The sequence below is a fragment of the Ammospiza nelsoni genome, chromosome 6 (assembly GCF_027579445.1).
Source record: "Ammospiza nelsoni isolate bAmmNel1 chromosome 6, bAmmNel1.pri, whole genome shotgun sequence".
Lineage (NCBI taxonomy): Eukaryota > Metazoa > Chordata > Aves > Passeriformes > Passerellidae > Ammospiza > Ammospiza nelsoni.
The window spans coordinates 43,024,562-43,168,740 of record NC_080638.1 but is presented as its reverse complement, the minus strand read 5'-3'; the positions used below and the strand labels follow the sequence as shown (position 1 = coordinate 43,168,740).

Here is a 144,179-nt window from a genome sequence, read left to right as displayed (position 1 = left end):
CTGGGAAAAAATGTGTATTGCTGTTGATTGCTTCATTTCTTTCCAAAGTACATGGGAGATTTCAAGAAAAGACCCAAAAAAAAGGAGAAAAATGACAGAGACTTTCTATATTTAGTAGCTTCTAAATTTGGCACATTTGCTTGCTAAAAATACCTAGATGGTATTACCCATTGCTGTGGTGGGGGAATCAGTATTCTTCTTTTGACCATCCAATTATCCAAGCAACAAGAGAGGCAGACAATTGGAATTTGATATTCCCTGACAGTTGTCTGCTGAACACAGAGCATTTAAATGCCCGTTTGCAGAACATGTTGAGGAACAGAGTCCAGCTAGTGGGTAGCTGAGGTGCTTGGCAGTGCACCCTGCTCAGCCCAGAGAGCCAGCAGGCAGGATACCAGTGCCACTCCTCACCTGAGGCTGGGAGAAAGTGCCCTCATTCCCCTTAAACAAGGCACAGTGAATGTGACCACAAGCCACCAAAGACAGCAGCACGGTGTGCACAAGGAAAAGGGACATGCCGGGAGCAAGGTGCCTGCCCAAACTCTCATCCCAGGACACCTCTGAGCAACTGGGACACACAATCTATCCTCACTCCTGGATTAGGATACAAGTTATTTTTTTAGGGAATGTGGGACTACGCTTTGTCTGTTTCTTTTAAGCACTGCCCCAGCATGGTGCCTGTTAGGCAGCCCAGTGCCCAGCCCAGCTGAAGACCCAAGCTGGGATCATCCACAGCCTGAGGGGGCTTGGTTGTCATAGCCAGCCCTGCTTGGTGCCTGCATCTCTGAGGAAAGCTACTGATGCTGCTGCAGGATTTTGCTGCCCATTGTAACCTGGCTTACTTGAGTTATGTTTTTGGACCAGGATCTAGGAGCAAGTTTCCTTGGGTCAGTTCTTAGTTTCAACCTTCTTTATGTAACCAATCATCAGTTTCCTGGGACTCAGCCTTCACTTCAGTATAAATACCCCTAGTAGTAAGTAACTACCTCCAAGTATGAAGTGGATTTTATGAGTACACATGAAGCTGCTGAGAGCTATTAATTTAAAGTGCTGAACTGTATCCTTTAAACAGGAGCACCTTGAACCTAAAGTAGAAATTATTCCTAAAGACCAGCATAAGAAACAATGAGGATTTACAAGAGCATCTCTAGTCACAGAGATCTAGTCTCCCCTTCCAACAGAGTAACAGGGCTTGGGAGGCAGCAAGTGCAATGTCTCAACATTTTGACATGTGACTCAAGACATTCAAGAGAAGATTGTCTAGGAAAATGTACTGAGGGATAATAACATTCAGTTAGAAAAACATTTCTTTAAAATAGTTATCATTATTACATTGCCAAATGAAAGGTGTATTGAGTGGATCTTACAGGTATTCATTGGAGGGTCCAGCACTAGTCAGTGTTTCCATTAATGACCTGGATAATGGAAAAAAAGAGTATATACTTATACTTATTAAATCTTCTAATGACATCAAGCTGAGTAGGACTGAATACACCAGAGGACAGAAATAGAATACCAGATAATCACATCAAATTGGACAAATGATCTGAGAACACAAGATAAAATTCAACCAGGACATATACATGTAATTGGACTTAAGCAGAAATAATCTTCATTAATACAGAAAAAAGAACAGCTGTCCAGGTGGCAATTCTACAAAAAGGAGTCTGGAAGTTACTGCACATCACAGTCTGAAAAGCAATAAAAAACAAGTCTCACCACCACAGGACAAACAAGTATCATATTGGGATTCTAATGTTAGTCTGACAGACTTGTGATGTAGATTTTTCCCTGAAGGAATCAGTGTTATGTGTTCCACTCTGAGACAGAGGCCAGTTGGAGAGAGCCCAGGAGAGAAGAGGAATGGACAAATGTTTAGGATCCGTGGCCAACAAGAGTAGGCAGAACAGACAGAGAATATCCAGATAAAGAAATGATAACTGTGGAAGCACACCATAACAGTTTTCAAATATCTGAACAGCTGCTACAAGGAAAAAGGTAATCAGTTTTCCATGCCCATGGTGAATAAGAGGCAATAAATTCAACTCCAGCATGGAAGATTTGGGTTAATCTGTTAAGAATAGGGAAGCACTGGAATAAATTGCTCAGAGCTCAGTCAAAATATTGACAAAGGCAAAGGAGGTGCAGCTGGATACGCCGTGGGCAAGGAGACAGACGAGATGATCTCTCAAAGTCCCTTCCAATCCTATTTCCTATAGCTTTTTTGATCAGTAGTAGCAAGTTTAAACTGAAGCTGTTCACAGAACTCTGCATTCCCCAACTCTCACATCAGATATTTTCCACAATGAAAAGGGAGAGTTTTGAAGTTTTTACAGTACAGCAAAACACACCCACCATTCCGTACCCAGCTTCAGCAAATCTCTTTTCTAAATATGCCAGACACATATTTATGTGCTCTCAATGCTATGAGGGGCCGAGCCTGAAACATTAATCTTTCAGCAACAAAACTATAGTCTTCTTCCAACAAGCCTGTGTAAATGTTCCTAGGGGTGACTACAGAGCCTCAGACCTCCATGGTTGCCTCTCCCTTACTCCATAGCCCCAGTTAGGAAAACTGTTTACATCCCAGGCTCACTGGTCAGTGCATATTCCAAAAATTCAGAGTTTTTGGGGGTTGTTTTGTTTATGTCTTCCTGTGTGAACTTCTCACACCCTAAATCTAATGCACCCACCCAACAAATTACAGTCACATCTAGAAAGATTATAAAACCCTAAAACCACTGTCAGTCTCAGACTCCAAGAATAGGACCAACAACAACTAGTGTTTGCAACAGCTGTATTTGAAATCAGCCCCCATCTCTTTACAAAAAGAGGAGAAGTCCTTCTGCCAAGAGCTGGAGCTGTTGCAGGATCTGTGGTGCAGGCAGATGTGTCACAAGGTTCTGCTGTGGGGCAGAGTGCTCATGGAAATGGGCAGGGAGCCTGTGCTGGCAGCATCATGGCCTGCAGTGCTCCTGGAGGAACATGACACAGGTTATGGAAGTGTTTACTACCAAGAGGAGGAAAGTGACCACAGGACTGTAACTAGTGGAATGAGGGCAGACAAAGACATTCTGCTTCCTTCTTTAGTGATCATAAAACTTTCCTGGTGTTATGACCAGGAGTGCATGAAACACTCTCTCCCATGCCATATATATGTCTCCTCATGGTCCCACGGTGATTCTCTCCAAATTGAGAAGGTCATGCTTCCTATTCAGTCTGCCAGCAATGAAGATCTTTAAGGCCATTTCTTAGATCAACCATAAAGTCACAGACCAGCACCTAGCAAAGTCAGTGAGTAATATATTTTCATGCTGAAGAGCTTCTGAGACAAGCTGTCAGCTGGCCCCAGTTGTCCCAGCTCCTCCTGAAAGGGCTCAGATGTGGCTGAGGGGTTTTTCTTCCCTGCTGCTCAGTCTGTCTGGCAGGGTGCTACTACTCTGGCACACTGGGTGTCCCCACCTCCTGGAGACTTAGAGGAAACAAGGGCATATCCTTAAGTGGCTGCCCAAGCAGGACATTGAGTATTTTTGGAACAAGACAGAAGGAGCCCGTGTCCACCTCATCCAGTGAGATGTGGGTCCCTGCAGCCCAAGTGGACACGCCACAGGGACAGGGCACAACTACACTTTTATCAATGCACTCAGGGGGGAAGGGGGGCCTCTGGGGCAGACAATCTCTGCCCATTCTTCCTCTCCCATCTCTCACCCACGGCAACTCCCAGCGATGCTCCCAACACTGGCTGTGCCCCTGCTGCTTGAGTTAATTACAGTAATTATACCTGTGCTCCTCAGCTCCAGCTCACTTCTGTTGTCACTTCCCTGCCCGTTCATTTGCAAATCTAATCACTCCGTGGATTTTTTTCAAAAGAAAAAGTGGTAGGGAGAGCAAGGATACAAATGAAAAAAGAAAGTATGATTCCTGCAACAACAACACAACAGAAATTGAGGCACCATTGAGCAGAACATGGAGTTTTATTTAGCAACCCTGTGAGGACTGCACGCTGCTCCCAGTTCTGATAGATAGGCCTTTGCTGGGTTACAGCACTAGAACAGAGTGGGGAATAAACAAAGAATTGCATCAGCCTCCCCCAGTGCCTGCCAAATTGCCTCAAGATACTGCCCAGTGCTTGAGAGCTCACCTGCAAAAAGGCAGGAGAGCTTCCTGGGCATCCAGTGTTCCCTGCACAGCAGGATGCCCACATGGACACAGGCACCGTGAACCCCCAACAACCACTCTGCCTGATGTGGGTCTCACCCACTTCTTGGGCAGGTCTTTTTATGTGTACAAGGGGCACTGCAGGATCTGCAGCTGTGGAAACAGAAACCTCTTTTCATGCCTGGGAGGCTTTCCAGCAGTGACCCTGGAAAAGCTGTGGCTAGAAGCATGCACTTCAGGTCATCTGTCTGATGAGGATAGATTTGAGGTCAATCCTTTGAACACAGAGGGGGAAAAGTGTAACCAGGAAAAAAATGGGCAGAAATGGCTACCTAATTGTTTGCAGGTGCTCTGAAGAAGAAGAGAAAGCAAGAAAAGGAAGCTATGATGCGCCCTGCCAGCTGACACTGGGACCAGTGTTATATTGCTGCCAGGCAGCAAAGGAGAGCAGATGGGTTTTGTCACCCAGTACTGTGGATACAGTTTTGAGGAGAAAAATACAAAACTGCTGGGTTTGCCTTTTACTGCCAAAACAATGAGAGTGAGAGGCAAAGGGACAGCCTGGTTTCTTTGCACTAAGTGCAGCAATTTAATTACACTGCGCTGAAGCACTTTCACACCAGCCATTACACCAATTGTTCTGTGTAGCTACAACCTTCTGAGCTTGTTCACAGTATCATCCCAGATGCCAGAATTTCCCACTGTGATGACACTTCAGTACCAGGGCTTCTTTCTCTCATTGACCATGCTGGAAAAGCAGTCCAGGGACTGTAGAAGTCCAGGAGGTTGAGAAGGTTAGGATAAACCTTGATAATGTACTAGAAGTATTTAAGAAGACTGAAAATAACTGATATTTCTTATTATGAGAGTAAATGTTTCACTGTATGTTTTATACACAAAATATTTCTTGTTTTGCATGTCTGCATAGAGAGCACTTCTCTGGACAGAAGCAGGAGGTAGAAAGGCCTTCTGAACATCATGGACAGGAAAAGAGGTAGTCAGGGAAACATGTTGGAACTATATAGTATTTCTATTTGCAGTTAATATCCAACTGGAATATTTTTTGGTGAAGTGAAAGCAAAAGATTCATTTTAATGTAACAGACAGGAAAATACAAACCCCCAAAGTAATGCCTTGTTTACAGGCAAGAAATATGAAATTAATACTGCACCACAAAACATGTAACTGCAGCATGACAAACTAAAGGGTCTCCAAGTCCTTTAGGTGATGTGTTCAAAAGGGCTTTCTATCTCCCAGGAGGCTGATTGCTGGGGGAGGAGAGAGAGGACCTACAATTAGGTTGATTAAAATAGAGGTCCCAGCATGGTCTGTTCTTCACTGTTGCCAGGAGACTAGAAGGCTAGGATGAACAGTTCAAACTTTTTGTAACAAAAATAGGTGTTTACTTCCACACTATACGATCTTGGCCCTCTCTAAGGATTAGCATTCTCCATTAGTTCACAAGGAAAAAAAAACAATCCAACTTCACTTTCTTAGACTTGTGTTAAGATGGACTTGCCATGTTCAAAACTGTACCAATTCTTCCCTGCCTCCATCATCCCAGCCCAGTGCCAAGCTCCAGGCTCTATGCTAACTGTTCAGTGGCTGTTCTTTCACTTTTTGTAATAATTATCTGGTCTTTCTTTCCAGATCTGGGCCCTAGAACCCAATAAGCAGGTCAATTCTAGGTTGCTTGTCCCCTCCACAGAATCTACATCTGAAGTAAAGGGTGGGCAGGTGGCTCAGCTGATGGGCGAGGACACTGAGATGGGCAGCCACTCACAGGTTATTTGGTGGACATGCGCTACCCTCAGTCAGTGACTTATGCTGGAAGAGGTGACAGTAATACCTCAGGAAACAGAAGATCTTGATGGAGAAACCAAGAGCCAGGTTATCTTACCAACTTGATCCATTTCCCCCCCACACACTTATCCCACCTGATACAGATGTAAAAGAAACACCAAGTACATTGGTGGGAGAAGGTTATAGTCCAGAGTGAAGCCCTACTTTTTTGCTCAAGTCCCTTTTGGTTAGCATCCTAAAGCATACAGAAAAAAAGCCCCAAAACAACAACAACCTAAAAAACCCTGCAGTAGTAGCTGTTTCAAAGTTCTGCGCCTGAAGATCTTTATGCGTTTGAAGCATTTGATTTAGGCCCTTTGCTTCAATGTAGGTCTTGTCTTTCCTAAAGCCAAGGAATTAATAAATGCATTAATAAAACTTAGCCAATATGCCTTTTCTAAGGCTTGCACTTGTTGTATCTGTTACTACAAAAACTGTACATGCCAAGCAATGTACAGTTTGTTTGCTTTTTAACACCCCAATGGGTGTTAAAATCCTGAAGCAGGTGGCAAGGGGCTGTGATGGATGGATAGCAGACATGGCATTGTTTTAGAAAAGAAGGATCAAGATGACAGTGAAGATAGAAGATTGCAAAAGTAGCAGCAAAATTGGCTGAAAGCTGAAGTCCCTGCTACAAATGTACTGAACATGCAGAGTTTGAATGCCAAAAGAGAGAGGATCCTTGCTCCTGTTAACACAGCAGCAATCAGGCAATAGCTGGAAAGAGGCATTTAAACCTCCCTGTGTAGCTGTGTTGCAACACAGTACATAATTACTCATCATGCTCCTTTCCACAGGCTGCACAGGCTGCCTGCTGGAATTCATAGAATCACAGAATGGTTTGGGCTGCAAAGGACCCTAAAGATCACCTAGTTCCAACTCTCCTGCCATGGACAGGGGCCCCTTCCACTAGACCAGGTCACTCAGAGCCTCATCCAACCTGGCCTTGAACACTTCCAGTGATGGGGCATCCACTACTTCTCTTGGCAACCTATTCCAGCAGGCTCACCACCCTCATAGTAATGCATTTTTCCTAGTATCTAAATCTACTTCTCTTTCAGTTTGAAGCTGTTCTCCACTTGCCCTATCTGTTGGGGAAAATGAAACAAGAAAGCCTTATAAATATGATTGCCTGGCAAAAGATTTTGAGAATATGGAAACTATAAGCAAGATTGTAATTAAAGCAAGCTTTGAGACACCAAACCTTAGTTACTGAACAACTGGGAAACAATAGTGTGGCCGGCTGAAGGTAATCCCCTTTTGATGAAACAAGACCATTTGCTTGCAGACAGGTCCAAGGGTCAGAGCAGACTCTACAAGCTTGGCAGAAGGGGTTCAAAGAATAGTTTTTAGGGTTTAAAATGTAGCACAGTATGGTAATGTAATGATTCTTATAGGCTGTATGTAAATGCTATAGGATTTGTATCTTGTACTAGATTGGTTAGTGAAAATTAGAATATTCAACACAGAAGATTTATTGTATTGTAACAGGAACTTCATCCTCTTATTCCTCGCTCTCTCTTTCAGGCTCCTCTTTGGGACCTGCTCTGAGCTGTGGCTGGCAGCTCCAAACAGGGCCCCTGCACCCAGGTCCTTTGCAATAAACCACAAGTTCTACAACCTGGCTTCAGAGATCTCTTGTCTCTGTTCGTCCCGACCGTTCTACCCACTGTTACTCCTACATTATCACTACATGATCTTGTCAAAAGTCCCTCCCCATCTGTTTTGTAGGTTCACTTTAAGTACTGGAAGGCTGTAATTGGGTCACCCTGATGCCTTTTCTACTCCAGGCTGAACCAATTCAGTTCTCTCAGCCTTTCCTCATAGGGAAAGTGCTTCCTCCCTGTAAAGAACTTGGCCCTTCACTGGATGTACTCCAACAGGTCCGTGTTAGATCTTCTGTGCTGGGGACCCCAGAGCTGTACACAGCACAGCAGGTGGGCTCTCACCAGAGCAGAGCAGAGGGGCAGAACCTCACCCTGATGGCCACGCTGCTTTGGATACAGCCCAGGATACAAACTGTCTCTCTGGGCTCAAGGAGCTGGGTCATACCCAACCTCTCATCCACCAGCACCCCCAAGTCCTTCCCAGCAGGGCTGTTCCCATTCTGTTCAACCCCAGCATGTGTTGATACCAGAGGTTTCCCCAACCCAGGTACAGCACCTTGTACTTGACCCTGTTAAACCTCATGAAGTTCCCATGGCCCCACTTCTTGAGTGGCAACCCATCCTTCAGGTGTGTCAACCACACCACTCAGCTTGCTGTCACCTGCAGATTTGCTGAGGGTGCACTTGATTCCTTCATCTGCATAATAATGAAGATATTAAAGAACACTGCTCCCAATACAGACTCCCAAGTGACACCACTTGCCAATTGCTGTACTCTGTAGCCACTTCATCATGGTTTGGCTGTGACACTCCTTGGATACCATCTGGATCACGCAGAGAGAAATTCACACAAGAATCTAAAAGTCTCCTGACTAAATCCCATCATGCGCATGAGGCCTTCATAGTCCCCACACCAAGCTTGCTGCTTCCTTGTACTCTTGTGGAGATATGGCACCATTCACAGGATCTCTAGCCAGAGAAAGAGGACAAGCAGCAGCACTGTTACCACAAAGTCTGGTTTGGTCCTTAATCTTTAGGTACTTCACCACATTCAGACTGGACAGCAGTCCTGTGTGTGGCCCTTCCCTGCACTTGCTCCAACATGTACACCTAGGATCTCTGACAGACACATCCAGGAATCCTTGGAGAGGCTCAGATGGGAGCATGAAAGCACAGCCACATTAGAGGAGGATACAAACCCACTATTAATAGCACTAGAAAAAGAGCCTCAGATTTCTCAACAACATTTTAATAGGACTGTTTCTGCTTCAAAACCACCTTGACTGGATGTCAAGGACGCACTATAAAGGCAAGTCAATCCAGGTGTGAAGCAATGTAGCATAGAGATAGCAGCTGAGAGTGCCAGAAGGAAAAAAACTAAGAACACACCCCAGAACCTTAAGCCCAACAAGCTCACAGTGGAATTACTGAATGAATTGCTTCCTGCAACTTCAGACGCTAATTATTTGTGTGTTTTAATTTTTGTACTTTATGTTCTTCTATCCAAATTAAAGTAAATCTGATTTAATGACCCCACACAGACTCCAAGCATGTTTTTCCTTGAGAGCTTTTGCTGGTAGCCAGCACCTAGAGGAGGAATAGTGTCATTTAAAGTTCTATTGTGGCTTTTGTCTTCATGTTATGAAGACATTAAATTGTGTAACAGGGAAAGAATGGACCTTCAGTCACACCTGTCAACTAGACATAGCTATCCACCCTTCAACAAAAGCTATTGGGAGGGTAACAGAGCCCAAAGAGATGCACCACAACATGTTAACAGAATCCAACAGATGCTTCTCAGGTTCATTTCCTGACTCTGAAAGAAGGGAGAGCCAGACATAGAGCTCAAGGATGCATTTCTAGCTTACCCTCTTAAATTCCTAACTATTTACAAACTCTTCTTGGACAGCATCCTCAGAGCCTTGCTTATATTCCTTCCATCTTGAATATTGCTCCTCTGACATTGTTCATTCCTCAAGTTTCCAGAAAGTCCTTGTGGCTAAGACAAAAAGATTTAAAAGTCAATACTGCTTTGTAGGGTCTGCAAAGCCATACATTGTTATTTAGCACCTTGACATCAAAGTAGGTGGTGAATTTACAGAACTATATATCCAATACCTATCTTGCCACAGATTCCTATCACTTCACAGAAGCTCTTTGCTTCCACTTTGATGACCTTTGCCACTGATGGCAGGAGAGGAGGATATTTGTCTCAGCAGATAAATGGCTTCACAGACACAGAGGAATCTGTGAAGTAGGCTATTGAGTAGCTGTCACAAGGGGGATTAACAAGAGTATGGGTTACCTTCAAACCAAATATAGGTGCCACAGACCTTCATATTTAAGAGGAGCCTCTCAGGGTAGACTTGGTACCTTTGGTCAGTCAATAAGACCTAGTACTAGTCTCAGAAAAAGTCTCAGATACTGCTTAGTAAAACATGGTTTATGTTTTGAGTCTCCTAGAGATCTTTCTACTGCAAACTTCTCCTCACATGGCCAAATTCTGTAGAAGACAAGGGAGGAAAACAGAGGTGCTACTGAGCCAACAGGGAACAATGGTTTTTGTCTGTGTAAGCAATGCATTGATGCACTCAATCAAAATTCTCATCGGTGACATGGGGTGACAAGGAATATAGGCTGGCAGAGACCACCACAAAACACAGCTCTATCCAAAAGTCTCTGCACTGCTTTACTTTTCTCACACTTTCTCATTTGTCCTCAGCTGTGATCACACACCATCCCAGGCCAAAATGCACATACAAGACAGGATGAAAGTCCCCTGGTGTACTCATTGTCAGGCTCATAAAGAAATTCAAGAAGAGATACACTATCATATTCAAAAGCCACCACCATCCCCAGGAGCAGCACTTCCAGTAGCCACCCTTGCTTTGTTTTTTTTCCCAGACAAAGAAGCAGAAAAATATTCACCTTTCTCCAGGTCACCAGACAAAACAACCCTGCTCCTTGGGACCCTCCCTGCTCTGGGTTCTTTCCCCTGCCCCTTCTTCCCTCCCTTCCTCACACTGCCCACATGTAACACCAAATAAGTTACCAAAGCCTTCAGCAGATGCACTCATTAACTTCAGCAAGAGAAGACACAACCAAAATCCAGAGCTGCAACCTCTGGATAATGCAAACTCATTATCATTTGTAATGAGTTGATGGAAAAATATTTCTGCCTGATTAGAATCTTTAGTGACCTCCTGATTATTTTGAGTTGAATATGGCTGGCCTTCTCTTTTGGCCCAGCCAGAACTGCAGGACAGCTTGTAGTACACAGCATGTATCTCTTACAGCTCATACAGCTGCACATATCTCTTACCCTCAGCCCAGCAGGAAGAGGTATACTCACTCTTCTCCTTCTGTGCCACACCCTGACAACAGCAAAAGAAAAATACTGCTGGTATTGATATATCAGTCCTTGTTATAAATCAGGGTTAAACTTTCTGCTGCTTGGGAAAAACCTTTAGTCATCAATGATGCCACCAAAGACGTCAGCCAAAGACACTGAGTCATGTCACACCAGAGAATGTGCTGTGGCTGGGGGTTTTAAGACCCTTTAACAAGTGCTTGGCACCAAGATGCTCTTTTTCCCTTGTATTGTATCTATTAAAAACTTGCTCAGCTAAAGCAGTGAGTACTGTCGAGTAATTCCATTTGCAGAGAAAAACTGCAAAATAGGTATTTACAAAAAACATGCACTCAATCCAGCATGGTAACCACAGTGCTGGGGATTCCCAAGGCTGAAACACAGCTCAGGAGCTATCACACTTTCCTCAGGTATCCTCCTTGCTGGCAGCTTCAGGAGGAGCCAGAGAGGCCATGACAGCAAACACTCCATCATTCCAAGGGGGGTCCCTGCAAGGTGGGCTGTGGCACATCTGCAAGGCTGTTCCCTGAATCACATTGAGAGTTTTCTTGTCTTCTTTCAGCTTGGAACTACAGATGGCCCCACAAGACTCTGTTCTTCCACAGCCTCCACGTTTCCCCAGCACTGCAGGCCCACATGATGACCAATAGAGATCAGCCTCTCTCCACCCCATGTTGTCTTCTTATTGTAAAAGTTCCACACCTTCTTGGTGATTTCTCATGGGTAGCTCCTTACAGCACTGACTCCCTCTTCACAGCACAGCCAACAAACTCCAAACTCTCTCCTCACCCAGCTAACCCACCCTTTTGTGGCATTCCTCTTCTTACTGGACACAGCTGTGGCCTATTAAGGGCAGGCCTGTTCCTAATCTTTGGTGATTAGTACAGCTGCAACTCCTCAGGACTACCTTCTGCACTATCTTTAATTTCTTACATTCTATCCCTTCACAACCCCATATACAAAGTCTGGGATTTTGTATGTGAAGAGTCCTCCACCTTCATCTCCCGTCCATTGTCTCTAATTCAAGGCCCTCAACTCCTCCTCCTTCAGATAAAACCCTCGCAGCCTGCACTCTTGACTTTCTCTCCAAAAGCCATGACAGACAGCAGTTCTTGTCAACTGATTCCGTCTTCCACAGGGACGAGCAGCATCTTCTCTCTTGGCTCCCCAACATCCCAAACACCAGACCATTTAGTGGGAGGGGACAGGAGAGGTTATCCAAGCCCAAATTACTTTCTAAAACAACTGATGCACTTGGCATGGAAATCAGTTTAAGTTAGCCCCTTAGTATACACAGAGGTAGAGTTTGAAAAAGAGAGGAAGGAAGGAAGGAAGGAAGGAAGGAAGGAAGGAAGGAAGGAAGGAAGGAAGGAAGGAAGGAAGGAAGGAAGGAAGGAAGGAAGGAAGGAAGGAAGGAAGGAAGGAAGGAAGGAAGGAAGGAAGGAAGGAAGGAAGGAAGGAAGGAAGGAAGGAAGGAAGGAAGGAAGGAAGGAAGGAAGGAAGGAAGGAAGGAAGGAAGGAAGGAAGGAAGGAAGGAAGGAAGGAAGGAAGGAAGGAAGGAAGGAAGGAAGGAAGGAAGGAAGGAAGGAAGGAAGGAAGGAAGGAAGGAAGGAAGGAAGGAAGGAAGGAAGGAAGGAAGGAAGGAAGGAAGGAAGGAAGGAAGGAAGGAAGGAAGGAAGGAAGGAAGGAAGGAAGGAAGGAAGGAAGGAAGGAAGGAAGGAAGGAAGGAAGGAAGGAAGGAAGGAAGGAAGGAAGGAAGGAAGGAAGGAAGGAAGGAAGGAAGGAAGGAAGGAAGGAAGGAAGGAAGGAAGGAAGGAAGGAAGGAAGGAAGGAAGGAAGGAAGGAAGGAAGGCTTGGCTCTGGAATTATCATGCAGTGGACTGGAGCAACTGAACTGATCTTGGGAACTGAGATGCCTCATCTGGTCTTGGTGATTCAACTCCAGCCCACACAACTTAAGTGCCTAAGATTATCTGGTGATAGAGCCAAGTGATTCATATGACTAGGAAGGCTTGGACAGGACACCTTGGTGACCACTGTCACCAAGTGACTCAGTCTTTGCCACTGTTGTATCACAAGGAATGGCTGGGCCCAGAAAGACTCAGTTGGTTTGTCACTGTGCCCTGCATTGCTTATAACAGTTTCAAGGTACTCAGGCACAGCTGCAATATATGTAAATACATACATATATATTCATAAATGTATCTAAGAGATACAAACTTTCTTGTTATAAGTTAAGCCCTGTTATAAATAGAAGTATAACATAGGAAGAAATTGCTCTACTTGGCAAGTTTTAAGTGTTGCCCATTTGTGTGGCTTTTCCACCACCCTCTGCACCAGCCAGAAAGAACTACTTTTAGAGGCTGCAGACTGGACTAAATGGAGCATTGGTCTAATCTGGCCATTAAGATTCCAGTCTTATGTTACAAATTGTGGTTTTTAATTGTAAATACTGCTTATATTTTAAATTACTTTTTTCCATCCATTGTCCTTTAGTCTGTGTAATGCCAGATTTAGAGCATGTGGTTTGTCCTTCCAGCAAAAGAGAACTAGAAGGTTTGTGTCTGGGAATAGTGTACACATTTGCTTTATTCCTGTAGCCCTGGAGCAGAGGTGGTGAACAGCCTGTAAGTATTCTCAGGGACTTCAGTCCAGGACTGGTCTAGATTTCCGTTTGAACTGACATCGATAAAAACCCACAACAAAACAGTGGTGCTTACAAGGCTCTCACTTTAGGTCTCTTGACTGTGTCCCAAACCTTGCCAAATCGCTGTGCCATATCACATCCTTCTGTGGCCAAACAAAAGAAAAACAAATTGAAAGACTGTGTGTAGTGGGATCATCTATTGGCACATGCCATGACAATATAAATGTATCCTGTCTCTTGACATTGGTTATTCAATTTTTAACTAAGCATTAATACTCAGGACTTGCAATGCTTTCAACCCCTATATATCAAAGCCCTTCTGTGAAATGAGCGATGCCGTGTAGGCTGCTAGAAGCCTAGAGATAACCCATTAAGATTTGGAAATAGTGGCTAATATCCTCACTGACCCAGCTGTAGATCAGAAAAGCGAAAAACCCTCAGCACAGCATACAGCTGGTTTGGTGTGAGCCCCAGAATGGCTTCGCTGGAGTAATGTAGTATGGAGTTCAAAAACACCTCTATGTGAATGTTGCAGTAACATAGAGCTGCCTTTGTAATCTAAATTCCCCACTTCTTAATATAGTGTCAAGCAGAATCTGTTGTTTGAATCTATAAGGCATAATATACCTGCCTGAGCACTTCTTACTGATATCCCAATACAGGCAATGAGGTCAGAGATTAAACACCACTCTGCTCCCCAACCTCTCCCATTTGTAACTGTGCAGTTTGTGTATTTATGGGCAGAGGATGCAGTGTCCCACTGTGGAGAGATCAGTGGGCAGCTGTTTTCCACTGAACATGTGAGAAATCAATGACAAAATGAGGGTGCTGGTGGAGGCTGAGTCCCACCCTGCTGTAGTAAACCCAGTCATCTTCTGTCTCTTCTGACCAAGCAAGAGCCCTTGACTTTTTGCTGCATGCTTTTAATTTCCCTTTTGCTTCTTCTTCCCCTCCAAACCACACTGTTTTCTCTTAGAATTGCTCACCCCCTCCTTCTCCAACTGTTGTCCATGCTCAAAGTGATTAACTCTGCCCCTTTCTCTGTGCCTGTTCCTCTGAAGATTACTGTCTCATGCTTGGAGTGGATAATCCATCAAGCAAATGGCCTGCTACCACCCAGGGGTCTGTCGCAGTCCTTTGGCACTGGTGCTGGGAGGTCTCTGACCGCACAGGCGGCGGAGCGTGGAGAAGGCGGCGCACCGGGAGCAAACCAGCACAGGCTGGAGTTCAGTGTTCCAGCCAGCATGTGCACACACAGAAGTCAGCACACATATGCACACTCATACTACCAGCTCCACAGCCTCAAATCCCAGAAGATGGCTGGAAGAGGAGCACAGGAATGAATTAGCTGTCAGGAGACAACTTACGTGCTCTCACACTGCAGTGACCTCCATTACAAATTCTCCTTGCTAAGAGCCAGGTAGTTTTCAGATGACTTATGGAACCTGAATAGTGTTATTAGCTAAAGCAAATACAGAAGTGAGCTGGGGCTGAACATCATGCCCATGCTGAGCCCACATCCTATGAGCACACAGGGTTCCCTGAGCCCTGTTCTTGCAATGCTCTAAGACTTCCCTGCCAGAGCTGGTGCTTCTACAGGAATGGTTGACAAACTCCTGGCCTGGTGATGCCATTGCAGACTTGGCTCTCCTCACAGCCTTGCCAAAATGCCTCCAGCCTGACTGCTGTGCCTGTCCCAGCTGCCCAGGCTGAGCAGAGGTCTCAGTTACACCACTATTAAAGACTAAACTATTGGTCTTTGAAGTGATCTAAACCAAACCCAACATCCCTCCACAACAAGGACAGTTCATTAGCAACATCAGCATCTTTACAATACATCCAAATCCACAGCCAAGTCTCCTTCAGCCTGGAGAGGTAAACCAAGCATGAGAGAAACATCACCGCAGAGTGGGCTTAAGAAGGAAGGGTGCAGTAAGAAAAGTAATAGGGAAGTGACTCAGCACATGGGTCTGCCATGCAGACTGCTTTGGGCAGGGGGGCACAGCTCTACCAGCTTCATGCAGCCAAGATGGGGCAACATCTGCCTTATAGCTAAAGCAGGGAGCCAAAGGGAAGCTGTGCCCCGTGCTGTCAGTCCCTCCCTGTGCCTTGTTTTCTGTGCCCATAGCACCAGCCAGCAGTGTCATGAAGTGATGGCACACAGGTTTCCAGTGTAGCAGAAACTTTGGAGAAATCAGGCTCAGAAAACCAGTTGCAAGTAGAACAAATATGCAAGAAGAGAGGCAAAGTGCAAGACACAACTTCTTGATGGGAGTGGGGCTAAGCTGTCCAGGCTGCTGGCAGAGTGAATGGGCATCTAGCTGTTATAACAAGCCATTTAAGACATCCATTTTCCTCTACTTTTCACCATTTTTTCTCTCTTTTTTCCTTTGTGTTTCCCTTATTAGTAATTTTTTACGGGCAGACAGCTTATCCCATCAAGCTGCCCTGAGAGGAGGGACTGGGCTGCCTGAACCTTTACAAGTTTTCTACTGACAAGCATCTATTCAAACCTTTCTCCAGTTTCAACCAAGAGAGGCATACAGAGCCCAGATATAATTAAAGTCTTTTAAATGTAATGAAAATAGGTAGGTGGAGAGGGGAGAGAGGACTCTCTGAGCACCCCCACTGCGAGAGACTGCAGTGCAAGCTAAAATACCAAGTACCTTCATAGAAGAAATCCCACAACTACTGCATTCCATAGAAAAGAACACATTTAATTTGCCTCTGCACTCAGAAGGGCACTTGCAGCTGGACATGGAGCAGGGAGTCAGCAGGCAATGGAAGCAAGCACAGCCCATAATGGTTGGATCAGCAGGAGGTCTCTGTTTCTGTGGCCTCTCTGCAGACAGTAGGCACAGCATCTGGGAGCAGATGCATCCATTGCACCCAGTCTATCATGAGGGTTCTCTTCCTGGCATCATTGGCCAACCCTAAACTGTGCATTCGTGGCTGGGACTGCCAAAAGTGTTTGAAAGGCCTCTCCACCTCTCACAAAGGAAAGAGCATTCTCATCCCTCTTTACATCTGTCCCAAAGAGACTGTATCCTCTATGCTAACGATGCTGGGCCAGCTTCCTAATGAAGCCACACTGTGCCACTAATGCTCCCACATCCTCTGGGCAGGGTGAGGCCAATGAGTCTGCTCTCGGTGCAAGTCTTCCCACACCCTCTCTGCAAAGAAGCTCATGCCAGGTCACAGCCTGACTCCACCGCTGACTCTGCTGGCACAGAGTGCCCGACAGTGCCTTCAGAAGTTGCTGAACAATACGAAGCAGGCTTAATGATGGATGTGACTCTTGCATGCTCCCTGTGGATCTTCTCTACTCTGCTTGGGAGATCCCATTTCCCCTCTGAAGGAAGTAGGCAGCAAATGGAAGGGCATTATCCCTCCTATTTGCACCAAAACTTTGGCAGAGACAGCACATAAAAAATGGAAGGAGCCATGTACCTTCCTCTTTTAAAAACAGAAGGGCTAGGATGCTTTCCAAGCTTAGAGACAAACTTCAGGCCAAGGCTGACATTTCAGGGATCATTGCCAGTTAACTTAATGAATAAAATTCTCTTCTTCAGCCATGCTCTGTGCATGCTGGAGAGGAGCTAGATTGTTTTCCTGCCCCAGTTCTGGATAATAATTTTTGCTGCATTCACTCAGAGACATCTGTCTGTTTTCATGCCTGCAGCGTAAGCTGGTGTTGAAGTTGCATCTGCTAAGGAGCCTCTCAGCTCCCTATCCTGGGGGCTATTTCAGGGCAAAAGTATCCATTAACTGCTTACTCTGAAGCACACAGTTAACAAAAGCATGAGCAAAAAACATGAGGCTCAAGCTCCATATATAAGTCATTGGCTATGGCTGTGCCTGGAAAGACAGTGAGGGAGTGGTTGGTAGCAGAGTGGAGAGGATGCATGGGCTCCCAAGCCCCGAGCCTGTGCCGTGGCCTGGGCAGTAGGACTTGCTCCTGGGCATCCCAAGGCAACCAAAATTTCCAGCATGCACAGTGCCCCCAGACAGTCACCCTTCCAAAGGGCAGTCAGACTCTCATGGCAGCTCTGCCCACCTCTCACTAGCCCTGGGGGGGACACTGCTTCAAACACTCACAGTCCTGCAGACCTGAATCCACATCACATCCCCCTCCTTTCACTGCACCTGAGGCCCGAGCAGTGCTCCCCCACCTCACAAAGGGATGTGTCACCAACCACAACTTAAAAGATGCTGAATAAAATAGCAGTGAGTTGGAAAACCTATGATAAAAAGAGAAAGGGTGAAAGAGAGGGTTGGGTGTGGTCTGTTTAGGGGGAATGAATGACTGGAAACAAACCCCAGATCCCTAAAAGCGCAGAGAAAACAGGAACAAAAAGTGTAAGAAAACCACATAAGCAGGGGGGAGGCAGTGAGGAGAAGAGCTCTTGGTATTGATGTTTGAAACGGTCTCTTTAAAATGGAAGATAATGACACTGAAAATTATTCTGAGCTTTTCAAAGGCATAAATGACCAAACTGCCTCCTGACTCCTGAATTACATTATCCAGAAAGAACTTAATAGCATGTTATTATCGCTTCTCTTCGCTGACAGGATTTCGGCACTGAAAAGACAAACAAGAAGTGCATTCATAATCACAACCGCATTCACCTCTGCGACGCACTGGCCACGGCTAATTTCAGGTGTCTCGGCAGCCAGCCGGGGAGCTCAGCAGTGAGGTAATTGCCTTTGTCACTACCTGAGAGGGAGCAGCTGGGTGTCCCCAGTGGCAGCCAGCGCCAAAACCCTGCTTTATGGGGAAGAGGGGCATGCCCTGGACTGGCTGATGGCAGCTGATGGGGACCTACCTCCGTGAGGCTGGCTCCAGTGGGTCACGGTGTGTCCCATCCTGGCAGGTACCTGTGAGGGGCCCAAGGCTGTGTGGATGGCAATGGGTCCCTGTGTCTGCTGCAGCTGTGACACTGCTGGCCTGATGGGAGCTTGTAAGAAAAGCAGCAAGACGATAACAGGGGATATAGGGATATGTGAGGGGTGGGGAGTGTGAGTAAACAATATGGTCTGAGCTGTCCAGAGATAGCCCCAACCCTTGGCATTTGTTACACTGTTAGTTTTCATGAGCAGCAGCCCTGAAGGAGACAAAAGCGTTGCTGATTTCCAGAGCTGGGCAGTTTGGTCAGCCTCTCTCCCTATTCCCCTACCTTTGCTACCCCATCCCCATGCCTCAATTGAGAGGTCAGAAGGCAACTTGGTCATATTGTGCTCCCTGCCAACACTCATGCCCTGGCAATGTCCTGGAGGGGCCTGGGAATCATCCTGGTGTAAACTGGGAGTCACCCTGGTGTCACAAGACACCACTGTGCCACTGCCTGACAGCAGTTTGCTTTGGGCTATTCCCAAGGCTTTTTTTTTTACATCTTCCTTGTGCTCTGCCAAGGTGTGCCACTGCAATACAAAGCACCTCTCTCCCAGGGGGTGCTCCATCTTCTCCTGAAACCTCCCCCAATGGCCAGAGACTGGGCTGGCTGCAGCTAAGGCAAGGCAGCATGGGAGCTCAGCCCAGAGGGAAAGCAACAAGGAAGGGAAAAAGGCAGAGAGCCGTGTCTGGCTCTGCTGAGCCGCCACTGCCATAGATGCATTTGCATGGACACAGATCATGACCCAGCCCAGCAGGATCTCTGTGCAAAAGACCATCCCTGCTATGGTACTGATGCAACAAGGCCAAGCTAAATGCCAGGGGCAGCCTTCACACAGCACTGTGCCCATGATTTATGTCCCAGGTTTAAGAGCATTTCATTTCAGCAGCCATACTCTGACATCTGCAGGCCCCTGAGCCAGTGAAGAAGGCAACTGCCAGTGGTACCAGGCAGCTCTGTGCTCTGCTGCCTGCCTGCTACTCATGTAGTTGTGATTTTTTTCCCCCACAGCACAGTATGGCAAATAATCCTTTCCCACTCCCAGCAGAAGACAGGCTGTGGAGAGAGCTTATGCAGTGCACCCAGAGCCATCCATGTCATCAGGGTAGGACTCCCCAGCCCAGACTTTGCAGAAGGCTCCAGGGTAGGGGCCATAGGAGCACCTGCTCCCATAGCAAAATTTGGGTGCTGCCAATGCCCATGTCACAGGAGCACCCAAGCAGCTTTGCAACCCTGTACCCTCCCATGGAGGCCCCTACAGGATCTGTTTCTTGTGCAGCCACTGCCTGGCAGAGAGAGCAAACGCAGCAACCAAAGGAAACCATGGGAAGAAGACCTTGGACACAGCTCCCTTGAGTAAGACTATGGAGCAGTCTCAAAAATGAAGGAGTTCCATCAACCACATAACCTGGGCAGGATGAAGACTGAAAAGCAAACTGCAGGGAACAGCCCTCAGCCAGCAAGGGCTGCAAAGGCAACCTGACATAGCCTGAGCAGCTCTCCATCACATTCACTGGCTTCAGGAACTCTCATTCCCCGGGAACACAATTGAACAGTCAAGTATGGTTTCTCCAGGGTAAGACTCTTCTCCCCTAAAATTGACTGTTCAGCCTGTTGTGCAAAGTTATCAGTGGTACCACACTTAGCTGACCCCTGCACCACATCTGTCTGCGTTCCTCCCTTTGTCTTCCTCTGCTGCTCTCCCCAGTCCACACCAATATGCTTTAGGCTCATTGATACCCCAAAGTAAAGTCCTCAGTTTGCATCCCCTCATTGCTTAGGTCTCCAAACCAGCTGTTGCAGAACAGCTATTTGCCTACAGACCTTTTGCTCACAGATACTACAGTTACAGGCTTGCCCTGCTCCAGTTAATCTGATGACACAGAGAAGCTACTGCAGTCCCAGCACATACTGGGTGCGGTGCAGGCTGCCATGGGACTCACTGCCCTGTGATGTATGCATCTCATATTGCCAAGTTTTCCTTTCAGCCTTATCAGCATGATGGATAGTAGTTTAGCCTTGGTGAAGTACAAGACAGCAATAAAAATGCCCCCCATGACTTTTTTTTTGCCACATTTTCATTAAGAGCAATATGGTATTACCAGGCTTCATGCATGTCACTTTGTTTATTAGCTACCATTTAGTAACCTCTTCCATCTTTGCTTTATTGAAGCTAGATGTACTGCTAGGTTGAGGGTTGATATTGAAGCTAGATGTACTGCTAGGTTGAGGGTTGAAAGGAGAGAAAGGGCTCATGGTACAGCCACCCTGGGGAGATGCTTGCTTGTGTACATCAATGCTGAGCCTGAAGCTGCAAGCCTGCAAATCACCACCAGCTAAAGTGCATTTTACATGAAGACTTGTCCTGCTAGGTCAGGCCCAAGTCCTGTAACCTTCTTAGCAGAGCTTCAGTTGCAGGAAGAGACCTTATGAGTGTTTTTTATGCTCATATGTATCAGAGTATGGAAAAGTAGCCTCAGCAAATAAGACTCTGAATCAAATGGAAATAAAAAGAAAGTAAAACAAAACAGAAGAATAGCAAAATGCCATGCCTCCTCCCTACTCAACTGCTCATGCAGTCTAGGTGAACAGTCTTTACCAAACCACCAGAAGTCATGAGTACCTGGTTACAGTAAGCAGCTCAAAAGGGAAGCTGTGCACAGAGCATCCCGAGTTCTGACATTGTGGCTGATCTGGAGTGACATGGAGAATGGCACAGAATTATGCTCTCTGGGTCACACAAGTCAGCCCAAAAAGGTTGGTAGCATTTGACAAGGTCACCATGAGCTGCACAGGGTCAGCAGAAGGTGTGTGGGTAAGAGGATGGTCAATGTCCTGCCCAGGGCTCCCTCAGGCACTGCTGTGGATGGACACACAGCCATGTTCCCTGGAGGGAACAGAGGCACTGATCACTACCCCAACAGGTGTAGCTTCAAATACCTGTCAGGGAAACTTCAAACTGTCTTGATGGGACCTGATTACCATCACACAGAGATCACTGAGCATCCTTCCCACTCAGGAAGCCTTCTGCTGGATGTGCATATAATTTACTCCCTCCAGGTTTAAACTCTATTTAAAGCCTGCATTAGCCACAACAGGGTCCTGGGAAGGCACCCACTGCCTTCCAGAAGGCACTGGATATGCAGGTTTTGCCCAAGAAAGAAGGACACAAGAGGCAGCTGGCTGATAAAAACTGCAAGGCAAGTAATGCAGGCTGGCATTCGCTCACCCACAGCTCCACAACTGAACCAAACAAAAACAGTTGGTAAGCCTGGACTTCAAAGCAAAGACAAGACCCGGTCAGGGACATTATCTCATGTCTGAGCACAGACAGTGACACAAAAGGAGAGCTGAAAAAGCTGAAACTCAGATCCAACCTCATCCCACAGCACTGACTCAATGGCCATGTGAGCCAGCTCCATGCCATGGCTTCACCAACAGGCTGGCTGGGAGGGCCCACTGAGCATCTCATTCCTCTTCTGCCCTGAGGGAGACTGCAGCCAGCAGACCAGCTGAGCCACTCTGCTGGCCAGCCAGGATGGAGACCCTTTCTGGGTTAGGTGTCCTGGCTTTGCAACACCCTCCTGGTGAAGTTCATTGGTAACTTTGCAGACTCTGACTTGTGGCCATCAGCCCTTGTTTACTCATTGGTACTGCCAGAAGATTGACTCTTTCAGAGCCTCCAGCCATTATCAGTTCATCCCATTACTTCTTCCTTCCAGGATTGAACAAGTCCATCTCCCTTACAGGCTATAGGAATAGGTCCTGACCATGTCATGTGCCCTCCAGCAGAACAAATACAGTTCTCCAACATCTGTCTTCAACCGAGAGAAAAAAGAGGACATAGTTTCAGGTGTGGACTCAGTAGCACCAAGCAGAAGAGGAGAACAATTAGATCTGGACATGATTTCCACTGTCAGTTTGTGTTCACATGGGGTCCCCTGTAACCCCTTCCTGCAGGGCTGCTAGTCCACTAGTAGGTTTTTCTAGTTCTAGTGGTACCTCATAGAGTAACATGTGAGGTATGTCACCATCACCTGAATGATTTTTGAAAAAGGTAATTTTTCTCAGGCAGATAATTAATTAATTAAATTACAGTCTCTTACTATCCAGGTCTTTTACAGTCCTGGCCAGCACCTGAGCAGATGGTGTAGGAAGAAGATGACCCACATCCTGCAGGCACCTCAGTGGGGCTGACTGATGGCCAGCCCTTCCCTTTCCCTTCCCTCTCCTTTACTTTTTTCATCCCTCTCTCTGCTCCCATCTGAATGCTGGGCATTGTGGCCCAGCCCACTGTGTGTGACAGCTTCTTGCATGCTCCAGGACCCAGCAGGCTGCCCACACTCCTCTGGAAGCAGGGTACAAGGGCAGATGGAATAGTAGAGGGGGATGCAGGATGCACAGTGGAGGTGGGGGAAGAGCCCTGCCAAGTGATGCTCTGGAAGAGGGAGTCATTGGGAATGACTTTGACACTGGCCAAGCTGCACTCAAGTCACAGTTCATAAGACATATGCTGTGGGAAGCAGCATGTGAATCATTCTGAAGCTTCTACACTGCAACTGTATGAGGTTTGTACACCTCTGCAAGATGGCAGACAGCACCATGAAGCCTTGATCTGCAAATCTAAATGCCACCCACTTGTCATCATTAGCATTCACTAGATGGGCTAGGCAAAGGCTATGCTGCCCAGCCTGGACTAATGCTCTCTCTGACTTTCCTTCAGCTGGATGTGCAGAAGCATGTTCACTTCATACCCAAGATTCCTGGAAGTTTTGCACAGCAACTTCATTTTCCCTGACTGCCCCATTTTCCACCTCCAGCAGATGTAATGATGGCACATCTAAATGCCAGATTAAATGTCCACTGGTTTCCCAACACATCTGAGAGCACTGACAGCATTAGGATTGGTGATGCCATAAGGCTACAACAAAGTACTTCATATTGCAGGAGCTGAAAGATGCCCATAAGTTTTGCACCTCTGGCCACAGCTCTAACCCCCATGTTAGTCCTGAGGAAGAGTTGGTGGGGTGCAAGGCTAACATTTAGGGTCTGCACCAAGCTTCATTCACTCACAGCTGAAGCTGGGCAGACAGCAGCCCATGTGCTGCCTGTAAGCAAAGCAGCAGAAGCTGTGTTTGCTGGTGGTGAAAACACCATTAAATGCAGGTTGGAAGGAGAGGCCACGTGTATAGACCTGGTCCAGGTTACTCATGTTTGACAACTGCAAATTGGGATGAGAAAGTGTCTTTTCAAAATCCTGTTAACACATTCACCTCTGAGAGCTTTCAGCAAAAAGACAAGGCAGGAATGTTAGAGGGTCAAACACCATGTGTTTGCTTGTTCTTTCTTAAGACAAACCTTCATTGATTGACTGTGGGAAGGGTGAGAGCTGAGCACAACTGATGGAGGAGTCCCTCTGCTAACATTGCAACACAGAGCTTCCCAGCAGAGACTAATTACAACAGACAAAGCCCTGCCAAATATTCCCGGTTCTCTGCCTGCTGCACAATGCCAGAAACAGTCTGAGGGGCTGCTGGTTCCCTACCACTTTTAGAGTCAGGACTCTCCTCAGATAGCAGAACTAGCAGTCATGTGGTGGGATTTTGAAGAGTGAAAGAACATGCATGGCTGAGGGCAGCTGTGATCTTGACAGCCAATGTAAATGACAGCTACAGGGAGCCTCTCCACAACATGGGATCCTCTAGAAATGAGGGCCTAAATGTGGGATGAGCTTTACCCACAGATGCAAAACCCAAACAGTGCTCTGGTCAGTATATCCAGCCATGAACAGGCAAAGGCATTTGCAGAATCAGCTACAAGGTGAGGATGTGCAATTGGTGACCATTACTAGAGGGTTTCTGGGACTTCAACAAGGCACACCAGGCCAGCTTTCTGAAAGGAGCTCTACTTGTGATAAGAACAAGTCAGGTCCACCCATGCTGGCCAGCCTACCAGCTGTAACTGCCTGAGCAAGGCACAGATTCAGCCAGACTGCTCACATGAGCCAAGATTAGTCATGTACAGGCTGCAGCACCAGTATTCCAGGGCCCCAGTGACTCTCTGTCAACTCAGGAGTCTCATCCTGCAATTACCACCACTCCATTCCCTGATGCCATCATATGACCCAGAAGTCAAGGGAATCTCTGACCTGTCATTGCAGGGGTTGGAGACGAGCTTTGCAAGGACATTCAGTCACACTGGGTTTCTCTTTTGATCTTAGCAAAGATCAGAGAGCACATCACTCCTGCTGCTGCCCCCAAAGCAGGAAGGGCTCAGAGAGCTAATGCCAGGATCAGGTGACTGACTACCCAAAGAGACCTAAAACCCACATTCAGCAATACCTTGTCCAGAACCCTGCTAATCACACACCACTTCTTGGCAGCCCCGAGCCAGCCAGTTCTGCCGACATGCTTGTGCATGTACACAGCCACTGTCTGCACATCTGCAGCCCCTAACCCACATGCCCAAGCCCACCAGCAGCCAGGTACCTTTTCTGGATTACTTTCCTTCCCTTTCCTGCACAGCCACCAAGATGATTGATTTGCCAGGGACTCACACACACACACTTACCTGCACTCTGTCCCCTGCTCCCCTTCCCAAGCAAATAAACTCACTTCAAGGTGGGGTCTCACACCTGTGCAAGTTGGAAAATTGTATGGAAACTGGGAGAGTGAATGGCCTTCTTGTGGCTTGCTCTCAGACACAGTTTGGTGTAACCCTCAGCTTAGCAAGCTTTCTGACAGTACATGAACATTTCCATCCTGTCCTTCACACCCCCTTTCACCAAGATAGTTTGAGAAAAGCTGAGATGATGTAAGCAGCCACCTCCATCCACCTTTCCTGGCTAAAGGAATTCTTACAAGCAGCAGAGCTGTATCCCAGTATCTCAATTACATCTCACATAAAGCAGACCTCTAGGTGAGGCTTTCTGTAGAAAAAACTGCAGAATCAAAGCCATCAGACCTGTCACTTGCACCACCGAGCAAATGGCAGGTTTTTGTCTGGGCCAGAGCAGTAAAACGTCACAGGCAGTGACAAGGTGAAATGCTCACTGTGCCATGGGAATGGTGACATCTCACAGATGTGCTGCAGTGCACTTCCACAGGCAGGGAGCAAGCAGACTCAGCGTGGATCTGGAAGGGTTTGAGGTGTCCTCCCAGCAGAAAGATGCCTGCTCCTGCATTCCATCCCAACACACATGTGATGCAGTGCCAGAGGACTCAGATGCGGCACAAACCTCTTGGGCAGAGAAAAGACCAAGTGGACATTTTGCTTACAAGGAGTTGCCGGCAGTGCCTGGCATCACACCCTTGTGGAGAAATGGAAATAGGACTTAGGTTAGAGACCCAAACATAACTCTAGTGCACAGCCAAGCATCCCTCCCCCAAAGTCTTCGATACAACACATTTATTTTGTCATGTGGAAGTATTGTACAGTACATATACATTACCAGCAGTTTAGAGCACTGAGCTGTCATTCCTACTGCCTTCCTGGAATTTCAGAAGAGGGGCAAGATCATTGTCCCCATCTCCCATTTCACCTGCAAAGAAACAGGCCAGGAGAAGTCCAAAACCAGAGGCACTTGCTGACAGGACTGGAGATGAACCTTAGAAACTTGGACTCCCAGTCCACCACTCTCACCATTTGAGTCCTCTTTCCCTGGAGCTAGAAAAGAAAACCCTAGTGACAGCTTTCCACAAGGTCTCACTCCTCTGAGAAACCTTCTGCACACCTAAACAGAAATCAGACTAAGGAGATTGCACAAACTAATAGAAACCCTATTGCATTTTAAAGGGACTTACCACCTCTGAGGGTCTAAGAAATGTTTAGGGGCATTCTAGGTAGGGCTGGGATTCTCTTAAATTCTTTAAGATTGTTTAAGAAAGAGTCAAAGAGGCATTTGCTTCCAGCACAATCCCACTAGAATCTGAGTGGAACTTAACTTGCACAAATGATGAAAGAAGGTATCCTTACCTGTCTTTCCTGGCACAAGGTATCATGCACCTACTTTTCCTAAACTACAAAACAATAGGGTTCTGGTACCAACTCAACCTCTCTGTGCCACAGAGGAAGCTAATGCTGTAAAAGAAAAGGATAGTGCAGTGTGTAATGTGGAGTAAGACCCAAAAATAGACAGAAATAGTCAGAAAGATAAATGTGCCATGGAGAGCAGAAGGGAGGGAGGGAGCACCCAGGCCTCTCCCACCAGTTCATGTCAGTATGTGAAATGTTGCATCCGTCTCAGGAGAGCAATGACCCAGTTCCCCAGCTGGGACCCCTTCAGCCACAAAAAGAGTTCATATAAGTTGATCTGCCACAGGCTTAGGGCTTCTGTGAGTGAGATCTGGGCCCTCCTGTAAAGCGAGTGACTCTTGCTCCTCTGGTACCTAGAATGAGAGAAACAGCTGCATTAGATCCAGCAGGAAACAGCCCAGGAGGCAGGAGGCCTGTCCTACATCTTCTGCACAACTGACGCTCCCCAGGGGTGGCAATATCTCCCCATCTGGAGAATTCCCAGGGAGCAGGGATTTTCTCTAAGCAGTGCTTCTGAGGAGCTGGGGACCACCTTTCTTAGAATGAAACTGGCAGAAAAGACAGCCTGCTCCCTTGAGAACTCAGTTCTCTTCCCACTGTGTGTAGTGATCCTGGGACATGGCATTCCTCTGCTTCTATGCCAGCTTCACCTCAGCTCACAGAGACAGATGCACACTCCTATTGCTTTTCCTGGTAGCACACTTTTAAGAGTCCAGCAATCCTGACATACAGACTCCAGGAAAAGTATTTCTTTGCCTTTCTTTAGCAGGGGCTAATTGGTATTCATAGGTCCCTCATCAGCCCAAGAAATAACTGTTATTTCATCTACAAGGAGGAAGAATCTGAGGCAGAAGTGCATTGATTCATAACACTCACAGAGGGAAATCACTTGCACAACTCCTGTTCCTGGATTTTAAACATCACCCTGATCTTCAGTCAGCCCAAGCCCCTCAATCAGGTTGCAGTGAACTTTCAGATCTAGGCTACTCACAAATACTGCCTACTGGCAATGCCTATAATGGGCAAGAAGCCCCTTCTCTTCCTCTGGGGGGAAAAATCCTAAACCCTTAACCTAAGGCCTCTGACTCTAACCCCGTCTCCAGCCCCAGGGTGACAGGCTTGTCCTCTGGAGAGGATGATGGGTGTAAGAACAGCACAGACAGAGGCTGAGATGTGTAACTGAGCAGGGGTAGGACCACAATGAGAGGAAGAGATCCACAGCTAACAATAACAGGTCAAGAGGTTGAGTCAGAGCCTTGTCAGGCTCCCTGAGTGAGGCCCTAATAAGCCTTAATGGCCCTGACTAGCCTGGAACCACTCCCAACCCTCTGCCCATAGGCCCAGGAACTTCAGCTGGTCTCAGACCTGCACCTTCAGTTCCTGCCTGAGCTACACTGGAAGAGTAATGGTCCTCCGCTCATGCCCTGCTGTGAAGCCCCATGGCCTGGACCTCAACTCACATATTGACCTCTTCGCTTGACCTCAGCCCTGTCTGGTCACCATCGACCTGCTTGACAACCACCAGACACAATCTACAGACGGAGTTGCTAAGAGACTCACGTGGAAACAGCTCTGATGCAGCAGCGAGACATGTTGAGGAAGGAGCTGGCACTGGCCCGTGTGTGCAGGGCTGACTCAATCCCCCTTAACAAGTCGTTGGTCTTCAGCAGCAGCAGCATCTGGCGGGGAACGTTGTTGAGGAGCTGGGTGATCTGGGGCAAGTAAGCAGCAGCGTTGGACCGGATCTCCATGTCCTGTGGCCAGCCAGGTCATGTCAGGGAGAAAGGAGAGAGAAGGTGAGAGTATATGGCAAATTCAGGTCCAGATGCAGCTGAGATTGGCCAGGAAGAGAACAATGTTTTAACAGACCATGACAGTAGGCCAGAAGCTACAGAGCTCTGTCTGCTTTCCTGCAGACACTGGGAACAGCACTCATAGCACAGATCACTCTTGCCATATCCCATCTGCCCCTCAGTGAGGTAAGGACCCATCCTCTCACTGGCAGGATTAATAGCCTCTCAGGAGAACAGCCACTCACTGCTGTCTTGGTTCTTAGTCCTAGGCAGCCTGCAGCAACCAGATCTCAATACTGCCCTTGGAGACTTCTCACCTCACCAGCCCCAAAACTGGCAGAGTTGAGGTAGCAGAATTGCTCAAGAAGGTGGAGGCATGCTGCAAAGACAACCAAGCTGCTTGGTCTTCACTGCCCCATGCAACTCATGGCTCTATGTTATATTGATGAAGCCGTTTCCAAGGCCTAGTTTAGTCCTCTGTCCTCAACACAATTCAGCAGAAGTGAGAAAAAAATTATGCAGTTAAGCACCATGTTAACCCAAGAGATAAAAATCATCAAATTGTCATCTGTCAGATCTAGATTTATATCCTGTATGACAGCAGCCAGTAGCAGATGATTAAGGAAAGAGTGTAAGTTCAAGGCAATCCTTCATTTTCTCTCGTTCTCCAGATTCAAACAAACACATTGCCTACTGAAAGAACTCAATGATAACTTAGGGACTACAGCCTGAGCCATTTAAGATGAGCTCCTCTCCAAATACAAGCCACCACAGCATGCAAGACAGTCAGCCATGCCTCTTCTTCATGTTTTTAGATCTGAGAACTCCCTCACCATCCCAGCAAATGTAGTGTAGCTGGGAGCTGATCCTATATGCATACCTTGTCCCCACCTCTTCCTACAGAGGCCACGACATGAATCATGACATGAAATCCAAAAACAAATCTCTGGGACATCTGAAATCTACAAAATCCAGGAGGACAGTAAATAACTTCATACAGGAAGGAGGCTCCTTTGTGGGAAATGACAGCTCTAATGCCTTCTCTTCTCTGGAATGAGGGATGGCTTCTATTGCATGATGTGGGATCTCACGCTCTTTGTGAACTTCAAACTTATTATAAAGTAACAGACCTGCACAAAACTGGGTGTGCAGGTCATGGTGGTCAGTGATGTACACAGCTCACACACCACCATGGTTGCTGCTGACAAACCAATCTTTGTGTCCTCCTGCCTCCATCACTAACCAGATACACAAGGCTTCAACAAGAAGATGCTCAGCTCTCCTAAATGTTGTTTTGTTCCATTATTTGTTGGCAGAAAATTCCTCCCTGATTATCTCTTATGCCTTTCCCCAGCCAGCATCATTGCAGAGCTTACGTTATTTTCCAGACATAGGTTTTCTTTTCTATTTCTTTTCCTTTTATTTTTAGCTCCAGCTGCTTGTCCACATCACAAAACAACCACATGATCAGTCATCAGAACTGTCACTTTCTGTCAAGGGCAAAGCTTGTGTGCAGAGGAAGAAATAAGCTAAGCCACAGGACCTGAGAAAAGCCCCTTGGCTGCAGCTGCTGAGCCTGCTGCAGGATGCAGCAAAAGACATCATTAAATCAGATGAGATGAGGCTAGCAGCCACCCTGAGCAATCAGCTGTCTGGCCCTGGCTTAAGGCAGGAAAAACCATACCTATGGCAATTCTCTTACATTTGCCCAGCCTGCACCTAAATTCTCCAGTAACATGAATCAAAACCTCCCCAGACCATCTACACTGGCATTTCACTGCTTTGTCACTAGATCTGGCTTTTCTCATGTTTAGCTGAATTTTAACCCATGACTGCTTGTCCTGCTTGCAGCACTCTAAGTGCTGCAAGAAAATCACTTCTACAGTTCTTCCTGACCTGCCTTTTCCAGATTTTTTTCTGACCTAACTTGCTCAGACCTACCTCATGGGTTGCATCTGCTTGGCCACTAGTCCTTGTAGATTCCTACTGGAATCCCCAGTTTCATCAAACCTTTCTTGAGATGCAGTGTCCCAGACTGAGTACAGCACTACAGATAAGATTTTGTTTCAGGAAAGTTGTTTCCTTGTCTCACAGGCTATTGTCATGTTGATACATCCTCAGGCACACTCTCTGGAGCTCTGCACTGATGGTACCTGCCTACACAGCGCTCAGTTCTTGCTGCTGATAAAATCTTTCAAATTCACCTCTAAAGTAAGGGCAAGCAGCAGCTCATTTCCTAATGCCACAGCAAATCTGCTCAGCTCCCCATTATCTGCTGCAGGATTATCTAGTTTCAGCATTAATTGTGTCATGTAGGCAAAGACAACAGAGCTGGTTCCATACACGCAATTCAACTCAATGACAAAGTTCATTAGCACACACAGGGTACCATGTAGCTGCAGCTACACCTCTGGTGTAACCTTCACAAGGAAGTTGGGAATAAACATTGCTCACTAACTCAGATTCAACACTGGCCTTGTAGTATTGGAGTCAATGCTGTGCCAATTTGCTTGGGCACCTCTGAATTTTCTTCTGGAGCTACCAGCTCCAGAACTCACCAGATCGAGCACAGATCTGTTAGCTAGTCATTATATGATTTCTGACGAGCAGAAAATTAACTCAGGTAATTGGGAGGAAGGGGGTCCATTACCCAAGATATCTGACCAACTCATTGCTATGGATAATGGCAAGCCAGTACAGCAAATTCTGCCACATCCATCAAAATGAAGGAACTTTTGGAGGAGAATTTCATAGGACAGTATTATAACACTACTTAAATGAATTTCATCCACTCTACTACAGATGTGTGCAGATAAAAGCAAACTATAGGATACAACACACTTCTACTTACAGACACTTGTCCATTGGCTGAATCACATTACTTCATGGTCTTCTCTAGAAAGAGCACATAGGCAGGGCTGCTACTATTCTTAAGGTGGGGTACTGTGTGTATCAGGTGTGCAAGGAGGCATGAGAAGGATGCCAGCATGTGTGGATACGAAAGGGTGGAAAATGTAAGTGGCAACTTCCCAGATTTGTAGTGATTGAGTTGACAGGATCTGCAGTTAAGCAACCTTGACTCCAAGTTAATAGGGTTTTTGATTGGGAGGTAATTTCCAGGGTTTTTTAGAAGTTTATATCAGTGCTGATAGTCATTTACATGAATAGTGACAATGCATTATCCTTCTCATGTCTTCCCACTAAACCTTTATATCTCCTGTACCTTATCCTAGCCTCCTTGATGGTTTCCTGCACAGCTGCATTCAACATTTTTTTTAAGAAAAGGACAATCCACTAATATTTCCCCAGCCAGAAATAGTGAATATTTGGGTATTAAAATATTATACAAAATTTAAGCAGCCCATGACAACTGAATCTGGGAAATTAAATTCAGCCACTATAAAACATATTGCATATTTCAGACGGAGTTCTAGCTCTTTTCTAGATCAGCTATCACTGCAGAAATTGCTACAGAGCTGCCAGGGATTGCCCAGGACTGCTGTACTATCAATGGTGCAAGTGATTTCACCATAGAAAAGTACTGAGGAGAAGCAAGGGCACACGTTAGGGAAGGACACACAAGACCTACCTCACTGGCAGAGACTGGTGACTGGTCAATGCCCCTGTTGACAGATTCCCAAGATCTGGCAGTCAGCATGCAGGCAAAGAGAGGATACAAATCCCCTGCTCCAAGCCGCCGGCTGTACTTCTGCACCCTCTTCATATCGGCCTTGATGAGGGCCTGCCAAAGGCGGCAGTAGTCCATGCGGAATGACTCGCTCAGCACCTGGCAATAGAGACACGGTTCCCAGAAGCCCACAGAGGACAGGAAGCAGGGGGAAAAGTCTTCCATCCCTTACCTCTGCCCTATTCTCCAATTCAGAGTCATAAAATACCATTAGAGCATTATGGAAGTATTAGGAAAAACTTATTCATATGTGCTTAGAGGGGCAAGGCTGCAGCCTGATGCCCAAAGGCAGCTTCACAAGGCCCCGGAAGGCCTTCATACCTACATACCTGGTAGAGCCCATGATCCAGGAGGATAATGTGAGCTTTGCCAGAGGCTGGGCACTTCTTCACTAGCACATTGCCTGGGTGTGGGTCACAGTGCACAAAGCCATTCACAAAGATCATTTCACTGTAGAGCTTCCCCAAGTTGCGAGAGATCTGTGAGGAGACAAGAGATGGTCACACGCTGCCACCCACAGTAGGGTGCCTGCCAGGGAGGGGAGGCAGCCTGTGTGACAACCCAGGAAGCAAGGGTCTGTACATGCTCATATCCCTACACAAGCTCCTGCAACTCCTCACACTGATGGAGGCACAGGGTGGCTGCAGGCATCAAAAGGTAGCAGGGTGGTCCAGGGCATTCAGGGAAGGATCCATGCAGGAAGCACCATGACGGTGTTTGTGGGATCACAGGTTATTTAAAGCCACTTGTCGAGCACAAAAAAAAAGAGATAGTACCTGTGGGTAGGAATGGGGTTTCTGGTAATGAGGAGGAAAGTGGGACAGCAGAGAGTGGCAGACATGCATTTACAGGGAAGGCAGGGAAATTGCTGCTGGGTGAGTAAGACTGCTTGGAGGAAGACTCAGGTGCTTCCACTCATGGATGGCAGCAGGACACGGTGAAGAAGGGGTGAGGGAAGACTCAGTCAGTCTGCCCACCAGAATGAACATGGACTCCCTCTCCCCTCCCTCCATTCTCTCCATCACACTGTCCCCCATTTTGCCTCTTCCGTTCCTCAGACCCATGCTAATCTGATTTGCAATGTCTGTGAAGATGAAGAAGCAGAGAAAAGCTGTTTAAAACATCCTATCAGTGCTGTGTCCCTCCATATATTGTTCCTTATCACGAAGAGATGTTATTAAAGTTAAAAACCTCCTAGGAGAAAGCAAACATCCCCAGGGCATGAGATCAGTCCCTTGCCATGCACTAACACAGCAGCCTTGCCCTGCCATCCTTCCACCAGCTCTCCCTACCACCCCAAGAGGCACAGTGCTCCACAGCAGAGTGCTGAACAAGCAATTAAAAGACAGTTGTTATAAATTATTCCAAGCATATCTCCAGACACACTCTGTAAGCAGCAAACTGGCAGCTGTCCCCATAAGCAGAGGTGGTAGAAGAGGTAACAGGGATAGTAATGACAATTCATCCTGCAGAAAACCAGACAGACAACAAAGGGCTTGCTTTACTCTGAAACATGGCGACCTCTGAGAGGAGCATTCACAATGAATAGTGGCCAAGTAACTAGAAATAAGGAAAAAGAACAAGAACCCTTCCTGCAGCACACTAACAGGGACAGTGGTAGGACCAGGTGAAACCACCCTCTGTCCGTCAGGTGGGACCTGGAACCACTGCTGAACCACGTGAATGCTGGCCCGCCCCACGATGAATCACCCACACTGACGAACAGCACAGCCCTGTGATCTCCTGTACTGCAGCTTCCCCAATGCATGCAGGTGTTATTTTAAGTACTGACTGAGGGGAGTGATGTTTCCCTTCTGAATCACCAGCAGAGATCACCAGAGCCATGAAGTGACCCTTACAAGTCTCCTTGATCGGCAAGCTCTAAAATTAGATAGGACCAATGTACCAGGTGCTGTGATCTCATATAAGAGCTGAGTAGCCCTTGCTGACAGCCCAAGGACATGCCAAGTAGTCTGCTTTAAGCCCATCACATAACTCATTCACAAAGCCTCCCAGGGACCCATACACCAGAAGGAATGGACTCAGACATTATGACCGATGACAGCATCAACCCTGACACTGGTGCACACACTGGGCTAACCACACTCAGCCCTCACTGTCTCAGCTGTTTGTCTTCCAAGGGCATGGAAAAACACAGGATTTTAGAAGATGAGGACTTGGGGACAATCTGGGGCCCAACATGATGCCTCATACCCACTGAACACAAGTCCAGACAAGGACTGGCAATTCTGCAAACCTATTGATTGGTCGTAGCTGAAGAGGTTGTGAAATCTCTATCCTTAGAAGTTTTACAGACCTGACTAGTTAACACCCTGAGTAAGCTGGTCTGACCTTATAACTGACCCTGCCTTAGAAGATTTGATAGAAACCTTCCTGAGGTTCCCTTCCAAATCCAAATATCCTAGGATCCTACAAACACCTCTCACCAGGTTATCCATGCCACCCTCATTAACAGCATCTTATGATACGGCTGCAAGTTCCATATGCAGAGATGGTCCCCCCATCCTGAGTCACCATCAGCAGAAAAGTGACTAAATAGACCTTTGGTCACAGTCTCTTGCAGCCCATAGTGCAACACAAAAGCAGCTTGAGATCCATCTTCCCATCCTCCCATGAAACAGAAGGGTCATATCTCTGCTCAGACTCACAGGCTGGATCATGGGAAGAAGACAATGTTCACTGCAAGATCCCCATCCTCTCGCTCTTCCCTACTGTTCTTTAGTTACCTATTCCCGAACATACAACCTTTACTATCGCCAGTATCTTCAACTAAACTCTGACTTCTTTAAGACATATGAATGTATTCGGTACTATTTCATTAGCAGACAGAAGATATGTTACAGAGATTTATGATGCAATCATATTTCTGCAGTCTTCACTTTCAGAAAAAAATTACCATGGAGCTGTGGTGCACACTAAAGTATTTTCACATAATTTTGTCTGTTGCCATACCTCTAAAATAGGATACAAAATAAATTAAGACAGAAAGCAACAATACTGTCAAATTCTAAACAAAATAGGAAGGTTTACACTATAGGTCTTAAACTGTAGTATGTGAATAGCAACATACCATAATTCAGACAAAGGGAGTTCACATTTCTTGAGAAAAAGTTACGGAAAAAAACATGAAACTTTTATATACATTAATTCCTCGGTACTGTGTCTTGTCACTTCAGGCCCTTATTCCACCCTTATTGAGAAGGCCACTGGATAAATAATAGCTACAGAATTCACTTTGGAAGAATATGGCTAGGTGAAATGAGAAAACAGACTTATGAAAACTTCTGCTCAGGAGAAGGGAGGAATTCAGCACACATTTAGGCTATGTAAGACCTCAGGGTGAAGGTGCATAACAAATTAGAAAAAAGGTTGCAATGATTTACAGAAGCAAAGACCACAGTTAAAACACAGGCTTTTTGTTATGACACAGAGAGGTCATCAGTCCTTTCCCTGTGTATCATCCAACAAAAAAAGGTCTTTATCATTACCAGTGTCCCCACCAGTGTCCCCCAGCATTGTTCTGCTGCACACTGTAAAAAAATAATAATCAGTCTTGGAATTCTGCATTCACTTCCAGACACCTCATTAACTCAAGAGATGCAGACTACACAGAGGGAGTTCAGAAAAAGCAAATAAATGAGCAGGATGCAGGAGGCATTTACTTGGGATAAAGATTAAAAGAGCTGAAGATTCCAAAGCTGGCTAAGGGATGGCAGAGGAGGAACAGTCTACCAGTTAGGAGGTTTGAATAGCAAGGAAGCAGAAGCAACTGTAGCTCTGCATGTGCTACAAGAAATACAACCAGGTAAAAGCGGGTGTCATGAATGGCATAATTTAGGCATAACACATAAGAACAAAAACTATGCTGATCAGCAAGCAGAGCTTAGCTTGATATATCAGGATGACATCAGGTTCTGGGTCTGGCCAGAGGCATGTCTCTGCCTATTGCCAGAAGGAGTGTTATTGCCTAAAAGAAGCTAAATTTGCCTGTCTGTGCTGCAGCAGAACACGATGACTACAGTCACCAAGTGAGCCTGTGGCCTTTACCAGTCAATGTAAATACCAACCTGCCATTGCCAAATTATATGACATGACCATGACATTGTGTCAGGCAAACCACACATTTTCAGCCCAATGTTTTCATTTTGAAAAAAAACAGAGCTGAGGAATAAACAGATTGCTGACAACAATCAAGCAATGGAGTGACAGATACATGTATATGAGCTGGACTTCAGAGCAACCTAAACACATCACCCAAGTGCTTTTTACCTACTTAATCTGACTTTCCACTTGACATTGTTCCTTTTATTCCTTTCTACCACTTCAGTCCTCAGGGTCAACAAGTGCTATTGCTACTCTGGTCCTCCTCTACAATGTCAGACCTCCCAGCTTGGTGTCATCAACAATCTCCTTGATACAGTTTTGTTTGTGTTCAAGTCATTGCCAATCTGTTTAATGAGATTTGTTTGAAGAGCAAATCTCATTGCTTCTATGAGTTTCTTACCTGCTTTGCAATTTCCCTACTAATCCCCACTTTTTCTTGGTAATGGAGTCATATCCAGTGTACTAAATATTTTAACAAGTACACCTACTGCATTTCTGTCACCTAACCCAGAGGATCCCAAGCTGTAGTGCAGGTACCAGCAGTGATATATGCAGCCACAATATGTTGCTGCCATCAGTTTTGAAAGCCTAGACAACCTGTCAGCCTTGCCCCTCTATGCAACTCCCCCCTCAACAAATCAGCACACCCACTGACAGAGCAACGTGACAGTAACAAAACTCTAGAAAGTCCGTCACAAGTGAGTGTCTTTAAAAATACCAATATACAAAAATTACCAAGAAACCTCTCAGGAAAGAAAGAATGCATGCAAATTTGAGTTTATGAGCATTCCTACAGTAAAAACCACATATATCATGCTCATGGGTAGAATGCTATAATGCAATGTAACAAACCAGCTTGGGTTATCTGGGGAAAGTCACTGATGCTTTCTTTCCTGAACTTGTGAGCAAGCTGGAGTGGTTCTGGCTCTATGCCTCTAACTGACACGAAGAAGAAAGGCAAAGAAAAAAATACTGTGTCATGGTCCTATATTGATGATCTCCCTGCCTGCCCCTGATAAGTCCTAGATGAAACTGCCTGATAGGGCATCATCCCTTCCCATCCTACCTCCATCTGTGACTGTCTCTTTAGATCAGGAGCAGATACTAGTCTCTGGCTTTAATTTGGCTGTAATATTTGCCAATTATTTTAAGAGATGGTGACACTAACTTCTATTGATCTCATTAAAAGTAAAGGTCGTTGTGCAGCTCATTTCTCAGGGCTCAATATTACCTCCTCCGGCCAAAATAATAGCATTGATTTTGGAACCTTAATCGAAGGTTAATTGGATTGAAGACTGTATTGGGTTTTTGCTTGCTTTCATTGTTGTTATTACAGCCATTGTCTAAGGTTTTGCTTAATCCTGCTACGGCAATTCTGGCCAATTAAACTGGTGTCAAATTAGCAAAGGGTGTGGATGGAGAATAGCCACAATTTGAAGCCTTCTCTGCCTCTGCTCTGAAATGGCTCTGATCCATAGTAGATTAGGATGGTCACACAAGAGATCTGATTTCATACCCTGTGATCCACTTGTGAAGATCAAAAGTGCTCTGTTAGGCAGTTCTATTACTATGCAGTGATCTAGCATCACAGCAAGATGATGTCTGAACACACTTGATATCCTGAAGATACAGGAATAGTTTTTAGGACTCCTGGAGTGCACTCCCAGCATGCCCCGTATTCTCTGTTGAGGACTCAGGAAATTATTTTCATGCTCAATGCTCCGTCTTCCATGGCATGTAGGTGGGGAGAAATACTCTGATTCATTCACCCAGGGAACTGAGGGACTAACTTGCAAAGTTTGCACGGATTCTCAAAAGGGCACAGCTAGAGAAGACTAGTCATTGTTTTTTTTATTTTTTCTTGCATCTCTGCCAGACCCAAAATGACCATGGGGATCATTTCCCTTGGTTTTAAATGCAGTTGTATTTCCTTGGATTTAATGTAAAGCATCTTGTTGAGACTTAAGCAATTGATTGACATCGATGCTCAATACCAACTTTCAGTAAGAAACAGGTCTGTGTGTAATTTAACTCTTTTACCTGGTGTCTGTGCACAGTTCAAAAGCTGAAAATAGCAGAGGTCACTACTCCTGCTTATCAGTGCCTTGTGAATTTCACTAAGCTTCAGACAAGATGAAATGTAAGAGAATCTGCAAAGAAACCTCTCGTCAGACTAACTCAGTGAGTGCAAAGAGCAAGAATAGCCATTTTCCCTAGAAACAGTGTTCTTCTCTATGCTCTGCTTCATCTAACACTTGAGTGTTATAAGCACAAATACTTCAGACATGAGAGGTTTCCACTGCTGACAAAAGGATCCCACCCTGGGAAATCCCACTTAAACTTTAGCAGCTACACAGCTACAGCTCCTGACTCTTGGCAGAAGGGTAAATCCCGCACTGAAAGTCTATTTCAAGTTGCAAAGCCGTCAGCTACAGGAAGGTACCGGGCTCTTTATCGAGCTAAGAGATAGTGTTTCAGTGCAGAATCCATTTAGTAACAGAAAGAAGGAAAACAACACAGTAGGATGGAGTAACAGATGGCAATAATTGCACACAGTAGCTCATCTTAAGTACCTTAGCTGTTTGCTTTCAATTCTCAGCTGGACAAAACACTTTTCTGACTTCTGAATCAACCATGGCGCGTGACCAGGCTCTTAGCAAGCTGAAGTATATGGCATTGTTTCCTTTCCCTGACTCAAATCCAAATCAGGCTGATCATGGGGACTCTTCACTTGGCTACCTGAGCTGGCTGGTTGGTTTGAGGCTATACAGCACATGCCATGAGCACATCTAGAACTTCCGCAGGTCCTAGAGCCCACTGATACAGCAGCCTCTGCAGTGACAGGCAGAGAACTCACGAAGAAGGATGGAGAACACATGTGGCAGACCAAAGATAATGTTAAGATTCGTATGCAAATACAAATGAATCTGGTATAATCAGAATGGATACAAAAGGAATGTTTGTGCCATTTGGGATCTTCTTTAAAAATCCATGCTCTAAGTAGCCTTGCTGCCCTTCCTTTCCTCCTGTATATAGTATGCTACAAACCCCTTGAGAGCCCCCAGTCTAATTTTTCTCTCTTCCCTGCTCTACCCACTTCTTCCAAATATACCTTCCCAACCAAGACTGCAAATGTTGTGTTTTAAAATAGGAAGAGTCCAGTTTCCAGATGCCCCCTTCTTAGCCCTGCCATGTTCTAGTCTTCCATTAAAATTCCTGCCGTCTCATTCTTGGTAACTCCCTTCTCCAGATTTCCCTTTCACCGTCAATATCCCAGTTGCATGCTCCTCCTCAGTTACACTACAGTGTACAAGTACACTTGTACATGAATAAGTAACTGTTCCACAGGCAGATATTTCAATGTTTGCACTTGTCTTTAGAAATCAAAGCCTTCTCTGATTAAATGCCATTACAATCCAGCACTTGGACGGATCCAGAGAGATTAATGCGCTTTTGGCCAGCTTTAATGATAATCCTGCTACAGACGGTATTAAGTAAATGTCAGTAACCTGGTTTGAAGGGAGCTTTCACCTCAGGGATCCTTTCCATTTAGAGGAGAGAGGCTCAGCTTGCTTTTCAAGGCTGCATTGTCACAAAAAAGAAATCCTGCTTAGTGAAGACTCCTCTTCCTCCACACCATAAAACAAAATGGAGTAAAATGATAGAGGGACTGATAAAACAAATATATTTGGGTGATTTATAGGGAGCTAATGCATCTCTTGAAAGCCAAGATTGCTGCCATATTATAAGCCAGATCACAGTTTTGAAACCAGGGTTGCCACCCCCTCCTCATGCTCCTTTCAGGGTCTGCTGCCTTTTTGCCCATCTCCCCACTATGCCATACAGTCCTTTACCCAGGGCAACAACAGCAGCAGCCAATAATTAACCTAGGCAACCTTGTCCCCATCTGCTGCACCTTGCCACAGGATAAGTCTGGGATGTGCACTGCCCCTACCTCATCTTACTGTGGCCATAATAACAGATCTCTTTTCCCATCACATTATTCTGTCTGGCTCAGTATTCCCCCCTTTCTACCTTGCTTTGTTGGCAATGATTAATTTTAGGAGATGGGGAGAGAAAAGGAAGAAAGAAAATTCAGTCCTACCACCGAGCTGAGTAACATCCTCTACCTGACAGATGGCTGGAACTCTGAGGCTTATACTTTGCAGTAGTAGAAGTCTGTTGACACCTTTTTAAAAATTACTTCTTAGCTATTATTTAGAGACTAGTTCAGACTCAGGAAAGTATGTGATTTCACTGCTGCATAGATGTATTGTGCCAAGTCATCACAAAACAACCTTCCCAAAGGCATGAATAAATAAAAAATTAGCAAAAATTTTCACCCTACATTACTCCTATCACAAGCAAAAGCCTCTGCAAGTTAGAAAAACTGAAATTAGCTGTTTCTCTACAACTGTTCTATCTCCAGCAGTCTGAGAAAATTCAAAGAAAATCCTAGGGAGCTACACTATGCTAACTACCTCAGTCTCAAAATGGACCTGCTGTCTGAGATCTATGAGGAAGCCCACCTCAAAATCTAAATGTACATATTGCTCAAGAGCCCTTCTGTTAATACATCAAAATAAGCCCTTCTGACTCTCAAGACTTGAGGAATATTCACTCTTCTATCTGAGTGTGTGGGCTAGATTTCACCTCTGCCGATAGCAGAAGTATAGGATAAACTCACTCAAAGAAACAACTGTCTCACTTTGGACCAGTTGACTTGGCCAGATGAATGGAGCTGACCACGTTTTGCTACAGACAGAACTTTTCAAATCTTAATAACAAACTTCATGAGATAAAAATAATCAGAAACTGAAGTTGTTCCTTTAGGGTAACAGGAACTTCCATCTTGGAACAAACCATGAGTATCTTTAATGTAAGAGTATGGTCCTCTTTCACTACATCTCCTTGAAGATCTTCCTAGTTCTGCAGCCTACAGGAAAGTGTTCCTCAAAAGGGATTATGTACTTTTCCAAAGAGCACAAGAATAGAGATCTCTCAGACTGATTGCTCCCTTCACATCTTTGTGTACTTATTCTTCTCTCCCATCCCATCCTGTCAGCCTCCATTTTGCATCAAGGTCAAAATCAGTTCTGCACTGCTCAGCACGCCTAATTCAAAGATGGCTGAGAAGTTACCTCATTGACATTGATGCCATTCCTCTCCATATAAGCCCTGTCATTCACTTGTCCCCCTTCCATAAACTCCATGAGAAGGACACGGCTTGTGGAGAGCTCCCAGTAGATCCTAGGGACCTGAAACAGAAACAGATGGGTTAGGTCAAGCAACAGCTTGGGAAAGGAAGAAGAATATATCACACAAATCCCAGAAAAGGAGTAAAAATGGAAGCAGCTGAGGTGAGGACTGGCTTTTTTGATGAGCACAAGGGAGGTAAATTCATCCATCAGCCTCTTCCACAGGACAGCAGCAATGTGTAGAAGGATAATACAGCAATTCAACTACTGTAGGATCTGATCTCATGCAACATTTCTGACCACGCTCTACAGGATTCTGACCACCTCCCATTCCCAGTGATGTCTGAGATACCTTTCTTACCTGCTGTGCAGTTCCTCTAGCTGGGCTGCTTAACTAGTACCTATTGCAAGTTTCTGAATCATCCACTCAGCTCCTTTAGACAGGAACTGCATCTTGTTTGCTACGCACAGCGTCCACTTACGCAGCTTTAAAAATTATAAGCCTTCATCATTAATTGTACCTCCGCAGTGCCCCCTGGAACACGCATGCCTTTGAGCTGACAAACCCTGCATACTTAGGCCATCTGCAATTGAACTGGGAGAAAAATCGAGTGTCACAAATAAGGGACTTGTCACAGAAACCCTGTGAGACCCTTAATTATCTTATTGCAAACAACACAGTAATGAGTGTAAAATGTCAAAGCAGTTTTCATTCAAGCTGTGGGAGATCAAGCTGAGTGAGGTACCAGAGAAGAAGTCTGGTGTCATTCAGGGAGGCAGTGACAAAAGTGTCACTCAGGCTGGCTCCCCATTTTCCAGCCTCCCTCTCTAGACAAATTTCTCCCATGCTGAAGTCCCTATTGTCAAGAGCCATTTTGCTGAATTCCCTTTCGAAGTTCCTCATGTTACTGTGCTGACCAACCCTCAATCTGCCCAAATCTGCTTTTGCACATGGGTGAAGCCACATATGTGCATTTTAGCAAAGACATAAGGGAGCTCCAGCCACTCTCATTACTGTGCCCCCCATTACTATGACAGACATATTTTAGATCATACAAATAGTAAGCCAGCTGTGCAGTCCCTTCTCCTCATCCTCCTGATTCAGCCATGGACTCAGGACCAGCACCTTAGGGCAGGAGAGGAAGAGGTAAGAGTTGTTGTCCATCAACTGACCAAAACCAGGGGATGACCAGCCAGGCCACTGTAGCTCATCATAGCTCCTGAACAAGCAGCATTTGTTGCTTTTAACTATTGACAATATCCTAGTCCCTTACAAACTAGCTGCTTCCCTCCTGTTCCTGTCCTAGAGAAACCACTTCTACTTTACCACGTGTGTGCCACTTTAGATCAAAGGCTCCTTTGCTGAGTAATTTCACTCTGCATGTGAACCTTGCTTAGACTTTGATGCCACTATGAGCAAGGGAGATTCAGACACTCACAGCCTTCCCAGCTTATCTGCATGCCCATTCTTTGCAGTTAGATTGGTGAGAAAGCCTGCTAACTCCAAAACTAAGAGTTCCCCATCCCATATAGCTCTCTGATCCCTTAGCTCACTTCCAACGACACTCAGTCTTGCCTCAGGATTTACACAGGCAAGTCAGTGGGCTTGTAAAGCGCTATTCATGCTGGCGGAGATGCCTCTCTCAATCACAGCCAAATTCTTCAGTGATTTTTTTAATTACTCACAGATGTTTGGCTCTAATGCTTGTGTGTGGAAATAATTTATCTCTGGCTTTAAAAGCTCAAACAGGTTCACAGCACAAAATCTACTTCTCAGCTTTCTGGCATGTTTAGGAAAATTTATGATACAGAAACCCAATTCTTCTGCTGCTTTTAGGTGATGAACATGTCTCTGAATTGGCAGGTCAGATGAGAGGATCCATTATTTAGCCATCTCAAGTCATTTGTTATTGTTGCACATATTGATACCATGATAGCTCCTTACCCCAGCAAGGAGGTGATTGGCTGTCTCCAGGGGGATTTACCTCACAGTATGCTACTTACAGTGCAATGGACACGCTCTCCAAGGTGCATCACTTCTGGTAGGCACCCACTCAGCAAAACCACTCTGGCCTTCCCTGTGGTGGCTTTTACCTGTGTCTATGGGAAGGCCATTGCTGACACTGGGCTTCAAAAGGACTGCTCCAAAGCTGGCATTAGGGAACATGGAATTACATCTCTTACATGGAAGGAGCAAGGAAAACTTGATAGATCAGCCTGTAAAGCCTAACAAAAACTCACCTTATCTCACACCTCTGTCACTGCTGTCTTGGGACTTCTGCATGAACAGGAGGGAACAAGCTCCTTTAGAAGTGTGTATCCATGAAGGTCCACAGGATGTGTTTTTTGCTGCCTTTTTGTGTGTGCCATGGGCACATCAGTGACTGCAACCATGGCACTATATGTGTTTCCAGAAAGCACACACTGGAGGCTTGAGTCTCTTGTATGTCAGCAAAACATTTCAAAGTGCGACTTTGAAGATGTGGCCTTATGTCTTTCCAAGACTGAGATGTGTACATGTCGGGTTGTACTTGAGATATTTATCAGTGACCTAAGTATGAGGCGGGGGAGGTGGGCTAAAAGTATCAGTGGGGAAGACCACACACCAGTGTAATTTGGTTTCTGTATGAAGTGACATGAATGCACTAGCCATAGATGTGTATAAAGGATAAATGTCCAATTCTAGGGTGAGAATGTGCTTTTTTGCAGTAGGAAGGACTCATGTAAATATGCTTTTTCCTGAGATACTACTTGACATCATCAGTTTCAGTCTAGCTTTTCTGTTCTATGTCCATTTGAAATAGAGCCCAAGGAAAGGTACCACCAGATGGCTCAGTAAAGAATGGCAAATTCACAGTCTCTGAACAAGTTAAAAAAGAAAATTTAAAAGAAATTCAGAAAGAAAACTTGGGAAAATGAGCAGCAGGCTCCAGAGACTGCTGGTCCCAAGCCACCACTCCTGACCCAACAGAGTGCATTCAGTAGGAGACAAACAAGGAGAAAGCATGTCTCAGAGTATTTTCTGGTCCATATTAGCAGAGCAGTCTAGGATGAACAACACAGAGGGGCTGAACTTCATTTTCCCTCCTTACGTTTCCTCCACTTGGTGAATGAGGGGCATAAGACGTAGAGAGGAAGACTATTAATGCACATACATAGAAAGCAATATGTGTTTCCTCACCTTCAGGAAGTCAAAATTTTTGAGCATATGAGCAACCTTCTCAGCATTTCTGCCTTCATGGAGGAAATCCAGCTCCAAGGGCAGATTCTTCTTAGCTTCTTCCACCAGCCACATGAATTCAAAATCTGGAAAAATCTGCTTCACAACCAAGAGGAGAATCTGAGAACAAGGAAACAGACAATCAGTTGGATCCTGGCTCCAAAGCCACACAGCAACACACAGTGCTGTTTTGATAGGATCATTCCATGTAACTTACAAATAAAAAAAGCAAGTAATTTTAGGGTTCCTGCAGTATCACAACACAGTGTCATGCCTTGGTCATGTAACACAAATTCTGGCCTACTCTTCCACAGAGAAAGACACATCTAGGAGTTAAATGATAGCCCACACATCAAAGGGAGGGCAGCTGACTGCTGCCTAGAAGTAAGAGAACAAAGGTCTGGAGAAGAGCCCGCGTGGCCAGATCTCACCAAGGGTGTTGCCCTTGTTGAGATCTTCTGAGTCCTATAATTCTGCAAGTCATTCTTTGACTTCATTTGAACAGCTCTCAGATAACGTACACGAGGAGGACCAAAAGTAATACTTGTCACCTCTATGTTACTTATTCCACTGCTGAGCACAGAAAATCCTCTGGGCAGTTCAAAGAAAACAATGGAGTTTGGATACAGTCAGTAGGCTACAGATCCTTAAATAACACTTCTGGTGGAGCTCAGAGGCAAGCTGCTCTTCAGCATCAGGCAAAGCCATTCTCACAAGGCTGAGGAGGTATTTCCCAAGCATCATATATTCACCACATGGAATATATGGAATGCTCTACTTCTTAAAGAGATTAGATATTCAGAGACACAGCACCTTTAAAATCCCAACCAAAAAGTTCCTTGAAACATTTGACTGGAGCAACATTTAAGGGGTGAGTGAATCAACATTACACAATTGGATGGCATAATCAAAGCTGCACAGCAGCCAAGTATGCTTTCGGTTCATACAAAGGGACAGTTTCTCCACCAGAGCTGCAAATTTACACAAGCCGACAATATGGACCACATCTTAAGAAAAATTGTTTTTACTGTTTTTAACTGAGTCAAAAACAAATAAAAAACCCCATAACAATAGAATGCACTTTGCTGTCTTTATTTTATCTGTTCTGCACATTCATCTGGAAACAGAAACAGGCTTTTAAGTGTGTGTTATTGCATAGTTTCCCCTTCTCAATCTCCACCACTGGGGTGGGAACTCCTGCACTGCAGAAGGAACATTTAAAGTACACACAGGAAGCTGTTAACATTGAAATGTATGACAAAAATAAATTTATGAACCATCACTGCTCCTGTTCAGTTGTGTGACAACATTTGTTCTCTACCCCGTCTCAACTTCTCTTATCTAAATGTCAGTTGCAAACTCAATGTTCCTTTAAAAATGTAATCACCAGGTTCCAGACACTATTGAATTGTATTTTTTACTGTTATATCTAGAGGCATAAATCCTTTCAAATTTATGTCACCCAAATTAAATGTAACCAGTGATCTTCAAGAACATGAACATAAACTTCATAGGGTCTCCAAGATTATTCCATTGATATTTGATGTGAGAAAATTCATGCTTTTTTTTCACTTTCTTCAAATGCTCTTTTCAATCAATTTGCCAACTTGACCATCAGCAGGGACATCCTAACAAGTATTTTGCCCACCCCTTTTCTGACACCTGTCAACATATTGTCTTGAAATAATTATTGACATATAGAGAGCAGTGAGGTATCTCTCTCTGGGTTTATCAGATGCTGTACTGATTTTTAAAGAGTCAGCATCGATGCTATGAAACCTCAAGTGAATTTAGGAATTTTCCAGCTACCTTTTCTTGTTCAGATTCTTTCCCATCAGTCTCTAGATGAGACCATCTCCATCAATATTTAAATCAACCTCTTTACCTAGCTGCAATGTCTGTCTGATTCCTAAAGGACCAGAACATTAGCATGTGTGATCTGGCTTTCTAACAGTCTACACAAAAACAGTCCCACGCAAGGATACAATGATGCATGTAAGCCAAGACCCCACAAGAGAGACCTTTTAAAAACAAAACTCCATGTGTCACATTCTGAGCTACCTTTTCATACCTGTGTATATACAACATGTGAATGGTAAACCAGAATGTCTGTACAAGGACAGTACTAAACTACCAAAAGAAGATACATTGGTTTATTTCCGAGTTTCCCAGAAGGAATAGTTTAAAGCCAGAAAAGACAGGAATCATTCTAAAATAATTTGTTAAAATGTCTCTTACCAGTATAATCAGCAATCACAGCAACATGGTGTGAGGAGGTATATTCCTATGATATCCACTATTAGAAGGGCAAATGTCCCAAGGTAAACACAGGTTTTGGGTCATTCACACAGAATCCTCTTATTACCCTGATCCCATATTCTTTCATTACCTGCTCATCCTTAATCCTTGACTGCTTTTTGTCTGCCACCTTGTTTTGGGAGGGAGACAAGGATGTCATAAGCCCCCTGAGAAGTGCTGTGCACATGATGACTTACAGAAGCAAATTCATTAGGCAGACCACTGCAGCAAGTCCTGGAGAAGATCTGAATCAAATTCAAATCTTCAGCTGGACCCAAAGCCAGTTCAAACAGTTCTGTGTTCTTGAACCAGCACTGAAACAGACTGATCCTATCTTATTGGGAGATCTCTTTGGAACTCAAGTTTCTTTAACTGTGAGTTCAGATTAAATACTCAGTTGCAAACTTATGTGCCCCAGCTGGAACCAGCTGTGCTTCTATGCAGACTAGCCAGGATTGCTCAAAGCAGGGTATTTTAATTGCCTAAAGAAGCTTTAGTTACACACTGCTCTGAGAGGTTGCTGGCAGAATTTTTGATTTCTGATCTTCTGTGATGGAGAACTGTGTTACTGCATCAGCAATACCCTCCAAACACTCATCAGAACTCCTCAGCTTAAGCTTCCCCTCTTTAGTACCGTGGACCTACCTGTCTGCTAATTACTGTGCACTTACTGTATATACAGACATATATGTGTGTGTATATATATACACACATATGGTTTATTAGGAGAGCAAAAAGCTTTAGTGTTACCACTTACAGACCTAATCCTTCCCATTTTCTCCACCACAGCCCTGCCCATTTGGTGTTTTATACTGTATTGCTGGCATCTTTGTCTGTTGCAATGCAGTACAGGGCTGCAGTTTATTTCCATTTCCTCCTTTCTATAGCTAGACGTAGAAGTTTGGGAAAAGCTACAGCACTGCACTGGGAAATAAGAGTGGTACCTACCATTCAAGAGAGGAACAGGAGCTAGGCATTGAAAATTTTTCCTAGCTGAATCCCTCATTTGTATATTTGCCCCTGTTAGGTGACCCTCTCTGTATTTCAGTGTTTTTGTTTCTACCATTAATCAGTTCAGCATTACGAAGCTGATCAAGAAACAAAACTGAATCATAGCAACCTCATCTACTGTTGAATCCACACTAGAATTTAATTGAAAAACATGCTAATCATGAACAATGATTTTCCTTGACCACACAGGCCTGACCACAAGAGATCAGTTAATGGTCCCTGAGACCAGTTAATGAGCACACGGGCTGCAAAGAGACTTCAGGACTCACTCTCTACTTCTTAAGTCTTATATGGACTTACTAGAACGTCACTAATCTTTACCTGTCTTCTCCTCCTTCCCTCTTACCCTGTTGTTCAGTCTCTCCATCCATACAATCACCAGCACTGCAATCCTCACCAATTTTCTGCAAGACAGCACTGATCTCTGTGGAGGTTTCAAAGCCACAGGTTGGTGTTGTTATAGCTGCTTACACCATAGATGAACGTGGTCCCCATACACTTCAATGGCAATTATTCTGTAAGTTTGAAATTAACATGTAATTTTACCTCCATGAGCAAAATATCCTTGGAGCTCTGAGCTTGGACCTTGGGGTGCTGGATTTTCACTGCCACCGTTCTCCCATCCTGCAGCACTGCCTTGTGTACCTGGGCTAGCGATGCTGCTCCCAAGGGAGTGTCCTCAAAACTGACAAAGAGCTCTTTTATCTGCCGAGAGATGAGAAAGAAGCATCAGCTTGGAGCAACAGAAGCCATGCTCAGGAAAGCCCTGCCCACAGGCCAGACAGTTCATGTGCCAAAGCTGGGCAGACTCAGCCTTTTCATAGTTCTCCTGTCCCCCCTCTTAGCCTTGTCATTGCTTGGCCTCTGAGTGAAGCCTGCCAGACACGCAAATGCCCTGGAGATACTCTGCTTATGGAAACCTGTGACAGAGTTCCAGCAGCACATTTCATCTTGGACTTGCAGTGGCCAGGCAGTGTGTGAGACTTCTTCAGAAGGTCCTAAAAATGGCTTGAAGTGATTATGGTCAGCATCCTGGGTGCAGAAGCCAACAGCTGCTCCTTTGCATGCATTTCTTTGGCAGATATTTAATACCACCCACCATCAGCCCTGAAACCTGACAGTGTGTATTCCTGTGCATTACAGCAGCAGCAAGCTTACTTGGTGAAAGCCAGCACATGACTGGGGAGCAGTGGTTAAGGGCTGCATTCAGGGCAGGGGGACAAAAAATTGCTGTTTCAACTGTGACATGTTGGCCTGAAAACATGTTTAATGTGATGGACTTTGCCACACCTTCTATAAAAGTAACGAGGTCTCTCAGCTCAGAAAAAGCACCAATCAGGGACAGCAAAGCACTTGGCAAGCAGAAGAGGAAATTATTAGAAGCTCTGGCTGAGAAATCCAGGACTGGACTACAAGGAAAGTTGCAGATGAAGTAGATTTACCAGGAGCAGGTCCAGGAAGCAAAATCCAAGGTAGACAAGGGTGAGGGCAGAAGCCCACCTCCCCTGCATAACACAGCACCCTGCTAGAGACCCTCTTGGCAGCACCAGGCAGCACAGGCTCTGCAAACACTACAACCATGGTAGTGCAATTTCAGCCTAGCTGATGAGCCAGGCCCCTCCACACAGTCAGTCAGCTCACAGCAAGGGCCAACACAGATATGTGGCTTCAGGCATGGTTCATGTAATGCTAGTTGAGGATTGTTGTCCTGCTCTGTAGGGCAAGGCAAACAAACTCTGAGGTTTCCAGAAGTCAGCAAAGGGACCCTGTCCTACCCTTCTAGCAGGCTCAACTGATTTCAAGTGAGCAGTTGAGAAGCCTGTAATTTATGCAGTAACAAAAAAGAAAGAATGTCAGTGCATTTTTATAACCTGCTTTTTAAAAGGTAATTAAAGATGGGAGCTGCAGCAACCTAGCAATTAAATATGAATAAAGACCTTCTAAGCAAAGTCTTCATGCAAAGCCTTAAACGAATACTCTTTTTGCTGAAAAGGAAGAAAAATACTACAAGGAGCAGCCTGTTCCCTCCTGCAGCTGCCAAGGAATGAGCCCCGTCCCACACCACCCCACCCCTTCTCTCCCAGCCCCTTCCACAGAAAACTATTGCTAGCCACAAACTGGAGCATTTGCAGTAATTAGGTACCAACACAGACTCAGCGGCCTCCAGTAATTCACTAGAAAGGTTCATTTTATTTATTTAATTAATTCTCTTTGGTCCTGGCGGCAAAATCAATTAAGTAAAACAACTGCATTTAAAAACAACTAGTTATGTGTTTTTTAATTACAGCAGGTCCATAATTCAAACCTATTGACATTTGTGTCTCAAGAGAAAACGTGTTCAAGACACAGGGACTTTTACCTTTATGTGAAGTTAATGTATTCCCTGAAGAAAGGATCTATTAAGGGTAAAGATTTAAGGTGGCCAAGAGCCTGCTGGGCTGTAAGATCCCATAAGGAAGAAAAAAATGCGCGCAGAGAACCTGCCACATGAGGTCGAGCTGGGATTTTCTTCAACTCTCTCACTACCCTACATCCTTGTATCAGAGGGATGTATCCTTTACAAATTGGTTACTACTCTAACTATCATAAAGCTGGGTAACATCCCCCAAAGGTTAAAACACAGAATTGGGAGTTCACTGGCTTGAATCCAGTAAGGTACATTTTTAGCAAGATCATATATAAATTGGATAAAATTCCATCTGCTCTGGATTTTAAAACCTCTTAATTGCCTACACTGTCAATCTAGCCATTTTCACGAGAACTGAATGCATACAGGGGAAAAAAAAACTGCACATGTTCCCTCTGGCAGGAAAAATATACCTCATTATCGCGTGACTAAGTTTTCTAAAGAAACATAGTTGAAGAAAGCTGTGTCTAGGAGTTATTTTGTATTGAAGAGTAATTTATAAACTTGCTACTTAGGACATGGAAGTCAGGTTAGCAGTCATGTCTGACAGAGCCAGCTCAGCGGCCCTCCCACAATTCCAGGGCAATTTTGTGCACGTTCACAGGCTGCAGACAAAGACAGCAAGGCAAGGCACTGCAATAGGACCAGAGAATTGATGGATACCCCAGGAGCAGAAGGGCAGAGCGTGCACAGGGGGAGGGAGCAGATCACAGCCGAGCCATTACATGAGCAGGTGTGAGGCTGAGATAAAACAGAAGTACAATCATGGCTGGGCTCCAGGACCCCCACTTAGCAAATGACCCTCGTTCATTATGGAATTGTCTTTTCTCAGCTCGCTGGAGGCAGCTAATGCCTCTGCTGCAGGCTGTGTCCCAGACACACAAAAGCGCGCAAGAAGCGCTGTGACATGGAAGCGGAGAAGAGGCGAGCCTGGTTCCCACACTGCCTGCCAGGGAGTGGGGTCTTTCCAAAGGAAGGTGGCTGCACCCATTTCATGCAAGCAGAGAGTTCTTGGAACAGGCTGCAGGCTCTTACTGCTCACAAGCACCCTTAACAAAAATTGTCATTTCCAGAATGGATGATTAGCAAGCAAAGGTCTGGGACAGTCTTGGAGCACACCTGACCTCAGGAACTCTCAAGTTTTTTCCAGGCTACAGCTGGTCTCAAACGGCCTCATCAAACTCACTGTTACCATCTGTAATCCTGGCAGGAGATGAAACAGGCATAGTTTCCCAACAGGTTTAATAAACATTTAAGAGGAACTTTAGGGCTGCTCTTTCAAAGGAGCAGGACAGCCAGCTGCAGGTTTACAGCCGTGCAGGTGAGCAGTGTCCCTGCACACAGTGGTTTCCTTTGCTCCTTCTGCAAGCCAGGTCCCCATCAACAAGCACAGGCTCCACCAGCAAATGAATGTGTGCTGTACTTCACTTGCTGGAAACACAGCCCTGATTGTTTAGTTCTGAAGAATGAAGCTCATTTAATTTTAAATACACAAAATATGCATGATTGTTGGTATTAGTATTCACATCTCAAAGAAGTGATATAAAAGCTCTAACAGGATCTATTTACTTTGACACATACTAGTGTGTATTTGTGCTGAGGTTGCACCCAGACCACATTAAGCCCAGAGTGCCATGGTATGAGATGCACAGCCACCACAGGCCCTGCACAAATTCATGCTTTCCAGGAATTCCCAGATGTCAGCTACAAGCTTCCTCACATGCTGAAGTTCTTTCCCAAAGCACAGCTGCTCTTCCCAAGGTCTGCAGCACATACACTACCTGATGCCACAATGCTGGGCACCAGGATGCCTCAGTGTTTTTTGCAAATCCGGTCCTTAAACACTTAGAAAGATACTGGAAATCAATTGGATTTAAGCTCCCAAATCCTGAGTCCTTTCTGAAAGTATTACCTTACATGACCTGCCTAGCATGTTCTGAGAAGTCTTTGACAGAGCTGGGATTTAACCCAGATATCCCAAGTTCCAGTCTGATATCTTAATCTCTAAACCATAACAGTTAAATGTGCATGTCTTGCTAGCTAATTTCTTTTGAAATATATTGCCTCTTAATCCCAACCTTTTTATATCCATGTTTTTCAGCAAATGATGGAGTATTACTGCCTGGTTTCAACTTGCCCACTTCACAGAGAGGTATGTTCTCTTCCCTCTGGAAAGGCTGCCAGCATGGTGCTCTGGAGCAGGAGCCTAAGTCATGGAGCCCTTCCCCAGCCCTGCATTATATAACATCGTTCTACATGAGATGCATTGGCTCTGCTCTGCCACTGTGATTAATGCTGGCCATGTGTCAGCAGTTTGTTCAAGACAAATTTAGGAAGCAGTGAGATGCAGGATCACTAACAGCAGAAGGCATCAGGACTTTTGGAATTCACTTTATCAACACTAGCACGCTATTTGCTCTCAGATTCAATGCCCCTGCTGGTTTAAGGAACGTGAACCTCATCCTAGGCTGGTCATCTTTCCAACAAGATACACATAATGGCTCATGTTGCCAAGGATTCACTGATCCCTGCGAGTCTGCAAGACCAGAGCTCTAAGTGTGAGAAAAACATTACTTTGTTGTAGAGAATATACTTCCCAGACAGCGAGGGGTTTTTTCCATCGTCCCAGCCCTCCTATCCCCTCTACGAAAACAAAATGTCACAGGGCTGCTCTGAGAATTATTAAGACAGCAAAAACTGAAAGATTAGATTTATCATAGTAGACAGTGGATTATGAAGAATAATTCATCAAACATCAGAACAAAAAGCCCACAGTTTTTAGGCGGCTTTGTTGAGTCAGTGAAATCTGATTGGACTTCTCCCCACCTAATGAATGCCAAGCTTAATTGATGGTTCCTAAATTCATCTGTCAAGAACATGTATTTATTAATCTAGTATTTTTAATAATATTGTAGATGTAAACAGAACAGTGGTTTTGTTTTCAATGGATTTGCTGGTGTTCATATTACATTTACACATATATGTGCACATATATAGAGAGCCATATGCTGCATCCAAATGAATGCAGGTAAAGGTATGTGTGTGTTCTCATGCACTGAAACAATTACCTATGGCTTATTACAGAAAATCCCTGCATCTTTAAGTGCACAGGATGGCAAAGTAAGGTGGTTCTTTTCAGGGGGAGAGATGCAATAAGGTGCCTGCCCAGAATTTGGAAGAGCTGAGGTCTAACAATGTTTCTCCTTGATATCCCCTGTGACACTGGGCCACACCATGCAACAGCACTCATGCTTCAATGAGCAGAATCAGGGCTGTCAACACAGCTAGAAATCTGCCCTTGTCTAATTTATAAGGTCCAAATTTTTAGCTTTGCTTTTAAAAACCTATCTGTATAATACATTTACAACAATTATTACACACAGCCACAAACACGTCACTTCACATGCCAATGGTACACGTTTGTTCCTGACCTGCCAATCACTGCTAACTTTGTTAATCACTGCTAACATTTCACAACAACAGCACAAAATCAGGGCTGTCCATCAACCATCAGCATTTCTTCCAGAAAAATGGGACTCAGGTAGGGTGCGAAGTTCACTTTTTCCTGTTATTTCCACCTTGTACCACTTTGGACCTCTGCAGCCCACTACCTGCTAAAACCCTGAGAATCTTCTCTGGGTCCTACTGACAGCATTTCTCAGTTACAAAGGCATTAGTGTTACAGAAAATGAACTCAAGGAAGAGTCCTTGATCCCCCTCAGCCAGAGACCAATGTTCATTCACTCATTCACTGTCTGATACCTACGATCCTGGCTACTTCCCGATCTGCTCACCTATTATCCTTTTTCTGTAGTCTCTTCTGGCTAGACAAGCAGTGGAAAAGCCTACACAAAGCCACTCTTGTACTCCTCACATCCATCCATTGAGCTGTGCAGCAATAGTATCAGTCTACTTGACTTGTATAGTACCTTTAATTATTACAGAGCTATACCTTGAGGAAAAGCACCTTTTATTCCATCCCCAATGACTCCTGCATAATAGTCTGTGCTCAGACGCACTCATGGTAGTTTCATTTATTTTCCTGAGTCAGATCCTTAAGACAAGGCAGGATTGTCTAAGACTATCACTCATCCCAGATCGAAACCTGGATCTCAGTGGTGACAGCTACAACAGGCAGTAAGAGCAATGAGCAGACAGAGCAGATGTATGTCTTCTGAGACCCTGTGTGTGAGGTGGACCTCATCTCCCATCCCTCTGAAAGGTGAGCCACTTATCCATGGCTCCCACAAATAAACAACATTCAGCCTAATATAAGCAAGGATTGTGATGGCCAGACTGGAACATAACTGGCTCAGGAACATCATCCTGACCAGCACAAGGAGATAAATGTTTTTCACCAATTAAGCTACTGGATGTCCTACTAGCTTCCAGACACACAGGACGCTAAAATTAACAGTTAGCTCAGCACCCAGAGATGCTTTCAACAGCTGGGAGTTCTACAGGTTTTGCAATAGCATTTCACCACAGCCTCTCCCATGTTTAGTTTCATTCAGCTGTTCTTTGCCCAGGTGCTGGTTTCACAAAGCACTCTGAAAGCAGAGAAACTGCACAATATACTTCTGATGTAAGGCAGATATCAAGCTAAACTATAAGAAAGCAGAGTCCAGACATCATCTGCAGGTCTAGCACAACATCTGTGGTAGCACAAACATATAGATGAAACCAGAGAAAGGAAACAGCAAAGCTGGGATGTCTCCAAATAAGTTTCTAATCCATCCATCTGTGTGGGTGAACATTATTCCTGGTCAAAGTATACATCCATGTAGTTTTCCCTCATGTTTATAATCTCATACACAGAATTACATTCCAAGAAAATCTAGTTCTCAAAAACGTCCATTACCATGGGAAAGGTTTTGCTGTTGGAAGCTACATCACAATTTTAAGCTGCAAATCCAGTTCACTTCCCTGTGGAGAAGATGGAAGGTGGAAGAACCTTGCATGACTGAATCAACTACTTCCTCAGAATCCCCAAGTGATAACAAAGGGATTTACAGTCCCTCTAACACTGGCATGGACATTGAGAAAATACTTATTTTCTGTCCCCAGATGCAGTTAATTAGCATAATGACCTGTGACCTGTTCAGCATCCCACTTCTTTCCATCTCAAATATAACAAAACATCTTGTGCAGCTAGTCATCTTCCTGATACCCTAAACCATTTCTGCAGCCCAGCCTGTCCATGACTGGCCTCCAACAGCAGCCAGTGCTTCCTTATCCTAATGGCCAAGCAAGAGTCCACTAACAACTATGCTTGTGTGGAAAGCAAAGATGTAAAACTGCAGTCTCTCTATGTGACAGTAAACACTGTCACTGTGCACTCTATTTTGCATGACATAAGTATCTTATAGCCTATGCAAAATGCACAGACCAAAGCAAAATAAAGCCAAGGTGTGTATATACATATATAATCCTGTTTGTTTTCTATTCCATCATGCTGGAAAAAAAGTAGGGACTTGTGAGCTACCTATTCACTCCAACAATGCAGGCTATGGGGCAGATGTTTCCCTGCTTTCCCTTGCACATACAAATGCCCCATTTAATTTGCTTTTTTATCTTTCTCCCAGTGAGCAATGCTCATTAAATCTACTCTTTTCTCTCTTTTTGGGGAAATGCTACTTGCTTTTCATCTCTTCTGTCTGTGAGGAAGGAGCCACACTGGTCAGTTGTTCAGACTGGAATCAGAGTCCTTCAAGAGCACACAATGATGCCACTCCCAGCCATCTTTTGTATTTTAATTGAAAGCATTCTTTCTCTTTCCTCCCCCTGCTAACAAAGGAGGGTCTCATTTGTTACACCAGTGCACAGTGGAAACACAGCAGAAGACAACTCCGCTGCATCCCATCTGCCCAAAGGGATTCTTATTCCATGGCTGAGGTAGAGCAGTAGTGGCCCCTTTATATAAAGATTTTCAAGGCCTTCTGTGTTCTTTGCAGCTCTTCAGCTCCCAAGCAATAGAGCTGAAAGTGCTAACATAGCAGGAATACCCCAGTAGTTCCTAAGGAAGGGAAAAGTCTCCTCAGCCTTCTGCTCTTTTAATTGCTCTCCTAGTATATCTGAGCAGCTGGCTTATCCTTTTCCCAGCTTTCTGGAGATGTTATACAAAGCTCTGCTCACAACCTCTACCCACACCCTGCATCTGGATAATAGCTCACATAAAATTCCCACTTCCTTTCTGCTGACTTGTAGTTCTGGCTCTGTACTCTACACCAGCCTGCTTCTAGCCAAACTACAATTTCAGCCTGTTTCTCAGTCATCTTCTTTCAGTCATATCTCTGTTCACATTCAACAAAGCCAAAGCACAGTTCCTAATCTTCTCAGTCAAGCCATCCCTTCTATCTCCTTTCTCATCACAACGGAGAGTGTCACTAACTTTCTGTCAAGCATGCCTGCAGCCTCAACCTTATCATCAACACTGACCTCATTTTGAGGTCTGAACTAGACATCAAGTGCTAATGCTCACAAATGACAAGTGAAAACAAGCCAACTGTCCCCCATCCCCTCAAAGTTCCAATTTCTCTTGAGCTACACATGTAGTAAGATTTGTGGAGGTCCCCAACACAGAGAACCCCTTGGCTGAATTCCTGAAGACATATTCCCAAATGACATACCACCCCTAGAGCTGCCAGCAGCCTGGTGCAAAGACAGAACATTTCTAAAGAATCATCAAATCACTGAACAGCTCTGGTTGGAAGGGACCTCAAAAGACAGCCTGGTTTAACTTTTCATGGGAAAGGAAGCCTGAAAATCTCCAGTGATGAGGTCTCTCTTCCACCATATCCCTGGGGAAGTTGTTGCCATGACTGGAAGTTCTCAATGTAAAAAATTTCTTACCTGTAACAAGATAGAGCCTCACTCAAAATGCCACAGAGATGGGGCCAGTTGGCACAAAAGCAAGAAGGTTAGATTTAACAAAACACCCAGAAGCAAATTTTGTGCTAAGACCATTTTGACTCCAGATATAAACACATTCCTGCCACGCACTGGCTGAAACCTGTGTAGGAAAGGATCAAGGAGCCACAATAAACAAGCTCCATGTTAGTCACAGCCAGGTAGGGGGAGGCTCAGAGAGGACTGCAGAGATGGCCCAAGGGCCCTGTCAGCAGTGAGCCTGCACAACAGCAGCACTCCTGTGAGAAATAACCAGCTGCCAGAGCCTGAGGTTATATGGGACACACATCACCTGTGCCACCTTGAGAAACACATCACCTGTGCCTCATCTTAGCTCTCTGATTCAGCTTTGAGAGCCTGGGGGCTTCAAGAAGTATATAAGACAAAGCAGGGGGGCTGGGGGTTAAGGTGTATGGGCAGTTTTATGACTATATGGAGTGTGATAAGGAGATGCTCAGAAGAGGTCCGGTACAAGGATTTGGTCAGGAAGTGAAGCTGTGCCAGGGCTTGAGCACAGAGTTAAAAAGGAAGCATGGAGCAGGGCATTTGTATACACAGCTTGTATGGGGAATGGTAGGCAAAATCCACCCACAGAGAGGCAAATGAAGAAAAGGGTCAGGACGGTGTTTGTGTGTGTGCAGAGGCAGGGTGTGCAGGAGGAGTGGAGGGTTCCTGCAGTGTGTGTGCAGGACAGGACTACATTTGTTTCAAAGTATCATAGTTTGGGTTAGAACAGACCCTAAACATCTAGTTCCAACCTCCCTGCCATGGACAGGGGCACCTTCCACTAAACCAGGTTGCTCAAAGCCCCATCCAGCCTGGCTTTAAACACTTCTAGGAATGGGGCAAACATGATTTCTCTGTTCCAGTACCTCACCACTGCCACAGAACAGAATTTTTTCCTAATATCTAACCTAAACCTACTGTCTTTCAGTTGGAAGTCATTCCCCCTTGTCCTATAACTACCACACCCTTGTAAAAGTCCCTCTCTAGCTTTCTTGTAGGTCCCCTTTAGGTGCTGGAAGGTGCTATGATGTCTCTCCCAGTCTTCCTCCAGGCTGAACAACCTCAACTCTCTCATCCTGTGTTCACAGGACAGGTCTTCCAGCCCTCTGATGATCTTCATCACCTGGGACAAAGAGCAGGAATGACAGAAGCAGCATTGGACAATCCCGCAGCCTGTCACCAGGGTGGACAGGGGCACAGTACAATGATGACATGCAGAAGGCAAAGCCCAGTCCCAGACAGATTCTGCCCAGTTATATCCTTTCCCTGGCTTTGGTTATAATTACATTGATACAAGCAAGCCTGAAGTCTTATTGAAGCACAACACTGCCCCAGATTAATAGAACAGGGAAGTAGGAGTAGGGATCTGAGGTGGACCTGGCAGATGTGGGCAGGCAGCCACAACTGAACTGAACTGGTATGAAGAAACGGATATAATAAGGTCACTATTTTAAAAGAATTATACTTAAAAGGTAGTAAAGCTCTGCTGAAGATGTAAAGTTCATAAGCCAGTTACTGGTGTTAACTGTGCCTTGATGGGTATTGAAACACCAGCACACATGGCAGACAAGTCAATGTGAAAGACACAGCTATTCAGCAGTCCACACCAGAGACCGAGGTGCAGGAACTACACAGGAGCTGAGGTAGAATAACTTACAAAGAGGTCTGGATGAGGCCCTGGAGTTTGTATCCTTTGCAGCCAACTCTCAGGAAAAAAACACACAGAGATCAATAGAAGTCCCTCAAGAGAGACAACTGCACGACAAATTAAATCCACAACTGACTTAACCAATAGTGTCACTGGCACCATGCATTAGATCATCCCTAATGACCAGCCATACAAACCATGGAGCCCTAAACTCCCTGCACTGATACAAAGAGAAAAGTCCTATGCTAAACCAGCCACATCCTGTCCTGTTTCCTTCTTGTCAATCTCTCCTCAGAATATAAACTTTTCCTTTCTTCTCCTGACCATATCTTCCCTACTTTTCACATGTCTGCTCTGATCTGTCTGCCTCTTCTACAGCTCACTTATCTGTCTTTCTCCTCTTCCTCCCATGCTTTTTCCTTGCCCCCAGATCTTAGTGCAGGGCTGCCAAATCCCTGCTTCAAGGGTGTAACCAGCTGATTTTCTTTCCCTAAAGCAGTGTCTGCTCTCATGTAAATTACCCTCCAAACCCAGCCTGTGAAACGGGCATATTCACTAAACTCTATGAATAGGAAAGTAGGCACAGCTGGCCTATTCATAATCAACATAAAAAATAGATTAGCACTTTACAGATTAAACATTATTGTTTCAACAGTTAACATAAATCAACTACACTTACAGGCCTAGCATTGCTGCTGCCACTGCAGGGTGACAAGTACTGCAAAGAGAAGGGCTGACAGTCCATGGTGCAGTAGGAAACAGCCTGAAGGTAAGTTCTTCTCTGGCATCCCCAGCATGTACTGCTAGACATTGTTACCAGGACAAAAGTGGGCTATGGAAACAAAGTTAGGGGGGTCATTTTGATTAATTCACGTGCATTTCCAAGCAATCTAGCAACCCACTATTCTAAAGCCAGAATGCAACTGCCTTTTTTCCTTCCCTCAGGCTGATGCAGCTCAAAAATGGAGCAAAAAAGTCATCTTCTGGAATAGGAATGGGACATGAAGCCTCTAAATACTAACTGGTATGTAGCTCTGTTTCCTATAGTTCAAAATATTTGGGCTTCTGTGGATGAAGATAAACAGTTTGGTGGATTCCATCTATTGTAACCATCTCAAAAAGCAACTCATTAGAACTAAGGATTCACCTCACCAAAGAGGGGCCAAGTACTGAGATCCACTTTAGACATGTCCTGTGGAGAGCAAGGCCAGGAGAAAGTGTCCCAGAAGGGTCAGGCTGCATTTTTTCCCTCATGAGGTACAAGATACTAAGTCACTGGAGACACTCCGTCCAACACATAGTGATCAGTGTGCTATGGCTGTGTAGTCATTAGAGAGATAAGGCCTACAGAACCAGTCTGCTCCATTCCTTTCCATTCCTTCCTGCTCGCTCACTGAGAACCACCCACTGTCTCAAATGTTTATCTCGGAGCAGCCTTTCTGTAATACCTGAGCTGGTTTTAATGACTGCAAGGGACTGGCAAAGGCCTTGGCCAGGATATCCCATTAAGAACCAGCTTCACACTTCTTTCAAACAAAAAGGAAAAAAAATAGAAGAGGAACAGATTAGGTTATGGTCCAAAGGACAAAAGATGGACCGGGAGGGAGGCATTGGCTTATAGGTTTTCCTGGCAGCCAGGGCAAAGACATTTGCAGTTTACAAAGGGCAAGGCAGGAAAAGTTACGTGGAGAGACTTCTTTACTATAACCCCTCTTAACAAGCCCTGGTAATTTTAATTGCTCTAGCCTCCTTCTAGGCCTTCTTGATAAATGGGAATAGCAGTTAATAGACCTGAACCAATCAGCTACATCCAATAAGGTGCTTGAGAAAATTAGCTTTGTTCTCCATGTACAACTGATACCACCTCAGTTTCATTCATTATCCAAAATGAGCTAACGAATGTAAATTTTCTACTAATAATCTGAAATTTGGAAGGATTGGTGCTGAAGAGCCTTTTCCAAGAACTTGTCAATTAGAGATGCAGTGATTATGTGAGCTTTGTAAGGAAGAAACTTGTAGGTTTGCTTCAGCTGAGCTCTCCTGGCACAAGCAGTAGGCCACATGAATTTACTTCTTCAGTTGTCACAGACAGCTTCAGAGGTTTGGCTCTGAACTACACATCCTGTAAAACTAAATACTGTAAAGCTTACAGAAAATAAGTGCAAAGTGTGCCTAATGTTCACATACCTAACATGACAAAACTTCCTCAGGCTGGTCTGCCTATAAGGAACAAACACACTTTGCTGACTAATGGTGTAAAGGATGTTCAGACACCTTAGATCCCAATTTTTGCCTCAGTTCTCAAAACATAAAAGCATGTTGAGTGTGTGGCTTCTCATAAGGAGAATTTCCAATGCAGTTTTTCACAGGAAAGAAAACTTGCAAGCAGAGTTGAAGTGTTTTTATAGCTCAGCATCCTTCCATAGAAATCAAGAGCTTCCTGTCATACAGATCCCAGAAGTGCCATAAAACAAAACTTATTAGATCACTGTACATCTTATAAATTCATAAAAATTCTATGTGACTACTCTGTGTTTTAGAAAAATACAGATATGTCAAGGTCAGGCCCTAGAGCTCCTTATTTCATCTTATGTCATTTGTTTCACCTACAAATAACCTATTGCCAAAAGTTTCCTGACTCACTGCATCATGTTCTCATGTTTCTGATGGGTCAAGAGCCAAGCAACTGTGCAGATGTTAAATTGTGAAAGAAATTAGGAGATAATAACTAGGCAGCATCAAGTAGGATATTAAAAGATCAGTGGGCAGGCAGATGATGGGATTTTTCACTCCCTCAGAGAAAAATCAGGCACAGTAAACCCAGCCTGTGTCAAGATTAGAGTATCAAGAGTATTTCAGAGAGTATCAGCAGTGGGCTTTGAAACAGAAGCCAGTCCCTCAACATAGTACCTCAATGTTTCTGCCCCTACACAGATCCTGCTGTGCCAGAAATGCCTGGAGACTGCTGAGCAAAGGAAATACACATTTGAAAAAAGAAAGTCTCCATATGCAAGAATAAGGACTATTAATCTCAGTTACAGACTGCAATTTCCAGCAATTGTCTGAAATTGGAAGGGTTACCCACATGCTGAAAAGTGTTTTCTGTCAATGGCTTGAGCATTGTTGTGCAGCAGATGCACCACCTCTGCAGGACATGGACACTGAATACAGCCTGACACAGCTGCTGTGGGTACTGTCAGCCAAGATGTATTTGCTTCAGAGCAACACTTCAGGTATAATCAGAACTCTGAGAAAACTGTACTGAACACAGCTTACCGCCTGCACAGACACTGAGGCAACAAATTCCATGCAGGTACATCATACACTAACCCACAGGCACCTAAAGAATTTGTAAATTGAAGGCAAAAAATGTCACTAAGCATCCAGTTCAGAACTATTTTTACCAGGGCATTCCCCATTGCACTTCCTGTCTGAAGTTTTTCTCTTCCTTACAGAAAGCCCTCCAAACTCCTTCAGAAAATCTACTGTCCAACTTCTTATATTGTAAATCTTACTAATTTGAAAGAAGTCAAAAGAGGTTATCCTCTACTCTATACTCAAAACCTTCCCTCTCTCAGACTAAGGGGCCTAGAGTACCCAGGAAGAGGCTGCCATGAGCAGGACCCAGCCAAATTCTCCCAGGAGCTCTGAGTAGAGAGAAAATCCACATAGAGCAGTGCCCTCTTCAAAAGCTCCCCTGGCAGTAAGGACAGCAGGCTGTCCTTGGCACAACAGTAAGGGTCAGTAACACTGGAGCTTGCATACAGAATGAGCAGGGACACAAGAAACAAAGCAAGGTTCACTACCTGAGCCACATAAAGCTCTCTGTTTGCTTTCCCCATCTGCCCTTGGAGCAGCAGTTCTGGACAGATGCTGCCCACCCAAGGGCTCGGTGTAGAGGCAGCCACACTGGGATCTGCCAGGGACTGGGGCCTCTTACCAGAGACAAGGCAGGGCAAGCACAGGCTGCAGCAGCAGCAGGGACCTGCACAGGCAGCCACTTGTGCCTTTCAGTTGAGTAATGCAGGACCATTTGTTCTGGGTGACATTAATGCTATTCACCATCCATCTCAGACTCTTTAAATTACCTTTTTATGGCTAAAATCCTTTTCATAATAGATAAAAATCTCTTTTTTATATCCCAAGTTATTGAAAGAAATGTGAAGGGTTTTTATTTGTCATTACAGTTTTAATAAAAATGTGGTTTTTATTGACGTCTGCTTGGAAGCCCTGCTGGGTGTAGTGCAAGAGACTCAGAGTGGTGGGAGAAGGGCCATATCTTCCCATCCCACTTTGCAGCCCCTAACACTGTCAGAGTAATGGCCAACACAGCTCAGCTTCCACACTGGTGGGGTAATGGAGGGTAATGCAGAATGAGTGACTGACAACACCCATAGCAGGCAAAGAGGCTCAGGTGACCTAGATGTGGCTTCCCAGAGTCTGTTAGTGATGTAACACACAGTGATGCACTTCACAGACCATCACTGCAGACCATTCACAGCACAGCACTGCTGGCTGGAGATGGTGGATTAGGACAGAACCAGGCTCACAAGCCACAGGAGACCTGGGTGTTTGGCAAAGCCATTCTGCATCAGTCCACAGCCCCAAGCAACCACAAGAGGGACTGTGCACTGTGGTATACATCAGTGCTTGTGGGCAGAGCACTCAACCACAAGGCTCTGCAACACTGCAGGAAGCAGGCACCTGTCCTGGCATCCCGGAAGGGTTAGACAACACTGCCCACCCAGGAAAAGGCATTCTGGAGCCATAACAGAACCTGCAGCAACCTTCATTATGACATGAACTTTGTGATATAGCACAGTAAATGAAACTTCTCTAGAGCACCATATAGTTCCAGCTACAGAAAGTGGCTCATTTTACCCTGGGAATAACTTGGATGCTGTAGGACATGCAGCGTAATACCCAACAGCCTATTGAAGGCCTTGCTCTTCTCCCACAGGGCTGAGTATTACTTGAATCATTCTGCAAATCAGAAATAAGCATATGTCTTGCCAGAGCTTAAAATGCTCATTGACAATTCCAAAAGAATCAGGGAATCAAGTCCATCCTTCTCCTAGTCACTGGCACAGCAAAGGCTGCCATACTATACCATACCAAGAACTCATATAGAAATAGGAGTAAAAATAGTTTTTTCTATTTGTGCTATTTCTCTAATTCTCATAGTAGTATGAGGACTGGGAAATGTCTTGCACTGGGGATTAGCACCTTGCTATGGTCTCATTTTCTGTCTTTCTTGTGGCAGTATACATGGGCATACAAGTTCTGTCCCTCCCTGTCAAATGTCCATGCAGCATCACTGCAAATCACTGCAGTGACCATATTTCCAGGTGTATTTGAGTACATTTCAAAAACAGATGAATCATATTTCATGTACCCAACCCAAAAAACACTTTGGGAACTTTGGGAGTGCCCTAGTTCCAATCAGGACCAGGTTCATTTTTTGCAATAGCCAGGAGGGGTGTGGCCAGGACCCTAAAGTTACTGGATACCACCTCATGCCGTTGCCAGTGGCAGGAGAAAGGGACTCTCTCTTCCAAGGAGAAGGGGCTCCTTCCGATCGAGTTAAAGTGGTGGACAGAACAGTCAGGTATTGTTTATTGTCAGGAGCTTTTCACATAAATCACTTCTTTGTCTTATACTTTTCATTATTAATATTGTTGCTGTTATCATTTGTCTTCTTATCTCATTGCTGTTTCCAGTAAATTGTTCTTATCTTAACCCATGATCTTTTGATAACATCTGAGACTGCTCAGCTTCAACCGTTTCTACTCCTCTGCAACAGTTTCAGGACCTGTTAGATGTGAAGGTAAGTCAGGAGACAAGGAGAGACACTCATTCCCTTGGCTAGCCACATGCCTTACACCAGCCCATCACCCCCAAGCAATGGCAGCCTGGACACAGCACCTGGGAAGCTGCACTACACAAGCACCCCCTCAGCATGGGAAAGACCTTGCTTGGGACACACCACCCTCAGATGGGGGGTGCAAAGTTTATCCTTGCCCTAATCCCCAACCAAACAACCTTACACAAGAGACAGGAGCAATGACTAGAGAACCTGCCCAACAGGAACCTGCCAGAAAAGAGCAGGAACTGGGATATTTCTGAAAGGAAAGAGTGACAGATGGGGAGGAAGGGAGTTCTCCCACCAAGGAAAATTACCTTCAACGTGAGTAAAGGCTTGGGTAGAGTACAGAGTACACAAACATACCAAGAGGGAGAATAAGATGCCTTAGGGAAAAGGTCAATAATTTGATTTAAAAATGCCAATGTGTAAGGATGGACTGGAAGCTGATGAGCAATGGGCTGTGAAAATGACATCTTGTTGTACATAGGAGAAGTAATACAGTGGTGCTGAGTGGGTAGACCTAGGCTGTGGCCTACTGGGATGTGCAATACGAGGAGTTATTTTGGGACTAGAAAGAGGTAAAAGTGTGTGTTGGTGTAGAGAAGAGTACACAGTGAAGCATGGAGATGTCCCAGTATCTAACCTGTGACAGCACTGTGCAGCAGCAGAGAAGTGAGAACTATATTAGGGAATGCACTGGCTAGTAGTGGAGCCAGGCAACAAAGGCACAAAGGATATTTGCAAGACCGGGGTTGTAAAAGCTGACAAGTCCTTCTGCAACCACTCCATCCTATGAAAAGGGATGCTGTGATATGCCCTTAATCAGAACAGAGTGGCATCACTCCCCAATATCCCTGTATCCCACAGCCACATGACAGTAGTTTCCAAAAAAACTACTAGAGGGAGGAAGTGTCCCTAATCCCAGTGCTGTCAAAATTTCTTCTACCTTTTCTAGTTTCTAAACACAAAGATTTTGTGCTTTTAAGGTACACCCACTCTGAAAGTCTTATTTTCCAGAGCTCCTATCAGTCCTTCTTCCTAAATGTGTGGTGTCCACATCTTACCAGAAGTTGCCTGACTCTGCTCTGCGTGCACTTGGTTGAGTTAGAGCACTTAGCTGAACCAGCTGTCTGTCCCTCTGTCATTAATAGTTCTGCAGAGAAAGAACATATTCAGCTTGCTTTCATTTTCCACGCTTGACACCTTTTCACTTTCAGAATCTTGTTCAAGCAAGGAAGATAAAAATAGAGGTAGGAGAGACTCTTTCATTCATATCTTAACACCCATTCTTATCAACACAACTTTTCCCAACTGCTCCAAGAAATTCACCCCAACAAGCCTAACCTGCACTATCTCCACTGTCTCCCCAAAAGATTCTTGCTCTGTGATCTCACTGGTGACTGTTTCCAGGAGTTATTGTAGAAATTCCTCTGGACAGCCTCTCCCACTGCTACCACCCTGTGAATCCCACCCCACCTACCTCAACTTCTTGCACATTAACACTCCAGAGAATTATCACCTCCCACCATCACTCATCTAAACCACTGTGGCTGAGATTAAAAAGCCAGCGTTTGCTCACTGATTATTTTTATCCCAGTGATCCCTGATAGGTACACTGGCCCTGGACATAAAATAGGGTGGGACAGGACAACCCAATAGTCAGCATACATGATGCTTCTGCTTCTGTGTCAAACCAACACATGCCATTCACCTTTACATCAGAGCAGCTCCCAGTCCCCAGCCACAACGCTGGCCTAAAATGGGAGACCTCCCATCATCAGAGTATCAAGTAGGTTTGTGTGGAGACAACAAACTCATGGTGAACTGCCATAAATCCACCTCATAAATGCTCTGTCTTTGCTCAAATATCTGTCCCATTGGCATGGTCTCCATTTAAGCCAGTTTTCCCACAAAACATTTGTCAAACACCCAAGCCCGTGATAAGATTCACAGGAGTAGGTCACATCAGAAGGCAGACTATTTCTAATTGACTGAAAATATAATGCTTCTGCACATGAAATTGGCTTCTTTTTGACCTTCCTGCCCTTTTGCAAGCTCTTGCCTAATTTGTTAGCTTGTCACATTCCTCCCTAGGTATCTCTGTATTTCCAGTTGCTCTTTGTCCCATTTGTTTTGCACTGATCCAAGCTGTAACTACTTCTTGGCTACACCTAAGATTCATCTGAAGAGCCCTGCTCTTGGGCCTGATGGGAAACTAGAAGTCTTACACTGAATTTGAGAGCAGCAGGACTAGGCTCAGGCACTCTGAGAAGGTTCCGTCATTGCCATTTTTACTTCCATTTGAATTCATCTTCAAGTTCTCAGGTGTAATGCTGGCCCCAGAAGGGAAAGTTTCAGATCCCTCTCTGCACTCTTCTCTGCCCTGATACTCCACCTTCCTGCTCTGCTACCTGTATTTCAGATAAGTATATAACATTTAAAATATACTGAGGATCTAGCTCCATTGAAATTAAATTTTCTCCTGAAGCAACCCTATTAAACCCTCTAGGCTCCAGCAATGACAGCTTTGGTGCATTAGGTTCATAAATCCTTTCTTTTAAATATCTTGATTTGGTACCTTGTAACTATTGATACAGGCATTTACATCAGCTTTTAATACTGCCCAGTTTTACAAGGTCCTTTATTTTTATACATGTTATTCTCTTCATTTATCTCTTTTATCATTGCTCTCTTTCCCTTGTTACCATTTCTCCTCCATCACTTTCTTACCATTTCTACCTTTTTTACCCTCCCTCTCCTGTAACTTCAAAATTAAATATTGCCCAGCACTGCCCATGTGAAAGAAGTGAATGCTATGAGGTAAGACTGTATTTGAGCTGCTTCACTGGGAATCAATGAGGCACAGAGCATTCCTCTAGCTCCCAAGAAGCACAAAGAAATCAGGGATTATCAGTGGCAGCTGAACACACACTTGAGAGAAAAGGTCCCACCTCCAAGAGACACCACACAAACTGAGCCAGAGGTGGCTAGTGTGGTAATTTAATGTGGGTTAACTTTGGAGTGGCTTTCCACAGCTCCTGTGGAAGGGAGATTGCCACATGGAAGCCCATAGAGGCAGACGCCTGCAGGGAGCAGCCAGCTTGCTCTGCTCCATCTATCCACTGAGCTGGTACCAGCTCAGTGGATAGATGGAGCAGCTGGTACCAGCCTTGCTGCAAGGATGGAATGCTGATAGAGGCAGCATGTTTCAGACTGGGGGCTGACATTAACCCTGCTATTGAACTGTAGGGAAATATTAATGGTCATTCCTGGCTAGACAATATGTAGAACCTTAAACTACACAGAGGCAGACTTACCCTGTTCAAATCTGCCCATAATATACCCTCTAGGTGCGAATACTTCACTTACCGCATGTTTCCCCCACACCTCCTTACCACACAGTCAGACAGGCCAGAACAACCAAAACAGTCCTAAAAGCATCTATATATGAGAAACAACAGATGTACACACCACTTTCCTTCTTCAGCCTTCTGTCTTCCCCCCCATCCAACACACACTTTCCCTAGCATCACCTTTGCACACTGTTGCCTCCTGCCTGCCTCCTTACCATGTCTGTTGTGATTCTTGAAATGTCTCTCCTCACCTTACCATGTCTGTTGTGATTCTTGAAATGCCTCTCCTCACCCTGGGCTACAGGTGAGGGGACATCTTGTAAAGAGCAAGATGCAAAGTACATCTGTAATTTACCATGGTTACTTCCCTTATATCTGATGAACACAGTCACTTACCTACTGATCTCAGTGCTGTGGGCTGCTGAGGGTTAATGATGGCACTGACTCCTGAGCTACTGCATTACCTGACTGCAGCACCAAAAGTGATTTATGCCATTATTTTCTTTGGGGGTTAATTAGGGCCTCGAGAAAGTAAAGGGCTGTCAGTGCTAGCTGGAATTGGTCTAGTGCAGCCAGGGGAGAGCAGTCATCCCTCACAGAGCTCTGCCAATACATCTTTGTCCTGAACATCAATACCTCCAGCTCCCACTCCTCGGTGTGGCAGACAGCACTCCATCCTGACCTCCAGCAGCCCTGTTCATCTTGGCATACAGAGTACACTGCTCCGTTGAGTCCTGCCATTTCCATCTGGCACCTTTCACACCCTTACTCCTCTGTTATCTTCTCCTCCTCACCAAAGCCTGCCAATAATGCCCATTGATGGACAGGGAAAACTCACATGGCCTTCACCCAGAAGCAAGGAAGACGTATCTCCCCTCGGTATCTCTTATAGCTGAGAATCAGCAGTTTTCCTTCCTCTAGCTGTCCAGGGCTTGCTGAGGCCTGAGAAGCCACCACAAGCTATGGCTGCTCCTACCTCTTTGCCGAGATCCTCACGGATAACTTGCTCAATCTCCTGCCTGGTGCTCTGCGGCGCCTGGCTGTGCAGCACCTTGAGGGTGCGGGTGTACTCCTCGGGCAGGAGGTAGTCCAGCGCTCCCAGGTGCTGTCCCACCTTGATGAAGGTGCCTCGGTTGGAGCAGCACAGCTCCCGGAGGCGCTCAGCAGAGCGCAGGTGCACCTGTGAAGAGACCAGAACATCAGTCAAGCCCTTCTGCTGTTACATGCACATGTCCACATACACATCTTATTTTGTCCAGTATTTAAGCAGACCAAGGATTTCCTTTCTTGATTCTGGGCATCATCATCTAACACGTCAGTTCATTAGTAGGACTCTGGCTGGATTTAAAGGGTCTGAACCAGACCAGGACAAGATGCTCCAGAATATAAAGGGCTTCAACACTTGTTTGTATAGGCATCATGATCAGTAACAGCACATTAATTTTTGGCCCATCCTTGCACAAAATAAAATGTCTGGCCATAGGGCAGCATTGGTTTGTCACTGTGATTCTGCACTATGATGCAGAATCACAGTGCACTATGCACTATGCACTGTGATTCTGCATAGTTTGGAAACTCCTTGTCAAAAGACAAAAATCACGACCTCAACCATTATGTTAGACTCTTAGCATGAATGCAGTGAATTAAAATGAGAAGAAAACCACAGATACACAGAGACTTCCAGGAACTCAGAAGAAGAGTCCGTTAAAAATCAAAATTAAAGATCTCTCCTTGGCAGGGAGGAGGACAGTATACAGGCAGTCCTCCATCTTCCTCGCCTCCCTTTTACATGCACAAGGGGAATTACATCCCTCCAGTCCAGTCAGGTCTTGGGTCTTACTGCCTACATTGCCAACAAAGTCTGCAATGACAGCTGTTTGAGCAACTAAGTGTTAGAAGACTTAGCAGCTGTGCTCACAGTGGTCAAATGCAACTACCAAATGACAAAACCCATTGCCAACCTCTTGCCTGGTCTGTATTTCAGCTCTTTCAGTCCATTTTGCTCCTCAAGAATATACCAGCCACCACATTCTTCAGTGACAATGATTTATTCCCCCTTTATTACTGTCACTAGAAAAGTCTCCTGCCAAGGACACAGCTATATTGAATAATATTTAATGAACTTCATATAAGTTTACCCTGATACATTAATAAAACCTACGCAGATCAATAACAAAACATAACTGTGCACCCATCTCCTGTTAACGCCTGACACCAATCTGCATGAAGTCTCCTCATTCCTCTGGCTTCTGTGTCAGACATCATTGAAAGTCAATTCCTGTGTCTACAGCCCTCATCTGCACAAGATCCTGTGGTGATGGACTCCAGCAAATGCCTTGAAATACATGACAAAAAGTAACAATTCCACAAACATTAATGAACACCACATACACCCACACCATTCAGTAGCTGTCTGCTCTCTGTGCAAAGCAGGGCCGTGTCACATCATGGGACGGGCTGAGTGTCTCGCACTTGGGAATGTGTCAGGGGCAGACTGAGTGCTGAGCTGCAAGTGCATGAAACACAGGCCTAGGGCAGTGTGAGGAGAAAGCCTAATGTGCAAGTCTTGCCCTCAGTGTGAGACTTGACAGTTTGATGCCCACGTGCTCACATACACGTATACGCGCATTTTCCTAAGTGGGCACATACGGGCAAGTGTAACTCGTGTGTGCGTGAGCTTCCCCCAGCACACTGCCAGCTCAAAAACACTCCCACATGTATAGGCTGCAAATAACACCCATGAGTACACCTCAAGTCTCCCACACCATTCTCCTGCATTTTACACAACAGCTCTGAAGCTCCTGCTGTAAAAAGCCTCTGCTCTGGCTCTTTCCCTGTTTTCCTTCCCAGTGTGCAGCAAGGACAAAAGCAGGCCAAAAGGGAAGGAAGCCGTAACAGAAGATGAGAGAGCAAGAAAACCAGGGTGGGAGTAATGGGACAGAAGAGAAAGGGAGAGAGGGAGCCTGTGCAGCTGGGTTGTCACAGCACCGTGAGTACAGCCCATCACAGAGAAACAGCTTTTTTGCAGCTCCAATAGTCATCGTCTACCCACTGCCTCCAGCTGTGAAGAGAACCCCTGCCAGCAGTGAAGGAGAGTGGTGGCCAACCACACACCTCAAGGTGTTGGACAGCCATAGCCAAAGGCACTGGCAGGAAGCAGGGGTAAGAGATCTTCCAAGAAAGCCAGCACTGAGCTCCCAGCACTGAATTCAGGCCAGCACAGGGTCCTGTGATCTCCCACGCACAGCAGGATCCCATCAAATGACTCCAGGCTGCAGCATGACTCAGGGCAGAGCAGCAGCACCCAGGGCTTTAGTGCACTGCTGGGTGTCAGGACAAGCAGCCAGCTCAGGGTAGCTGAGGTGCTGGCTCCAGTGCATTACCCACACCACATGGATTCTCAAGGAAGATGGAAAAAACAGGCTGGAAAACTCAATCTAGCTAAAAATGCAACTGCTTGTAGACACACTTGCATACAGGGTGCATCTTCACATGGGGGTCACTGCTGGGAAGGAGGTGGCAATAGCACCTCTTTCCTCTAGCACAAGGTGAGAGGAAATTTTTGCCCTCACAAATTTATCCCCCCTGTTGAGAAGCTGGTTGGCCTCATGAATGCAGCAGTCCTGGACAAGACAGTCCTTACAGAGGACTCCAGGAACAAAACAGAACAAAGCATCCTCCTGCAAAGCATCCTCCACAATGCTCTCACAACTGGCTTGGCTTAAACTCCTAAGAGATAGATGCCTTGGCTGGCTGGCTGGACCAGGGAATTCCAGTTCCTGCACTTCTAGAGAGACAAGATGACCAAGCAGCTTGTCTCAGAGGAGGTAAATCTGTATCCCTACATCTTACAAAACTCCAGTCTGCATTAGAGGCAGAAATACTCTGAGTATGATGCAGGACTGTGAATGCAGCTTCCAAGGACTCTTTTCTTATCAACCAGATCAGGTTTTTTAGCAGAAAACTTTCTTAATGATCTCTATTATTTTCTTGGATCTCCCCAAGACAAGCCAGAGTTCAGATGCAACACCTGTTCCTCTGACAGACTACACTCCCCTCATCATAAACAAAGTAAGACCATCACATTCCTATACAGTGTCCAGTAATGGTGGCCCACGTTTCTGTTCCACCTTGAAGAAAATGCAAGGTAAATGGAAATCCTCAGAATGGCTCAGAACTTTTCTTCAAGATACCGCTCTTTGTTGCCCAAGAAATTCTTTGAAGACTGTTTTTATCAGAGGCAAGAGCTGGAAACACCTAGTTTTACACAGATGTAATTGTATGCATCACCCCTAGGAGCACACTACAAAGCAAGGAAGCATTTCATGTACTGAGGAATATCAAGAATAGGTTTCCATCAGAAAGGCCTTCGGATCACAAATGTTGCCTGTGCACATGGCTCTTTCCCCAGTCCACATGGGCATCTCTTTCTGTCTTAAATCCCTCCTGCAAATTTCAGCAGGACAAATTCTACATTGGCCCACATGGCTATCAGACTCCTCTGCTTTACCTACATCCAGGTTAGAATAGGATTAACACTGATTATTAAAACTGTGAAAGTAACAACTCTTAGGGTATAGAGAAGAGGCAACTCTGGGATGAAGCACACACTCAGCAAGCAGAGCTGCAATGGGATATATTTTAATTTATGCTTGATGTACAAGCAGACCTGGCTTCTCAAGTAATTTGGTTAATTTTGAAGGAGCCTTTACTCACACAGATTACTGGCAAAGAAGTGCTCATCAGAATATCAGATGTACAGATATCATGAACAGGCAGGTGTTAATCTAGTTTTAGAAATAAAGGAATTAATTTAGTAGAAAATAAATACTCAGACTAAAATCTCCAGTGAGAACTTCAGTATTTGATATCTGGTGACAGACCTGGTGGCAGAAGTGCTCAGAAAGGCCACTGAATACAGTAAAGTAAGTGGTGGAAGCAACTCCTCATATGAAATCCCTCAGAAAAGATATCCCACCTGTGCAGGGTATACTCTTAGCAGGCAAAATGTGAAATGAAGATTAGGAATGCAGAGAGAAAGCCTGCCCATCACTGCTTACAATGGAGATACACTCTCCATGACAGTATTTCAAGAAAGGTGTCTCCAGAAAACACATGGACAACTTCAATCACATAAAAATTAGAGATTAATTCAAAAATGAGCTGAGATGCTAATAACCATAATAAAAGGAAATCTCATATTAAAACTGTTAACTTGAAGAGGATTGAAAGGGAATAAATGTTGCCCTGTTTTTAAGAAAAGTCTAGACAAATCTGGGAAACTATAGTCCTTCAAGCTTTAATTCTGTATCAACTAAATTACTTGAGACAATAATTACAGAGAGTACTAAAAATCATCTAGCTAAATGTGATATGACTGACAAAAAGCCAACAGGGATTTTGAGGGGAAAAAATCATTCTTCACCAGTCCACCAAAATACTGTGAGCTTGTTAATACAACAACCAATAGAAAAGAGGTATTTACTGGGATAAATATCTTTCAATAAATATCCTCACAAAGAATGAAAGAAAAACTCAGTAATTATTGGAGATACAAGAACATCACTTGCTCATTTTATCCCATTTCCAGCTCAGAAACCCAACACTACAGACAGCAATGGAAGACACTCCAATTAGGACAAGGCTGCAACATTTAGTGCTGTTTTCACCACAGCTTCATTTCAACCTGCTCTGAGCATTTTTAAACCAGATAACCCTGCAGAAGCCTTATCTATCCATACATTGTTTCTTCCTGGGAGATTGAACTAGCACTGGAAACAGAAACATGATGAAATGGGGAAGAGATCCACGTAATGCACAGAAGGCAGGAGCTCTCTACCATAAAAGGATTGACCTGCATTACTGTCAAAAACAACCAGCAAAGTGTCCCATTATGCCTGTTCTTACAATAGAGTTTCATTTTCCTGCCAGTGATTTGGCAAAGGAGAGAATAGTGCAATGACAAAAATTCCATGAGATGTAAGAGATATTATTCACCACTATGGAAAAATCAGCCCTGCCAAGTCCCTACCAAAGACAGGTGAAAAATCAATACACTGAGGGATCTCACCCTCTGCATAGATGGCTGCAAGGTTACACATATTGGGAGGTGCAGCCTGTCCTCCCCACACACGCTGCTGGGCTTTCAACTCACTGGAACCATCCAGCACCTGGATCACATTCTTGTGGATGGCTCAGCCTGCTCAAGGCACAGAGTGAGTCAGGAAAATTAAAAAAAAAAAAAAAAACTGTTTGACTGTGATAAAAAGGATTAAAATGTTAAAAATACCAAAATACTACTGTAAAAATTGAATGCACAACCCCACTCTGGATTCTAGACATCCTATCACAAAAAAGAGATAGATAAATAAAAAAGGACAGAGGAAGACAAAGGAAATATGACCATGTCATATAAAAGTCATATTTAAAAAGAGATCTGAAATGTTAGGAGACTGTTTAGATTACAGAGAGTTGATGCATAAGAGAGAAAAGTTGTAGGCAACAATGAAAAAAAACCTCTCATTCCAACTCTCATAAACCTACAAACAGGGCATTCTACAAAACAACAACCATTTTTAAGTTGTTGGTTTTTTTACATCCCATTTTGCACAATACAGCATTAACCAGTGGCACTCACTGTCAGAGGATAGAGAAGCCAAGAGCTTAATGGAATTCAGAAAGGCTTTAGATATTTATGATAAAACAACCATACCTGATTTTATATGGAGCTTTCCATCTCTAAAAGTGCTTTTACAAAACTCTTTACAAAACTCAGGACCACTGTTCTCCATTTTACAGGCTCATAAGAACATTACAGCTAATAAAATGTCTAAAGGGCTTTAAACACTATTGCTCAGGGCACCAAGACAAAAATTACCCTTCTGTCTGGCCACCACCAGAGAATGCAAACAGGGTGCATTATTAAAACCTTTAGAGAACCTATTTGGTGTATCCAGCTCCCAAATTCTGGTTAAATCTTCGGCTGAGGTCAACCTGTTTCCAAGGGTCTTCCATATTCACTAAATTACCTGCCATTCAAAGGACTCGTGACATTGGTGATGAACTCTTGCTTTACTTCCACAGAACAACAGAACTGCTGCTTATGGTCTTTCATATTAAGCCTTTAGGATGCTGGGAAGAAACTTGTGGCACACAGTGGGTGGAAGCATTCCAAGCATATATGCTATCTGCCATCCTGGACAAGAACACTCTTCCAGAAATGCAGTAGACTAGAAGAGCCAGGCTGTCCTTTGGACTCCCTACAGAGGGAAGAGAGGATGTCATCACCTCTGTGGTGGGTATCTCCAAAACACAATTGGGTAGGGAGAAAAGACATGTCAGAGAATATAGGAAAGAAATCTGGTCATAGTCCTTTTCTCTTCCATCCCCCATAATGCCAGGGCCATATGCACAGGACTAGTAAAACTGTAGCAACAGCTTTAGATGACCCAGGACAGCACAAACCAGAGAAAAATGAAAAGATGTCCACCTCAATCTAACACAGTGAGAAACTGAAATCAGTGGCCACACCAAAAGATCTGTGAAGATGCCTAGGGAGGATACAGCTATTGGTGATGTGAATAGGGTACTTGGGTGCTTTCAAAACAGCAATACAAAACGTAGAACCCATTTCAGTGACAGTGTAGCTCTGTCTAAAGAACTGTTATCTCCTCTTTCAACTAATCTGAATAAACATACAGTAAATGTAAACTACTACAGCCTTCACTGACACTAGCAGCCTGGTAATCAAACTGACTGGCAGCAAGGATGCTGCAGGAAGACACACAACTCTAAATGGAATTGTTATTGCCTGCTTTTTGTAATATCTTTCCTACTTACTTTTTACAAAAGCTCATTCCCAAGCACACTAGGTATTTGCCATTCAAATGCTTCCCTATACCAACACTAACTGAGCATACTGCTGATGATGGACAGATTTATGCCTTTGGAATTGGAATAAGTCCTGGTGCAATGTACCTCACTACCTAATAATTCATTATTTGTGTGAGTTATGTTTAACTTAGTAAGATCTTTCAGAAATTCTGGCACAACAGTTGGTTGCCAGTGGGACAGAAAGGAAGTGAGAAAGAGAGCTTTATAGTTTGGAAACGATTAAGGAAGGAGATGATCCCCTGACTAAACTGACAACTTCTTAGGCTCTCAGCCTCATAAACACAGAAACAAGGAGTCACACAGGATGACTAGCAGAATGGCCAGTAAACTCAGTACTAATGGAATATAGACAGTAGGCTTACAGACAGCTGAAATCTAATGTTGGTGTTGTGACCTTGTATCAGTAGCGCTACAGGTAGCTGAAATTAAAGCAAACACATTTCATAATTTGTGCAAAACTTCCCTGGAGATCAAAATGGACTCTTCCAAACCTAGGCCAACACATTTTACACTGAACAGATATGCAAGCTCACACCTTCCAAGTCATCAGGACTTTGTATTTCTACATACAAGTACACACAAGTGCTGACATCCCACCTGTGTCACACATACTCCCAAGTCTTCTGGCTAAAACCCCTATTCAGAGCTTGGGTCATATAGGTGACTGAAGGCTGGCCTAGCAACAACCACTAGTATGAGATGCCACCTGGTTCAGAAAACATTTTTACACTAGACTGAGGTCCATCTCTTTGGCCAGTCACTCCCCAAGCTGCTCTGGAGAGTGGAAAGCAGAGTTTCTCAACTGCAGGGCAGAACACCACCAGTCACCGTGCTGAACCCTGCCCTTGCTGACTGGTGCATGCACAACCAGCACCGATCGCCTGCCTGTGTTCCATCTTCATTTTACTCCAAGCTCGGTCATTTGTGCTCTGATTATCTCTCATTACTGACGACCTTGCTGTAATGAGTTTTAATCTGCCTCGTATTAATTAGAAACATTTTCATTAGCCAGCTCAATTTTAGGTAAATAGCTAATAGAAGCAACTGAGCTGCAATTAGTTATCTGTGGGGCAGTTCAGGATAAAAATCTGAAGAGAGCAGCTGCTCCCCTCTAGACACCCCTGTGACATAATGCACTGTTCTGTGTAAGTCTCCTGAGCCAGGAAAACAAGGAGCACAGGGAAGGGCTGGTCAGAGACAAAGCGAAAATACCACACTAAAATAACTGTGCTGTAGAATTTCTGTGCCTATAGCAGGAGTCAAGTTCCCTACACCCACAGACCTCACTTCCTGTGAACAAGGTTCTGCTCTTGAGGCTGTTTTACCCTGTGACTACTCAAGAGGTCCTTCACACAGGCTCTCTTGTGGTGCACACATACATTATTGTCAATGGTTACTTAAACATGAGGATAAGGTCAGACCAGATCTGCCCAAGACAGAAGGTTCAGACCCATGTGTACACAAACATAAAGTACTTGCAAAGAAAGCAGGTTTATAAAAGTGCATTCAGTGCCTTATTGTCCTGATAGCTGATATACAAATACATCTGTCCTGTGCTTCATTGCAGAGGACCCAAGGAGGATAGAAAGTAATTCAACAGCATGTCTGCAGAAGGCACAGAGACATTCACAGAAGCCACAATGAAATGAGGCATGTCTTGATCCATTGATCACAGAGCCTGCAGGTGAAATCAATGGAGGCAGGTGAAATGAAAATAAATTTGACACAGCACCTCTCAAAATCTGGCTAACAAAATTAATTCACTTCAGCTTGGATCAAACCACGTGGGATTCCAGTGAAAACTGTAAAGACACCATGTTACTTAGTGTTGTATTTAGCTATGGGGGGCGCTCTCACACCCTCCCATCAGTCCTAGGCAGCCCCGTTTCATTTGCTGTTTTCAGTTGCTGTTAGCAACAGTATCAACTAAGATGTGTATTACACTCGGAAGTGTCCCCTAAACAGGAGCTGCTGTTTAGGGGACACTTTCTGCACCCTGCAGAAACCACACACTATTGACAGGATAGCAAGAGATGATGCTGTGCAGTAAAAATGACCTGAAGGGAGAACACTCCCCAGCCAGCTATTTCCATGTAAGACTGTGCAAAGGCAGTAGCATGGGAAGTGAGAGCTGGTCTTGGACCATGGGTGGGAGGAAGAGCTCAAACAAGGCCACAGTAGCAATTAGCTTTGAAAGTGTAGCAAAATCCGTAGGGGCTTGAGTGACAGCTAAGTGAAGAATCGTAGCAGCAGGATCCAAGATGGAGATCTGACAGCCTCTTCCCTGAGTTCCCACACCCCATCCTGCAATAAAATAGAGCTGGAAAAGCCATGAACTCCACAGGAAACCGCAACATGCAGAAGACAGACTGAGAGGCACACTGAACGGTAAGTTTTATAAGGAAGGATGGCCCAAGCACCATTGGGAAAGCTCAGCTAAATCTCATCTACTTCAGCTGAGGGTCCAGACAGGGTAGCTTCAGAGTCTGCTCTCCTACTGTGGGTGTGCAGAAAAGTAGGAAGCACAGAGGCAGCTGCTGCAGCTGGAGGGGAGAAATCATCACATCCGCTTTGTCAACGCTGAAGAATCTGGGCTGGCATTTTTCTCTTCCCAGCAGTCGAATCCCACCCTACCAGCTGCACGTCACAGCTGACCTCCAGTCAGGACCTATCTGAGTCAACGTCAGGCAATTAAATCGTGCAACAGCAGCTTCTCCCCCTTGTACATATGTAACTTCTCTCCTGGCAGGTCACTCCAACAGCCAGGGGAGCAGAGCAAGCCTGCTCTCTCTCTTACAGCCATGCAGACACACACCAGCATTCACCTTGGTGGCAGACCCCAGAAAGAAGGGTTTTTATTGCAGTGGCTCTAAAGAGAATACAGCCCCTTACCAAAATGACAGAGGCAGATTCCTTCCCCCTTCTTTAATCTGAGAAGCTCTGACCTTTAAAGCACAGACCTCTTCCCACAGGAACAGGATGCCTGAAGAGGAAAGAGACAGTAACACATGAAATACCTACAAGTGATTAAATTGGATTGACGAGGAAGTCAGGAAAGATAACAACCATGGGATTACACTGTCAATTCCAAAAAACTGCAGTGACTGTCATAGCGCCACATCCAACAGAGAAAGTGGCTGCAGTGCCAGTAAGTCATCACCAATGGCAAAGTGCGGTTCTACGTTCAAAAAAGTGCCTAAAAAAGAAAAAAACCCCAAGGAATGTCCCTTTGTTACTCAGCAGGTCTGTTCCCTTCTGGCTATCCGTCAGACTTGCTGACTTGAGTGAAAAAAAATATATATAAATATAACTCCAGCTTTTTCATCTAGTTGACACCACACAGCTCCGCACCAAGAAAGGCAGCTCGTGTCTATTAGCATCCCATCAATGTCACCAGTATGGGAGACTGAGCTGGTGCCTCTTCTGATTCACACACAATAGACTTGTTAAACTGCAATTAGAAGGTCCAATCCTTTCTTGCAGCCAGTTTTGTACTTTTTCACTGAAAACAATAGGTTTCTGCATGTGTCAGTAGAAGCAGAATTTGGATAAAAGTGGCTTATGAGGATGCCAGTGAAGGTAGCATTTGGTCTACTGAATTCTTTTGGCTGCTAGGAACACAAGGAAGAGAGACCTGTATTGACTATGAGAGTGCCACCGCAACATAGCATGAGATAGCAATTTAATGAAGTAAAACACAAGTATCTGACATGGCACCAAACTGAGATGAACAAAAAGGTGAAATGAAAGCCCAGGTGAGGCCACATGTTACCCAGAGTAGATTACTTTTTCTCCCACAAAAAGCAGAAGGAATTACCTCCAGCAGTACCACAGGCAATTGCCTTTACTACAGCTGGTATCACAACGAACAATATTGTCCATGCCTTCCCTGCACTTGGCTGTGGCTCACCAAGGTTGTGAAGAGAATAAAGCTGAGATCATCTTTATATAAAACTGGATATGCAACATTTCTCCATCAACAGGCTAGTCAAAGATAGCCACTGTCTAACCTTGGCTAGAAGGCAAATAGTAAACTCAAGAGAAAATATATTGGTGCAAAACCTGACAGAACAATACTGACAAAGATCCTCCAAAGAATCAGATCTTGCTGGCCAAGTACAATCATTGTGTATGTTCCCAAAGACAACATTTGCATAGCAAAAAAAAAAAAAGAGCATTAAAGAATTGCATAACACAAGATGGACATGAAGCAAAGAAACTAAAGCACTTGCTAATAATCCAAAACTAATACTACCTATGATTTCTAGCCTCAAATATTTAATATTAAAGCATTTACATACTCCACACAGAGGTCCCATGAAGAATGAAGTTACAGTGAAACTGAGAGTTGATGTCAGCTGGCAGGAAAAGATAGAAAATGACATAAACATGGTCTTGATTCAGTCTCTGGAAAAGAAGGGATCCTCCTGTCATTAAGGAGATCATGGCATGAATGGGGGCTGTGCATTGATTACCTCTGAAGATTTGCTCCTTTTCTGGACAGAGTGCTGCAGGGACAAACACTCGGCTGGAGATGGTAAAAGGGGACACAGTTCCAACTACAGCGATCCTTTGATCTATAGTTGCAACGACAACTTGAGGGAAACATCAAGGCAAAGCTGAGAACATGAACAGACCTGATCCAAGAGCTTCTTTAAATCTACATGATTTCTATTTTGAAGTCTATAACTGGCTCCCTCTTAATGGTCTGCTTGTCAGCACCTGGCAGCCACTAGCATCCCACAGTAGCCAGTCAGCCACGAGGCTGCCTGACTGCCTCTTTGAAAGCACAATTACCAAGTCTACATGGATTGCTGTCCAAACTATTCATACACTGTGGGAGCTTTTAAACACAGCAATGAGAAATACAGGTATTTCAAAGTCCTCCTCCTCTGAGCATTGACAGAATGGTTCAGTCACAGGGAGGCAAGGTGCCACAGTCCCCTCTACTAGAGGAAAGCAGACATGTTTGGGGCACACCACAACAGCTCCCAGAGAGTATACCATAAGAATAATTTGGAGCAGGTGATCTGGAACTTCCTGAGGGACACAAGCATACTGGCCACTTGGAATTCAACCAGCACATCATTTTGGCCTCCCTGACACAGAAAACCCTTAGTGGCAATAAAGCAGTGCAGATAATGACTTTGTGTCTTGTTCTAAAATCCGTAAAATTCGCAAGTCCAGCGTTTTTCACTTCAAGCCTTCATGATGCTGCTCAACCACAACCCAGATAGAAGGCGTTGGTCCAATACCAACCATGAAGACCTCCCCTCCATATGGCAATGCCCCCACTCTAGATCATTTTGGCACATAATGTTTGGAAACCAAAAGCCCAAGAATAGCAAGCTTGGAAACCCATTCTGCACTCTAGTCCTAGTACTTCAAATCTCCCATCTCTAAGAAAAAAATCTGTTGGCTTACAGAGAAGCATGTGTTTCAAGCAGTTATATGGGAGCTGTAAGATTTTACTACTCAGTTGCCTGAGAGAAAAAAAAGAGATCCCCTCTGTTGGCCTATTAATCTGTCATAACAAGATTCTTCATAATTAGCTTGTCCCTAACAGTTGCTTTGTAATGGTAGCAAGAGAATATTTCAGGAATGGCAATTACCTCTGGTGTCAAAATGATGAGGAAAACAAATGTTCAACCATCAACAAAATGCAGTGCCTTTTCCACTCCCACCTAATGGTGGGTGACAGCACTGCACATCAGAATTACAGTGTGGGTAATTACTAGGCATGCTGCTATTGAGAATTCATTTCCCCTCTTGAGAAGAAATTTGTTAAGCAATGCAGGTGGAAGGAGAGGCATCTGTCACAGGGATGGGGGTCCTGTGGGTAAATGGTCTTATCAATACATTGCTTAATTTACTACACATATGTCCAACAATTATAAGCAGTGAGCACTATTTAAAGGAATTTTCCTTTATTAGATACCCATACATCCCACCATTTCAAATATTTTGCAAAAGGACAGAGCTTGACCTCTTTATTGTTACTTTATTTAAATGTAGTATCCTTCAAATAAAATTCACATGTCTGCATTAGTTGCTTCACTCCATCCATACTAACAGGAAATACAGTGGGTTTTTAGACCTTTTGTAAATGGAAGAGTTCCTTGGATTTCAGCATATTGTGAAACCTGACATCCTACTATCTCTGGAGTGAGATTTACAAGAATGAAACTAAGGCACACTGTGGAGCTCATCTTCTCAGATGAGGACCAAGCTGTGCCAAAGCCAGGAATCCTACTCCAGAGAGGGACTGGGAAGGGGAAACCTGCTGGTTTGGCTGCCATTGACACAAGTGTGCAAAGCCACAGACTAGGAGAGCTGTCCTGCCTGGGTTCAGAAATGTATCCTCCCAGCACTTGGGTCTCAGTTCTCAGAAAATGAGAATTGTGGCAAATCTTCCCCACATGAGTTACCAAGGAATGCAAGGCCAGGTGGGGTAAGCCTATATCCAATCTGCCACCAGGGCAGAGGCCAGGGAGGTGGCAGCCAGGGCTGAGGCATCACTGGGAAGAGGTAAGGGCAGAGCTGGAGCAGGCAAGAAGCTGGTTCAGGCCTGGTACAGGATGGCAGCAGAAATGAACAGAGAGCTCAGCTTTGTAGGGCCAGTGTGGGAAGGTGCATGCATTCAGATGGGGAAACACCAGGAGGGATACATGCATGAAACTGCTTCTATGTGCATTTTGCTCAGTACTTAACCACATTACCAAACACTAACCCTAAAATCAGAACAGAGGTTTAAAAGAATCAAACATCACCTTCACTTCTGGTACAGATTCAGTCCACTTTGGGAAGACTGGAAGTAAAGGAAGTTGCAGAGGATACAGCCCTGCTAGTCAGGGTGGTTGGAGCTGGTATTGCTCTTGGGAGCCCATCAGATTGCACACAGTCCTGAACTAGCACCAGCTCAGAGTGAAGACAGTGCAGTTCCAGCTAACAGCCTTGCTGTTTCTCAATCCCCATCACTCAGGATTTCAATTTAACATTCCCCAGTCAAGGATCACCATTCTGTATATTGGCATGGAATAACTCCCAATTCAGACTGACACAGCAAAACCTCAGCTTACTACAAGAAATAGAAGCAGGGATGTTGTCCTGGAGAGGAAGAAGAGAGACTGAACAGGCAATACCAGGGCATTGCAGAGATGAAAAAGCTCCTGCTGAGCTCTGGAAATGCCTGGCTGTGCTGCCTGACTGTGAATGCAAAGGAAAGGGCCCGAGGGAGAAAAGCTTATCTTCCCTACTTCTCTTCACACAACAGTCCTACGATAAACAAAACCTGCTGCCCTTCAGCAGTTCTGTAAAAAACAACTTGTGTTCAGAAAAGCCCTACAATAACAAACGGGCTGCACAGTTACAGAGTTCACAGGCAACTCAAAATGAGTACATTTTCAAACAAAGACTGCACAGCCAGTAAAGACATTTTAAGAGATGGAGCTTTTTTTGAAAAGCAATTCTACTAATGACCTTTTCAGTGATTTTACCTCTAAATTCAGCAAAACTATCAACATAGTAAATGGATTCAGGCTTGGCAGAAGGCATTTCATAAAATACTGGCCAGTTTCATATATGTGCAAGCTCACATGCAAATTCTTGGTAAAGTGGAGCTCGGAACAGAGTGGAGGTTTATAAAGACAACCCTTGTTTATCTGCTGGCTGTGATCCTCTTCCATGTCACATCGGCTCAGTACACTGACAAAAACAAGTTGTTACTGGTGTCAGACCTGCCAAAATGATGCTACTGCAGAGGAAGGAGCAGCAAGCTGCTCGGAATGGTGCACCATCAGCAGAACTTGCAGCCACTGAGACAGAACTCTCAAGCCAAAAAAGATACAAGTAAACAAAAAATTCAACAAAAATTAAGAGACCCCAAGCCAGTTCTACAGGACCAAAAGTAGGCTTAACTAGTCCAGCAGGGAATATGATTACCATCTTGGATTAACTCTTCCAAAATCATCTGTGAACCTTTGACCCTGTTCAAAAAATGGTCCTACTTTACTATAAGGACTCCCACGTGAACACACTGGCACATGTCTACAGGTAAGCAGATGAGCCTGTCCAGATGTACAAAAATGCACATTTCTAGGCACAGCACAGGAACACTAGTAAGTAAAGCAAGGATAGCTTTAAAACCTGACATTGAACAATACTTTTTGGTTTACTCCTAGAACTAAATCATCAACTACTCTAGTTCAAGAGAAACATACCTTCCTTTTTTCCTAGTCCGCAGGCCTTCCTCAGGCCTGACAGAGTCCTGCCTGAAATATCCTCTGCATGCCACCTATTCTCTTCACCCCTAATTTTACATCTAATTTTTACTCCTAATTTGAAGTCTTTCAAGATAGTGTTTTACTACAAGCTAACTACAACAACCTCAGAAAAGGGAACAGAATCCACAAGATGGGTCTTGCTAAGGACTCAAAGGGCAAACAAAACAACACTTCAGAAGTCCACTTTGACATTGCAAGTACATGTCTCTGTCCCCAGATGAAACTTTTAGGTATCTATTTTTCCTAGTCTCAGATAAGATTATTTTTACTCTCAAGCCAGCTGTCTTCCTGTTCTTAGAATAGATGAAGTACTGGCTACTGATTTTACAGGTGGCCTCCAACAATCATATGGGCCATTCCCTTTAAAGTTGGACTCAATGATCCCTGTGGGTCCCTTCCAAATCAGAATATTCTGTTTCTGTGTTCTGTAACCATATAAACTGGTCAGTAGTTCAAGGCCACACATTTAGAAAACATCCCTAATCATAGCCAGATCCAACGTCAATGGGATCAGTGTTAAGTGACTTACAGTGGAACCCTAACTAATTTCTGCTTTTTGTATCCTTCCCTCTTTACACAGACATTCCACCTCAAGAAATTTCATGTTTGCATGTATTTGCACCACTCACATTTAGGGTGAAAATCTAGGCAAATCAACCATGACCATAAGCTCTTCAGAGAAAATACCATCTCCTGCCATACCTCTTGATTTTGCACTGCTGAGCGTTCATTTCACACTGAGACCCAAAGCGTAGCCAAACACTAAATAAAACCTGATCATTTCTTCACTTCTCATTTTTTCCTTTTATAATGTTTCTTACTATGCAAGCTCCTTGCAGCCTGCATCTTCCCAGGGCTTCCTAATGGTTTCCCCACTCTACCAGATGAGACGTTCTTCAGATACTGCTCTGGCTCCTATGTACCCCTCCAGTAGCTCTAAAGGAAGCAATGTGACGACGTCCTCAGGGATTCAAGTGAAAAGGGATAGCCCCACCTGGAGGAGAGAGAGCTAAATGCTCCCCAGGCATTTGTGTCACTCCTGAGCTGAGAGAAGATGGCTCAGGCAAGCCGAGTGCATGACAATTCACACTTATGCTCCTGGAGCAAAGCACTTCCGGGACAAGCATGCACAGCCAGGAAAAAGACATGAAATACATGAGGCACTGCCTCCTTACCCTCACTTCTCTCCTTCTTCCTCCTTCAAAAAATGCCACAGTAGATGGGCCATTTCTCTGAATAAATCACTGCAGATAACTGAAGAACATCTAGTTTCATAGATACAGATCCCACAAAAAATTGACCTTTTCAATGCTACAAAATTAAAACCTATAGATGCTATGGCCAGAGCATTCAGCTGACACCACTCCAGAAAGCACAAGGAGGAAAAGGAAGTGTATTAATTATAAGATTTATTTTACAGCTTGTTATGTTTTCAGTGCAAAGCTTTCATGCTTTATGTGTTGGCAGGAAGTTTGCTAGACAGCAGTGCTCAAATGTAGAGTCCTCAAGCCACCAGCTGGCCCTGATAATAGCTTTTTTAGACTGCATTAGTGTTGACCATGCCTTTTAGATGAAGAGATATCCTGGGGAGCACATAATAGGGCAACCAAACATGATCAACTCAGGGACTGTGGATTGGCTCTGAAGCTCTTCACCTCTCTCTTACTGGTTCCCATTTAGTTTGGTGACAGAAAGTCACTGCCACCTAATGGCTATTTTGTGTCCCATAAGAAAGTTCATTTGTTTCTCACCTTGGTTCACCAGAGCCTGAAGCACAAGTAGATCCACCACTGCACACACTGGCTGTGGTGGAGAACAGTCCACAGTCCCCATTCACAGCTGCCTTTTTGAAGGAATGCCATGGAGAGTTCCTGAGGACTTCTCTCTGCAAACGCAGTCCACTTCCATCAGGATGAAACTATTTTAAGACATCACTTAATACTTAAGGCACATGGTGTTATTGAATCACAACATAAGTCCAAAGGCACAGGCTATTTCATTGGTCTGAGCCATCCAGAAACTGTAGATTATTTTTGAAAACACACAACATGTACATTCATTCCTCATCTTTCCAAGATCCTTCCACTGTGCAACTTTATGGTGAGACAAAACTCATTTTGAAAATACCCACTCCACTGTGAGAAGTAAATGTAGCAAAGCCAGGAAGAGCCTCCAAGGAGCAAGAAATCGTATTCTCTCTAATGATGCCACAAGGTTATACCTTTCAAATATTTGCCCAGGTACTGACAGCCCAATAACCATAAGTTTGAATGACGAGAACATCCTCATTCTGCTCTCAAAAGGAGGACATTTAATTAACCTCCCCAAATGGGCTGTCCCTGACAAAGCAATTTTGTAGTCAATAAAGTTAATTCAAGAATGGATTCCCACTGTCTACTGAGATACCTTGACCACAGATCCTTTTTCTCCTTGCTGTCTTCTCTTCATTACAAAAAAACAAAACTCACAGCAGTAACCTTTTGTCTTACAGAGGAAAACAACAAAAAGATGTCCTGCTCCAGATTTTCAGCTGTGGCCACTTGTGCCAAAATCTGCCAAAATCAAGGACAACTGACCCATTGCAACCCTCTTACTACACCGACAACTCAGAATTCCATTGATACCAGGCCTTGAACAAACTGCATGTTGTGACACACCTGCTGACTGACAGCAGGATCAACCGAAATTGATGCCAGCAATGAAGAAGTGTCAGCCAAGACATCCAGATGCTACACTGAGAGGAACACCACTGGAAATGTCCCATGGTAGGCAGACTTGGTACTGAAGAGACAAGCACTGTGAAGGGCCAACATTCACTGAGGCAGAAGAATGTCAGAGAAATGCAGCCTTCTATAGAATAAAATGTTTTATTAAGAAAACAATAGGTAAGGAAATGACACTGAGCAGGCTGCTCTCCTTCCTCTGGCCCCAGTGAAAGCAGGAGTAGAAATGAAAAGAAATGCCCAAGCTTACACATGCAAAGATGTCCAGAATCATTTAATGAAACAGACATGAAAAGAAGAGAGGTCATACCTCCCCTAATGCTCCTGACACTAGACCTAAAGACATATGATGTCTTGGCCAATCATTGACAACTGCTCTTACACCAGTACACTGGCAGTACCATCATATGCAGGAAAAGGGCCCACACACCAGGAAAGGACCCCTAACTTAGGAGACAGATTGAATTTCCAGTGTGGTTGAGCCATTGGTGGTGAAATGAAGCAACCATTGGGAAGGACATAAAGCCCGAGCACATAAGGAGGTTCATCTCTGCCTCAGGCAGGGGCAGGAATGAAAAATGGCTGCTGCTGAGGGACAGCAATGTGTGCCATCTGGCAAGTGGGCTCTCATATCTCCTAGCTGACAGCAGATCCAGGGAGAGGCAAGCTAACATCAGGACACACAGTGAATTCCCATCTACTGCTTGCCACCTCATGGAAAGTAGTAAAACTTTGGCCATAGTATGGCCAATATGCTAGCCATAAAAAAATGCTGGGAACTGAGGAGCTTAGAGTATTAGCATCAAAACTGGCCCACAAGGGACAGAACTACATAGTAAAATTGAGGATAATTCCTTGGAGCTAAGCAGGAACCTGGCTAAAAGTCCCCAGAGAACCCATTTCCTTCTAAATCTGCTTTGCATTTAATTGTTTGCTAGTGACTATGTTCCTGTTTGGCCCCAGTAGGCTCAGGCACTGGTGCTGCCACTGAACCTTCCCATATCTCATGCAAGGCCATGGGTAATTTAGAGACCCCAGTTTAATGTCTCACGGGGAATCCATGGAGAACAAGTTAAGCATTATTTGCACTGGAGTAGCATCACCAGTACGCTGAGGACCAGGAGGAGATCCACAGAAAAAAGTGTTTTTCCACTCCCAGCTGCAAGCACATCACAGACATGTATGCACCTGCACCCCAACACTGGAGACAGAGGCACAAAAACCAGATTCAGACCTTTTGGCACTATCAGCAGTCCCATGGTCACCAAATCTCTCTCATACACAGAGATACACCCTGCCTCACAGAGTGTCTCTTCTAGGCACAGCACTAAAACTGCATCTGGAAATCAGCAGCTAATTCATACACTTGCTGACAAGAAAATTACAAACTCTCAGTACATGAAAAGCAGGTTAAGCTGGCCTCACTAGAAGGACAGAAACAAAGACAATACAATGAAGGGCTAAGAGTACTAGAGATCTATCCAGGACAGCAGCTAGCAGAAGCAACATCTTGATAAGTATTGTTAAAACACAACACTTATTTGGGTAGGGCATTCACATCCTCTAGGCCCTATCCAGTGACTAATCTTAAGTACCAACTCCAATGGGGTAACTTCTTACAAGTCATTCTGAGCTAGTACAAGACCAAAAAGTCAGCTATCATAAAGAGTTAAAAGAGCTGCAAGGTGGTAAAGACTTGGTTGCCATCTACTTAAAACTGCACTGAGATAAAGTCTGGTGGGCAATTGCCCAGGTCGAAAGTATCTCCCATGCCAAACTGATGCTTCACTGGCACAAGCTCTACAGGGATGTTGCTGAAGAACAGTAAGTGCTTTTCCTGCCAGGCTCAGTGGTGGCACTCCATAACACCTGTCAACAGTAGGACCAGACTCCACTGGTCAGTGAGTTTCACCAACTCATGCTATGCCTGTGCCAGCTTCCTCCTATCTCCCAGCTCATGCCCCTTTCAGCAGCTGAAGGCTAGTGCTGGCCATGCTGGCATGCTGTGCTTGCCACTGGCTCTGCCACATGCAGGGGCTGACTAGTCCTGGCAGCTGGTCCTGGCTGCCAAGCAGGGAGGCCACAGCTCTGTGCAGTGCTAGCAAACAGGGCCCTTTCTGGCTGCTGGGGGCAGGAATTGACAAGCCATCAAAATCCACATAGCAGAGGTTAATGAAACCATGGAGACACACAGCAAAAGGTGAGGAATTTGCAACAGCTGCTGCAAATTCTGCCAAATGATAAGCTGACAACAGTACTGACAACTCCACAACTTGGGTGTTGCTCAAGGAAACTACATGCAGTCCTTCTGCAAACCAGGTTTCAAAGGCTCAGGGCAGAGACATGGGCAGATGAACAGTGAAGTTCCAGACTCCAATGCAGCTATCTCCATTTTATGCCAGGGCATCAGTGTCACTCACTTGGGATGGGGAGCTACATTAGAACTGCTTACCATCTTTAGACAGCAGAGGATGAGAACAAGCCCAAGGAAGCCATTCTGCAAACCACTGCAGATACACTAAGACCATATTGATGATGTGGATTTTCTGCCAGAGGAATACCAAAGCATGCTGCAGTCCAATGTCACTGATTTCTACCTTAGTCAAGGCTGTTTCCAGCCTTATAGTCCCTCCAGTCTGAGAATCCCTGGAGAGCACCACTCCATGCATTATAACCAACCACATCAGTGGCCTAAATCCTACCTGCGCCAAGAAGAAAAATGAGGCTAAAAACCTCACTTCAAACACACTATGCAGACTGGCTAATTTGGCACAAGCTGTATTTCCCACTCCAAAGAAGCCTTGAACTAAAATAGCAGAGAAACCCTGGCTAACATACATCACAAGCACCCAACTAAAACCAAGTGTCATTCACAGCTCAATGAACCATATGGCTACAGGCTGGAATGAAAGGTGCAGCACAAGACTTGAGAGGAGCTTGTCTTCCTTCTCACTAGAAATGCTTTTGTTAATGCTTCTTGTATTGTTAATTACTGATATCAAAACACAACAGTGTGTTTCACAATGAGATGTACACTACTTTGCACAACTCTCATTTCCTCAGAGATCCGCAAGTTTGATTATCTCTATTATTTCCTTTTCAACATGCTCCTTTTACTTAAATCAGTCAGCCTTCATGTTATGGCCATTACCAAACAATATGCAGAATAAGAAAGCACTGCCAGGCCACTCTCAGCAGCTGACCACCACACAACCAGTCTGGCAGCAGAGATCGCAGCAGAGCCCAAATGCATACACCAAGGACTTGAGTCTGGTGAGCACGGAATGCATATGGCTACCTCTGACAAAGGACCTTCTCCATTGGGCAATGCAAATCCTAATATGGGGTTGTTATCTAATATTGCTGTTAACAATCTGGTAGAAAGCATATTGAGTTATTAAGATGACAGCATTGCAGCAAGACACCTGTGCCTTGCAGTTTCCAAGGAATGCAGTTCAGTGCTATTACCTACCTGTGATTTGAGGAACTCATACTCCTCTGATCCGTATGGGACACTCCGAAGAGAGGTGAGGTAGTCATAGGTGATAACTGCTGTCTGCAAATGAAACCAGAAATGCTGAGCAAGCTCTACAGTTATCAAAACAATAAGACTTCTGTTAAAGAGAATGCATGTACCTTAGGCTTCAAAGTTCAGGCTCCACAGTGAAGCCTATGGCAAAAGACTCATTAATAAATTAAACGAAAATAATTTCACTTCAATGAACACTTATAAAAGAAGTGCAGGGGCCTCACTGATAAGTAGCTATATGTAAGCAACACTTGACACTCCTATACTATCTTCTATTTGAGATGCTCAAAGCATTTTCCTAATCTCTGTACTGCACCTTGCACAGCAGACTCCCATCTTCAGTCAGCCATGTGGGCTTTCACAGTAAAGTCTGCTGCTAGTAACAGAGGTCATCCAGACTCTGTGCCCCATCAGTTATCCCCCAGCTTCAGAGCTCCAAACTGCCTAACCAGCTTGCTCTGTGTATAGGCTCAGCAGGGAACAGAGTGACTGAGGAAAAACTCAGACTAGCACAAGCAGCAGTACTTTTGGGGATATTCAACTGCACAAAGGAGTGTTGGGCCAAAGGGTTGAATACCCAATTACAAAAACAGGATCCAACTCAATGGGATCCAGCTCAAACCTGTTAGGTAGACATTGCCATGGACAATGGAATTATATTCTTAAATGACTTTATGATTTCTGAAAATAGATCTAGGGTATTTCACAATTCCTATCACTAAAGTTCTTCTCTTTCCACAGTCAGAACATCAGTGAATGGGAGAGAAAAATACAGGTCATGTTTGGAGGGAGAGAAGGGAATGTACACCTAGAGGAGCCTGTCCACTAATGTGCCATTTGAATTTCAAGATCCTTGCCATGAAGAACCGTTTCTGTAACTCCCATTGAAAGGCACTTTTCCTCAAATCTCCCTACTGAATGGCTAGCATTCCATTCTGGCACAGGATACTAGCCCCACCTTTCACCATAGATATGTCCAGGAAGGGCACAAAGTACAGTCAATGTATCATGAAAGCCAGGGAGGCAAGGGAAGCAAACCTGGTCTGAGAGAACTGACAATAGGGGAAAAAGTCAAAAGTTCAGAAATGCATCCAAGAATGGACCAAGCTGGGAATCAGTAACAAACAGACACACTCCCTCCTTGTGGAGGTTAGATTTCTCATGTTTCCTGATTTCCAAATTGCAAACTGAACACAGCAAAATGTTTTTCTGGCTTTTCAGGCTCTCTTGCCCCTGGTGAACTGAGGAGCTGCACAGCTACAGAGACCATACAGAAGAAAACTTTTTCAAAGCAACTTCACAACCTCAAAGAACAACTTTGAAGTGGAGGGAGGTTCGAATCAGTCTTGCATCAAGGCTTGAGTTGGCTCTTATTTTATCTCTGGTCCACAAGGGTAATTATCACCTCCAACTCAAAAAGAAGCAGCTAACAGATTGGCCTGTATTACAGAGGAAGAGGGAATTAATTAAGCGGTTGCTAATTACACTGTAATCTTAAACACTAAATTAATATTATGATGATCCTGATAGGCAACTCTGACATTGCCAAATCCCTCCCAGTGTCTAGCTACTGCACAGAATGTTCCTTCCACATAACCAAAACAACTGGTATACTCTCAAAAGAATACAGCAAATGCACAACGGCTCTGCCAGTTTCTAATTTTACCAGAATACAGAAACACTCTGCAGCGTGAGGCTGCCCACGCCACTGACTTCGTTCTCATCCAAGACTAGTGCTGTCATTCATGTTACAGTGTGAGACTGAAGCTCAGAGTTATAAAAAGATTTACAAAATCAACCAATCCCTCCCTTTACAAATGCCAGATTACTTTCACTGAGCTTGCATCCAGCCCAGTTTTAAATGTCCCACTTGTATCAATGAATTCTCAACACTGTACACTCCTCCACTGCTCCCAAACCTATCCTCAGATCTCACCAAGTCATAGCACAATGTTCCCCCTCAATAGCTGTCTACCCATACATAAGAGCTAGTTCCCTAAACAGAGGCTTCAAAAGAAATTTTCTGCTAGTGAGCTTCATCAAGTTTCCTATGGAGTCTGCAAAGAACTACTGAACCAACGTGCTTAAAATACAACCAGACTCAAATCTGTCTAAACAAACTCAGATGAAATCTGTCCAGAGTCTCATAGCTGTATGTCAGGTTCCTTGATACTCATGTGTTCTTTTCTCCAGGCTTTTCTTTTGTTTTGTTTTGTTTTGTTTGCCCCACTGTAACTTGTCTTACAGTTTTGTGTCTGCTGCTGCTGAACTTATTAGCTGTTAAGAATTGCAGTCTCTCTTCATTACAGTCTGCTTTTGCCTGGCTATGGTTCAGTGAGGAAATCAAGCATCCAGGTAAGAAGCCAGGGCAGGGCTAGATTGAAGGACAGATACTTTAGGGCTATGCAGATGTCACTAATATTCAATATCCAAAATCACTTGTTTGCTACAGAGATTTATCTTTCATTTGCAAAAAGAATAATCCCCAAGGTGAGCTTCTTAGAAGTAAACATGTCTGCTCTATTGGCTTCAGCTGGTCCATGGCTAAGGAATGACAGCAGTTCAAACTGCCTGTGCTCAGATGAGAGCTGACTTCTGACTGTCCAAAAATGAGCAGGGAAGGCAGAGGTCACTGGTGCAGCAAGACTAAAGAATCTCTCAGAAGCAACTCAAACACATGCAGTCATACATACCAGAGGAAACTAAGAATTCAGAAAGAGACAGAACATTCTTTTTTAAAAGTATACACACAGATTTAAACACATGCTGCCATCACCTACAGAAGACTGAGCACTGGTAACTTGGTTTTGGGGTCACTGCTTGCAGCTATGGGTGCAGAACCCTCTAAAGCATTTAAGAGCAGGACCAGTGAAGCGCTTTATAGCCAATGACTTGTGACCTCCCTGAAGGCAGAGAACATGAAAGTCAGGCATCTCTGTGATTTGCCATCTTCTAAAGCAAAGAATATTTCCTTTCCCCTACTTCCTATTCTTCAGAAAAGTAATCTCTTACCATCACTCAAAGCACAGACCAACTGCACAGTCTCATCACTGGAACTTGTCACTTATTTTTGTCTTAAACAGTAGATTACCTCAAAAACAGTGACTGAGAAACACTAGTCAAACAGGCAGAACTCAAGGACACATTGGAGAACCCAAACACCCTAAATAATAGATTCTCCCCCAGCAGCAAGAAACTGCATTCCCTCTCTACGCCTCAATTTCCTGTGCTTTAAAAAGGAAAGAGCTGCTCCCTACCACCAGGTAGCACTACCTTATGGCCAGGGACAGAGTATAAAGCTTAGCACTTGTTAAGTAAGAAGGAAAGATTACAGTTTGCATTTCTGCCTTCACCCTTTCAAAATAAACATTCATTTTTCACAACAGTTTATGATGCTGCACGCACATGGCACCTGAGCCAACTCACAGAGCTTGTTTCTTATTGCATCTGCCCTCAGGAGCCAACTCCTTGTAAAACTCATTAACAAAGTGCTTAAAAGTCACAGAAAATGCAGACAGACAGCTGCTTACCACTGGGGGTCTGTAAATGATGGAGATTGTGGCCTGAAGTGACAGATGTACAATGCAAGTGAGGTACGGGGAGACTGATACCCCCTCCAGAGTCTCTGCTCTCCATGTTCCTGGCTGCTCATGGATCCATCAGTGAACATTGGCAAGGAGAAGGCAGCAGCCTCCATTTCCAGTTTTATGAGAAATACCAGTGATGCTAGCATTCATTTTACACATCTGGAAACCACTCCAATCTCAGAAGTATGTAATCACCCATCCTCACTTTACTCTTGCTTTGAGAATGATCCTCAAAATAGCAGTCCTTCCCCCCCCAAATCTCATACCAAGGTCATAGTGCAATGGTTCCCTAGTTTATCAACACAGCCAGGATACTTATAACAAAATGTAAAAGCAGCATATGCAGAGAACAGGGTTTGACCTAAGTCACTCTTAAAAGGCAACAGGACACGGTACCTGGGCGACTGACCTTGAAGAAAACGTGGGCCCAAAGTGAACCCTTGCTCTGAAGGTCCCACCCTACCCAGGCAAGCAGACACAGCTCTCAGTATCTCCACTTGTCTCTTTCCAAAATGTGCTAAAACAGATGTATTCCTTACATGCTTCCACCTCCTTTCTCCCCACGGTGTCAAGAACTTGAAGAGCTCCCTACAGACATCCTGATTTCCTAAGCCAGCTGAAAATGCAGACAGCGAATGCAGAAAATCCCAAGTTCTTGTGAACTTCAATTCCCTTACCCATCTAGGAATCCTCCTGCACATTGCTATGGTAGAACTTACTGTGGCAATGGCTCGGCCCACACGAACAACTCCAAAATCATTAGGATCCAGGAACCTGTTTCCATACAGATAGATGCCAGAAGCAGCTGCTGTCAATGAGGCAAATTTCAAGGCCCTTAGTGCCATGACTGATGAACCCTGCCAAGATACAAAACAGCAACTGTAACATCTGATAAGGACTTAGTGATCGGATGCCCACAGCACCAGAGGACCTGGCAATCCAAGTTTTAATTGCTCCCTTCCTAATGACACATTGCCAGCACTGCCCCCAGCCAAGAGCTCAAGCAACCACCCAGCAACTGGGGGTAAGTTGCTCATTGCTATTCTTAACTCAACAGTGTCTACAGGCCACAAATCCAGAAGTAACTCACTCCTAGACCTTGCATAAATGCAACAAAACACTTGTTCAGGATCTCAATAGCTTTTCAAGGAGACACAACAGGTGGACAGACAGAAGGAAGCATGAGATCACCAGAAGTAAATTCTGATCCTATCAACAGGCACTTCTTCAACACAAATTTTTGAAGACATCACAGCATAGGCAGATTTTAAGGGGACAACAGATGATATAACAACCCAGGTTTAAAAAGAGCTCTTGCAACATCAGGAACACCCCAAGTTTGTTAGAAACTCTGCTAGGCTAGTTCTAAAAGCTCCACACTGATGATGAGTGGTCTAGGAAGAGGCAAGGCATCCCAGGAGGTTGTATGCCACTCCAGCAGTGCCAGACAAACACAGAGAATGCAGATGGGGCACCTGATCAGTGACCAAGTGAGATTTGTGTTCTCATTATCACCATCCCACTCAAGTGCCAGACAGGGAATGTACTGACAGAACAGCAATCTGCAGGAATCTACAGCCTGTTCCTAGCTCTTCACAGGCCAAACACAGGCCTGGGGTGAGACACTTCTCAACCACTTTTTTCCTGTGGGACAAGGATGGGGAATGAACACATTTCCCACACTAAGCACTTTGGTTCACTGCATTCATTGTTTGCAGCATATAAAGTAGCATAAACATGTAACTCTTTACATGGTAATTTATATATTTTCCATTTCTTTATTCAACATAGAGGACCCAGATATGAAAAAGGTAACAAGGAATTAGGTACATTTTTCTTTCCTTTCCCTATGGCTGGTACTGGGCAGAAAGTATGATTGAGCATTCCTTCTGCTTCTACCACAAATCAAAAGGTATTGTCACCTCTCTGCAAGCTCTCAAGAGCACCTTTGACACAGTGCAGGCTGTTACCCCATCAAGATGGAGTCTACTAATCCTCCCACTCCTAGGCTTGACTGAGAAACTTGCCTGTTTCTCATTGTGAAGCTTTAGCAGGGTCAATCTGGCTTGTGCCTTTCCTCTCGAAGCCTTGTAACCAAAAAACACATGCAGTGACACAGGTCAAGTCTTTCAATAGCAGTTCACAAGAACACAATCGGCAAAATAAGCTAATATAACACAAGAGACCTTTGTACATGAACCTTAGCTAAACTTTATTATTTCCTTTTATTTCCTTACAAACCCTAGGCAATTGTGAGGCAGAAAAGCTGAGGCATATTCTGTCAGTGCCTGTCACAGCTGCCTGCAGCAACCCAGCTCTTTCTCCTGTCAGAATGGGTAGCTGACTGACCAGGACTCCTTTGAATCTATGATCAAACTCAACAGAAAATAAACCTGGGCTCTTGACTGCAGACAAATGTACACACACTTCACCAAAAAAAAGTTGCTCTCCTTCCCCTGCCTCACTGGAATTCTAGAAATTTTGGGGTTTCTTCCAGCAGGACCGATCTTTTTTTGTACAGAGATCTCTTGTATTCTCTGTCACCTTCAAAAGTAGTTTTTTTGCAAAGTATTTTAATTAAACAATTTGTGCTCCTTGTATATTTCTGTAAAACTTCCTTTATTGAAAAGTGAAAGGTGCACTGACATTTTCTTAACAGGAAATATGCTTCTCCTTTTCATTATTTTTTTCCTTCGCTTTCTCAACTACCAAAAGAACATTTTATTGAAAGCAGGATTCAGGTCCATCTGTTCTTGCATGTTATTCCTACCTGAAGCTATAATCTGCAGTTTGTTACATCACATCTATTGCCATACCCGCCAGCTGTACGTCACAAAGAGAAGATGAGAACTTTAGGCAGCAAATAAACAGGCAGCAAAGCTGAATTTTCTGCAAGAAAGTTCCTACTTTCATGCTTAGCATGTTGAAGCAATAAAAAGGGAATAACTAAAACCCCTCCAATAAGAGGTACAGAAATAGAATTCTCTAAATTAAATTGTATTTCAAAGTTTTGCATAAGGTATGGAGGAGCCTTTTCCATGTAAATGAGCCATTATGACACCCCCAGGGATATCTTAAGGGCTCTGTCAGCTGTGAAACAAACCTTGGGATGTCACTGCCTCTCATTATTAAGCCCTGCGTTGACAGATCACCTCCAGCTCTTTTTTCACCTAAGTGAGGTGGCTCCTTTGACTTTCACACAACTTGGCGCACCTAGGCGTCCCTCACGTTACAGCCAGGCTTCTCCTGTTCCCAGCCGGGGCAGCCGGGCCGGTGCCGGTTCCCTGTCCGAGCCCCGAAGGTGACCCCACCGCCGCCTGCCGCGGCCGGGAGCGGCGGTGACCGCTGAGCGCCCCGAGGACGGCGGCACCCGGCGCCGCTCAAAGCCCCGGCAGGGCCGCTCCGGCCGCCAGGCCCGCGCCCGGGGTCTGCCCGCGAAGGACACGAGGGGCCGGCGCCGCCCGCTCTCCGCTCTTCTTCAGGTCGGGCCGGCTCTCCCGGAGCAGCTTCCGCGCCCCGCGCCTCTCCCGGCTCCACGAACAGCCCCGGCCTCGCCGAGCGCTGCGACAACCGAGTCCCCGCCGCCGGGGCCGCAGCTGCGGGCGGCATTCGCCGCCCGGGCCCGGAGTCCCCGGCACGGGCCGGGGCGGCCGCGGGGGCTGTGAGGGCGGGACGGCCCGGGCGCTCCGCCGGCGCTCGGAGCGGCACTTACCGACCGCCTCGCCGGCACTTCAACTCGCGCGCGCCCCACGCCGCTCCCCCCTGCACCTCGCACACGGTACGGCCCTGGCCCGCGCGGCACGCCGGGAAACGTAGTCTCGCTTGGCGGCAGCCCGGAGGGGCGGGGGCGCGGTGGGACTGCAAGGGGCGGCCCTTGGGCGAGCCCACGGGGGATCGGCGGGGGGGAGCGCTGCGCTTCGATGGGGTCCCCGCTGCGCTGACGCCTCCGCCCTTGCTGCGGGGAAGTGCGCAGCTCGCACCCCGGATTGCAGGATTGCAGGATTGCTACCTGCTCCTCTTCGGTAACTGCAAGTTAACGCAATCTCAGTTTGTCAGTGACGCTCCCAGAAAACCTATGCTCTGCACTCTTAAAAAAATTTCACACTTAAATTAAATTTCACACTTAAATTAAATTTCACATTCTATTTCGCAGAATCAACTAGGTTGGAAAAGACCTTTAAGATCATTGAGTCCTATCTATGACCGAACACTACTTTGTCAATTAGGCCATGGCACTAAGTGCCACATACAATTTTTTCTGAAACACCTCCAGGGACAGTGACTCCACTACCTCCCCGGGCAGCCCATTCCATTATTTAATCACTCTTTCAGTGGAAGAATTTCTTCTTAATGTCCAGCCTAAACCTCCCCTTCCACAGCCTGTGTCTTGTGCTATTGCTGGCTGCCTGGGAGAAGGTGCCGCCCCTCACCTGGCTGCACCCTCCTTTCAGGCAGCCATAGAGAGTGGCAAGGTCTGCCCTGAGCCTCCTCCTCTCCAAGCTAAACACCCGCAGCTCCCTCAGCCATTCCTCATGGGACCTGTGCTCCAGAGCCTTCACTAGTCCAGGCTGACAACATCCACAGCCTCTCCCTCAAATACCAGGCAGGTCCCCTGGTCCTAAAGGGAAATAAGGTTGGTCAGGCAAGGCCTGCCCCTTCAAAATCCGTGCTGGCTGGGTCTGATTGCTTGGGTATCCTGTAGGTGACGTGTGGTTTTACTAAAGATGATCTGTTCCATAAACTTGCCTGGCAGTGAGATCAGAGTGACAAGGCCTGTAGTTTCCCAGATCCTCTGTTTGGCCCTTCTTATGGATGGGTTAACTTTGGGTAATCTTGAGTCATCTGGGACCTCCCCAGGGAGCCAGGACTGATGGTAAATGATGGAGAGTGGCTTGGCAAGCTGATCTGCCAACTCCCTCATCACCCTAGGATGGATCCCATCTGATCCCATAGACTTGTGAGCATCTAAGTGGCTCAGCAGGTCACTAACTGCTTCCTCCTGGGTTACAGGGGGGCTATTCTGCTCCCTGTCCCCATCTACTAGCTCAGGAGACCATGGCATTGCCTTCAAGAAAACATCCTGATGACAAGTCTCTCTTCCTGGATTAACAGGTTTTCCACCCCTGTGGAAAAGTGCTGTAAAGGTGATTTAACTCCCTTCTCCCTGGCTGTGGGACAGTGGTGTGTTAAGTATTTTTCTAAAAGATAAAGATAATATTGGGAACATGTGATGGGTACCTGTATTGGATTGTGTGGCAAGGTTTTGTCGTGGGGGTGGAGGATGCTCCAGGGTGGCTTTTGTGAAAAGAAGCATCCCCCATGTCTGACAGGGCCAGCACCAGATGGCTCCAGGGCAGGCCCCACGCTGGCCAAGGCCCAGCCTGTCAGTGGCAGGGGTAGCACCTCTGCAATAGCATCGTTAAGAAGAGAAAAAAAGTTATTGTGTAGAAGTAATTGCAGTCAGAGAAGAAAGGAGTGGAAATATGTGAGAGAAACAGCTCTTGCAGACACTAAGGTCAGTGGAGAAGAGGCAGAAGGTGGCTATTTTCAGATCACAGAATATCCTAAGGCGCCCAAATGTAACATCAAATCTAACTTGGGTGAATGGCCCACCTTGGGATCAATGCCACAACCTCGGTGTTGTTAACACTATTCTCTAACTAGCTGAGCTAATCTCAGGATCATAATATTCCAGGGGCCAGAGCTGGGATTCCCCTGCAGCCTGTGGTGAAGTCTGTGATGAGGCAGCTGTGCCCCTACAGCCCATGGAGGGCCATGGTGTATCAGATGTCCACCTGCAGTGTGGGGAGGAACCCTCACTGAGGCAAGTGGATGCCCAAAGGAGACTGAGACCCTGTAAGCCCTTAGAGCAGGACTGACAGGACCTGTGGATCTCTGAAAAGAGGAGCCCACCCTGGAGCAGATTTGCTAGCTGGGTTTGTGACCCTGTGGAGGGGCAGTGCTGGAGAAGTTAGTGGGGAACAGGAGGTCATGGGAGGAACTCACATTGGAGAAGTTGGTGGAGAATTCTCCAAGAGAGGGACCCCACAACAAAGCAGGGGTATAGTGTGAGGTGTTTCACCCCTGTGATAGAAGGAGCAGCAACACACATTTGTGTGTGATGAACTGACTACACCCCCCATTCCCTGTCACCCTGCTCTTCTGGTGGAGAGGAAATAGAGAAATTTGGGAGTGAAGAAGGGAGAGTTGGGAATGGTGTTTTTTAAAATTTGGTGTTATTTCTCACTGTCCTACTCTGATCTGATTAGTAATAAATTACAAATCAATTCATTTCATTTTCCCCAGTCCCCATGTTTTGCCCCTGACAGTAATTAGTGAGTGATCTCTCCCTGTCTGTATCTCAACCCATGAGGCTTTTGTTGCTGTCTGTCCCTGTCCAGCTGAGGAGGGGAGTGGCAGAGCAGCATTGGTTGGCACATGCCATCCAGATAGAGTCAAGGTGCCACAGTACCCTTTTGTTTCTGTCCAGCTTCACTTCATTTCTCTTTTCCTTACTTGTACCCTGCTGCAGACCTTAATGTCAGTGCCTGCACAGTGAGGGCTTGCTGCTAAATATCATCTCTAAGAAACAAAGCAGCTATAAATGATGAAGGGCAGAGATAAGGGTGATTACCCTGCTAGCACACTGAGGATACAGGGCCCACATGGCCAGTTGCTGCATCAGCCATATGATGGCTAAACTGGCTGCAATCCCATAAGTTTCTTTCCCTTCTAGGACAGATGGGAGCTTTTGAACTGATGGGGGGCAGTGAAGCATCACAACTTAGTCTTGGATGATTACAAATCATGTAGGAAAGACTATTTTTTGGAAGGAGACTTCACAGTTTGGAGGGAAAAGAGGAAGAAATTAAAAAGTCAGGGAGATGTGTACCTGATGGACTGCTGAGAAAAGGAGAGAAATAAATACAGATTGAACATGAAAGTAACAACTCCGAATCACATAATTTAAAAAGCTTAAAAATACAGGGAAAAGCTCTACTGTTCTTTTGTCTGCTCAAGCATATGTAAGTTTTGCAATAGATTTTTGTGTTTGCAAATTCACATGGCTCAGGCTGATAGTGAGCATAATAGTGGGGTATCCATTTAAAGCTACTGTGCTATTGCATATAAAAATCCAAAATAGCAACTCTAACCTCAGCACAAGCACTGATTCCTGGCCACAGCCCACTGCTTCTACCCAGGATGCTTAAAAGACTGCTGCCCTGGCTATCAATCCTCTGCTTTGATGGCTAGATCCCACACGCTGGCAGTGCTCCCAGCACAGGGAGCAGGTCAGCATCTGGTTTTTGCTGGCCTCTCCTTGAAAGCTATGGGAGGTTTCTTCAGAATTATTTTGCTCCTTGCAGCTTTCTGTTAAACAGGCTGAGCTGGGTCTGCTGCAGAGAGGGGAATGAAAAAGAGGCTTTTGTAGCATAACAATGCCTTGTGCTGATGTGCATTGGGCAATTATGTAACCAACGCTAAATCTTTCTATAATTAGAACAAGCACCTAGTTAGAGTGATCAGAGCTCTTTTGTGTGCGCCTGCACGGGGCTATGCAAGAAAAACCTTGGCTTGAAAGAAAGATGCTGGCTTGATTTCCCTTCCCTTTTCAACTGGTGAATAAATTAAATCTCAGATTACCCCAAATTGCTGTGAAAGACAAACTATGAAAAGCATTTCCTTTTCTTTCCTGTTGAAGACATTTGCATCCCAGGTGTGAATCTCATGCAATGCAGATGCAAACCCAAAGGCTCAGCCTCTCTGTCCCAAGCACCGGAGCAGCAAGAGCAGCCCCACTGCCTCAAGAGAGGACAGAAGGTCAGAATCAGCCCTCTCAATTGAGAATCGATGTCTTTTTCAGCTTCACTCTGAAGCTGACAAGATATCTGCAAAGGCTCACTTATACTAGATATTCCTCCTGTATGGAGAGAAGGCATAGGAAAAGAGAACAAACAGTCCCCAAAAGCAGGTGATCTTATCATTATTTTTTTTCCCATTCTTGGTCCAACTTAAATGCATATCGACTGGTTTTGCCTTTATATCAGCAATAGAAACTTCAGTTCTGACTCTGGAAGCCATACAATTTTAAAATAGCATCTTCTTACCAATTATACTGTACAGAGCCAATATTTGGAAAAAACATGTCTCCACAAAAACATTGCCCAGGGTCATTCAGTCCCTGTGACTCAGTAGTCACCAAAGTCTGAATGTGACAATGGAAACTGATGTGCTCCTTGGAGAGCAGGGCTTTACACGAGCAGCAAAATCCACTTCTACCAGTATTTTGTTCCTCCAAGGCCTTTGCTCAGCCTTGTTGTGTGGTATCAGTTTAGGCAATTGCATGCCACTCCCATACCTCTCTCATAATTTCTGTTGGCAAAAAAATTCCCCTTACTCTATTTGCTGAAGTTGTTGGTGCCTAAAGGGCACTCCACTTCTTCTTTAGGTTGTTGGGAAATGTCAGTGGACCAACATGTCCTGTGTGAAATTGTCTTATCACCTGGAAGTGGAATGCTTCCAAGACCTTTGCAAAACACCCCCAGAGTGTGTGGTTTTTACAGAAGTACATGAGAACATTTTTGCCTGAGAAAGTTTATTTTTCTACAATATGCAACAAATAACAGAAATTAAACCAGCCTTCATTTCAGTTGTTCCAGAGAACAGAGACATGGCTTGAAGAATGTAAAGATTTTTTTACAAAATCAGTAATAAACCTTGTGATCTTCTTCCCCCAGCTATAATTATTCCTTCTGTGTGCTGCCTGTAACGCCTAGGGGAATGTGAAGTACAGGGATTGCTGATGTGGTTGAACCTTTCCATCAAGTTAAATCTCTTCTCTTTCACTGTTTAGTGCCTTACCTGTCCATAATTTATTCCTTGAGTTAAGAAGAGTTGTTTATTTTGATAATTTTTATCCAACTATGTGCAGCAACTGGTAGGCATATAGGTATCCGATATTAACAATTGCTTATTCCATTACTTTGTATCATCATCTTTATTTGTTACAAGATATTTCATGAACAATTTAATTCTGGATTTGCAAATGTGAAAAGTGCTGAAGTAGGTAAAAAAGATACAAAGGATTTAACAGCCTAAACCTACCCCAAAAAACTTCTTAGAATGTGTGAAGGTCCGCCCGAAATGAACGGGTGACGAATGATTTTTGGGTGCAAAAATAACCAACAAAAGGCACAGGGGTTTTGCAGTAACAAATCAACAAGGTGCAATTTTATTGATTATAACCACAGCTAAATATGCGTTTGGTTAAGGGATCCGGGGAAGAGAAGGGTAAGACAAGGAAAAAAGGGAGGAAAGAACGTCAGGGAATGGGGTATAGCTACCAAAACGTGATGTTTTGGGTCCCGCCGCCGAAACTCGCTGGTACACGTCTTGGGGAGTACTCAAAGGACAGTCGGGCTGAACCCCAATATATACGCTGTTCTTGGTTGGGGGAAGGGTGGCTGAAATTAGGTTTCCATGGAGGGGAGAAGAATAGGAACAGGAGGAGGGGGTGAGACAGTTCCATTGTTTTCATGGCCGAATGCTCACAGGTAGGTTTTTCCCCCTCCCTGAGTTGGGAAGGAGTACAGTCCCAGTCTCTGGAAGGAGGTTGCCAGGGGGGTGCCATGGGGGTGCCAATAGGGTGCCAGAGGGGTTCTTGGTTCCTTGATAAGGGGATTTGCATCTCAGTTGGTCTGTCACGGTGGTTGAAGACAGGCAAGAGGGGTCTTCTCATGGAGTGGGGGGGGAAGCCACCCCAGAGCTCAGTCCAGCCAGCTCAGGAGTTTGGAAGAAAGTCCAGTTCAATTGTCCAGAAAAGGGCAGCATGCCCCCTTCGAGTACAGCATGGCATGTTCTGCAAGCATCACTTGTGAACACACTAGATAAGCAGGAGACTTTTTTTCCCAACTGGCTCAGCAGTTTTAACCCTTCGGTAGTCTTTTCTCATGACAATTGTGAAGCAAAAAATGAAGGATTTTCGGATGGACTTCTACAGAATGCATCAGAAATACGTTCTTAAAACCAGCTGTGATATTCTCATCAAACTGAAAATGTCCCTGCTCCCAGCCATGCCAAAACCTTCACAGAGCCTGAACTCCTTACTCACCATACCAAGGATCATTTTGGCACAATCATTTTGTGAATAGAAGTGCATGTGGAAACCTGATATCATTATTGTCCAGAAAGATATTGTCCAAAATATACTGATAAAAACAGAAAGGAATTAATCCTTTTTGTCTTAGAGAGAGATTTATATTTGAGGAAAATACGTCTCCGATTCTCAGAACCATTCCTTGCCTACTGTTTCTTTTGTGAGAAGCACAGAATAAGCTAAGTTGGATGGGACACACTGGGATCCTTGAGTCAAACACCTGGACCTGCACAGGACACCCCAACAATCACACCATGTGTCTGAGAGCATTGTCCTGATGCTTCTTGAACTCGGTCAGGTTTGGTGCTGTGACCACTTCTGACTGTTCCTGTGTGGGCCCTGGTTGCTCAGGCTTGCCCAAAGCAGATCTGGTAATAATGAAACTGTCTCTTCCCAGAGGATTTCAGCTTTGATTAGAAGATAATAAGGGATAGAAAAGTGAGCACCTCCCACAGTTTTTCAAATGTTAAACACTCTCATTGTTAAATATTTCAACCTAATTTCTCATTTGAATTTCCCTAATTTCCACTTCCAGTCACTGGTTATGGTTTTGCCTTCCTCTATGAGATTAAGGAGTGGCTTAATATCTTGCATTTCTAATTTGTACAGGTACATATACAAGATGGTCAAATCTCCTCTCAATTTTTTGTAATGAACAAAATATACTAAATGTTTTCATTTGCTCACTCAGGTAATTTTTCCTTGCAATCTAATTGTCAAAGAGCAGATAAATGGAGTTAATCTCATTCTAATCTGGCAACAGTAACATTTACCTCTTAAATTTCACCACAAAACAAATTTACTTATTGTATTTCCCCTGTACTTCCAAATAATGGAGCCTTATAATACCTTTGTAGTCTTTTAAACCTCTTCTACCTTCCAGAATGGTTTTAGAAACTTGAAGACCTGAACCAGAGTTCCTCTAGAGTTCACCATATCCCTGCTTCTACATCTATGGCCTGCATGAGACTTTGTGTTACTTCATAGCACAAGAAATTTGTTCTAAGCTGCTTGTCTCATAACCCTCATCGGTCTTTTTCAAAGTCACTGGTTCCCAGCACAGCCTGTATTTAACCCCCCATTTCTTACTTACAGAGGGTTTGTACAATGTGATGCTGGAACACAGCTCATTTAAAGGGATTCTATTACCAAGTCATCTAGCTCACACTGTAGGCCTCTCCTCCCAGTATCCCTGAACCTTTTGCCACTCCTTTTGAAACATACAGACTTTATGAATAGCAATTTATATTGATAGCAAGCTGATGAAAATGGTGACTAGCATAAATCACAGTGCGTGCCTTCCTCTGAAATACTTTAAGCAGCATTGATCCACTGTTGATGATTCTTTTGTACTTGGAAATGTCAGCCACTTCCCAACCCCAGTGGCACACCTCTTCAAGTGTTGCACAGTGCTAATTCTTTAATCAAAACATCATCATAAGCAGAAGACAGAGGTAATGGTGTGGTGATGCATTCCCCCCATACAACATTAAACAATACCTCACAGCAAAGAAAGGAGAAATGTCAAAGTAGGAGGGATAAAACAAATTTTCATCAACAGCTGAGCACAGAAGCCTTGGCAACTTCTAAGGGGGAAAGAAGCCTCCTGAATCAAGTGGCAATATTGCCAGATATGACAACAACAATGCTGTTACTAAATGAGTGACAGAATTGGGTAGAAGGGATGACAGATGAGTTTTGCTTAGGAAAATAATTGATAAATGGTGGGACAAAGTCTTGTATCTTTATCTTTGTATGAATTGCTCATAAGACACCTGCTATCTCAGAGAGAAGGGGAAGTCATTCATGGAGGTGGTGACAGAGCTGCTGTCATCACAGTGTTAGACCAAAAGCTGATTCCCACTGGAGATGATGAGTTCAGGAATAGAGAAACTGCACAGGATTGCCCTTACCTTCCTCCAAATCTCCCCAGTCCTAGAAGTTGTAGCAGATTAATTTAGCCTGAAGGAGTAGTTCACCCTTCAGATTAGGAGATGGTAAGGCAGACAAAATGACTAGAGGACTGCAAGACTGTTACTCTGCTGTATTGTATTCCTGCCTCTTATGGGATGATTTTTTAAATCTCTTATAGGCCATGTTTGTTTCTTTAGTCATTCTACCCTTTTCTTCTCTGTCTTCTCTATTTCTCTCTAGATGAACAGTGCCTGGTTCAGTGAGACTCTTCTGCCTTTGATTCCCTGGATGTGATGTAACAAAAGCAACTGTTCATTAATAACCATCTCTGGTTATATATGCTGCTATATATTGCCACTTTAACTCAAATAGCTTTACATTTTCCTATGTAAAGCTCTACCTAGTTCCCATGTATTACAACTCCCTGAGAAGTATTTTTCCACATTCCAAATTTAAATTGTACTCTAAAGAGTGCATCTCTTGATTTGATTTAAAGAACTCCTATGTAATATACGAATGCAAATTCAACATAGACAGCACAACTCCTTTTTAGTGCAGATGTTTTTCTATTTTGAAGCAATATTTTTGCACCACTTTAGGTCTTTTTTTTACCCTTCACTCCCATGTCCCTGTTCAACGATTTCTAAGCAGCAGGTATCAAAATAAATTTTATTTCGATCCATTTGTTCTATATTTTCCGCTTTTTACTTGGACATATTCAGCTGGATGAACTGTGAAGTTACTGAACTTGTTGGACACTGTGTGAATAGTGCGGGGGAGCGGAATAGGATGGCTGAAGAAAAAACCCGGGATATTGTAAAACTACACCTCCCATGACGCCTTGCGGCCTACCGAGAGCGCCGCGGGGCGGCGAGGGACCTATGGAGACTACAACTCCCAGGGTACATTGCGGCTGCTGCGCATGTGCAGGTGTCACCGCCTTCCCCCTCCTCGGCGGCCCGCTGCGGAGCCGACGGCCTACGCGGTCAAGATGGCGCTCACCAGGTGGGTCGGGCGGGCCCACCCGGGCCGTGAGAGTGGTGCGACGCTCCCGGCCAGCCCGGCGATTCCCCGCCGCGCTGCCGGACTCTGCCGGCGGGAGCGGCCGCGGTTAGGGAATGCGCTGAGGGGCCGCGGCCTCTCCTGGGCAGTGGGCCCGGCGGCCGGGCCGCGGCCGCAGAGAGTGCGGCGAGGCCCGGTGGGGCCTGGGGAGCCCTGGCGGGTGCGGGTGTTTGGCCCCTGGTCGTGGCTCTGCTTCGTTCCTGTGTTCACTGCGGGTGGAAGGAGCTCCTCCGCCTCGCGTGGGTCCGTGGGGTTTGGTCGACGTTTCCTCACCGTCAGGGAGGGCGAGCGGTCTTTGTTACGTGTTGTAGTGTCTCTAGCGGGGCATAGGAGTGCAGTTCCGGTGCCTGCCCCGGAATCCCGAGTTTCTCTGGATGCTTTCTTAGTAAATTCACAAAAGGGCTGTGTAGACAAGAAGAGTTGAAAAAGGGGAAGTGAAGAAATTGGGGTTCGACTTGCCCTTGGCAGGGGGTGCCAGGCGTTGAGAGATCTGTCAGGTCATTGTCAGATCTGTCTGTGGGTGTTTGCCTTGAGAGGAAGAAAGAGCGAATCGTTGGGATTAGAGACATAGGAACATAATAGTTCTTTCTTATTTATGGTGGTGTAAGGAATACCAGTGATATGTGACATTCCTGTTGGAAAACAGGCATTGCCACTCTTCTGTTCAAGAGAGATGTGAATGTGTGTGAATTTAGCTTTTGTTTTTGTAGGAATCTTTTAGAATGCTGAGAAAGCACACATTGCAACTAATCTCAGAAGTCACCAAATCTCAGAAGATGCTCTCACATTTATGAGTGCGATGCTTAAGTTTCATAAATTGTTTCTTAATCTATAGAGAGTGATTGTTGAGAAAGTATTAACTTAGCAAGGAGTTGACTTGAGCATAGCTGAGTGTCCGTGAGTCAAGTTACTGGAATGAACTTTTTATTTCATTCTCTTTTGGTTGCTGTCCGTGGATGTCCAGTTTTTTGCCAGCTCCAACCCAGCTATCCCAAGATCAGCTAGAACTAGAAGAAAGAGCAAGAGCTCAGAGATCCAGGCAGGCTGCTCTGGTCTCATCCAGAAGGGAACCTCCCCCGTATGGTTACCGGAAAGGATGGATACCACGAGTGCTAGAGGTAAATATTTGAATTGATACAGTAGTAATGTGTCTGCTAAAGGAGAAAAAAAATTCTGGAGTAGAAATAAACTCTGATCACCTTGAATATTGCTGAGAATTGTGCAAAGCCTTACAGTGTACATGATCCAGACTGCTTGATATATTCTTATGTTAGGAGAAGTATTAATCCACCAGATTCCTTAAAACATTTGATGGTAAACAGGATGTTCTATGTCTGCTTCTGTTCAGAGATTGTTGTGTTGCAAGGTGGAAATATGTCTGTGGTCCTTAGGGTTTACAGTCTGTGAACACAAGGCTCCCCTGGGAAAGACATCCACATTTTTCCTCTGTTAGTGTTTTAAATGCACAGTCTGGATTATAGCTGAACTAAGTGAATGTGTGTGTGTGTCAGAGAAGAGAACATTCATGTGTTCTGTTCAAAAAGATAGCTGCTATTGGGGGACAAAATTATTACAGTGGGAAGGAAACTTAAAAATTAGTCAAATATTTGTTGTTTAAGTATGTTACTGACTAGAGAGTTTTGGACAATGTTATGTGTTCTAATCCTTGCCAGTTTAATGTAATCTAAACTGGAACTGCTAAAGGTAGAAAGAAAATACAGATGTGATCTGATTACAAAACTGTGTTAGTACAGTGTCTCACTGTAAGCCAGAAAAACCTTGCAGTTTGAAGTGATCCTTGACAGTGACTTCTGAGACCTGTTCTGATGAGTCACAAGCCAGTGCTCTTGGAACAACCATGCTGTTGAGGTTTTACTGCAGTAATTCATGTATGATCCTGCATTGTTTCCAAATACCATAATTTCATCAGCTTGGAACAGCATTGCCCTCATTTATGTTCAGTGCCATTTTTGTAAGTCCAGCACTGTTCTGTGGTGATCCAGGTACTTCAAGTAGAAGTTCTAGTGGTTCATTGAAAGGAAACATTCTTATGTGGGTTCAGCATTTAGTCATATGCTGCATATGTATGATATCAAAAATTATACTTTAATTATACCCAGTGTAGGTTTACCTTCCTACACCATTGAGTATTAAAGTTAATGTTTTAGTGCGCATTCTTTCTTAATGTTAATAAAGAAATTTTTAAGAAGCCAGGTGCTGAAGGTTTGCAAAGACTTTCCAGCACCCCTTGACCACAAATTAATACACGTCCCAAAAAGCCAGTTAAGGGCTCCTTTCTGCTTCATAAACAAGTGCAAATTGCAGTAAATGCTTTCAAAGCATCACCTTTGTCCAGTGACCCTGGACTACCATTGCTGGAAAATACAAAACCTGTTCTTATGACATTAAAGAGTTACCAAAAAAAAATAAAAATTGAAGAATGACTGAATTTGGTTCTGGCTAATACCTTAGCAACTAATTGTTGAATGTGGGACAAGCAGTGGAAACTTCAGATAATGGGAACTGTGTTTAAGGGAGCATTTGCAGATGGGATAAGCACACTGTCCTTGTTTGAAAGTGTTCTGCTTGGTCATTTCCAGTCTCAGTCCACTCTGTCACAGTGGTGGTAACTGCTTGGTCACATGGTGAGCATGGAGGGAGATTGATCTGCTCAAGACACCCATTCTTATTTTTTGATCTGTTTTGTTACCAGACTCCACATAAGCCATGCCATTGCCACAGAGAAAGGAACAGATGCTCATGCTGCTTTAAGCAAATGCTTCCTCCAAGGTGTTGCATTTGAAACTAACCTGAAGTTGTTTATGAATGGTACCATTGCATCCTCTGTGCTACTGAGCCAGGATGATCTCTTTTAAAAAGCCTTTTGTTTATTAAATGCTTTTTATTTTGTTTTTTAAATGTTTTTACACCAATACATTGTAGGAGAGAGGAATAAACCATAAGAATATTGGGCTGTTGGGTGCTGGTCCAATTTTCAGTGTGTTTACACATCAAAGTAAGAGAATGTTTGACACATGTAGCACTGTAAAGCTGTGAGCTACAGGCTTTGAAAAGAATGGAATTTTTTATCTTCTTCATTATGGTGTGAAAAGCAACAAATAACCAGTAGAAGTCTTCATAAAAATGCTGCTCTTGTAATTTTAGTATCCACAGTTGCTTAATTTCAGAAGGTCAATTTTTGAAGATCTAATTAATAACTGACATGAGAATTAAATACTTAATTTTGTATTGTCTGTAGCATAGTATTGCCTGCAAATTCTAGTCAGTAATATCTGTTCCTGCTTTGAAAATAATACTGCAAGATATCTCTCCATTTCAGTGTCTTTTAATAACTGTGAGTTCTCTCATTAATTGCTTTCTCACCAGTGAAAGAATAATGTTACTGGAGCATTCTACCAAGTTATTTGTTGTTGAAATCAATCTGTGTTTCCATTCTACTTTGCATTTTTTTGTCTTTTGGAAATTCACTCTTTTTTTTTTCTGTAGGATTTTGGAGATGGGGGTGCTTTCCCAGAAATTCACGTGGCCCAGTATCCATTGGATATGGGCCGAAAGAAGAAGATGTCCAATGCTTTGGCTGTTCAGGTGGATGCAGAAGGAAAGATAAAATACGATGCAATCGCTCGACAAGGACAGTCAAAGGACAAGGTAACATTTCTTCCAGTATGTCAGCTGGTATATGTACTTGGAAAAGTTGGATGTACACATTGCATATCCTTGAACTCATTGGTCTGGCATTAGCCACATGGATTGTGTCCTCTTTTCTTATTTCAGAATTAAAATAATGTCAGACAGAAATTGTGATCTTCTCTGTAAGATAATTAAAAGATAAGGCAAAAATGGGGAAAATCTCTACACAGAATTTACTTGATGGCTTAGCAGTTTTCATTTTCCAGGGAAGGCAAGAAACTGAAAACAATTCTGCTGCCTTATTTTAGCATGTAGAGAGAGGGGGCAAAAGATGGACAGAAAACAAAGGTCAACCTTCAGAATACTGCACCTTGTGTTTTACTGATCCAGCATTTGACACTTCTGGTTGTTTTCAGTGGTTTTGGTGCTCTGTTTTTGCTATTGTTATTTAGTTGCAGCAGAAAGTATTGCCAGTGGTTATACTACAAAACTTTTGTGCTGAATTCAGAGATAGCAAGATTCTTATGGAGTTTTTTAGGGGAAACTTCAACTTCCTGTATCCAGTACCTTTCTAAAACCAAGAGGTGACACTTGAGGTCCTAAATAGTTTTGAGGAGATCAAGTACTTGGGTCTCAAAGTTTGCTTTAAGAAGTATTTACACCTGCCTTTCCAAGTGTAACCAAGTGGGCTCTGTGGACTTTAATTCTCTAAAGCAGGTGTTGGGGGCTGGAAAACTGCTGAGGCCTGATGAAGTGTGTGACCAGCTGCCTCTTCCAGCAAGCATCTTCTGTAAAGAAAGTCTAAACAGTGTTAGACTGTGGTCAGCTTAGTGGCCTCATCTGGACTCATTCCAACAGGTCAAGGTTGTCGTTGTGTTTGGGCCTCAGAACTGGATGCATCATACCAGCTCAGGTCTCACCAGAGCAAAGTAGAGGGGCAGAATCACCTCCCTCAATCTGCTGGCCATGCTGCTTTTGATGTAGCTCAGGATAAAATTGACTTTCTGTGCTGCAACAGCTATTTGGAACAATTTCACTGGAAGCAGCAGAACTACTATTGCTTGTTTTGATTTGCTTTGCAAGAGAAAGTATTGCCAGATATGTCATAGGGAGTGGTTCTTCAGTGATCTGTGTTGAGTTGAATAATATGGAATATTTTCTCTTAAGAGCTTCTGATAGTACAGTGTCAGTAGGATTAGATGCAGAAGTTTCATTTTCCAGAGAGCTGCAGCCATAATTCAAAATTTCTTCAATTTTAATACTTAGGGCTAAAAGAAACAGATTCTTAGCAGCCTGCCAGAAATGAGATGAAGTTTATGAACCTATTCTAGGAGCTACTTGTTTGATCTGAGTTAGAAAGCAAATTTTGTTCTTGCTGCAGCTTATGGATTTTTTGAAGTTGAATTTAGTATTCTGCCTTCTGGTAGAGGCAGCAGTTCCATCACGCAGCCCCTATCTCGAGATGACTTGTCAGCAGTTTCTGCTATTGCAGTCCTTCATCTCCCTTGCATCTGTTCCCTTAGGTATTTTAAAAATAGTGGCTTCAGAGTGTTTTCCTTGAAAAATACTGACATCAATGGGATAGTCTGACAATCTTCCTGTTTGGGGTTGGCAGAAAGTCTGCTAGACATGAAATGCTGGATAACATTGACAGGCCTGGATGCATGACCTCATGGATCTGCGGATGGAGTTCCATCTGCTTGTCTAAGTTAAGGATTTCTAGCCTAGCTGTGTGGTTGGTTCTTGTGCTGCTGTCAATTCTTTCAATACTTTCTATACTTACATTACTAAAAGCCAGGCTAAAATAATGCATTAATAGTGATATATTGTGATGAGACTGGAGCTGTTTCTTTATTAGGAAAATAAGAACATATAATTGCATCCTGTGTTTTTATGAAGATAGAAGAAAGAGTATGGAAATCAAGGAATGGAACTGTTAGGTCCCTTACTTTTTTCCAGCAAGAATAACTTTATATGCTCTAGTTTGATTTCTTTCTTCATGGCCTAAGGCTGTGGCTTATTTATTAAAGGAGAAAAAAAAAACAATCATGAAGCTTATTTACAGGTTTTATTCCCAAGGTTGTAAACTCAATCAAAACATTTACAAGAGAGTAGTTCCATTGTTGAAGGCAGTCCTGTCAGAGGTATGGCACAGGTCAAGAGAAGATTAATCTAACTCAAAAAATCAAAAGTGTTACTTACTTGCAACTTATTTGCCTCTGTGGCAGAGCTTGGTTTGAGAGTTTGTTACCAGTTTGTTTTCTGGTGTGTGTACCAGGCTTGCAACCAGGTAATCTTCATGACTTCTTAAATTTTATGTACTTCATGTGGGGAAACCATTCTTTGACAAGGAGGGCATTCATGCTGCATTGCTTGATAGTAAATTCTTGATGTACAAATAGGATTGATGAGCACTGTGCAGGGCTGGTTGAGATATATAGAACAAAATATGTTGAGGATTTCTGTGTAGCAAATCAAGACATTTGCATCTATCAAGTGCCTCGTGAGACTGAATGTGATTGATGCCTAAACCCTGCCATGTGGTACAGTATCTTAGCTGTTAGGTAATATTATTCTCTTTCTGACTGTAGTGGCATGCAGATTTCTAATTGCTGCCTGTTAAGGCTGCCCCAGCCAGGGAATCATGTAATTGTAGCAAAACTTGAGGCTTTTCTTTCTGCCTAGAAGGAGATTTTGCTTTTCAGTAGCAATCAGAGTGATTGCTCAGGCTCATGCTTCCTTTCAAATTTTGTAAATTGAAAAATGGTAGTGGATGGGCACAATACAATATCAAACAATCCCAGTCTCTTCTTTAGCTTAGATGAATGAAATATCTCAACATAATTCATAAAACAAGATAAATGTCTAGAAGAACAACAAAAATAAATGCAAATTCATTATCTACCTGTTTTTATTACTTCAGAAAAAGACTGCAATTAAAACGTGCAAGTGTATAAAGTTTTTGGTGGCGACAGAAATATTTGTATTTTCAGGATAGTTTAAGCTATATTATATATTTCTTCCATAATAAAGCTGCTTGCTATTTCCATACAATACTTCAGAGTTTAAATAGTTAACATAGATCATTTGTACCTCAGTGTCAAGTAGTTTTTAGATCACTCTTGGACCACCACAGGGAATAGCTTTCTTAATTTTCTTTTTTTTTTTGTCTTTTGGGATGCTCTACAGATCCTTCAGCATACTTTGTTTTTCATATTCTTCTTCAGCAAGACACTTGGACTTACAAGTTAATTACCTTAGAGGAACATTTCTCTTCAAATGTCCTTCATTCAGGATCTGAGAAGCTAGAATATTATTGATACTAATTCAAATGATTAAATTTTAGGAGTGAAGGCTGAGAAGTAGAACATGGCTGTCATGTGGTTAATTAATGCTGAGGCTAAAGGTTAATTTTGTAGTTGGACATGTACTGTATAATGAACTTGAGATAATAGTTCCTGACTTTTAACCCTTTGAACTAAAACTTCCTATTTATTGGATACATCTGAAGTATTAATGTAATACAATGCATTTTTCCCCGAGGCCATCTAATAGTGTTTTTTCCCTGTGTTTAAAATTGGGACTCTGGAGCTGCCAGGAGCTAGCTGCAGGTTGTGTGAAAACTCAAGTACCTGTATAAGGGAAAGTGTCAAGACCAGATTTCTCAAGTATTTATTTTTTCAAGAAAACAATAAACATAATGAAATGAAAAATACAGATTGTGGAAAATACTTGTATCAAATTCTTGAGTTATCCTTGAAAACAGAAGTAAAAACATGCAGGATTTTATCAGTTTGGGATCCTTAAAAAAGGAAAATACTAGGAATGGGAAGCAGGAAACTGCTGTCTAATGCCAGTTCTGAGAGCAACTTACACAATTATATTTATCAGATTGCTTCGTTTCTTCAATTACTCCATTTGTAAAATGGGGTCCAGAGTATACATGTAAACAGGTCTTCTAATTGAACAATATGTAATCCTAATGCATTTATAGGTGTATATTCATTTTAATTACCCAGAGTATAGCCTAAGCCTGAAACATTTCCTTTGATATATGTACATTTATTCCTGTTCACCAGCACTAGTAGAATCTGATGTCTTCCAGGTCATTTACAGCAAGTACACAGATCTTGTGCCAAAAGAGGTCATGAATGTGGATGATCCTGAACTGCAGAGACCAGATGAGGAGGCAATTAGAGAGGTATTGTATGCACTGATGTGCCTAGTTAGCAGGAGTATGCTTTATGTCTTGTAATGGGATGAGATGAACACTGTGGTTTTTTTCTTCAGATAACAGAGAAGACAAGAGCAGCCTTGGAGAAATCAGTCTCCCAAAAAGTTGCAGCAGCCATGCCAGTTCGAGCTGCTGACAAGCTAGCTCCTGCACAGTACATTCGGTATGTAGTGCTGGTGTTGCTGTAGGATGGTGTGATTCACAAAATGGATTAAAATTGGCACATTTGTTGAATTTCTGAGAGCAGAAATTCCTCTTGTTCTTCTGTAAGGAATATGAAACTGGCTTCTGTATTTTGAATTAACCCATTAATGATCACCTAGTTTGAAGTGTGTAGAAATATGTCTTTAACATGTCATGAGTTATGGCACTCTGGAGGTGTTATTGTTTTAGCAGAAAACCACAGATTTGCCAGGGATCACTATTAATGATGCTGCCCTGAAAGCAAAGTATTTACTGCAAGTTTCAAGCCCACAACAAGACATGTAACAAAGTTCTTCCTTCACAGAAAATGAGTAGTTGAAAGCAATGGAATTATGGGGAGGCTGATACTTATGATGATTTTCTGTTTCAAACACAGAAAAATTTCATGACAGGGTTACACTTGGCTTGAAGTTAATTCTGAAAAAAGGTATGAAGAGGTTCTTAATGAACAGTAAGAAAACACCAGGGCTTCACAGACATAGGTTGGGAGTATTGTGACAAGCTATGTGTACTGTACTTGTTTTTCTTCTATTTCAGAGTCTAGGTTGAAACAGGAGAATATAGCCCTGAAGAAAAGTTGCATTCTGTCTGGTGTAACTGAGTCTGCACTCAGTGCAGTGTCATCTGTGCAGTTACCTGCTGCTGACATTGATAGTGGGGTAGTCTTAAACTGTTCTGGGTAAAATGAAACCACAGCTAGAGCAGTGAACAGAGTGAAAATGGAGGTGGGAAAGGAATATCTAGCTGTGTGCAGAGAGCTGAGCACTTTGTTTTGTTCAGGTACACACCATCTCAGCAAGGAGTTGCATTCAACTCTGGAGCAAAACAGAGAGTTATTCGGATGGTGGAAATGCAGAAGGACCCTATGGAGCCTCCAAGATTCAAGTAAGTATTCATGGCTTGTTCAGGCCAAATAGAAGATTCTGAAGCGTATTTCTGTGCAGCATGCTGCCTGTAATTGTAATTGTTTTCTTAATTGCTCAGAATTAACAAGAAGATTCCACGAGGACCACCATCTCCTCCAGCACCTGTAATGCACTCTCCAAGTAGAAAGGTATGAAATGCCATAGCTGTTCTCACTTTTGAATGCTTAGGTGGGTCCACAAATTCTTCTTCAATCTAGTTCATTTCTGTGTACCTTCTCATTACTGACCTTCTGATGTGAAGTGATAAACTTGGTGCCCAGTGCAGTCTTTTTGTTTGTTGTTTTCTTTTTTTCATTTGGACAGTTCTTAAAGTAGTTGTCTTTTCATTTATCTTGTCAAAGGTTGAGTAGATGTCTCATATATTTTATGCAGGGATGCATTGCTGAATTTGTTCATGGCATGAATGAGTTGACCAAGGCTTAGCCTGGTACTCTTATGTTGCCTTTAGACAACACTGTTAAGCTAATCCTTAATAACATTGACTTGTGTCATTAAGGATTAGCTCCTTCTGAGAGATGAGTGTAGCGATGGTTCATCAGTTTGGTACAACTTGAATAGCTGCTAAATATGTGGATGTTAACAAGCTGGCTGTGAGTTACAGCCTGTGTGATGGAAGCTTAAGAGGATGCTGAAGAGCTGTCAGGACTTTATTCAGTGCTGGCAAAGATAGAGTGTAAAAATCAATCCTATGGCAGAGGGTTTGGAACCAGCTGATCTCTAAGGTCCATTCCAATCAAACCATTCCTTGATTCTGTAATCTTACTGCTGCTAAGAGGAGCTGGGGTTTTGTTGTGGAGTTCTGAACTTTCTACTCTAACTCATTTCAATAGTTTCATAGCTGGCTTTGAGAAAGAAAACAATATTTTCTTTTACTATAAATCTGAAGATGACTTTACTTATTCTCTTATATCAGATGACTGTGAAGGAGCAGCAAGAGTGGAAGATTCCTCCATGCATTTCAAACTGGAAAAATGCAAAGGTAATTAAGTTGTCATAAATTTGTTTTTCTAATTCCGCATCCTGATGGGAAACTTAAGTGAATGATTTAAGCTTGAATAATACTGCTGTTAAACATCTAGAGTTAGGCAAACCAGCTGCTTCCAGCATGGAAAACACATGATGATACAGTTAATTTTTCTTCAGTTTGCCATATAAAGGTTGTCCAATTGAGAGTATAGAACTGAGGGTGAATATATTACTTCATGCCAGAGATTATACATTTTGAGAGGAAAAATTTTTATTAGTTAAAATCCCCATAATAGTGCAGTCCAAAGTCAAAATCTCTCAAGGTCACAAAGTAAAGCCATCTGAGAGACCCAAGGATGTTTCTTTTTAATATTGCAGTCCATATTTCTGGGAAGTTTTCCTTGTTGCATTCTTTCATTAATTAATTCTTATGGCTAGTCAGCTAGCTATTTTTGTTCCTTGTTTGAGTAGGTATGTCCTGTCCCTTTGATTTTTATCAGTTATTAAGTTTATGTTCCTAGAGAGGGGAGAATTTATTTGCTGCAGTAACTAGTCTGATCAGTCTGAAATGTACTAAACTGTTGTCCTGAGACAGCCTCTTCAAATGGAGGAAGGAAAAGCTATATGTTTGGATGTCATTTTTTTTCTACCCCAACACAGCTGTCTAACTGGGACTGATGCTAATTAGGAGATCAAATTTTAGGTTACAGATGCTAAAACCAAAGCAAAAATTTTGTAGAGCTCACTAAAAAATCTTTAAATATAATCTATAAATAATTTTGAGTTTTAGCTTTGGAAAACGAAATTGGTGTTTAGTGTGTCTTACTTTTGCTGGCTGCCTTGTCCCTTACTTTCTCATTTTGAAATAGCTAATCCCTTAACAGGTATGAAAACAGTTTAGGTAAAACAATTTTTAGGCAAAAAATTGTAAAACAGCTTAGAGAGTGGAGAAGCTATTATCTGTAATTCTTAACTAAGCAAAAAGTGGACCTTATCACTTGAAAACTGTCCTTTGTCCTAAGATGAACCTTGAAGGGAAGCTGTGATTGGGATTTGGTGGGCGGGTGGAATTGGAGTGAAGCTTTGTATTTATTTCCTGGCAAGAATTTGAAGTACATATGAAAAGGAGATCCATTGAGGCATAATAATGATGGGCTGTGAATTTTGTATGTGTTTTTGTTTTCTTACCCAATGAATACAATAATGCTTGTTGTTACAAATACTGTTTCTGTGATTAACTGTGCCTCTCTGTTCCCACTGTAGGGTTACACCATTCCATTAGATAAGCGTCTGGCTGCAGATGGCAGAGGATTGCAGACCGTTCATATTAATGAAAACTTTGCCAAACTTGCTGAGGCCCTCTATATTGCTGACAGAAAGGTCAGGTAGTTCTTCACACTGTTTTGTTCCATACAGTTTTACCATCTTTGTATGTTAATTTCCTTCAGAAAATCAGCTGTGAATAGGCTTTAGCTTTTTGATTTGTCCTGCTTCTTTGCTAACGTAAGACTTAAGGCCTTATCCCCACTATCTCTGAATCATGGGCTCAGCGTGAGTTCAGTTATTGGAAGTCATGGGTCTTGTGTCTCAGCTCTAACTGCTGTGGCTGATGGGCTTTAAGCTTCCTGATTTTGGCTTAATTTCTGTCCTGTTTACTGGCTAACTGCGACAGATCTGCGTGTACCCCATGTGCTGCGCTTTCTGTATTTTTAACCGTGTCTCTTTTGTGCAGGCTCGGGAGGCAGTAGAGATGCGTGCCCAGGTGGAGAGGAAGATGGCTCAGAAAGAGAAGGAGAAACATGAGGAAAAGCTCAGAGAAATGGCTCAGAAAGCCAGGGAGAGAAGAGCAGGGATCAAAACCCATGTTGAAAAAGGTACTGTTTTTTATCATTAAGACACTATGGCTTTTTTAGTATTCATAAGTGTGGGTTTGGAGTAATAATCTAAAAACTTGAAATATCTAAATTTAGGTGGAACGCCTAAGTATGACATCAGTTCATGTCTTTATTGGTTAATTCACTGCCTGGTTTGATGGGATGCAGGTTTGAACCTCACATCAGTATGTTGGTGTATATAGGTTTAGGACACTGAGAATTTTGAAGTTAATAATGCATCAGTGCAAGTGATGGCTTTCATAGACAGTTCTAAACTAATATTTTTAAGCTTATTGCAAATGAAGGGCAGATTTTTCTAGAAGAATGAAACCATCTTTAAGTTATCAAAGGTAATATTGCAGTGCAATGTTCTCACTCTTGCACTGTTGTAACTGATCTTGCAGAGCTGCAATTTTGTTGGCTAGTAGGCCCCAAAAAACCCCACAGCCAACCTAACTAAATTGTCTCCATTGTGCTAAGTCTTCCATTCTGATGGAAATTACACTTCAAAGATCAAGATTAGGAACTTCAGAGAGCAGTTACAATCTCTTCAGAAGATGGAGGGATATGGTCATATAATGCCAAATCCTGCTGCTGGGATGTACTAACCTCTTACCAAAAGGCTGGGAGCTGGCCAGCTGGGGAGCCACTCTGTTGGAAAGGACACAGGAGTTGTAGTGGACAATATGCTGAATATAAGCCAGTAGTGTGCAGATGCAGCTTTGTATTTCCTTAACAGTAATGCTAAGGGCATACAAAGCTGCATCTGCAGTAGTGTAACCAGTAAGTCAAAGGAAGTAATAATTTCCTTTTAGTGGTGACCTGTTAGACATCATCTGGAGTACCTTGTACAGTTATGGGCCTCCGGGTACAAGAAAGACATTGATAAATGGGAGTCAGTTCAGTGAAAGGGCATCAGAATGGTCATGGAGCTTGAGTAACTGCCTGTTCAGGAGATGCTGAGAGAATAAGGCTTGTTCTGCTAGGAGATGATGTGCCATTGGGGCCAGATAATGGGAAGGTTACCCAGCAGATCATATCACAGTGATCCCTAAATGATTATCAGAGGGCTTCACCAAGTTGCACAGTGGAAGAATGAGACAGTGGTCAAGAGTTGAAGCAGGAGGTTTCAGCTGTGTGTCAGGAGAAAGATTTTCATCATGAGGACAAACAGCAATGGAACAGGTCGCCTAGGAAATCTGTTAGTCTCTATCATTGCAGGTTTTCCTCACCTGAGTGGGAAAAAACTCTGACCAACCTGGTTTGAATTCAGCATTGATAGCAGGTTTTGAATTAGACTCTCTTCCAACCTGAGTGTGTCAGGTTGCATCACATAATGTTGCATCACATAATGTTCTTCAAAACACTTAAATCCCTGCACGTTTCAATGATACTTTTATGCTTAGAGTTATGATACAATGATCTGTAAATGTTTTAGGACATTAATTCCTAGACAGACAATTATTCTAAGCTCTTGAAAGATAGAAGAACATAGTTGTTAGGATGTCTGCTTTGACTTACCAAGAACAGTCACTTGCTTGGGGCATAAGAAAGCCGTAGTGTTCATGTGTTCAGTTTATTTCAAGTGGAACATTTTAAATAGTGCTAAGGGTCACTACTCTTCTGTAAAATAATACTGTGCCAATGTCTGTGGCATAATTAATTCAAACCTCAAATATTTGTCTATAATGAGCAATCTTTACTTGTTCAGAGGATGGAGAAGCTAGAGAAAGAGATGAAATCAGACATGACAGGCGCAAAGAGAGGCAGCATGACAGAAATCTTTCCCGGGCAGCCCCTGATAAAAGGTGAGTCACAAAAAAAAAGCTGCTTTATTCCTGTACTGGCACTGGCTTCCCCACTAGGGAACCTATTACTGGCCTTCCCTTTTTTTGATATAAGTGCCTGAGTTCTATGTATCGTGGAGATAGTGACTGGTATGAAGCACAGTTTGTTCATTATATGAAAAGGCATTACTGTGTTAAAATACTGTAGTACTTTCTTGAAAATGTAGAATTTTCCACATGAATGGGAAAGAGAGGTGTGCTGTGTTGGTTTTGGGCAGATTTTTCTTCAGTGGGACTTCAGGTTTAATGTTTTATGTTCAGGATTAATTAACATGTTGAGAGCAAAGATTGAAACCTGAATCTTCTAATTTTGGTGAGACTAGAGTTATCAATAGTGGCTTTGTTTCTTGAAGCTGTTCATTTTAAGTAAGCTTAGATTTATGGAGGTAGGCTGGAGTATCTTATTAGCTGAAGTCACTGAGATTTTTGAGTGCAAATGGTTTCTGGATGCTTAAAATCTCTAATATGTTGAAATTGGATTGCTCGGCCTTTCCAGAATATAACTACACTAATTCTTGCAAAAAATAAATATGACATTTTAGACCAAGTCAGCTTGATGTGAATTGCAGATAGTGGAAAGCAAATTAAATGTCATGCCCAGCTGAACATAATTTTTCCAAATGTTTCCTTTGCCAGGAGACAAATTTTAAATGTTACCTAGTAAGGAAGAACAACAGTCAAAATCTGGCTTCTGAGGCAAATTGTTAGCGGGGAATACAGGTTCGGGTTGCAATTGAGTGTGTCAACAAGTATGGTTTACTGGCCTCATAAAACTTTCAATTTTTTAATTCAGGTCAAAGCTGCAGAGAAATGAGAACAGAGATATCAGTGAAGTTATTGCCCTGGGGGTACCAAACCCCAGGCCATCCAATGAAATCCAGTATGACCAGAGGCTGTTCAACCAGAGCAAGGTAAAATACCTTTTCTTTTCATAGAAAGCTGTGTAGCTTTCAATGAGAACATGCTCATCATTCCTTTGTGGGTACAGACAGAATAATAAAGAGAGGCTGTTCTCATGGTTGTTGTGGATACATTCAGAAAAAAAATCTTTACATAACTGCTTAGAAAACTATTGATTTCCTTTATCAAGAGCCTATGCAAAAAAAATTAAATTTATAGCTAGATTAAAGAGTTTTTGTTGTGATTTTTCTCCCCACTTGGGAGTGGGGAGAAAAACTATTTTGCCCTCAAGCTGCAGTGACCTCATTTTCTTCTCTTGTACAAATGTACTGACTGAATAGGAAATCTGCTTTCAGAGAGGACCAAGTAAATACTTTTTATTCCCATTACTGCTTGTGTTGATACTTCTGAAGATAGAGAGTTAACAGCAACATTTATTTTCCCTGAATTTCATACTATTCAGAGATGACAAAATAGATTTGGCTTCAGCAAATCCCTCAATAGACCTGCAGTTGTCAATCACTCTTCTTCATGTCTCCAGTGAAAGACTTGCAGGCAAGGAGGGAAAGCTGATGAACCAAAAATGAACAAGCAGATACTTACACTTTCAGAGTTCATATAAGCCTCTGTGCGATTTGGATCAGTCAGCTTAAATCATTTTTTCCAGAAATTCTGAATAATACCCATTTCTGTATGGCTGTACTCAGCTATTACAGACAGCTGCACTTGCAGGGCAGACTGAAATGATCCATTATTCTGAAATGCGGATGGCTTGTGATCCTTGCTGTTGCTATTTGGAAGAGTAGGAAGGACTGAGGCCTGTAATGTGATGTTCTCTGGACTTAATCCCAGACCCAAACCCACTCACATCCTCATCAAGTGCTTGGACTCATTTGAAATCAATTGTAAATCACGCCATGTCATCTTTGTGTAACATCATCAATGTATTTTGTTGATAAAGTAAGTTAGCTGACATTTTGTCGATTTAACAGAACTTGTGCTGTTCTGCTGTTCCTCACAGGGTATGGATAGTGGCTTTGCTGGAGGAGAGGATGAAATTTATAATGTTTATGACCAGCCTTGGAGAAGTGGCAAGGATATGGCCCAAAACATCTACAGGCCAAGTAAAAATCTGGATAAGGATATGTATGGTGATGATCTAGAGGCTCGAATAAAGACCAACAGGTAAGGAAATAAATTTAAGAAATATTCTTAATTAGTACTTTGAAGATAGTCAACTGAGTATCATCTTCTCCTACAGGTTTGTTCCTGACAAAGAGTTTTCTAACTCGGATCGTAGCACCAGAGGCAGGGGCAGAGATGGACCAGTTCAATTTGAGGAGGATCCATTTGGTTTGGACAAGTTTCTGGAGGAAGCCAAGCAACACGGTGGCTCTAAACGGCCATCAGACAGCAGCCGCCCTAAGGAACACGAGCACGAGAGCAAGAAGAGGAGGAAGGACTGAATGCCTCTGCTCCTTGAGAGGTAGGGAAATGGACTGCAAGCTTGGACTTCATGCAAAAGGGGTTTTAATATTGAGTGTACAGGAGGATGGCATTGTATCACAGCAGTTCACAACTCTGGCCGTGTGGATACATACACACACTAACTCTTCTACATGGGACAGCTACCTGAAGAGAGAGAAGACATGGAGACCACTTTGAAACATTTCATAAGGAAATTAATTATTCTTTAGCAAGTTCTGACTTTGCTGATTCCCCACTGCCCAGCACCTCAGGGTAAGAATGTAGCCTCCTTCCTACAGCTTTAGTTTTTGTAGGTAGCTGAAGCTTTGACTTCATCTGTTAAGAGCTTTCCTGCTGTATATAATGATCATCTTATGCTGTAACAGATGCTGGGGTGTTAATAATTCAGTATTTTAGTGTGGCTATACAGTTTTTTGAACAAGGGAGGGGAAACAGCTGGATTCTGTTTTAAAACAAGTACTCATTCATAGTTTCTCAGTAATCTTTATTTTAGTTTCTTTACATTTAGTGAAATAAAGCCTCCTTCCACCACTCACTCACTCTGACTCCTTCTTTGACTGCGTCTTCTACGGAGCTGCTGTTTGAGAGCGAGCTGAAAACAATGGAAATTAATTAAATCAGCTAGGCAAGAAAGTTTATTTTTCATTTCTGATAACCCAGAACATTGATACAGGAAGCAGAAGATACATTTATAACCAATTCAGTTTCATAACCCCCAGCCAGGGCTTTCCTGACACAAAAGTTGAATATATATCCACAGCAATTGCTAGTTGTACCAGCAAAATGCATCTTAAAAGCTTGTGCTTTCAACTGGAATTAATAAAAAGTAACTGTCTAAAGCTAGCCTAGAAAAATTGGGAAAAGTGCTCATGTAATCTAGAGCAGCCTGAATTTTCTAAGAAATGAAAATAACTACAGCTTACTTTCTGCTTTTTATTTCACTACAAAGAAGCCTCTTAGCATGCACCTCTTGTGAGAGTATAGTCTTTGAAGCCTAGGCAGTTAAATGCATGTGGCTAAGCTTACAGATTCAAGAACAAAAAGCAGCAAAATTTTCCAGGAAATTGCCACTAAATACTACGTTATTTCTAGTACCTAATTTGGTAATTGCAAACAGATATCCAATTTCAACACAATTTATGAAGGACCAACCTACTGCCAATCTAATCACAGTTTAAGGAGTCTTAATTTCTGCTCCCATTTTTGTACCAGGTGGAACTTGCAGGTTGGTTCTTCTTGGGAATAGGTACTGAAGTAACCACAAACAGTGATGACTTGGGCAGTAATATGAACCATGGCAAGTGAAATACTTTACCACGATCAAAATACTGCGTCACTGAAGTCTATCATCAATTCCTTTTACTATCTCCTAGCATTTGAAGTCTCAAAATAAGAAATTAGTTGTCAAAAGGATATTGAAGAATTCTTATTAATTAATCAAAAGCTTGAACTGATTATGTGTGATACACCAGCCTGCCTGTTGCTCATGGTTTCACTCTCTACTACACCATCTGAGTAGTTTTATCAGCTGAAGCACATGTAAGTCTGTAAGAAAATCCCCCATTTAGGGAACATACCAGATGCTACGTTCTAATTGTTTTGATACGAGAGCTGTTAATAAAATGGCTTTGGGCAGCCATTGACTCACTGTTATTTATTCCTTATCTGTCAGTACCACTGCACACTAAATGTTGAGAAAGTGGTGAGATGGCTTTGCTGTGTTTCTGTGCTGGAGTGGAGCTGGAGGATACAGTTGTCTGGCTCCAGCTGACCAGTCAAGGACAGACACTTTAGTATGTGTAGTAGATGTGTACAGTGGCTCGATGCCATACATTAATGCACTGAGATTGCCAAACTTTTATTTTTTGTGTTACTAACATTTAAAATCTTAAAGATGGAGAGAACAAGACCCTACACTAAAGCAATTTTAGAGTTGTCTTGAACACATGAAAGCAAGCAGCTGATTTCTCCTGTATGAAATGACAGCTGGAGAAAACATAAATTTCACTGAAATTCAAAGCTTAGCATCACTTTCTTTATCATGTTCCCCCTGCCACTCAACATCTGGATTAGATGTTGGAACCCACCTGCAGAAACCTGCATTACAAACTGCAAACTAGTTGCACAGCACATCCCAACCAGTTTTACTGCATTCACATTACTTTAGCATAGCAGGAGTTTTTGGTCTCTTGAGTGTGATCTCTCTGGTATCTCTATGATCTTGACCCCTAACAACTCAGGTTGAGAGGAGAGAATAAACAGAAGTGGTAATGATTTACAAAACATTAAAAGCACACTGAGTGACTAAGATTCTTAACCACACTTCGAAAGAATATAATAGGTAATAAAGGAATTAGCACGTTACCTTGGAACCTTCAAGAATGTGGGGGTCCTTCTGTAACACATTCTGAACTTCTTCTGGAGTTGAGAATTTAATCCAGCAATAACGTCTGTGAAAGCCTGTATCTCTGTTCTAATTACCAGGTAAAAAAAACCAAAATGCAATTACTACAGGAAATATTCACATAGGCTGTTAAAAACTTTCTACAGATATTGCATTTAAAGATTCAGAAATTGTCAGAGGAATTGGCACACTTGCTGTTTCAGGAGCCTTTTTCACACTAAGACATTTGGTGTCAGTAATAGTGTGAGGGGTCTAGCACAGGCTGTTCTACATGCCTCTCAATTTGAATCTAGCAATAATAACAAAAAATCACGATCTTAAGATACAGTTGAAGCCTAGAATAATATATAGACAGTAGTTTCTAACCGCAGTATTTATCTACTAATAAGCCAGTCACAACAGAACTGACATTTAAATGGCCACAGTACTTGAACAACATTCAGCAAGATAAAGCAGCTGCTTAAGACACTACAAAAGCAGAGTGCCATTCAGAATGACAAGCACTAACTGCACTAAAAAGAAAAACGTTATTTTTAGAAATGATGTGCCAGTCAGAAAAGACAGTTGTCAATAAACAGGTGATAATGAGAAAAAGCCAAGTGCCTTCTGTCCCTACTCGGATCCCACTCCGAGTTCACAACAGCTCAGCCACTCTCATCATCAGGCATAAGTGGCAGCACTTCCAAACCACCTACAAGGTACTGCTGGTTTCAGTACCACAGTGATGTCTAAATTAGGCTGTCCTGCACTGGTGATTTTTGTACCTCCGGGTTTTAAGCAGTAATGAAACTCCTCAAGTATTCACTGAATGTTAATGTACACACATGCATCACTTGAACCTGTGATGGAGGTAAGTTTGTGGTAAGCTACCAGACTTCGCAACAAAACAATGCAGTCTGACCTGGGCTTGAGGGAAAATATGATAGGCAGGCACCTAAGCTTCAAGTGTTCATAACAACCAGCCTGTTTCAAACTTTCTCCATTGCCAAACTAATCCTCAACACGGAGTGAACCCATCAGCTCACTAACTGACGTTCACTACCCACTGAGCTTAATTTAACAGGATTACTTCAAGTGGAGAAACAAGCAGACAGAACCTTTACACTTCAAGCAATGCCTGCAATTTACCTGCAAAGGAACACTTTTTTTGACCGTTCATCTTTTAAAAAATGCACTAGATACTACAATCCCCGATCTATACACTCAGAAGATAAACAGCCTAAACGACAGAGGCACTGGCAGCACCCCGCAGAGGTTATGGGTTTTGTGTTAGCCCTGCACTCTGGACGGGGTCTTAATCCACAGCAGGAAAAGACGGTAGGTTCATACCCACATCTTTAGTTTTTGGCCAGTGAGACCAGGCACACAAAAACTTTATTCTCTGTCTGAAAAATGTCAACACGATTATAGAGAAGCTCAAAGCACTTAGATTAATTATTCAGAAATGGCAGCATCAACAGGATGCTGAAGGATGTACTTTGTAAAGCTCTTTGAAAGCCAACGGAAACCACTAAGCTTCAATGAGGCCGAGCGCTGGCAGACAACTAGTGGCACTCCTGGAAGAAGGAGCTAAGGGTAGAGAGCCCTGAAAACCTCACTAGAGTTCAAGATGAGGGGTCCAGACTGCAGCTCCAAGGAAGCGGGGGAGCTGCTTCGGGGCAAGGCCTCAGCCGCAGGAGCAGCCGGCGGCTCTTCCCGCCTCGCCGAGAAGACACGAAGTGCGGCCCGGAGGAGGCGCGGGTACTCACGAAAGGCAGCTGGCACCTCTGCACCGACCCGAACTGGGAGAAGTACTCCTTCAGCTCCTCTGTGGGAAAACGCACCAGGTTACCCGGGCCCGGCGCCTCCGCGCAGCCGCGCCGCCCTGGCCCACGCCGGCCTGTGCCGGCACACGCGGCGAGGCCGCCCAACCCCACCGGCCCCAGCAGCGGCGAGGGATGGGAGGGGGGCGCACACTCACTGCTCGACACCGTCCAGGGAATCTCAGCCACGAAGATGTCGAAGAGCCGCCGGGAGCGGCGCCCGACCGTCCGCACCGCACTGGCCGCCGCCATGTCGGGACTGCGGTGAGAGGGAGGGACGGAGAGAGGGAGGGGCGGCCCCGCCCCGGCCGGCCCGAAATGGCGGCGGCGGCCCTGACCCGTGAGGGTGGGGAGGATGCGTTCCGCCGGCTCTTTCGCTTCTATCGGCAGCGCGACGCGTCCGACTTGCGGGGCGTGGTGGACTTCTCTGCGCCGGGGGGGCAGGTAATGCTGGGTTGCTTCTGCCCGCGCCCCGCGGCGAGCGGCCCGGAGCGCGTCCCGCCCTCGGTGCGGTGTCTCAGTGCGGGGCTGTGTCGGTGTCGCTGTAGCCTGCTCTCTCCACCTGCCTTTTCCTTTCGTGCCCCACGCCGAATCCCTGGTGCCGCGTCCTTTCTGTCTAGAGGATGCTGCAGTCGAGCGCTGAGCCTCTTACGCGTCCGTGTGCTGGTTTAAAAGTGAGAGCGTGAGCCGAGCGGGGCAGCTGGGCAGGGCCCGGGGCCCCTCTGCCCGCGGCCCCAGAGCCGGGCTCGCACGGGGTGTCCCTGAGCCGGGGCACGCTGCCCAGCGCCATGCCACAGTCACAGATTTACTACTTTTCCTTATATTTACTTTCATAATATTTAATTAGCTCCCTATACTGCAGTTAGGGAACTTCGAAGTCTCTTACAGAACCACTTGATACTGAAGCAGCAGAATGTATGGACATAAAACACGGCGAGTTTCATTCTCGGAACTGACACTGTTTCCTTGCTAGCCCTTGTCTTAGCCCTGAAAAACCTGGGCTGGAATCAGCTTCCCCATGCGGTACTGCCTTCCCCCCAGTCAAGTTTCTTCTCCTTTCTCGCGCCTGTATAATAAATGCTTGGCTTAGTCATCAGGATGAGTTCGGCTGCTACAGTGGGCTGGGGAATACAGTCATCAGCACTGCTGAAAGTAGGAGCCATCGTAGTCATTTACCATGGCTTCAGTGATGAAGAAATTATCCTTAAAACTTGTCTTCTGTTTTGTCACCTCACAAAAGAATGACACAAATCTGCTGAAGTGTTGTTATCTAGGGATTTTCTACTTATGAGCTTATGTCAAAAAAAGGAGTGAGGAGTATAGTTAAAATGAAACTTTGCCTAATTTTTCATTGTTTCGATGCTTAGTCTTTTCTTGTTAGTGTTCTATTAAGCTATTTATTTTTCTATCTCTTTGGACTCTAATTTTGCTGTTGCTAATGAAACACAAAACCTGACCCATATGAAATTGTTAGAAGCATTAGAATTAACTAAGGAAGTTGTTAACATCTCAGCCTTTCTTGAGCTTGCTGGAATCCTGTATTTGGTAAAGGATTAGAGCATTATGGCTCTTCTGGGAAATTCATTTTGATTTCAATTTGAGAACATCACAAGGATCTGTCTTCTTTCAAAATGACTCTTTGTGCCTGTTACCTTCTAAGATCAGGTAGCAACTACTGGTGAAAAAATATTTTATTCCTCTTTCCACCAGGTTAAAAAATCTGCTGTTTCACTTTAAGACACACTGGCCAGGCAGATTGGCCTGGATAATATTGCTTCTTTTTTCTCAGAAAACTGCTTCATGCAGTTGAGCTCTTCAGTGAAGTGTGACATACCCCATCTGCCCTGTTACCAGGCTTGTTTAACTGATTCAGCACATGTAATTCTTCAGCACAGAAACACCTCCTGTTCTCCAAAAGTCCAGACAATAGCTGGTGTGCAAGCACTTTGAGCAGGCAGTGAGGTGGCAGAGCTTTGGTCAGAGGATGAGACTTCCTGGGGATGCTCTGTGGACAGGACTGTGAAGTAAGCTCAAGGCTGGCACTCACAAAGCTGCTTTTGACAAAGAGCTGAAAAATTGGTAAAGTTGATCATATTGCCAAAAGCTGTCCAGCAATAGTTCAGAATTTCTTAGAACTTCTATGTATGTAATTTAATCCTATTGTTCAGAAAATGTTAACCAGAGCTGTCAGCTGCAGAGAGACTGATTTACACATGCCCCACTACAGAGGCTGTGTGCAAAGGCCCTAATTTGACACATTATAAGTGTCATAGACCAAGTCTTGCAGTCTCTGCCTGTTTATTCCTTCTGTGCCTGGCCATCTCTTTCCTTATATGAACCTGTACTGTTCCACTGCTGCATGGAGAGCTGGACTGGGGAACTAAGCCAGAACAAAACCAACTTGCTTCTGCCTTGCCCTCCTCAAGACAGTTCCCTATCCTAAGGGAAGAAGGGAGTGGAAACACAGTAGAATGAGTTTGGAGGTTTTTTACCAGCAAATGTTAGCTTCAATACATGTGTTGTTGTAACATAAGGGAGTATGTCAAGTAAACACATCTTGCCAAGCCTTGAGCTGTTGATCCTGCTGTTTGGAACAGAATTGGCATTGTGGCATTCAGAATTGACAGAGTTTCTGTAGTCCTTCATATATCACAGCTTTGGCAACTTCATTGCTGTACTGCTTATCCTTCTGAAATTAGAGATGAGATTAGTCATCTACCCTCTAGGATCATGGGCAACCTGTAATTGGAATGTTCTGTGAAAGTAAGGAGTGTTATGAGTATGTTGCTCTCTAATGGAGGATGATAGTTACCAGAATGTTTTATGATGATGAGGCCCTACTATGGAAATGGACAAATCATGATGAATTTTTTCTCATTGGTATATATTGTTTGGGTTTTTTAATGAGTGGGAGACATCTCATCCCTAGATAAAACCTGTAAGTACCTTTTGATTCTTATGTTCAGTGTGTACTGGCTCTGTTTGCCCTGTCCTGGTCACAGCTGTTGAGGCAGTAGCTTTGTGGTACATTTGGCATTTTCACAAGAGTTGCCTTCAAGCATGGTAGCACTCTTCCTTTCAGATGCTATTTTTGGATGAGTTTTGTGTTTCTCACTCTTTTTTTAACCAGATCTGTTTTATTTTTCCAGGTGTTCAGATCACAGCTCAGTATTTCTTCAGTCAGTGATCAAGATGCCTACAGAGCAGGATTACAGCCAGTTAGCCAGTGGAAAGCCTATGGCCTCAGTGGGTATCCAGGTAGGTACCTCTGATTTCAAGAAAAGTTAAACACAACCTCATTGCTTTGAATTAATGCAGTGTCAATCTTATTTTTCTTGTTCTGCCTGAAAAAGCTATTTTGGTTTGCCTAAGTGTAATTTAATGTTGTCGTAAGTGCAGGAGGACAAACAAATCAGCTAAAGGGTGGGATCCAGTAATATTTATAAAGGTGAGAAGAGCCAGTTGTTTCACAGTGAGATCAGCCAGACTATAGCTCATGAGAATGGACTCCTGTTGCCTTTGGCAGAGACTTTATTTCTGTAGAATCTGTTTTTCTTCAATATACATCATGCTCATTGGGTACATGGCTGAAATTCAGTAGTTTCACAGTTGAAGTGTGGCATCTATTTGTCAGTGTAGGACATGGAGTACAGTAAGTGAATAAGAACCTTTGGGCCTACTCAATATAGAGTAATTACATTAGGCAGGTTATTTCAGAAGTGGAAATGTGGTTTAGGTTTGCAGTTTACCTGGCATAGTCACAGAGAGGTATTAGGTTGGAAGGCACCTCCAGAGGTCTAGGCCAACACCCTGCTTAAAGCAGGATGAAGTTGCAAGTTAGATCAGGATGCTGAGAGCTTTGTATGGGTAAGTTCTGGAAATCTCCAAGGAGAGAGATTACTTGCCCTCTCTGGGCACCTGTACCAGTGTTTGGCCATGTTTTTTTCTTAAACCCCATATCTACTAAAAATTTGTCTTGCTGTTTCTTATGACTGTTGTCTCTCACAATCTTGCTGTGCACATCTGAGTTTCTTATGACTGTTGTCTCTCACAATCTTGCTGTGCACATCTGAGAAGATTCAGGCTCCCCTCCTCTCTCATGCCTGTGGGTCGTGCTCACCAATACCAGGATGTGTCTGTCACTTGTGTCACAGCCCTCACTGCTGCTCACAGTTTGTCCTCTAGGCAGCCTGGCCTTGGTTTGGAGCTGCTCTTGACCCTTGGGCCATACTGTTGCATGGTGTTATTCTGCCCCAGATGCAGAATTACCACTCTTGAACTTCTGAGGCCCATTCTTATTTGTCCTTTTCAGGGGCAGCACTAGCCTGCAGAAGATCCACTGCTGCCCCAGTTTAGTGTAATTTCACTTCTGTAAGTGAAATGAGGATGAACGTCCCATCATCCACATTGTTGATGTAGTTGTAGTTATCTTTGCCCCAGGATCAACGAATGCAGCTCATAACAGCTGCTGGTTAGACTTTGAAGCATCAAATCAATATTCTTTAAGCCTGGTGATGCATCCACCTTTTGCTTACTTTTTCAATTTGCCCAAAAAAATTATGGCTCCCAGTTTGGCTCCAGTGGTGCTGTAGAAGACCATATGGAAAACTTTTCTAAAGCCAAGGTAAACATAATCCCCTGTTTTCCCCTTGTCTGAACATCTCACTGTAGCAGGCAGTAGGGCTGGTTAGACAAAATCTGTCTTCCATGCTCTCTGTTCCCAACCACCATGTGTCTAGAAGTTGCTACTGTCAAAGTTTGACAATGCTTCATCATTTTATCAGGGGTTTTGGTAAGGCTGATGAGTTTGTAGTTCCCCAGATCCTCCTTATTTCAGGAATTTTTGTTTGATTAATTATGTTTTTTTCTCATGTTTCTTTCCATTCATTGGGGACTCAGTTTCTGTGTGGGTTGCTTTGAAGCCAGCCTACCGTTTCTGAAACTGAGGCAGCCATGCTACCCATCTGGCATATTTAATACACAGGGAATTGAATAACTTCAGGAGAAAGGCTTCTGTCTTTTCTTGCCTCTGTAAATGTTTTGTTCCACTTGTCTGTCATATTATAGCTGCCCGTGCTTGGTCTGCTTGTCATTTACTGTCTGTCTAAATGTCTTCCCTGGTAATTACATAGGGTGTGTGGGGAATCACAGGTGTTCCACTTAACTGCATTTCTCTTCTGCTTTGGCAAAGGAAACCTTTTACTAAAATGAAATGGAAATACATTGACAAATTATCTGTCCTGTTTAGCATCAAGTCAGGTGTGGACTTGAGGAGAATAGTATTTTATCATTTTTCAGTTTCCTTTATCTGGACATTCTTAAACAGTAGGAGATGTGGAACCAGCTGTCCCAATAGCCTTCTAATTGAAGTAAGAATTTCTTTAGTTTTTCTATGAGCAAAGGGAAAGGAAGTACTTTGGTTTTGTCCCCACAGTAAGCAATGAAAGAGAAGATGAAGGAATCTGGATGAATTTCTGTTGTATCCTGAGAAGCATGTGATGCTGTCTTTGGGTCTTTGTAACTGACATTTTTGTTTTGTGAGAGGTTTTTCTTGTTATTAGACATCTACATGTCTTACATATCTCATCCTTCCTTTGACTGTGGTTGGAGACCACTTTCATTAGATGCAAATTAATTTGTAGTACATAGCAAGATAGTGCTGCAGTAAGAGAATTGCACCTACTTCCTCAGGGCAGTTTCCTTTAGTACACAGATTCACAAAGAATAATTATTTTACCCTTTCCCCTCACATCTTTCAAGGGCAAGAGGTTCAATTATATCTTCAAAGTTTGTCTGAGATGTTCTTCAGTCAGTTCAGAAAGATTGCTACAGAAATATTTCTTATTTCTCACTTTTCTCACTCAGTGAGTGCAAGTCACAGATTTCTAGCACTATTGGTCTTTGTTCTATGTTTGTACAAAATTTTATAGTAAAACTTCGCAACTGTTAGAAATTCAGTTTCTGCCTTTTTTGACGCAATGAGAATAGTAGTAACCCACTTTTTAGTTGTTACTGCTTTTGTAAATCTAGACCAGTCTAGTTTCTTAAGAGAAACCTAGGTCGAGGAAAGGTTTGCAAAGACATGAGCATGTTCTAAGTCTGTGAGATAAAAGCCATAAAATCTGGATTCTTGTTCTCATCTCTGCTTGTAACTAACTCTCCAGGCTTCAATGCCTTCATTAATACCTGGGGATAACACATACATAGTAGAGTGAAATTTCATGAATGTAGTAAAGTGCTTCAAGAACCCCACATCAAAAGCGGTAGACAGGAAGGGCAGTATTATTATTCTCCATTATTGTTCTATGTAGATGCCAGCAGAAAGTAAATATAATGCTTCTGGCAAAGAAACATCTTGTAGTCAAACCTATCAGAAGGCTGCCATATTCTGAAAGTGCAGGGAACAGAGTGCAGGGAACAGAGTGAAGTGAATGACCATGTGTTATTAATACACTGAAGGCTTTTTTTCTAACCAGTCACTTTAATCTTGAGTCTTTGAGGTACGCTGGCAGGTAGCTCTTCCTGAAACCTCCTTTTTCTTTGTTCCTCTTACATCCTTATCTCTCTTTACATGTGGTTTTTGTGTTGGTGAGCCTTATTGAACTGACAGTCTTTGAGAGAATGCCTTGATTCTCAGAGTAGGTACAGTACAGATTAATAGCATCTCTCATATGGGCTGCTGCTTGAACCCTGCCTGAGGTGCCTGGTTGAATGAATGTGCAGAGTAGCTGCATGTTTATTTTGTTTTGTTAATTAACAATGCCTGCAACGTATTCACAGTCAATAACAAGTGGTTTGGGATATCATTTGACTTTCATGGCCATTTCTGAGTGTTACCATATCAAAATGCAAATATGGATACAACCAGACTTAACTGGAAATAGGCATGAAGAAAAGTGGAGGACACTTTACATTACTAGACACTTGCTCAGCTCAGGGACTTCTTTCTGAAGTAGCAGTAGGAAGACAGTATGAGTTCAGAGCCAGGGATAAAGTTAGTTTGAAGCATAGAAAAGCTAGGCCAGAATTGCTCTAACTTTGCTGGGCTTAAGAGAAAAGTCATGCTGAATAATTTAAGAAATAAAATTTACTCCAAAACAACTGGATTTCCATGTTCTTACTCCTTTAACTCCTGTAATAAGTATGCCTTACATAGATAGGTCCTTTATTGTAATTTTTCTTTGGACTAGTGTTGGCTGCCCTCTCTGCCTTCTACCTTGTGCCACCATTTGTTTTTTCTGAAAAAAGGCCAATAAGTTTTAACTTAACTAGAATAGATTTCATCAGCTTATATGCACAGTCAATAGTTGTATTCTAAGGAGGTTTTTTCCTCTAACTCTGGCTCCTATCCTTTGCTCTAAATTCAGAAAAAAACCCCAGGGAAACACCTAATCCTACTTTGTCTCCATCCTCTCCTTTTTTCTTTGTGGTCAGGGTTTATTTTCATAGCAAACCCTTTCCTTGCTGGCTGCCAGCGTCACTGGGTGAAGCAGTGTCTCAAGCTATACCCTGAGAAACCCAATGTCTGCAACCTGCACCTGCACATGGCTCCTGAGAAGACCACTGACCTGTGGGGACAGAGCAAGGAGCAGCTGAGGTGAGTCCACTGTCACCTTTCATGGTCAAAACTGATGGAGCCAGATCTCACCTTTGAGAAGGTCGAAGAAAATGGAGCAGGGAAGGGAAGCTGAAGAAGATTGTGTACATGCTGGCAGAATACAGATGGTGTCAGACATGCCAATTTAAAGATGGATATTTCATGGCTTCATGTGCATCCTTGCTAATTCTCTGCTTTCATTCTCAGTAGGATTTTCCAGTAGCATATTGTTCTAAAGCCATTGGTGACCTGTTACATAGTGACCCCTGTGGTGCTTGAAGCTGGCTGAGCTCAGCTACGAGTGGAACTGTGAAGTCTCTCTGGGCCTCAGTTTTCCTGAGGCAAAACAGATCCTTTGCAAAACTCCCCACTAATGGTAGCACTCCTTCCCAGTCAGCTCTTAGACCCAGAACAATGTAATAGAAATGCTGTTAGCTGTACTTCCTTGAACTTCTCAAATCTAACAGTTTCTGTGTTCTCATTTTCTAAAGTATTTCTTTTGGTTTGGTGTTGTTTGTGGTTCTTCTTAATTCAGCTTGACGTTGAATTAAATGTATTAAATGTACCATTTTAATAGCAATCCTGTTTAATCTGAAAGATTCCATCACGTTCAGAGTTCTGTGGCTGATGTAGCTGCCTTTCCTCTACCTGATCTGGAATTTAATGGAGAATTTTCCCAGTTTTGAAGTCAAGTAGAAAGTTTAAAAAAAGGAAAAGTCTTTTAATGCTTGAACTTTAATGAAGTCCTGTAAAAATACATATAAGACAGACTGTTTACAGTACACAATCTTTTAGCTGTTTGGATAATTTTGTTACCTTATTAATTTCACTGCTCATTTTTCATAATGATTGTTTTGTGTGATGGTGCAACCAGAGTTCTCTACAATGCTCATCTTCCACCTCAGTCTCTTAGTGAGGTTGACGTGCTGAGATGTTTCTTCAAGAACCTCTTGACATCTACAAGACATAGAGTGGCAAAAGCAAGATTGGGACTTCTAGCTGTTTGCACCTAGGAGAGAAGTTATACTCTGACCTCTGTTTTCCAGGCTCAGTCAGAATTAGTCACAGAAATGTACACACCATTTTTGTGTTCCATCAAGAATGAAAAATTGTTCTGTGAAAGGATTGTGAATTGTGCCCAACGGCTGAAAAAAGTGGGGTGCTGTTCCAGTTTGACAGGCCTCTCCAGCAGGACCTCCTGTGTGCAGAGAATGATCAGAGCAGAGGTTAATTTGCAGCTGAATCCAGTTCAGTTGAAAACAGTGTTTAGAAAAATGATGGCTGGCAGCAACCCTGGTAATTTTATGAAGTCCTTACCTTCAAGTGAGCAAACGGCTGTATTTGTGCTTATACCTAGAGGCAGCAGATGGAACTAGCCAGCCTCTCTAGTATCTGGAGTGAAAGTGTTTCAGGGAGGCAGGAAACTGCCTAACTGAAAAGAGGTCTGCTTCCAACATGGGTCACACCTTTAATGCTATTTAAAGCCATTAGGATAATGCATGCATGTGCTTGGGTCATGGCTTATCTGCTCTTTTCAGGATGCAGGAATCACAAAGTAGGGTGAATCTATACAATTCCTAGACAGATATGCTATGCTTTCCTCAAAAGTGGAGCCTGAGTATTTTCTCTGGTACTGGGGACAATTAAAAGCATAAAAGGGAATAGAGCATTCCCACGAGGGAGATATAGATATACAGATATATAGGTATGTCTTTTCTTGTGTATAAGGAAAAGGCTGGAGGGGTTTTACAGATGCAATCATTACCAGCATATAAAGAAACAAGGGATCTTCAAACCAAAGCTCTCATGCTGTTCAGTCTTTTTCTAACATAGTTGTACCAGACCTTTTCTGTGCTTTCTTGTGGGACCTCATTGTTTCCAGATACACAACACTCATACTTGCCCCTTCTTAGCAATCATATATGAAATCACATGTAAAATACCAAGTTCTGGGAATAGGGACTTCCCACATGCATTTGGGCTCTTGCTGTTGTGCAAACATTCTAGCACTGTAGCACAAAAAGGGCACTTTCAAAAGGCACATGCTAAAATTGTTTCATTATGAACATTGTTTGTCAGTTGAAAGATGTACAAGAACAAGCTGTGGGCTCTCCCTTTTCTAAATGCTGTGTTGCCTGCTTGTGGGCTACACAAATTGTTCCAAGCAGCATGTATTTGACAGTTACTGTGTTGGTGTTTATGGTAATTGCAGTTGCTGTTACCATATGACAGATGGAAATTGGAAAGACTGTTTTCAGTAATCAGTGAGCTAAGAAAAATTGCTAAAGGTAAAGAAACTTGCATTTTACTCCTGTTCCTGCTTTATCTTATGAGCTATCAGATGGCATAGTTGAAGGGCAGGAACAAGCTGTGTATCCAGGTAGAAATGCACATTAAATGCAGATGTTTGGCTGAGACTTGACCATGACAGCACAAATATCAATCTTTTTTTGTAAAAGAGAGCATGTCATGCTGAACTAATGAGGCTATAAATGAGAGCCAGCCGTCTGGTACTACTGTTTATCTTCTGAATATATTTCCCTTTACTATATTTTTCTTTTTTTTACCATAGGACGTGACTTGGCTTGAGAAAAGTATGCTGAAATTGCTGGAATGAGTAGACTAGAAGATAGATGTGTACCTTCCTTTTTGTATTTGTCATTTCCATCTCATTTAGTTATTTGTACTCTGTAACTTTTCAAAGGCTTTTCCATAGTCTGTCCTAGAAGCCTCTCCTTGAAGCCTCTTCTAGCTTTTATCACTTACAAATAAGAATGGTAAATTGGTGTGTGGCCTCAGATTACTCAGTCCCTTTACTTCAGGGTTGTCACGTGAGAAGAACAGTTCTTTGTCCTGCAAGGCAGTCTGGGTAAGGGGACACCTGCAGTCCAGACTCCTTGACACTGTGGTCATAGCTAGAGAAGTCTTGCTGCTTACTGCAAGTCAGCCCGTCCTAAGGACATTTCATCAAAGTACCACGTAGTAGAACTAACCATCCTTTGCAATATTAGACAGCATGCTATGCTTCACTGACAGGCACTCATTTTCCTCTCTTGTAATTTTCCATTAAGTGCCTAGAATATTTTTCCCTTGAATTTGCAGATTTCAGATCTTCAGATTCTGGTCTTTCATTTTTGGGTGCTCAAGTAGGGCATGTTTAATTCTGATTTCTTAATCTGCGCTACTCATTGTGTTTCCATTGGATAATCTCTTAGGTACCATTTGAAAATACAAGCTTTCAAACTGACACCAGTTGGCAGTAGGCCCCACAGCTTCCACACGTTCCATGAACTAAATTTTCAGGGTCTTTGGAGGAAAAAAGTATTGGCATTGAAAATAAAAGTTTAGCATTGATTGCTTTTAATAGGCTGTGAAATGGATGAGTGAATCTCATTACTGTATGCTGCAGTACCAGAAGACCCCTCAGAAATTAACACATCTCCTATTTCTTTATATTTTGTCTTTGTAGGAGGAAAGGTTCCAGCAAATGGGAGCCCAGGAGCCTCTTGGAGAAGCTGCGCTGGGTGACCCTTGGTTACCATTATAACTGGGATACTAAGGTATTGAGGTGAAATTCTTCTCTATTTTTCTTAGCCACAAGCACTCAGAATGGCAAACAGAAAAGGACATAATGGAATAAAATGTTTATGATCCTACAAGACAGTCTTGAGGAAAGGCACTAACAAACTGTGCTTTTAAGAACATTTTAATTTGTATTGGTTTACTGTGAAGGGTTTAACAGCAGAAGTCCATTGCTGCATTCTTTCCTTTGAAAGTTATCATGTTTACATACACTCAGCTTTAAACCTGCAATTATTTTAGGGTAAGTAGCATTTTTACCTACCAAATGGGATGATTACAAAAGCATTGCTAACTCTTAAGCTGAGTGTGACTTCTGGGAAACTACTCTTCGGTGGAGTGAGCAAGAACAAGAAAAAACTGCTGCTCGTGTGATTTTGGAACTTTATTGAGTCTGAACACTATAGTGCATTCTTACCAACTAACAGCTGTTTTGAGGATCCTGATCAAAATAAACAGATAGATGGAGGCTGATAAACACTGGCAGAGTGAATATGCATCTTATTTGTATGTTGCAGATAACCAAATCTGTTTGAAGCCTTTTATTTACCAGATGAACTTGTTATTGGATGGCCTTAATAAAAGTTTGGTTATTATCTTCCAGTCCTCTCAGAATGACTTATGGGAGAGAGAAAAAAATAGGTTTGCAATTGATTTCTGCTTGTTATTAATGAAGGAATAAGGATGCTTGTTTTGGAACTCTGTTGATGAGCTATGAAACTGTGTTTCCATTGGCAGCTTCAGGTTGTGGCTGAGATGATCCTCAGGATGTTGGTACTAATCTTACTGATTTCAAGTTTACCATCTAGATATAATGATTAACTCCACAATTAATTGAATCTCTGTCAGTCTCAGCCTAGGCCATGAATTTAATGGTAGGAGGTAAATTTGTTGTGGTTCTGCCTGTGTTGTAGTCATTTTCTAGGGAAATGTGATGTCCTTCTCCATGACTATCAGCCAGGATTTTGAGTTCTTTTTTAATGTTTGTTTCCAAGTGTATTTGCTGCTCTGATGTGTTGGGTGTGGCTTTCTTTTTTATTTTTCTCCTCCCTCTCCTTCCAGAAGTACTCAGCAAATCACCACACTCCTTTCCCCTCAGACCTTGCATTCCTATCAGAGCAAGTGGCTGCAGCCTGTGGGTTTCGAGGTTTCCAGGCCCAAGCAGGGATCTTGAACTACTATCATTTTGACTCTTCCCTGGGAATTCATGTGGATGAGTCTGAACTTGACCATTCTCGGCCCCTGTTATCATTCAGGTGAGTCAAGGAAAGCAGACTTGAGTATTATGCAAAGATAGATGGCTTTTTTTCTAGGGCTGCACATGGTTATGGGAAGGCAGTATGATGTGGTTTGCTAATTGGGTATATAATCTTCACTCTCAGAAGATTTGAATAACAGAATGCTGTAGGTCAGGGACATAGTTTTTCTTTAAGGACTGCTTGAATAGCCCGGATATAGTGCCTGGAGTGAAGAGCTCTTTTGCAGAGAGCACAGGTCTATTCTAAAGCAGCAGAGTGCCAGTTGAGTACTAAAGAAGTAACTCAGCAGAGCTTCAAACCTGGCAGGGCAATTGCTCACACTCTGCCTATCTTGAACCAGATCTTAGTCTGTTTGCCATGTTCCCACCTAAAAGTTGTTCTTAGGCATCCCTCTGCTTTTTTGTGATTGCTTGGGGTGGTTTAATGAAGGAATTTAACTATTGATATTTTCTTACTGTACAGAAAATTGTTTTCTACCTCAATTTGTTCTCTCCCCATCTTTACACCATCTCTAGCTTTGGGCAATCCTCGATATTTTTGCTGGGGGGCCTGAAGCGGGAGGAGGCGCCGACAGCGATGTTCATGCACAGCGGGGATATCATGGTGATGTCCGGCTTCAGCCGCCTGCTGTACCACGCTGTGCCCCGGGTCCTGCCCAACCCTGAGGGGACAGCTCTGCCTTCCTGCCTCCACCAAGCTCTTCCTTCAGACCTTCCTGCTGGCTCAGTCATTGAGCACAGCTCTGATGAGGACTGGCAGGTGTGTGCCAAGTACCTGCAGTCCTCCCGCATCAACATGACTATTCGACAGGTGTTGGCTGAGGGCCAGAAATTTCCAGAGGAATCTGGGACAAATGGACAGGGCCAAGCACCCTCTGAAGACAGTTATCATGAGAACAGCAAAGCCAAAAGACACAAACCAAACAGAGTCAGCTGAGACCAGGCCATCATACTGACATGGACCAGACAGGCAATCTCCATATGGAAATAGGAACTGGCTTAATACTGGAAGTACTTGTCTGTATTGTGGTTAATAAACTTGTGCAGAATAAATGTAGTCCTTCTTGCTGTAATAAATAGGTAGGAGGAGAAAAAGAATGTCAGAGGAAAAGAAAGATAAGTTCAGGACTGGGACTCAGGAGATTGACTCTATTGGCATTTTGTTGCAAATGTTTACTGTACTCTGTTTCCTTTAAAATACCTGTATGTCAGAGAACTTTAGGCTTGGTTAAGCTTAAATGGTTTAAGCTTTCGGTGAAGCTTGGTTTAAGCTTTAGGAGTGATGCTTATAAAGTATTTTGAAATCAGTGGGCAGAGAGTGTTAGCAGAAGATGCATAATTGCAATGTGATAGAGCATCCTGTTGGGGATGTAAAGCTCAGCTGAAGCAAAGTAACGAGTATGTATGAGAATAGGTTGCTATGGGTGTAAGACCTACCTGCAGCATTTTCAAGGTAATTACTTCTACAGCAAAAATGGGTTCAGTGGTCAGAAACTGGCAGCTCCCTCAAGCAACACCTGCTGTAAGCTTTTGTAGTCCTGTGCTCTCCTTTTGCCTGCTTGCATCCCCTCAGCTGCAGCAGAATCTGCTTTTCTGAATGGTACTGAACATCTTATCTCAGATTTTAGAGAGAAACAGTTGGGAGCAATATCTATTTAGAATATCTAGTAGCTCCCAACTGGGTCTCCTCCATATGTGACTGAGCCCAACATCGCCGTTCTTTCAAAACTTCCCTCTCCTAAGTGCCTGTGTGTTACAGTTCTCCAGTCCCAAGCTAGCATTTATAAGGAGCAGGATGACTTGCAAATAAAAGCATTGAAGCTGTAAATTAAGTACCTAAGAAATTAATCAGTGACTATCTCTGTCACCCAAAGATAAATATATTGAAACAAAGAAAAGCACTAGCTTTTGTGCTAGTTCTTTTTAAGATTCAGACTATCCTGTCTACTTTTTAATGCAATTTTAATTGTTGGAGTGGAATGTGCTATCCCTGGGGTATTTTGTTGCACTTGCACAATGAATAAACTTACTTGGTTTTAAATTAAAGATCTCTATCAGTTTTGGGGCTGGCTATTTTCTTCTTTTCTTTTTCTCCCTGTTAGTTGTTCCAGTGTATTGTTAATGCTGCTGTATCTCTTGTGCAGTTCCCTCCAGGCTTCTTTTGGATCTACTCCCTCTGCAATCTGCCAGCTCCTGTGGAGGAGCCCTGCATGTGTCTGTAGGGCTGCTTTGCTTATGGGCAGCTCAGGGTTTGTTGGGCAGTTGCAGAGGGGTGTTGCCTGCAGTATAAAAGTCCAATTTAATGCATATGTGACAGCTTTTCCTCATGGGTAAAGTGTCTGGTCTGCTTATTTCATAGGAGGTGAATGTGTGTTTGCATGCAATTAATTCCTTATACAAAACTGCAAGGTGTTCCCGTGACTTAAGGTCTAAAATAATCAGATATGAGTTTTAATATCTTGTTCTATGCTAGATGTGCGTCCTTTCTGTAGCCTGGGCCTGGTATATTTGCAGCTGAGCCCTAGAAGAGTAAATGTATTATGCAGAGAGGTTACAACATGATCAGAAAAGGTTGACCGAGTCAAGCTCAAAAAACAGCAAAGTTCCCTTAGTGGCACTTGAAGATGGAGAAGGATGGAGAGGAATATCAGTTTTCCTAACTGAGAAGGATGACTGTTCTTCACTCTGGAGAAGGAAGCAAAGATTGTCCAACTCATTCATCTCTGATGATGAGACAAGACAGAGTCATGAAACTAGAAGGAGCTGGTTTCTTCATGTCATAGGCTGAATTGTAAGTCCATGGTTTTCATGGTCTTTTGTTCCCTATGAATATATAATACATGAAAAGCAATCATTTACTCCTGTGATTCAAGGACAAGAAAGCATACTGTTAACCCTCTGCAGTTAAAAGTTGTAGTAAATGCTGTAAACTGCTGATAGCAACTGGCCATGAGAAGTGTCCAGTCCATTGAAGCCTTATGCTTAGATGTGACTGAGTTGAGAATTTGCTGAGTTACTTGCAGTCAAGCTTTTTACTTAATGCCATTGTAAGACATAATTCTGTATCAGACACCCAGAAAATGAAAAGTCCATGACCCAGAAATGGACATATGGGAAATGACCCAGGAAAAAAGAAGCATCCGTGTACCATGAGAAACAACAATAAGAAGAGAGAATTTTCTGAACTGCCAGCCTAGCAGGATCATTAGTTCTGTGACCAGAGCAGAGGAGATACAAGTGAGCAAGCCACAGGACTTCTGCAGGCTCTGCAAACTGTGCTTCCAGAATATAATTTCGAAGAGTCAGTAAGTCCTGGGAAGAGGCAGGGAGTACTGGGCTGCATCCAGTAATGTGCTCAGGACCCACTGACCTATTCCACACAGCTTTCAGAGTCTGACATTGGCACCACATTTGCTTGGGTTTGTAATGACATAAAAGAATCTTTTCATAGCACTGATCAAGTTTTTGTATCTATAGGTGCTGCAAATAATTGCTTGTGTTCATATAGGTGCATGTTGAGATAATTTCTGTAGTTTGTAATTCCTCAGAGGGAGAGAAGGGAAAAAACAGGACATCTGGACCAATTCTGCAAGAAAATTTATGTAATGAGTTGATTACAGGAAGACAAGCATGTGTTTCTTTCAAAGCCACCTGGAAATGAAACACATTTTCTACCACATGTATGCTGTTCATTATGTGATCTGTAGATAAAGCTAGCTGTCCAACAATTGCTGCTTTTTTTAATCAAGAATAAAGGGAAAATAAATCTCCAGTTAAATGAGAAAGTGCAGTGGGATGAATACTAGAAGCAGAAGAGGAAGCTGCCTGCACAAACTAAAACTTTTCAGTCCTCTTGAGAGAACTGTGCTAAAACAGTTCAGTGTTACAACTGGACTGCTGGCTAGTGCCCAAGACAGATTTACTGCGTGCTCTGTGCTGCCAGGCACTAACTTATGGGCAAGGTAGTCCCTAAAGCTGTGCTTGCTGCTGGAATGATTCTGATCTTAGGTATTTTTCCTTTCTTTGAGAGCTTGTTGACATTTTTCCTCACTGTTTCACAGCAGGTATTTTCATAGACTGTAGTAAGGTGCACCTACACTCCTCTGTTTTGCTGTGTGCTCTGCTGAGCTAGTAGGTAGAGAGAAGCAAGAGGCTGGGGAGGGACTGCCAAGACAGCAGCAACATCACACTGCCATGGCTGGGGTGGAGCTGCCCAGAACTTTATGTAGTG

General features: G+C 43.8%; 4 protein-coding genes across 4 annotated transcripts; 2 read left to right on the top strand and 2 right to left on the bottom strand.

The window, feature by feature from the left end:
* Positions 1-25,908: 25,908 nt before the first annotated feature.
* On the bottom strand, positions 25,909-97,871 carry ADCK1 (aarF domain containing kinase 1). Its single transcript, XM_059474251.1, has 11 exons — positions 97,799-97,871; positions 94,806-94,943; positions 90,443-90,526; positions 69,049-69,252; positions 48,430-48,588; positions 44,536-44,694; positions 41,298-41,414; positions 32,361-32,510; positions 31,933-32,130; positions 28,111-28,304; positions 25,909-26,903 (listed from the first exon to the last, which is right to left on the bottom strand). Exons 2-11 carry the CDS (start codon positions 94,929-94,931, stop codon positions 26,732-26,734), a joined length of 1,563 nt encoding a protein of 520 aa, XP_059330234.1. The 5' UTR covers positions 94,932-94,943; positions 97,799-97,871; the 3' UTR covers positions 25,909-26,731.
* Positions 97,872-107,088: 9,217 nt separating this feature from the next.
* On the top strand, positions 107,089-123,843 carry SNW1 (SNW domain containing 1). The gene is made up of 14 exons (XM_059473804.1): positions 107,089-107,161; positions 108,183-108,336; positions 110,726-110,887; positions 114,975-115,070; positions 115,160-115,266; positions 116,088-116,192; positions 116,292-116,361; positions 117,147-117,212; positions 118,463-118,579; positions 118,932-119,073; positions 120,785-120,881; positions 121,714-121,831; positions 122,842-123,005; positions 123,082-123,843. The coding sequence occupies exons 1-14, from the start codon at positions 107,148-107,150 to the stop codon at positions 123,284-123,286; spliced, it is 1,617 nt and encodes a 538-aa protein (XP_059329787.1). The 5' UTR covers positions 107,089-107,147; the 3' UTR covers positions 123,287-123,843.
* On the bottom strand, positions 123,776-127,824 carry SLIRP (SRA stem-loop interacting RNA binding protein). Its single transcript, XM_059473806.1, has 4 exons — positions 127,673-127,824; positions 127,461-127,519; positions 125,674-125,781; positions 123,776-123,900 (listed from the first exon to the last, which is right to left on the bottom strand). The coding sequence occupies exons 1-4, from the start codon at positions 127,764-127,766 to the stop codon at positions 123,841-123,843; spliced, it is 321 nt and encodes a 106-aa protein (XP_059329789.1). The 5' UTR covers positions 127,767-127,824; the 3' UTR covers positions 123,776-123,840.
* ALKBH1 (alkB homolog 1, histone H2A dioxygenase) lies at positions 127,813-143,733 on the top strand. Its single transcript, XM_059473805.1, has 6 exons — positions 127,813-127,958; positions 130,664-130,772; positions 134,949-135,111; positions 138,581-138,671; positions 139,753-139,946; positions 140,465-143,733. The coding sequence occupies exons 1-6, from the start codon at positions 127,833-127,835 to the stop codon at positions 140,883-140,885; spliced, it is 1,104 nt and encodes a 367-aa protein (XP_059329788.1). The 5' UTR covers positions 127,813-127,832; the 3' UTR covers positions 140,886-143,733.
* The last annotated feature ends 446 nt before the right edge of the window (positions 143,734-144,179 follow it).

Bases quoted from the DNA above. Each gene is read 5' to 3' on its own strand.
- SLIRP (XM_059473806.1), bottom strand. From the start codon at position 127,766: ATGGCGGCGGCCAGTGCGGTGCGGACGGTCGGGCGCCGCTCCCGGCGG. The intron at 127,520-127,672 runs GTGAGTGTGCGC...GTTTTCCCACAG, and splicing joins TCCCTGGACGGTGTCGAGCA to AGGAGCTGAAGGAGTACTTC. The intron at 125,782-127,460 runs GTGAGTACCCGC...CCTGGTAATTAG, and splicing joins AGAGGTGCCAGCTGCCTTTC to AACAGAGATACAGGCTTTCA.
- ADCK1 (XM_059474251.1), bottom strand. From the start codon at position 94,931: ATGGCACTAAGGGCCTTGAAATTTGCCTCATTGACAGCAGCTGCTTCT. The intron at 69,253-90,442 runs GTAGGTAATAGC...GTCTCTTCACAG, and splicing joins ATGAGTTCCTCAAATCACAG to GTGCACCTGCGCTCTGCTGA. The intron at 28,305-31,932 runs GTAGGTCTTGTG...GGCTGGCCACAG, and splicing joins CACCAGTCTCTGCCAGTGAG to GACATGGAGATCCGGTCCAA.
- ALKBH1 (XM_059473805.1), top strand. From the start codon at position 127,833: ATGGCGGCGGCGGCCCTGACCCGTGAGGGTGGGGAGGATGCGTTCCGC. The intron at 127,959-130,663 runs GTAATGCTGGGT...TTATTTTTCCAG, and splicing joins TCTCTGCGCCGGGGGGGCAG to GTGTTCAGATCACAGCTCAG. The intron at 138,672-139,752 runs GTATTGAGGTGA...CTCTCCTTCCAG, and splicing joins ATTATAACTGGGATACTAAG to AAGTACTCAGCAAATCACCA.
- SNW1 (XM_059473804.1), top strand. The intron at 115,267-116,087 runs GTATGTAGTGCT...TGTTTTGTTCAG, and splicing joins GCTCCTGCACAGTACATTCG to GTACACACCATCTCAGCAAG. The intron at 117,213-118,462 runs GTAATTAAGTTG...TTCCCACTGTAG, and splicing joins CAAACTGGAAAAATGCAAAG to GGTTACACCATTCCATTAGA.